This window comes from Zalophus californianus, chromosome 2 (assembly GCF_009762305.2).
Source record: "Zalophus californianus isolate mZalCal1 chromosome 2, mZalCal1.pri.v2, whole genome shotgun sequence".
Taxonomy (NCBI): domain Eukaryota; kingdom Metazoa; phylum Chordata; class Mammalia; order Carnivora; family Otariidae; genus Zalophus; species Zalophus californianus.
In genome coordinates this window covers 94,475,139-94,619,317 of record NC_045596.1, presented here as the reverse complement: position 1 = coordinate 94,619,317, position 144,179 = coordinate 94,475,139, and the positions used below count along the sequence as shown (strand labels likewise).

At 38.2% G+C, this 144,179-nt stretch overlaps 1 protein-coding gene across 5 annotated transcripts; it reads right to left on the bottom strand.

Annotated features, from left to right (window-relative positions):
- Window positions 1–45,918: 45,918 nt before the first annotated feature.
- UGT8 (UDP glycosyltransferase 8) lies at window positions 45,919–133,142 on the bottom strand. 5 transcript variants are annotated; one of them, XM_027598404.2, is made up of 7 exons: window positions 132,594–133,142; window positions 105,222–106,045; window positions 58,972–59,114; window positions 56,962–57,038; window positions 53,589–53,808; window positions 51,232–51,377; window positions 45,919–46,971 (listed from the first exon to the last, which is right to left on the bottom strand). In XM_027598404.2, exons 2-7 carry the CDS (start codon window positions 106,041–106,043, stop codon window positions 46,844–46,846), a joined length of 1,536 nt encoding a protein of 511 aa, XP_027454205.1. In that variant the 5' UTR covers window positions 106,044–106,045; window positions 132,594–133,142; the 3' UTR covers window positions 45,919–46,843. The 5 variants fall into 5 exon arrangements, with proteins under 5 accessions (XP_027454205.1, XP_027454206.1, XP_027454207.1 ...); XM_027598405.2 differs by having other exon boundaries at window positions 45,919–46,968; XM_027598406.2 differs by lacking the exon at window positions 45,919–46,971 and adding an exon at window positions 47,679–47,716.
- Between the last annotated feature and the right edge of the window lie 11,037 nt (window positions 133,143–144,179).

Below are 144,179 nucleotides of genomic sequence, written 5' to 3'. Positions count from 1 at the left end.
CTTTAATTACACATTGTACGCCACAGCCTACATGTACATGACAGCGCCAAGTGATAGGGGAAGGACGGATAATGGGTTGCTACATCAAGCTGTGAAGTCTTCTAAGAAAGTTGGTCTTGAGTTGGGTCAACTTGATTGGATGAGAGAATGTGTGGTAGAAAATGTGGTGCCCAGACTGTGAAACCTCTTGAAAGTCCAGGTTATGGAGCTGGAAGATCACATTGTCAGCAATGGGAAGCAGTGGAAAGTGTCTTGGGTAGAGGAGTGATGTGATGAACTTTGGAGTAGGCTGAACCATATGAATTTGCCTATTTTTGTAAGTCAGAAGCATTCAGTATTGGTACTTTCGTAAGGTAGAACTACTACAAAAGACAAAACGAAGAGAAAAGAACCAGAGTTTTCTTTTCTCACGAACTTCTTGTTCTACCAACTAATTTGCCAAATTATTCCCTTTACCAGTGTCTACTTTCTTAAACAAAGAGATTTAAAAAAAAAAAAAAAGAAAACGATGAGAAGACAGAACAAAAGGAAAAGGGGACAAAAAGGCAAGAAATCAGAAAGAATCATGGAGCATCTTAAAAATTCCTTAACAAAGAAAAAGTAACTATATCTTCTTGAAGAGTGTTCAAGTAAACCTGTACTAACACTTCAGCTAGGTCACAAGGAATAGAGCAATTCTGAAAAATTTACACATGGACCTATTTTGAGTTTAACAAAATAGAACTTGACTTACATATTTTCCCTTTCTTCCCCAATTAGCCAATATTTACATTTTCTAAAAGAAAATTAATTCCTGATTCCAGGCACTGAACAAATTCTGGCAACTTGTGTCTTTATCCATTACTTGAATTTACAATTTAGAGATAGGAGAGGATATCCATTTACTTGCATTGTGTTTGAGGGAAGAATTGGATTTTCTTCAGATGATACAACTGAAATGTCAAACATTTGGCTTCACAAAATATAAGAACAATGTCCTGCTGCTCTATAATCTTCACAGCTGGGATCATTTAACTCTCAGCCTACACTCTGGGACCTCTCTACCTACACAGAAGGGGTTATAAGGAGCCCGCTAAGGATTGGAGTCAGCAAAATATTATTCTTGGTGTTGATCATGTATCATGCCATGTAGAGCCTCCTACAATGATTAAAACCTCATGTTGACCCCCTTACCCCCTTCATTTGGCCCACATCTTTCTGCTTCCTTCTCTGCAACAATTCTTCTCCCAGCTGAACACTTTCTCTAGGTCCTTTATGAAGAGTATGATTTCCTTGTCACCTCCTTACCCTTCTTTTTCTGACATAACTACAAGGAAACAGAGGAACAATATAATAGACAATAGTAAATTACAAAGACAATACTGGCCATGAGAACTACAGTCTTTATGCAAGTAAAACTAAGTCTAGACATGTTCTTGCCTGCTTTCTATATTATTTTTCACTGGCACAATATTTTCCTATTTCCATAAAACTTGGGATCCAACAAAACTTCTTTCTCTTTCCTTCCTAGGAAGCTACTGTGTTTCCTTTGTTCTGGGGCAAGAAGCTTCAATTTTGGTCTCTGTAATTCTCTGAGACCGAAAATAAATTGATGAGGGCCTAACTTTGTTAAAATATATTTAAAAGAAGATTCATTTACATGTGCCAAGACCTCTGCCAATGGCCTGTATTTTAATCTTTGAACTTCCATCGATTGTCTGCACCAGTCTTTGCTTAGAGAGATACACTTCATCTTAGATTCACTGTCCAAGTGTCAAAACTCAAGTTTCTAGAAAGTCCAGAAGGGTAATACAAATGAATGACAGGGAGCCAGGTATAAGAAAAATAAAGAACAATAGGGACTGTGATGGTCTAGAAAGCTCATGCCCCATCTTAAGGAGGCCACAGCAAATAAGCATAGTCAATGATTGCTTCATAAAAACTGGGCCAGTGTTTCTAGACCTTTTAATGTTTTTTCATATATTTTTAATTTGAGAAACTAAAAATTATTTTAAATATTTTATCAAACAAATGACAAATCTTTATAAATATAGCTTAAGTTTTTAAGTTCATTCATTCTAATGATAAGTAGAGTTATGCATGTGATTAAATAGGTCATCCATACCAAACGCTGGCAAATATTTCTATAAAGAGCTAAATAGTAAACATTTTCTGTTTTGCGGGTAAAATGGCCACTAAGCTCTGCTACTGTAGTGAGAAAGCAGCTGTATGTGCACAAACAACTCATGGTTATGTTCTGATTAAATTCTCTTTACCAAAAATGGGTAGGGAGACAGATTTGGCCTATGGTCACAGTTTGCTGAACCCAATCTAAACATACCTTTGAAAGGCTACCCACTGAGAGTTTTACTGAGTAAATATCTAATAAGTCCATCTATTCCGTATATGTCAACTTAAGTGATGCTTGCTTCTCTGGGTTCTGCATCAGCTTAGACCCCCTGCTTGGTGTTTCCATTGCATCTGTGCCTGTCCTCCCATCATATTCATCAAAACATTACATTGTTTTGTAACTGTTAATTGGTTCTGGTTTTAGTAGACTATAATCTTAGGTAGAAGAGTAACTTTGTCATGTTATTTGGTATCCGCTGTGCATGGCATACAGTAATCATACAATAAATATTTTCCATGTATTTTCTGGTCCTCTTCCCTAACTAATTTAAATTGGAAATGTTTTACTATTTTATTTTCAGAAGAAGGCAGGAAGCTGTAAGATGTCAAATGTTAACGCCTTCATCTAAACTGGAATGTATCTTTATCAAAATTATTCCTATGAAATGGCACATTTAATTGTTGTAGTCTTTGCATTAAGAAATTATGGAACTGACGGTAGTGATTTTTCTGACATAACGTAAGGATTAAGAGTCAGATTGCTGGATCCACACTCCTTGGGTTTCAAATCCTATCCCCACCACTTACTATGTATTATTATTCAGGTTGTTTAGCTTTTCTCTTAACTCAAGTTTTCCTGTCTATAAACAGTGGCTAATATTCATGCTTTTCTTGTAGAAAGTTAATGGATATAAAGTCCTTGGAAAAATACCCAGATATCCTAAGCACTCAAAAAATCTGAGACAATCTTTTTACTGTCCATGCTTGAAATCACCCTTCATTCTCCTCCAGGATGCTGCTGAATCCACCCAGTGGAGCCTTGTCCTGGCCACCCCACAGCAACTGCCCTTGTCACACTTAGCACTGATCTCCATGCTACCACATCTAATGGTCATTGCCACATCTATTAGCACTCTGAGACTGGTGATCCCTCTTTCCTTCTGGAAAAATATTCTTCATTTTGCCACAGGATACCTGTTTCTTTTTCTTCTTATGCCCAGTTCGCTAGCCACTTCTTCTCAACCTCATTCCTGCTGCATGCCTAGCTTCTCATCCTCTTGATCTTAGAATGCCTCCAAACTCAGGGCTTAAATCTCTCCATCTCCACTCATTCCAAGGTGATACCATTCACATTCAGGGCTTTACATTTCATCTAGTTGCTGACTCCCAAATTTATCCTCTATCACTGAACTTTTGGGTGAACCGCAAACTCTCACACCCAGCATCTACTCGAACCCTGGACTTGGCTATCTAATTAGAATCCCAAGTTCATTATGTCTGAAAGCAAACCCTTTTTTTTTTCCAGTTCTATTAAGAAATAATTGACACATATCACTTTATAAGTTTAAGGTGTACAGCAAGATGGTTTGATTTCCATATAGTGTGAAATGATTAGCACACACACAGACATACATCTGCTTCTTCAGTAGTCCTTTCTATCTTAATGAATGACAACTTGATTTTTACCAATTGTTCAGGCCAAAATAAGTGAAAGCAATCTTAATCTTCCTTCTTATTACCCACAGCCCACACAGCTGCAAATCCTGTCAACTCTACATTTAAAATACTTCTAGGATTCAAAGCTGCTCACCGTATTGACTATTTCCACGCAATCCAAGCCCTGTCATCTCTTACGTTGTATATTCTGGTAGCTTTAGGACTAATATCGTGGTCTTCAACTTTGTCCTTCTTATGGCCATACTCCACATAGCAGCCAGTATAATCCTTTAAAATGGAAATCAGACCACGCCACCCATCAGCCATAAACTCTCGATGGCTCTGCATTTCACACAACAAAGTTCAAAATCCTCAGCATGGCCTAAAAGGTTTTCCATGATCAGCCTCTTCTAACCTCCCCTCCCTTTATATTCTCCTTATCACTTATCGAGCTCTAACCCCCCTTCTTATTCTTGGATAACACCAAGAACACTCTTGACTTAAGGTCTTTGCAGCTGGAATGTTCTTTACATAGAACTCTCTTTTCCCATCTATCCTCAGCTCCTCTCACAAGTCTGCACAAGTAACACCTTTATCAGGATGACTTTTGTGTCTACCCTACAAAAAAGAGTGCCCCCAGGCGTACCCTAGCCTCCTTGTTCTGCTTTAATTTTCTACAGAATACTTTTCACTATTTGACCTATGATGCGTATAATATACCGTCCATTCTCCACACATACATTAGAACGTAAGCAGTATGAGAACAAGAACTTCTTTGCTCCTTTGATTGTTCTATCTACCACATTTTCAGTAATGTACTGTACATGCTCAATAAAAATTTTTGAATGAATTTGTCATATTTAGACAGATTTTATGTGTATTTGCCAATTTGTGACAAGTTTATCTCTGTGATATTCTGCGGTTCTAAGTAATATTGCCTTCCCAGAAATATCAGCCCCCTCCTCAAGTAGATTCTAAGTGGATTCCAGAGGCACATCTGGGGGCACATTAAGACCCAAGCCAGTGGCATTCCGTTAGTATGTGATTCATGAGACTGCTCTTGTTAAAGATGTAAGGACAAAGTTACAAAGTGACATAGGCCAAAGGTCCTGGATTACAGCTGGGAAATAGGAGCCAAGGATCAAGACTGGGTAAAAGCAAGACAAAGTTATAAGAAAAAAAGAATCCAAATACAAACACTGAGTCTATTTAACTCTGGCAACACAGACTGGGTCCTCCTCCTGTGAAGCTGGTCTTAATGCCTGGGCTATGTTCTATTACACAAATCAAAGCTACCACCAAATATCTTCCCAGTGGAAATTCCGCTTTACAAACTTTTATAATGTTAGTGCTTAGTAAAGTATTCTATACATAGTAAGCACCTAATGGGCATGCAATAAAGCCAGTGATAATAATAATTTTTTTAAAAAAACGTAGGAGATTTACCATACCATCTTATTAAAAATGCATGTGAGATTCTCAGCAGGTAAATACTCTCAGAAATGTGTTCCTTTAGCAGATAAAGTACTTTCCTTGCATTTTGTTTGTATCCATGTTGAAGTGCAGATTACTGATTGCCAGCTAAGCAAACTGGGGAAACAATCTTTGTGTCACCTTTATTGGAAAAAGCTGTGAAAAGCATTAGGAACTAGATGTCAAAGAGAAAAGAGGATTCATCTTTCGGATATCTGCAGTGGTTGATGACAACCTTTCAACACTATGCTTATTTAGTATTTTCATACCCGTCATTTCATTTCTTTCAAGGAACACTCAGTAAGGCCTTTAACTTAATAGGTGTCTTCCTGGCTTCATGCACATATTAAAGAAAATCCCCAAATCTCTCTATTGTGTCAATAGCCCAAAGAAGCTTACTGGCAGCTGGACATATTATATCTTACATATGGGCTATTTGTCCTTACCACATTTAAGAAATTGTTCAAATTACTCTTCTCCCTCATCAAAATTAAATTCTCAAGGAATTGATAATCTGACAATTACCATTTTAATGGGTTTTGTTTTACATATATCACATACATCACAAAACCTAACAAAAGTAAATTTGGCTTTATCCAAAGGACCATGACTGACTTGGGTGGGGTTTTTATGTTAAATAATAGATTATTTGATATTTATATGGCATTGGCATAATAATTGATGTTTAGTTTTCTACAATCCAAAAACTGCATCTCCCTCAGGAAAAAAATATCCATTGAATTAAGGTCACTTTAGGGGGAGGGACAATCTTTGTTTATTCCTCTAGTCTCAGCATGATTATCAATAATGTCTCTTTCATTCTGAAAAGTGATTGGATAGTTAATTACATGGTCATCCTAACCATGCAACTGTTTTATGCTGCTGGTATTTCTCCAAACACTTTTTTAACTCATTTGTTCAAATCACTTTCAAGGTCAATCACCCACGCTGGAATAATAGAACAATATTTTATAATCAAATCACATCTTTTGGCCAGAATAGTCTTAAAAAACTTGATCAATCATTTTATAAAAATTAAATAAAAATGGGGCTCCTGGGTGGCTCAGTTGGTTAAGCGTCTCTCTTCAGCTCAGGTCCTGATCCCAGGGTCCTGGGATCAAGCCCCACATCCCGGCTCCCTGCTCGGCGGGAAGCCTGCTTCTCTCTTTTCTCCGTCTGCTCCTGCTTGTGCTCCCTCTCTCGTTGTGTCTCCCTCTGTAAAATAAATAAAATCTTTAAAAAAAGAATTAAATAAAAATGTTTTTCAGTTATTTCTAATAATCAAGCACTCTTTCAGGAAAAAAAAATTGTCACTGAGAATTTCAAAAAGTGTTAGCAACTAAAGGCAAAAACAGCTCCCCTCCTGTAAGAAGAGCAACACAAATAATAGACGCAGCAATGGAATAATAACTACTATTTATTGACCATCTGCTATCTTCCAGCCCTTGAGCTAAGCACTTTATATAAGCAAGTGCACATAATCTTCATGTCAACCGTGAGGAGCAGATACTATTGTCCCTATCTTATAGATGAGAAACTGGGGCTCGGGCTTAGTAATTTTAGGTGACTTGACCAGGCCTCGTGGATAGCAAATTGCAGAGCAGACCCTCCAGACCTGTTTAAGTTGATGGCTCTCAACACTGAGAGATACTGCCTCTCTAATCTCTCATTCTAGGAAGGAGATCACCCAATGCATGTATAAGGATGGTATGTCCCGGGGACAGCGGGGCTCCCTTTCCAGGCATGCACAAGAAAGGTGGTATGAAGCCACCTTCTAAAGGATCTCATAAGCCAAGTTTAAGAAATGTTTAGTTAGCGCACATAAAATGAAGACTTTCAGAGTTTTTCAGTCAGAATAGTGACAAGATTAAATTTGTTTCAGAAACACAAGTTTGAGGGAAAGAAAGAGGTAAAATTAGAAAGGAGAGAGACTAGGCATAGGAAGCCCAGTTTGGAGGCTAGTTCTAGAAAAGAGATAACAAGATCCTGACATGATGTTTGACAGTTGAGAATGAGATGGACAGAGTTTGTGTGAGAGATATTTAGGAGATAGAGAAGGCTTTCTGAGCGACCGGCTGCGGTAAGGAAGGATAAATAAGAAGAGAAGGAGGACTGACTCTGGCTTGGGTCCTTGAGCAAAAAGGGATGCTATACATTAAGCTAATGTAGGTAAGTTGCAGGTCAAGGTCTTAGCTGGGGGGGGGGGGGACAGGTGGAAACAAAGAGTTGAAATAAGGAAATAAAGAATTGAGTTTAAGAATTGTTAAGTTTATAGTTCCTACTGTTCATTTCATAATGACAAGGGATAGATAGAAGAAGGGGAAGTCCAGAATTATTGTGATAGAAAAGATGATGAGTTAAAATATTTTGAAAACTTGAGTACAGCAAGTTATTAAGTTTAAAAAAAATGTGAATTCTAGACTAAGGAATATCATACCAACTTTTACCTGTCCAGATTCCTATCTTGTATCAGAAAATTCATAATGATTCTTTACCATTCCTCTTACAAGTAGGAAAACACACTAACTCTTTTCTATTTTGTCTGGATAAGGTATAGAGGATATTATTCAAATCTAGATAGTTAGTGCATTGATTCCTTTAAGCCAGAAAGTGTGTTTTTATGTTCAATGCAAGTACTACTATGATTTCTGTTCTATTAGTTTTTAAAGCCACTTTAAAATTGCAAAAAAATAAAAATAATAACCTTATGGCTCTTCCATTACTATCTTTTGTCCCCTACATTTATGCATCATGGTATAGCTTGCCCACAGCAAGAAGATTTTGTGTAGGAATAAACCTAAAACAACCACGGGTGGTCAGTTCTTTATGATTGTTTGGTAATCTTTTCAAAGGAAAAAGGGGAGAAACAAAGTAAAGGCTTCTCATTCATTAACATTTGATGGCTTTAATATCAAGTATTATACTCTTTTTCACTCCAGTGATTAAGTTCTGTACATATTCAATCACTAACAATAAGCAATAGTATATGCTGGGAAATTGTAATTCTAATGTATGCTTTAGTGTTTTGTTCTAATAAGTGTATGACTCAGCTAATCTCTCCTTAAGCTTATTTTTGCTTAAAATGGTGACTTTTCAAAATACCATGTGAAACTCAATGGTTGTATCTTGTAAGAAATTAATCGTAGATACAAAGGATAGGGGCCACTTCGTGTAAATAGTGTCAGATATCTGTTAGCTTGTTCATTTTCACAAATACATAAAAAAATCTGGGGCTGTTCTTACAGGTAATCTAGAAGAGAATATTTAATAAGAGCTTTATTTTATGTACTATGGAAGTATATACAGACAAAGATGAGAATGGTACAAGAAGGGCGCTGTTTGTTAAGCTCGCAGCATTTTGGTGCACCTTGGTTGCTTTTTGGTGATCAATCCTTATCATATCCAGAAATAAATTCTTATGTATAAACAGAATCGATCTGATGACAACAGTTTCTCTGAGGTTATTTTCTACCTGAAGCAAATGAGCTATTTCTTTTAAATCCATGGCCCTATCACCACATTTATACAATGTGCTATGATAAAAAAATAAAACTTTTTAAGAATTCTGTCACTGCAAGTACATCTGATTCATATCCTTGATAGTCAAGTTTCTTAACTATTAAAGTAAATTTTAAAATAGGAAACTTTTAGAAATCACAAAAGTAAGTCAGACGTGAACCAATCAAATGGAAATTGAGCTTTGCATACACATTGTTTTCCATTGTTAATATTGGATCTGAAATCAAATATAATTACCTTTCTCCAAAATGGCTTTCTCTCACATTTGGAATTTATTTGATGGGGGAAAAAAAAAAGATTTCTATTCAGTCATGAAAGACCTTGAAGAAAGTGATGAGAAACCTCTGCAAAAGTCAAAAGTCTAGACTGACAGCATTTGAAGAACCCAGGCACAGCATACGCCTGAGGAATGTCTGAAATTTTACTCTGATTGAGTGGAGACAGAGCACTCAGATGGCCAGCTTTGTGAATAATTAATAAATTAGTGTAGGAATAATTAAATCCCTTCTTAACCTGAGGTGAGCGGGAAGAAAAATCTCTTCTAGCATTCTCTATTCTCTTCCATGAGGGTCACAATATTATTAGCATTTTAATATACTGAAACTAACATAGATAATTTGCTCTATTTGTTCCAAAGACTAATCTGTTTTAGTGAGGTTTACTTTTAAACTATATTTTTTAGTTTGATACTAATTCAATATATATTCAGTATTCATAAAGCATGTCAGTAACTTTGACCACTAAGATGAAAATATATCTCAAATACAAATGATTTCATTCACTTGGAAACCATGTCTCCTCTACTCTGTGTGAGGCATGGTAGAAACAGAGAAATATAAACTCCTTCCCTTTATGGTTTAATGGTCAGGAAGGGAAGATTGATGTGCAAAGCGACAATCATAAACACAATCATAGAGATATAGAAAATTCTTGATTATCTTGTGGAAGAGAAAAAATAACTGCCCAGAGAATTGAGAAAATTTTAGAGAAGAGTTGAGATTTGTAACATGTTTTGAAGGTTGAATAGAAGTTTTCAGATGAAGCTAGGGAAAGGCATCCCAAACTGACTAAATAATGTGCAAGCACAGAAGATGTAAAGAAAGATGGCCCATTTATTACTTAGGGTAAATTCTGAATGCTATTGCAGAAAGACTCAAATGTATATAAATAGACACAAAAGTTACCTCTCATTCACATAAAACGGATGTTCCTGCTTGACATGTGGCTTTTCTCCATGCAGTGATTCAGAAACCCAGGCTCCTTTCCGATGGTCTCTGCTCTTTCCTAAGGCATGATTGCTTTCTGCCTCCCCGCAAAGATAGGATGAGAGATCTTGGAGGGTTCTATCTGCCAGCCCAGAAATGGCACACTACATATCTATTCATATTCAATTTGCTACAACTCGGTTAGCCATATGGCCCCAATTAACTCTAAGGGAAGCTGGGAACCATACTCTAGTTTTGCCTTCTGGAATTCAAGTCATTTTTTTTTTTTTAAGATTTATTTATTTATTTGAGAGAGAAAGAGAGCATGAGCTGGAGGGGCAGAGGGAGAGGGAAAGAAGTCTGCTTGGCAGGGAAGGCTAATTTTTCTGGAGGAAAACAAAAACCTCAGTGGCTTGTCACTGTAAAATGTAATATAATTGACTTATTTCGTTCAGCATAATACCCTCCAGTTCCATCTCAGGAAACAAACTGAGAGTTGCTGGAGTGGTGGGGGGTGGGAGGGATGGGGTGGCTGGGTGATAGACATTGGGGAGGGTATGCACTATGGTGAACGCTGTGAATTGTGTAAGACTGACAAATCACATACTTGTACCTCTGAAACAAATAATACATTATACGTTAAAAAAAAAAAAAAACAGAGGATATAGTAGGAAGGGAAAAATGAAGGGGGGGAATTGAAGGGGGAGACAAACCATGAGAGACTATGGACTCTGAGAAACAAACTGAGGGTTCTAGAGGGGAGGGGGGGTAGGGGGATGGGTTAGCCTGGTGATGGGTATTAAAGAGGGCACATTCTGCATAGAGCACTGGGTGTAATATGCAAATAATGAATCATGGAACACTACATCAAAAATTAATGATGTGGGCGCCTGGGTGGCTCAGTTGGTTAAGCAACTGCCTTCGGCTCAGGTCATGATTCTGGAGTCCCGGGATCGAGTCCCACATCAGGCTCCCTGCTCGGCGGGGAGTCTGCTTCTCCCTCTGACCCCCTTCCCTCTCGTGCTTTCTGTCTCTCATTCTCTCTCTCTCTGAAATAAATAAATAAAATCTTAAAAAAAAAAAAAACTAATGATGTAATGTATGGTGATTAACATAACATAATAAAATTAAAACAAAAATGTAATGTAAATGTTTGCTTCTTGCTGACATCACCATACAATGAGGGTTGTCAAGGACGCTGTGCTGCATGCTTTCATTCAAGGACTGCTTTCTTCCACATAGTAGTCAGACCATATCCCTGGCCCTTAAGGCTTCTGCCTGACCCTTAGCAGCAACCAGAAGGCAAAGGGAGAGAAAATCATGTGAGGGGCCGGGTCTGCAAGTGGTGGATATCCCTTCCACCCACGATCCTGTGACCAGAAATTAATCATCTAGTCCCACCTATGAAATGCCTGGGAAGTAATGTCTAGCTGTTTGCCAAATAAAATAAATATTTGTGAACAACTAGTGAGTCCTTGACCCACTTGTGTTCTGAAGATACCTTGTGATTTCCACACATAGAATGCCATTGTCACCTTCCCAAAAGAAGACAGCCAAAATCTCATCCAGTCACCATCTCGAGCTCAGAGTCTAGAATCTCCATGAGATGTGCAGTCCCTAAGTGCAAATACTCTTCCTGGTGATGCTATATGTACTAAGAAGATACATTTGTTTCGATACCATATATATATAAAGTTGTACATACAGTGGAAGGAACTCAGGAACTCTTCATTTTCCATTGTTGTCCATGTGCCCTGACTCACCCTATTAGAAGGTTCTCTACTTTCCATCATTTTCCACTAGAAAAAAATGCCATCATTTGGGGTTGCCCAGCTTTCACAGCTTACACATTTTCTCTTGTAGTAAACTTGGTGGCCTGAAATTTATTTAATAGTTTGAACATTCAAAGGCTTTTGTCATTGATGTTGTTTCATTGACAACACCAGTCCTTCAAAAACTTAGTGGGAGGCTTCTGATTTATTTGCATCTAGTTACTTTTATACACCAGTAACCACACTCAGAGTACTTTTCTAGACCTTGTTTTAGTTCTGTGCTTGCTTGCCCTTAAACCCTATCTCTCAGCTTAATGCAATACCCTGACACCAGGTGGAGCAATAGACCTGAATGGGAAGATACTTTTATTTATTTATTTTTTTAATCCTTAAAATTTTTTTTAATTATTGAAGTATAGTTGATATACAATGTTATATTAATTTCAGATGTATGTACAACATAGTGATTCAAAAATGCATTACTCAGTACTCACCACCATAAGTGTAGTCACCATCTGTCACCGTACAATGTTATTACAATATTATTGAATATATTCCCTATGCTGTAGTTTTCATCTCCATGACCTATTTATTTTATAACTGCAAACATTTCATTTCATTTCATTTTTATTTTTTTATTATGTTCAATTAGCCAACATATAGTACATCATTAGTTTTTGATGGAAGATAACTTTAATTTTATTTGTCTATGGGATTGAGTAACTCGCTTCAACTGAAAAGTCTCACTGGATTGTCAGTGCTCAAAGCCTTTTTTTCAATCTCATCTCTTATGTCTCTTAACCATTTGGAGTTCAGAACCAATTGACTTTTCCACCTTAGAAAGGCCTCCAAATTACTCCTACTGCTTTTTTGCCAACAAATAGGCCAACTCTTTTCTGAGCTCTTCTCTTTCTTGCAATGCCCAACCAGACTCATCCAAAAGCAACCAATACTCATATATGTTTTGTTTAGCAACATCTCTTCATAGAGATAGTATTAGCATGCTTGAGGTCTGCCTTTCTAGTTATCATGTTACATTTTTACCAAATATTTTGCCATAATAAAGGATGAACCTCAACTGTCATCCTGTTACATCTGCTCCTTTGTAGCTCATTTCCCAGCCACAGAACCACTGATGCATACTTTAGGTTTCATTAGAGCAACATCCCCTCCCCACTCAAAATTTGCCTTGGTCTGAATCAACAATAAAATGTCAATGGATTATCACCCCCCCCCAAAATCTTCTTTTTAGTTTGCAACACATCCAATATAGGTTGCAGGGAAACACTGCCTCATGTAACCATTCACAGATCCAAACTTCTGTCATCTCAAGTCTCTGCCATACCTTAGAGGCTTAAAATCCCCCACTGTACTGTCCACATCTGGCCTGCAGGTGAAGGAAGAGAAAGTGAGCATGGAGGATTATGTAAGACTTTAAGGGCCAGGCATGGAAATGGTATATATCATTTCTATGTAAATTCTGCTACCCAGCGCTCAGAGCCATGGCCCCATCTTAATGCATAACATTGAAACATAAAGAATATAAGGAGCGAGATAACACAGATAGTGATTACAGCTGTAAGTTTCTGCTACAACAAAGAAAATGGATTTTTGGTGAGCAACTAGCAGTTCCTGCTTTAGCCCATTTCCAGGATGCTGCACTACCTAGAAATTGAGCTATGTGAGTTTAGCGTGAACAGACTCTTTATGATTTAGGGCCACAAGCTGTGGCCAAGGGTAACAAAGAAAAATATATGAGGGCCAGATAATTGAACTCTTTTTATGTCATGGTAGAGATTTCTTTTCCATTTTGTACCCAGAAAGAATCTATTTGAGATTTTTTTTTCATAGTAGAATAACACAATCACATTTACATTATAGAAATATTATTCTAGAAATATAGGAAGAAGAAGGAAATTTACATTAATTGGACTTCATTTAGCACCATAAATTACTTAGGTGCTGTTTCATTTAACTCTAGGAACAACTTTATAAAGTCGGTAATTTTACTGTGTCCCATTTTGACAGATGAGGGAAGTTTAAAACCATAAAGCTTTAATTATCTTTCCTCTTGTCCCACAGTAAGTCTCAAAACCGGTATGCAACCTGAGAAATATTTAACTCCAGAATTCGTATCTTTCACTAGATAAGCTGGCTAATTGGAGATGAGACAAAAGACGTAAAGGCATTTTCAAAAATTCTTCTAATATCTCATGCAAGTAATAAAAAATGGTATGTATTAGATCAGCAGTTATGAGGATGGAAAAATGGGAACTCATTTGGGAAATACCTTGAAAATATAATAGACAGAACCTGGGCACCCACTGAATGTGAGAAGTAAGGGTAAGGGGAGAATCAAGGATGCTTCAGATCTCCAGTTTGGGAGAAAAGAAAGATGTTCTCCGAGTACTCGTAAAAAAGTATGTTTACGGGGGAAATAATGAATTGGGTCTCAGCTGTTTTGAGCTTGAGATGCCTGGGTTTATCATATTGAGATGCACACTTGATAGTGGGAAATAAACACCTGAAAATAAGAAAGAAATCAAAGCAGAAAACTTACCATTGTGCCGTGGAACTATGCTGTGCACAATCAGCAAATTCCCCTACATCTTCAGCTTCTTTAAATTTTCTCTTCACCGTCTTGCTCTAATAAAAGTATAGGTCTTCTCTGTGAATCTTGATTCCTTTGAAAGCCCTAACATCGAGTTTGATTTTCCTCAAACTTGAAATGCCTCTTAAAGTCTTTGCTCGGAACTGGCACACTTTCATTTATCTTTACATTCGTTTGGCCATAGCAAGTTACATAGCTAAGCCTAATATTTGCTAAACAATAATAAAATCTACCACAGTGGGTTACTCCTCCTCACTGATTAACTATTTTATCTCATGGATCCCTAAAATTCTCTCTCAAGTTGGTTATGTCATAATGTAGGCATTTGAATAACCCTTGAGAAATGATCATTTCAATATTCTAGTCTCTCAGATCTTTAGACTACTCTTCTCAACTGAAGTCGGCTCTTTCCCTCGTCACCCTCTAGAACTTCTCATAACCAAATAACATATTTCAAGCTGCCCACTCTCCAATGACCTCGTTCTTTATATATGTTTCCTCTCATCTCCCTCCATTATTCCTGCTCTGTGATAGGCAGAGTAAAGGCCCCCAAAGAAATCAGTGTCGTAATTCCTGCTATGTTACATGGCAAGGAGGAATTAAAGTTGCAGATGGAGGGGTGCCTGGGTGGCTTAGTCGGTTAAGCGTCTGCCTTAAGCTCAAGTCATGATCCCAGGGTCCTGGGATGGAGCCCGCATCAGGCTCCCTGCTCAGCAGGAAGCCTGCTTCTCCCTCTCCCACTCCCCCTGCTTGTGTTCCCTCTCTCCTGTCTCTCTCTCTCTGTCAAATAAATAAATAAAATATTTTTTTAAAAGTTGCCAATGGAATGAAGATTACTAAAGAGCTAACCTTAAAATATGTAAATTATTCTAGATTATCTAGGTGGGCGCAATGTAATCACAAGGGTACTTAAATGGTGAAGAGGGAGGTGGAAAAGTCAGAACCAAAGAGATGACATCTTGAGAAAGGCACAAATAGACACTGCTAGCTTTAAAGATAAAAGGGGGCCATGAGCCAAGGAATGGGGGCAGTCTCTAGAAGCTGGATAAAGGGAAAAAAAAAAATTATTCTCTGCAGCCTCCCAAAAGAAGCTCAACCTTGCCATCATCCCGATTTTAGCCCAATGAGACATATTTCAAACTTCTCACATCTAACAATGTAAAATAATAAATTTGTACTGTTTTAAACTTTAACTTTGTGGTGATTTGCTACAGCAAAATAGGAAACTAATATGTACCCCTACTCAAACAATCCTTTAACCCCAGGAAAAAAAACAATTATTTCATCTTTACTACATTTTCACAGACTCCCACTTTCCTCTCACTTCACTTGATTCAATCAATTCACCAACTTAAATTCCATGGCCAATTATTATAATCACCCCCTCTCTTGCTCTGTGATACTTAGCAAAACCCAAACACCAGGTCTCAGCCCGCTCTCCGTCTGCGCTCACGTGACCGAATGGCGGCTTCAGCACATGGAGACCACAATCACTTTAAATTCACTGTATCTTCCAAGGGTGTCTCTAATATGGTTCAGCTAAAATCTTATATTTCTCTAGTCCATTTACTAATCCACTCTCCTGGATAACATGTCTAGACCTATTTCTCTTTCCTCAAAACCTTCACATCCATCCCGGCCCCCTATACTATAGGTCAATGACCTTGCTTCATCAAATGAAACAATCTAAAGATTACATCATCTCCTTGCTTGCACTACTGTAAATGCCCAACTCTCCACATCTGTGCCCTATATTTTTTTTTTCTATTACTAAGGATGATTCACCTGTGCTTCTAGCTAAAGCCAAATCTTTTAGTTGCATACTGGGTTTTGTCTGCCTTCACCTACTCAAGGATGTTAATCCAGAAACTTTCATGTGTCTCTCATGCTTCAACTTTCTCTCTCGACTGGACTATATCACTCTATAGATGAACAGGCTATTATTTCTCCTGTCTAAAATAGTAAATATATCCTCTTGGTTCTTCTACCCCTTCCCACAGCTACCCCATTTCCTTCTTTTAGCTAAACTTTCCAAAAGAGTTGTCTATACTCATTGTCTCCTATTCCTTTTCTCCACACCTTGCATGCTTTATCTTTTATGATCTATAAAAAAAAACTTGATAAGCTGGACTTCATTAAAATTAAAAACTTCTGCTCTGTGAAAGACAATAAGACAAGCCACAGACTGGAGAAAATATCTGCAAAAGACACATCAGATAAGGGACTATTATGCAAAATATACAAAGAACTCTTAAAACCTAACAGTAAGAAAGCAAACGATTAGATTAAAAATGAGCCACAGACCTTAATAGACACCTTGCCAAAGAAGACCTACAGATGGCAAAAAGCATATAAACAAATACACAAATAAGCACAATGTATTTCATATCATATGTCATCGGAGAAATGCAAATTAAAACAACAATGAGATATCCATTACACACGTATTAAAATGGACAAAATCTAGAACACTGACAACATTAAATGCTGGCAAGGATGTGGAGCAGCAAGAACTCTCACACATTGCTGGCAGGTATGCAAAATTGTATAGCTATTTTGGAAGGCAGTTCGGTGGTTTCTTACATACTCTTACCATATGATCCAGCATTTGCACTCCTTGGTATATTTCAAAGGAGTTGGAAGTTTATGTCCACACAAAACTTGCGCATGGATGTTTATAGCAGGTTTATTCATTCAGAATTTGTTCAATTCAACTTGGAAGCAACCAAAATGTCCTTTAGTACATAAATGGATGAATAAACTAGTATATTCATGCAATGAAATATTATTGTGCCCAAAAGAAATATCAAACCATTGGGTGCCTGGGTGGCTCAGTTGGTTAAGCGACTGCCTTCGGCTCAGGTCATGATCCTGGAGTCCCGGGATCGAGTCCCACATCGGGCTCCCTGCTCAGCGGGAAGTCTGCTTCTCCCTCTGACCCTTTCCCCTCTCATGCTCTCTCTCTATCTCATTCTCTCTCTCAAATAAATAAATAAAATCTTTAAAAAAAAAAAAAGAAATATCAAACCATTAAAAAAAATGGAGAAACCTTAAATGAATATTACTAAGTAAAGTAAATCAATTTGAAAATGATGCATACTATATGATTTCAACTCTATGACATTCTGAAAAAGGCAAAAGTATGGAGACTGTAAAAAGACCAATGGTTGCCAGGAGTTGGGGGAAGGAGAGATGAATAGGCAGAACACAGAGGGTTTTGGGAGCAGTGAAACTACTCTACAATACTACAACGATGAATACATGTCATTATATATTTTTTTCAAACCCACAGTATGTACAAAACCAAAAATCAACCCTAATACTGACTATGGACTTTAGGGGATAATAATGTGTCCATGCACATTCTTTCAGTTGGTTAAGCGTCCGCCTTCTACTCAGTTCATGATCTTGGGGTCCTGCAATAGAAAGACTTTATTTTTAATTTATTTATCAGAGAGAGAGAGAGACAGAGAGACAGAGAGAAAGCACAAGCAGGGGAAGCAGCAGGCAGAGGGAGAAACAGACTTCTCCCTGAGCAGGGAGCCCAATGCGGGGCTCGATCCCAGGACCCCGGGATCATGACCTGAGCCTAAGGCAGCTGCTTAACCGACTGAGCCACCCAGACATCCCAATAAATAAAATCTTTAAAAAAAAAAAAAAACATTACATAAGGACTGTGTGAGTGTGACTGTGTGTGTGTGTGTGTGTGTGTGTGTGTGTGTGTGTGTGTGTGTAATTGGGAGATAGGAGAGGGAAAGAGGTAACTAACAGGTTTAGCCTTAACTTCAAAGATCAGAAATTTAGAATTCACCACAATTAATGGACTAGAATATATATTTGGAAAACCTCAGACTAGAATAAGTAAAAACAAATGCTCAATTTCATTCTTGTTTAATTTTTCTGTGATTGCTGTGAGTCTTTCACAAAGTACAAAACCATAAGTTGTGGAAATATATGCCAACATCTAAAAAATCAAGGTAACTAGCACTCACATTTGAAAAGCAAAATATAACCTTTTGCTATTCCAACTTTCTAATAGAGCATCTAAATTTTGAACCATGTTGACTTTACCAAAACTTCTTTCCTTTGCATCAATATATCTTTCTGATACTTAATTTTTTTCAGTTTAATTGTGATTCAATCAATTCCACAGAAATTATCAGTACATTAACTTTTTAAAAAGTAACTTCTTTGCTTTCTGTGCTTCTCTGTTTTTACTCTCACAGGAAGTATCCTGTTTGTTTGAATGCATTCACAAACTGAATATATCCACTACACTGGAACTTCATGAAATAAAAGGAAAAATCGTCCAGCTGCACAATTATATGCATAATCTATCAGATCAGTTTCTTTCTAAGGAAACAGCAGTGAATTCCCTGTTCTATACTGCCAATTTTCAGGTCTGTATTATTGTTCATCACCGTATTACTTGCTGAAATGACCAACATGAATAGCATGACTCTATCCTGTGACATTGGAGTCCAACTGCAAAAATACCAATTGCCCTGCACAGCATGTCCTGGCTGTTCGCTCAGATGTAACAGACTGTTCAAGCCAGGTCTTTTCCTTGCCCTTCCCATTTGCCTAACATTTGTCCTGTTCTACTAGCCAACTGGTATAAAATTAATTGCTTAGAAATTACCAAACGATGTTTAGATTATGTAGTAAGCAACCTGGTAAATTCTTTCCCATTTAAAATTGTTTATTGAGCAAACATACCATGAAAGACTTTTGGGGGACAAATAGCAAAATTTGACAGCGGGCTGAGTATTGGATGACATTAGGAAACCTTTATTTTCAGATGTGGTAATGTTATCCTAGGTATGTGAGTGTGACTTTTCCAAAGATGTACATTGAAAGTACTTAGAAATGAAATGTAATGATGTATGTAATTTATTTCACAATAGCTCAGCAAATAAAGAATGGAGTTATAAAGTGAAAAATAAAGCTATCAATTCCCAAAACATAATTGATGATTTTCATTAGTTCCCCTCTTGGCATATATTCTTCTAGCTATAAACTAAGTATTACTATGTAACAGTTATTGAGTGCTTATTATGTGCCAGGCACTCTGATAAGTATTTCATTATGCATGGTCTCATTTAAATACCCAACAAACTTATTTGTTAAATAATAATATTCCTGTTTTTAAATTGTGAGCAGTTCCTCAGAGAGATTAAATAATTGTCCTAGATTATAGTTTTGTCAGTTATCCTCCAACGTGTAGACACACACACACACCAAGAACACATATATTTCCCCAAAAGCGTTCATTCAAATATGATTTTTGCTTCATATATATATATATCTCCCTCACTACTTTGTTTCATATATATATATATGTTCATATATATATATCTCCCTCATATATATATGAATATATCTATCTCTCTCCCTCACTACTTTCTAAGTATCTGAGACATGGAGTCATTTACATTTACCTGAGAGCCTCTCAAGACATTTGGGCTTGCAAGCCCAGATTAGAGCAAGGGTTTTCAAATTTTTCTTTGCAGAGCTATGAGTTCCTTGAAAGATATCAGGGTTTCACCTTGGTCAAAGGAGACTCCCATGGGGTAGACTCTTCTTTTAATCCATTTTATTTATCAGGCTGCGTGTAAAATCCCATTTGATCAAAGTAGCCTGCTACTCAAAAAATGTGTTTGGAGATACATATCTAGATGAATGGATGGATAATATAATCTCTATGCAGTCCTTTATGACTATTATTTATCTCAGTCAAGCTTTTGAATCCTATTGAAAGACAGGTCAATTATCCTCTTGGAAAGGACCTTGAGTACAGTTGCTTTACTGTGGGAGTTAAGTGCAGTGCTGTATGCTTCAGTAGGCAATTGCACGGGGAGGGAGCGGACCTCCTCTTGCAAAAATTAAGAATCCTGAAAAGGGCATGTGCTGACTAGAAGGACTCTTCTCCTCTTCTCCAAGGTGAGCCAGGGAATACCCATGGGTAAAACTAAGATTATCATCAGACAGCAATTCTGGGTGTGCCCTTATATAGCAACAACCAGACAAGCAAGCTTTCACAATTCATAGAGCATGACTGACTAATTTTAGCTCAGAACATGTTTATTGGGTATACCACCCATTGCCCCTTAAACCATATAAAAATGTCCAGTAAACCACACAGTGCACAAGATGAGCTTTTATATATATATATAATATATACAATATATATATAATATATATATATTAAGCCATATGTTTTACTATTTTACTTTGCAATATATATAATATATATATATTAAGCCAAATGTTTTGCTATTTTACTTCATTTTAGAATATTTATTTGCTGCTCTTTTTTTCTGCCAGGAAATTGTTGTTGGAGCTAGTTTCTATTAAACCCACTATCATAAGTGATGAATCACTAAATTCTACTCCTGAAACCAGTATTATACAATACGTTAACTAGCTAGAATTTAAATAAAAATTTGAAAAGAAATAAAAAAAATAAAAAATGCATACTTTCAGTTACCATAAAAAAAAACCCCACTATCAGATCCTGGTAATAATACTAATTAATTTCCATATATAAGATAAGATATGCTTATCATTCATAAGGAAGCTTGCCGTACAATTGTCCGTAGGAGGGGAATATTCACCTACAGATATAAACTATTTATGGAGTATGTTAAAATGGGGGAAGAAAGAGTGACCAGAACATGTCTCTATTTCCTTCCTCTGGAAGGCATTATCTTGATGCATCAATAACCCATTCCTACTGACTTTTATTCTCTTGGCAGTATTACAATATAAATCTTTATACATTGTTAACCATTTGATGTTAGTCAGTGCAATGTAATCCTTAATAATCTCTGTCCACAAATTTAAGAGTAAGAAAACATCAGTGAAAGCCACAGTCTGAGAATTCTATGGAAATGTTTGGTGACAAAGAAGTACCAAGTGTGATAGTGGTTAGTCCTTAGAATAGTAGTGCGTAATACAGTGCGTAAATACAGCTTACAGTTCTAATAGAATATGGGCCTGAGATATCTGTATTTATATTTAAGCAAGAAAACAGCACACATTTCTGATTCGAATCTTAATGGATTCATCGTTCAGGTGAAATAAAGCGCTGCCTTTTAAAAAATGAGATGGACTATGTTCAGAGTTACATCAACCAATGACAAAAGCAAAACAACATGAAAAACCTTCATAGTCATAAAAGAACCATCTTTCCCATGCTCTAATACTCTCCTAGCCCTACCTTACTATTTCAGCTCAATTACTACATAGGAATGTATGTAAGAATCTGGCGATTGGTACTGGTATGTTATACCGAGAAAATTAAATCTGTCTTGTGCGAATTTATATCTGAGGTCAATGTTTTACTTATCAAGTTCAAATATGGATGGCATGTCTCCTTTTCTCTCTCTCCTCCTTCCCAGATACATCCACCAAGTTGGGATCTCCCATAGAATTATTTGTAACTAAGTTATAAAGTAAACATATACACTTTTACATTTAATCAGACTGAGTGAACACTTATTTTCATTTTTTCTCATTAACTCACTAATCTGGTTAGAGGTTCTTCCACTGCCTAATCTTTGTCAAGGGCAGATACTAGCCAGAAATGTCTAGTTTCCTGAGAGGTTGAACAGATAAAACAAGTATAAGTTACTGACCTCTGTGGTGGGGAAAAGAGAAGCTCTCCCTCAAATGCCAAGTTTTCAGTGGTTTTCAAATACAGCAAATTTCAAAGATAACCTGAAAGCACCTTGTTCCTCTTAGCATTTTCTCTGCTCCACCCATGTCTTGCTCAATTCAAATGTGTATACAAAGAGACCCAATATTGTGGAGGAAAATGTGCTTATTAAAATTATGCTTAAGGGCACCTGGGTGGCTCAATCAGTTAATTGGCTGCCTTCGGCTCAGGTCATGATCCAAGGGTCCTGGGATCACGCCCCACGTCAGGCTCCCTGCTCAGCAGAGAGCCTGGTTCTCCCTCTCCCTCTGCCTGTTGTTCTGCCTACTTGTGCGCTCTCTCTCTCTCTCTCTCTCTCTGTCAAATAAATAAATAAAATCTTTTAAAAATTTAAAAAAATAAAATTATGCTTACAACCACACTACCTCCTTCATCTGTTCCTGTCTCAAATAACCCAGCATCAGTAACAAAAAATAGAAAAATACTCTTGCAAAGTGCTTAGCAAAGTAGGATTCAGTCAGTATGTGTTGAATTTAGCTGTTGAATAAATGAATGGGAAAGTTCCACTAATCTGACTTTCCACATTCTAGTGAATACATGCTCCCTTTATACTTTTCCACTGTCTTGATCTCTTTTATTTTTCATTAAACTTTCCACAATAGAATTACAAGGAAAATGGGGGAAATTCACATCGCTAAATTTCACAGCACCCAAAACATTGTATGAAAGGCAAAAGGTAAACATAAGAAAAAAAGGAATAAATTCCTTGGTTGAGATGTTTATGAAAAAAAGAATACTGAAACAGATTACCTAGGGTATTAGAATCTCATACACATATTTTGTGTTCGATTTTGTGTTTGTTAGTGTTTTCTTTTTTGTTTCTTTTGTTCTTGTGTTTTTCCCAATTGGATTCCTGCAGGAGATGATCAGAGGTCAGTACATACAACCTGAATACTGGTGGGGATAGGTATTCAGTATGAGTTAGATGTATGTTATGGCAGCCAGCTCCTGTGTAAAGCATATAAGTAAAACAAAAACATAAGATCTGTGATTTGTTTAAGATGACTGAGTTGATTAGCAAGAAAATTATTAATAGATTCCACCCAAATGTCCTCACAACTACTTTAGTGTTTTTTGACTTTTTATTAATACCATCTTTTTTCTGCATGGATAATAGCAAATTTCATATGTCTTCAAAGGGAATTCTTTGTAAAATGAAATATGCTCTGGTAGGGTTAATCCGTGATTGTAAAGAAGTAATTGACAATTTATTTCAAAATTCTTATCAGTATGTGGTTCTCTGCATTCTTTTTGTTATAAGCAAAGATAAATAAGCTTATATTAAACTAATTTAGGTATACAAATGAATGGATTAACTCATACAACTAAAAAAAAAAATCCAATAACCGGTGTCAGGTACAACTGGATCCAGCGATCCAGAGCCACTGGTTTTATTTTTTTTTTTTTAAAGATTTTATTTATTTCACAGAGAGATAGCAAGAGCAGGAACACAAGCAGGGGGAGTGGGAGAAGGAGAGGCAGGCTTCCAGCTGAGTAGGAAGCCCGATGTGGGGCTCGATCCCAGGACCCTGGGATCATGACCTGAGCCGAAGGCAGACACTTAACGACTGAGCCACCCAGGCACCCCAGAGCCACTGGTTTTAAAGCTCCTATCCGACGGCTTTAGCAATCCTGGCAGTCTGAAAAGATAGCTCCCTCCGGGTTCTTGTGCTCATCCCTGCATTAACCACAGCTGACAGGAGATGGGTTCTCAGACTGCCAAGCCTGGCGCATGTGCACATCTCTGTCACTGTGGGGAAGGATCTTCCCACCAAACTATATGGAACACCACAGTAAAGAGAGGTTCCATTATCAAAAGAATGAGGAGGTACCCTGAATATGCACACACATAAAGATGTCCATCATGGATCTCTTTTCAAGTTGTTTTTGTTTTGTTTTGTTTTTTTCAATATGGCTCTTGAACTCTCAGCCTAAACTACCAAGCTTATATATGAATTTGGGTAAGAACCCACTCGCCCTGTTGGGCAGCATCTACATTGCTATCTGCTGACGGGAAAACTATAGGTGGGAGGTTCTGATTTCCATTGACATCAGTGGCTTTCTAGAAATACTCATTTACACAGGCAGTGATTTAATACACCAGCACTAATGGCTCTTTCATATTTTTTATTTGTTAAAACATATCTGATTATGGAATATTAGAAAATCAACCGAACATTGATTCAGCCCAGCTTTACCAAATTAGGGGGGGAAATAACCAATTCTCTTTAAGATGAACAACATATTTCTTATAGGTTCCTTTTAATATCAGAAATATAATTATGAATAAGCAAATAATATATATTTACTTAGTAATGATAGCCTGATGAACTAAGAAACAGGTATTTGCCTGCAGTAAGTTTCCAGTAATCAATCACAACAAAAAGAGATTGCACCAGGAAAATTTTAACATATTTATACAACTATGTTGATAATTGTAACACTGTTTTATTTTATTTTATTTTATTTTATTTTATTTTATTTTATTTTATTTTATTTTATTTGTAACACTGTTTTAAAGGTACGATATGGAGGGACACCTGGGTGGCTCAGTCTTTAAGTGTCGGCCTTCGGCTCAGGTCACGATCCCAGGGTCCTGAGATCGAGCCCCACATCAGGCTCCCTGCTCGCAGGAAAGCCTGCTTCTCCCTCTCCCACTCCCCCTGCTTGTGTTCCCTCTCTCGCTGTCTCTCTCTCTGTCAAATAAATACAATCTTTAAAAATAAAAAAAAGGTACAATATAGAGATAAGAATTTACATAAGTTAAAATCAAATGAATTCTTTGATGTGGACAATTCCTTAGAAACAGCATAAATGACTCTTTTCTATCTTTAAAAAAAAACAAATCTGTCTATCCATTGGATGTCAGTATTGTACACTAAAACATCACTGGCACCTTTACCTTATTAAAAAGGAACTGAATATTTTACCGAGAGACTCAAAAATCAAACTAAGTCATTTTACCTGCAATCCTACTAATGATCTCTTTGTTTTTGCCTGGTGTGTAATGCCTTTGTGATGCTTCTCTTTCAGCAGCTACAGAATCCTGTTGGTTCAAAAATGAATGCATTCGAAAAACGACTTGAAAATGTCACCACCACTTTGAATAACCTTCACAACAGCTTAGAGGAGGTCAGTACTCTGTCTAGGTTGGTGCACAAGTGAGGATGATTAATTTTTTAAAAGGATAATAATTCAATTTTAAAAGATACACAGTTACTCACCTTGAGTGCAATAGCCTATTTGTTCATTTTGGAGGTGGTTGGCAGGAAGCTACACAATGATTTCTGAAACTGCAAACGGAGGTATATAGCATGTCATAATATATTTATTAAGGACTAATGCAAACCACATTGAGTTATAGGAAGGAAAATGTATTCCCCAGTGCTTAGAATTTACTGAACATGAAGAACTCAAATGAGATTGTTTAGTGAGAAGGAGGAGGACTTTTCCATACCTACACCCCAAACAAATAAATCACTACTCATATCCTGGGAATGTTTTCAAATAGACTATGTTTAATGATATGAGTAGTATTAATAACTGAGTTTATATTCACGTGGCTATTCTGCTTTATTTTTCAAATGTATGCCTCAGACTAGGCCTGCAAATACCAAATTTATGTTCAGGACATAACACGAGGGTATCAAGGTCGGTTATCCTTGAATTGTTCTTTTGTGTTTAAGACAGCAGCGGAGTTGCTGCACTGAATGGCTGGCTTGTATTCATCCACAAATGGTACAGAATAATTCCGTGCAATGGCGTAAGTGCATCTTTGAAAGCATCCCTATTTCATTCCAGGAATAAGGGTCAGTGGGCTACATAGAAAAAAGAAGGCTTTCTTTCCACGATTTGCCATCTGTTCATGTCATTTTGTTTAAACTTTTCTTTGTTTCTGAGTCAGTAACTTGTGGTTAATTGATCAAATGTTAAGTGACTCACAAATATGCAGCTATGTGGCTCTTCTTGGAAAAAGTGCTGCGAGGTTTTCAGAGGTTCCCACATGACACATCTGAGATCAGACATAGTTAGGAGACATTTAAACAAAATTGCACTGAAATGAGCAAAGGAATAAAGTGTAAAAGACAGATAACTAGTCTTGAGAGAGCGTAAGCAGGGTGGGGAGGGGCAGAGGGAGAGAGATAATCTTAAGCAGGCTCCACGCCCAGTGCAGAGCCCAATACAGGGCTCAATCTCACGTCCCCGAGATCATGACCTGAGCCGAAATCAAGAGCTGGAGACTTAACCAACTGAACCATCCAGGAGCCCCAACATATACCTACTCATGAGTCAGAAGATCTAAAGTGCTGATTGGCTTATCAGGAGATAAAAACATATTAAAAGTTATAGCCAAATATTCATCAATGTCAGTGACGGGCAAAGCATGTCAGAGTATGAAACCTGAGCAAGAAGAAAAAGTTAATTTATATTGACTAAAAATTAAAATATCCAAAATAAAACAATATACAATTAAAAGAAACAACAGCTAAAAAATTTATCAACATTCTGGAGGGGGACACAATTGACTCTGTTAGTCTGAAAACAAGGGAAGAACTCATAAAGGAAATGATAGATTAAGAAAAAATTAAAGTATTATACACAAACATTAAAGACAAATAATATAGAAAGAGATATATTTGCCAAAAACTTCTCAAGCTTTATGGAAATCTTGAAGAAAAAAATTAAAACACTTACAGACAGACAAGAAAATACACGAAAATTAAAATCAAACTGAGACACTTTTTACTTAGCAGACTAGCAAAAGAAGAAAAAATAACCTTAATTCCTAATAATGATACATGGTATTCCAAAATAAGGTACTAGTGATATTGTAAACCACTGAAGGTTTTTGGAAAGCAGTTTAACAATGCTTATCAAAAGCTGTAAAATATTCCTATCCATTGATCAGTTGAATTTCAATTCGAGGACTCTATCCTAATAAAATAATGTAAATATTCCAAAAGTAGCAAACACAGAGATATTCCCAAAAGTATATTTCTTAACAGTAAACAACGGGAAATACACAACAAAATGAATTTATATATTTATGTAAATGTAAATATACAATGATTAAATAAGCTATGACATATATACTCTGATAGACTACCTCACAAAACTACAACTGATAAATATAATCCTTAGTAGTGCGGGAAAAATGTATACCCTACACCAAGTTAAAAAAAAAAAGAAAAATAATATACATACACCACCATAATTACACTGATTTAAAAAACCATTAATACTTCAGCAAAGACAGGAAAGAATTCCTTAAAACAAGGACATTTCCATTTGTAGAGTTTCATACTATTTTGTTTTGTTCTCTTTGTTTTTCTAACTTTGTTAGTTCTATGTCTCTCAACCTTTCTTAACTTCCATTTCTTTACTTTAAAATTGTGTTGTGGGAATAGCATAACCCGGGCAGGGCTGGGTGCGTATTAATACACAATTAGAGTTGTCCAATCTGAATCCCATGGCTGAAAATGCCAATTGCAGCTTTAACATCTGTATTTTGGGGGCAAGAAGACGAAAACTTGCCCACTCTTCTGGAAAACAGAAGGGTCCAAGAATCACATATGACACCAAATCAGAGAAAAATTAAATACTACAGAAGATACCCAAAAGCAAAAGTAGAGGCTTTGCTTTCCTCAACCTGGACGTTCACGACAGTTGGCATAAACAATACCTTCACACGAGCCTATGAAATTCCTAATGGCCCAGCCATGGACACTTATTCCCATTCACCGTAACATCAAGATAAACATGAACAAGAACATCATTATTACAGAATGACTGAGTTTGCTCTATTTTTCGAAAAGTAAATCACTACTTGTGACACACATTACATCTGATAATAGCCTCGATGCCTTTTAATTCTGTCTTGGAGTAAAGCTCTCACTTTTAGTTCCTGCAAGAACACAGACGAAAATAGATTAAAAGTCTTTGGGAGGCATCTAGAAATAGTGGCTAAAATGTGTCTTTTTAATATGCATTCTAAATTTTTTGACATTAGGGTTTCTTGTCATTATAAATTCCCATAGGATCTTATATGACTGCATTCAGTTCGAATTCTGTCAATGCCCATTTTCTCAGCTAGACTGACTGTATGCTCCATGAAGCTTGGAGCCTTCTGTTCTCCATTGTCTTCCTAAATGCAGTGTACTTGACACTTAGTAGGCACTCAGTATATATTTTTAAATGAATTAATAAAAATAATAACTGTCCTTAAAATTTTGATCATGCATTTCAAATATTTTATTGTTTATGATTAATGCAATGGAGCTCATCTAATGTAAAGAAAATGTGTATTTCCCCTGAGAAACTATGGTAGTTTACGTTACTATGTACTCACTCCCTTATTACTTTCCTGTCGGTTCACAGGGTTAAATCAACGTGGCTTAGTGCAGACTAAACATTTAATTTAATCAATACAGACACATTAATGTAGGTAAATGAGGCTATGAAAAATTGAGTTTGAATTTAAATGCCTAATTAAATTAACTGGATAATTAACAAAATTCCAATTCCACTTGCAATATGTGGACATGGCCTTTAAAAGTATAACTGGGATTTTTTCCCCCTACTTTTTGGTAGAATTTTGTTCCAAAGAGTCAGTAATGCATATGGATAGTCACAAAAATCAAAGACAGTTGGGTTTGGAAAAGCTTGGAGTTTGTCAGATGTATTTCATTAGTTTATCAATATTTTCATTCTAAAAATAAGGTTCTGAAGCTTCAAGATGTTAAATAATTTAACCCAATTTTTGTTACTAGATATGCATCTGAATATAGGCTCTATCTAGAGCACAGAGTTTCTGCTATTGAAACATGCAGACTCAAGCTCTGAGTTCATTTGTTTAAAATATAGATAATTTTGTCCCTCACAGCCTACTAAAAATCAAAGACTTCATAGTTTGGCAAGTTACCTTGCTTAAATAACATATAAAATCGAATCTGGATCAACAAAATTTGCAACCATTCATCATAAGTACATATTTACTCCATAATCCCAAAAACATAATGGCGAAAAAATACAATGAATAATGGTAGATTACAGAACATAGAAAATATACACACAGGCCCTCCTATTGGCTTCCATCTAAATACTGTGATTGATCTCATTAGAACAAATAAATGTGGTACTTCTGCTCAGAATCAGAGCCTATCCACACAAGCTGACTATAATTGCAGAAAGAAACATATTTATAATATAAGCTGGTGAACTAATTGTTTTTACTTATCCTCTACACAAATTTCTCACAATAAAATATGAAAATTTTTAGTAAAAGCTGATTCTCTTTTCTGCCTACCCTTTTATTTTTAACCAGTTTTAAGGTATTGTCTTTTGAAGAAAAGAAGTTTACTAAGTTTTTCCATTTTGTTCCAATCTCCAGTTTATTTCAACATCTCTCAAGATTATATACAATTTAGGCATCTTAAAGCTTTGAAAAAAGGGATAAATAAATCTGTATTTTACCACTAGATGTCACCAAAGATTTGTTCATAATATCAGCGACTTAACAGTCATCAGACCCGTCTCCTGTCAGAAAAATGATTTGCTCCATTTCTCACACACTATTGATATGTATATGATGCATATAATATTACATTATATGTATGTATGTAATAATAATGTATATGTAGAATATTTATAACATAATAATATGTGTGAATATAATTTCCCTCCAGTTTTCGTTAGAAAATGAGCATAGGATATCACCCATGGTATACCTAACTGATGTGGGAAATTATAACTCTAATTCACAATTCAAACTGTTCATATCACTAGGAACATTATTATGACCAAGATGAAGAATTTGGCAATTTTACAATGTTTAATTGCCTTAAATAATTTGAATATATAGTCTTCATTCATTGAATTTATTTCTATAAGAAATAATAATGAAATTATTTGCTTCATCAGTTTATGGTAGAACTCTTTTAAAGAGAAAACTTCGATGCCACATGTATAATTTTATTTGAAAATTCGATCTAATCATCTCTTTTCTTTGTTTTGGGTGAGTGCAGTGAGGTTTATTGGATTGGCAGACTTTTTAAACCTAAAGACATCAAGAAGGAAAAATTGATAATAAAATAATTTAAATGAAAAAGTTACCTTAAAAACTGACTTTTTTCTTTATAATGTGTTATCAGAAAACACTTTGGGTATTAAATATTTTCCCTGATGTGCTTTGTAGCATCTCTTTTTTCAAGACATAATGTGATATAATTGATCCTATTTTGACTAAGCATTTATTTTTATCTTTCTTTAACCACTCACTGATTATAATTTGCTTTCTAGGACCTAGATGATGTTTTCTTGCAGCTTTGTCAGCTTAAAGAGACTCTCTATATTTTGGAGAATACATTGAATATAACCAGGATGGAACATTAAAGTTCATATTCATCACCAGCTCAGTCCTTCCAAGAAAAAGAAAAGAAATTCTATACTCCGAGATTGCCATATGTAATGTCTAGTCAAAATTATGATGTTTCTGGTATGTTAATCATTGGTTATACTGATAATTTTGGTTTAGTATGATATTCAGAAAAGGATGGGCTTGGTATATATTTAATTCATTACCTATCTTCCAGCACATTTCCTGGCACATCTTAGGTACTCTGTATGTATTTGTTGAAAGAATGAATAAATGCATAAATGATACGTGAGACTAATTGTGAGAAGAGAGATGGTGTATTTTTCCATACCAATCCCTGCTTCTGTAAATAATCTAAATGCCATATGTAATATTAATGACTAACATATCGGCAAAACATTTTAGCATGGGCAATAGTTTATTTCTGCAAGTTACATTGGCAAGTAGACAGTGATGATTATCAACAATTCATGAATGAAGAAAATGAGCAGTCTGCGATGATTTAATTGATAAATTGAGTCACTGTATTTCACAAACCTTTCTTTGAAGCTTTAGTATGGATATACCACATTGCTTGCAACCCAATAGTTTCGGTATTCAATAGTCCATGTGACCAGGGGTAGGGTTTGGAGGAAATTGTTATGCCTTAAGTTTTATTTATATTTAAGGAAAAGATATTTATGAGATTCAGCATTACCAACAGAGAGAACATTTGGACTGCCTTTGGTGGTTCTCACCCTCTATTGAAAATACCACCTCTTAAGGCTTCACTTATTCAACAATATTTATTTAACAAGTATCATGTACCAGGGGACCCAGCACCTAAGAAGATCTCTGCTTTCATAAAGATTGAATTCCAATTGAGAGAAATAAACATGAACCACGAAGAAAAACCAGCATAAGTAAGATAGGATTTTAGATAATGATAAGTCTCGTGAAGAAATTTAAGAGTGATGAGATAATAAATGACTGGAGGGGTGCCTGGGTGGCTCAGTTGGTTAAGCGTCTGCCTTCGGCTCAGGTCATGATCCAGGGTCCTGGGATCGAGTCAGCATCAGGCTCCCTGCTCAGAGGGGAATCTGCTTCTCCCTCTCCCTCTGCTGTTCCCCCTGCTTGTGCTCTCTCCCACTCTATCTCTGTCAAGTAGATAAATAAAATCTTTTTTAAAAAAAGGTAATAAATGACTGGAGAAGAGCAGTTTAAACTGAATGATCAGGAAAATCTCTCTGAGCAGAAGGCACTTGGAAAGAGGCCTTGAATGAGAAAAAGGGGCATCCGCCAAGAAGAGCTGAAGGAGGGGAATTCCAGCAGAGGGGATAGCCGTACAAAGAACTTAAGGGGAAATGAGCTTAGCATGGGAGAGGAACAGAAAGAGTCCTGAAGGTTGAGGCTCAGTGAGCAAAGTGGAAAGTGTGGTCCAGCTATTTGAAAGCACAGGTGATGGCGAGACCATGTGCGCGCGGGTAGGCCACAGTCAGATGTTTGGGAAGCCAGAGGGTTTTGAAAAGGGAGTGAATGACAAGGATATATGAAGAGGACTCTGGCTGTTGAGTAGAAACTAGATATTAGAAAGCCAAGAATGGGAGGTGAGAGCTCTTTCAGGAAAGCTTTACGCATTAGGGTGGTCAGAGGTCATCATGGCTGAGATGGAGAAAAATGAAAGGTTTCAGGAAAACTCCTGGTGGTACAGCCAATAGAACCTAATTGTTTGGTTGGAGAATAAGAAAAAATATAGTAACTGGGTGTGTATTAGTACTATATACAACACTGGAAAATCTTGGGGGAATCTAAAAATTCTGTTTGTCATTTTAAATTTAAAGTGCCGTTAGACTTAAATTAAATTTGAAGTGCCGTTAGACTTAAAAGCAAAGATGCTACATGAGCAGTTAAGGTGGGAACTCTACAAACAGTTAAGGGCTGAAGGTATAAACTTGGGACATCAACATCTGTGTAATAACCAAAGGCATGATGCTCTGTGGGATTATAGAGGGAGGGAGTTTTGATAGGAAAGAGAAAAAGGCCCAGCACTTCAGTTCTGGGAAGCTCCAACCTTTAGAAGTCTGACAGCAGAGGTGTAGCCAGAAATCAAAACTGAAGTGGTCCTTGAAATAGGAGGGAGAACAAGATAATACATCTTACAAGACATCCAAATGGCCAACAAACACATGAAAAAGTGCTCAGCATCGCTCAGCATCGCTCAGCATCAGGGAAATCCAAATCAAAACCTCAATGAGATACCACCTCACACCAGTCAGAATTAACAAGTCAGGAATGACAGATGTTGGCGAGGCTGCAGAGAAAGGGGAACTCTCCTACATTTTTGGTGGGAATGCACACTGGTGAAGCCACTCTGGAAAACAGTATGGAGGTTTCTCAAAAAGTTGAAAATAGAACTACCCTACGACCCAGCTATTGCACTACTGGGTATTTACGCCAAAGATACAAATGTAGTGATCTGAAGGGGTATGTGCACCCCAATGTTTATAGCAGCAATGTCCACAATAGCCAACAATTCCATAAGTACAATGGAATATTATGCAGCCATCAAAAAACCCAAAATCTTGCCATTTGCAACGACGTGGATGGAACTAGAGGTTATCATGCTAAGCGAAATAAGTCAATCAGAGAAAGACAAGGATCATATGATCTCACTAATATGAGGAATTCTTAATCTTAATCTCAGGAAACAAACTGAGGGTTGCTGGAGTGGTGGGGGGTGGAAGGGATGGGGTGGCTGGGTGAAAGACATTGGGGAGGGTATGTGCTATGGTGAGCGCTGTGAATTGTGTAAGACTGATGAATCACAGACCTGTACCTCTGAAACAAATAATACAGTATATGTTAAAAAATAAATAAAAAAGAAGAAGATAGTAGGAAGGGAAAAATGAAGGGGGGGAAATCGGAGAGGGAGATGAACCATGAGAGACTATGGACTCTGAGAAACAACCTGAGGGTTCTAAAGGGGAGGGGGGTGGGGGGATGGGTTAGCCTGGTGATGGGTATTAAAGAGGGCACGTACTGAATGGAGCACTGGGTGTTATACGCAAACAATGAATCATGGAACACTACATCAAAAACTAATGATGTGATGTATGGTGACTAACATAATAAAATTAAATTAAATTAAAAAAAAAAAGATAGTACATCTTACAGAACAATACCAGCTTTCAGTTACTGAGCTGTATTATTTGCCAGGCACCATTTTAAACTCTGTTCATGTACTAACTCATTTAATCCTCACAACAACCATGTGACATAAGTCAGCATACGTACTATTCAATTCCTCCTTTAGAGAGAGGAGTTTGAGAAAAATTAAGAAAGTAAAGTATCTTGAGAAAGGGGGAATTATGTCAAATATGTTGAGAGGTTGAGGTCGAATAAGATAAGGATGCAAAGTGATCCTCGAATTTGACAAAATGGAGGTCACTGGTGATTTTGGGGGGAAAAGTTTCAATAGACTATTGAGGGTGGAAGCCCAATAAAAGTGAGTTATATAAAGAATGGGGAAAGTTTTTGATAAGTTTTGCAACTAAAGGAAAAGAGAAAACACTAAGTAGTTGGAGGTAGACACTGTATTAAGAATTTTTTTTAAGATGGGAGATACCAATACATATTTTTGTTCTGTTGGAGATGCATATGGAGAGAAATTAATATGTGGGAAAGATGGTGAGTAATTGCTGTAGTAAAACTTTGAAAAATCAGGATGGGACCAAACCGTAAGTAGAGAACTGACCTTTGGTGGGAGCTGAGACACTGTGCATTTTAACAATTATCAATGCAAACAGAATGTAGATACAGAAGTAGGGAAGGCTGGTAGAATTGGTGGTGGGTACATAAGGAAATTCATACCTATTTCTATTTTATGAAAAAAGTATGATGTAAATTCATCTGAACCTGAGGGAGAAAAAGGACTGTGGAGGGATTAATTAAAAAAAATGTAAAAATAGCAGATCTACTAAGACAGGGAAGAAGGAAGCATGAAGAGTGTTGTGAGTCCATTTAAGACTGGGATTATGCATATAATGCAAGACTGGCCAGCACTGCGGTGTTCTCCATCAATATTCCCCTGTTCTGCTGCAAGTGTAGAGTGGATAGATAGTTGGATCATTCCAGGTGAATAAGCAGATAAGCTTGGGTTTTCTCAGGGGAGTTTGTTGAAGATCTACACCTGGAAGTTAGTGCAATGGTTAGTCCAATGCATAATATTTAGAAGTGTGTCTTTGCTGGACCGAAATGAGACTTTTGTCTGTCTTCACTACCTACCTCTGAGGTGGAGATTTCTACTTTGTATGTGTGATGCTTTAGAGCCATGACTTTCAACAAAGTCCAGAGCCAAAGTGGTCTTGCATTTAAAAAGTTTGGGATCGCAATTTTAACTCATAAGATTTATATTGGGGTCAGTGAAGTGAATCACAAAAGTTGTCCTTTCCTACTCTCCAGGACCTCCAAAACTCCTGGGAATCTTCCATTCTTTCAGCCTCGTGAACTCTTTTGATTCATGCCATCTGATATTTGATATTTAGTCAAAATTTCTCAGAGTTCTTGAGTGGTTAGCTGTTGCTTGGGTTCTTGAGCTATTTGGAGTCATTCTTTTTATGTTTGTCATTGTCACCACACCTGCTTTAACAGAGTGTCAGTTGAAACTACATTTCAGGATATTAATTGTACTAGAAATCTCAACCTGGGCACTTTCTACATCACACCTCCAAAAACCTCTTGCTGTCAAGTTTATCATTAGACAGTGGAGTCTTTGTGCCAAAGACAATGTCTTATTCAACCTGGTATCCACATCACATAGTCCTGTGCTTAGCACAGAGTGGGTTCTCAATAGATGGGTCTTTGAATGAACAAAGAAGTGAATGATTTTGCTGAGGAGTCTAAGACACACGCACAGACCAACACTGAGTTAAGAAGGGAGAAGGAAATGAAACGTTAACCTGTGGGAATAGGTAAGCCTTTTATTGTGTTTACAACTGAAAAGAGCATGGATTCAATGTTCTGTTCCAGAGCACTATAATCTAGATGATTACAGAGTCAGAGTGGTGATTTAGACCTACATTTTGTTTGCCTAGATATGCTACATGAAGTATGTGACTATTCATTTTCTCACCTCTTAGACCAGGGTCACTGACTGTCTTGTTCTCTTTGAAAAAAGGTGTTCCAGAACCAAAACACAAGACCCTAAAGATGTAGTAGATTCTGAAATATTGGAAGAGAAACCCAAGATAATTATTTCATTCATAAAGAATCTTACAGGTAAATTTCATAATATGATGCACAGACAGGTGCCCACTCTTATCTTTTGGAAAAGATGCAACAAGTAAGAAGTAATTTGTCTCCCTCTCTCCTTCCCACCAGCCTTATGTTTAGCAATACCTATCCTATAAATACTAAATGTCAGATTTTAATTATATGTACATATGCTTTTTCTTTTGCTAAACCATTTAACATATTTTTATAATGTTTAACTCTAAAATAACTCTGGGGCTAGGGATGACTGAAAAATACAATTTCTTCATTTTATACTGCAGTTCTACTATATATAGTTTATTCTGCAAAATGAAAGGAAGAAACATAGAAACTTAAATGATTCACATTCAAGTTTTAGAGGCATAAAACCAAGCCACACTAATGCTCTAAGTGAAACTTGTCCAATTATAAAAACTTTTGATGAATCCTCTATTACCTTGATATTTGTGAATAATATGTTAATAGTAATTCATGAAAAGATAAAGCCTTCCAAAATGGGGAAAATGACGATTAAAGAACTTGAGAAAATGACCATGTGTTCCCTCTCTCTTTGACATGGCTGTAAGTTGTTATTCTTTTGAGCTTTCCACTTGAGTTAAAATAATATATTGGCATCTGCTTGTCTTTTTTTAAATAATTTATCTTCCTTGAGATATAATCCGTACCATATAACACATAATTATATCTTCTACAGTGTATAAAATCATGGTAAACATGGTATACTGAATTCATGTTTGCCAATAAATATGGAAAACTCGTGTGTTTATGCCTTAATTTGTGACACCTAGAACTTAACCAGGGCGACAAGGAAGAAATGGAACTACCACACACATGTAAAGAGAATTAAGGTGATCTTTAGAGGATCAAGAACAATGTGAACTTGGGGCGCCTGGGTGGCTCAGTTGGTTAAGTGTTGCCTTTGGCTCAGGTCAAGATCCTGGGCTCCCTGCTCAGTGGGAGTCTGCCTCTCCCTTCCCCTGCCTTCTCCCCCTTGCCTGTGCTCTCTCTCTGTCTCTCTTTCAAATAAATAAATAAGATCTTAAAAAAAAAGAAAAAGAACAATGCGAACTTAAAGAAAAAGAGCCTCTCCCACTCTTCCCCTCGACTTGCCCCCTGAAAGGAATTAGTTAATTCCACAGCCTCTATTGAGAACCCAGCCCATGCCAGACACTGACTAAACATCAGTGAACAGGCCAGACATGGTTGCCCCACTGGAGGAATGGAAATCTCCGCAGAGACTGGAGGACAATAAAGATGTCCTTAGTGCTAGGAGAAACCTGGAAAGCGGGCCTTACCTGAGATAGGGTGGTCAATAGACAAAATTAAATATATGTGTCTCATCATTCATAAGTTTAGCCCTATTCCCACTTCCAAATTCTCATCCCAGATCCACATATGCTGATAGGGAAACAGGAAGGCAAAAAAGAGCTAGAATGTTTCTTCATTCATTCAACAAACATTTTGTGTGTGTTTTCTTTGTGTCTTAGGTCTGTGCTAAGTGCTAAGAAAACAAATGTAAAAAGTAACTAATACAGTGTGTTTAGTTGAGAAAATAATATGTGAACAGTTATGATCAGTGGCCACAAGTACAAAAAAAAAAGAGAAATCGGGGGGCATAACTCAGACTGAGAAGTCTTTATCTAAGAGGTACCATCAGAGGTGAGATTTGAAAAGCAAAGTGTTAGCCAAGAAAAGGGTGAGGACGGAATTGGGGAAAGGTAAGGAAAAAGAAGTCAGTGGGAGTGGTGGGGGGGGAGAGGAAAGACTAAAAGAAAAAACTAAAGAAAGAAAAAAGCTAGCAAGCATAACACATGAGAAAACACAAGTTGCGCGACGTGACTAGTGAGACAGTGTAGTAAGTGGCAACAAATAAGCTTGGGGATATTGCCAAGCACCAAATACAGAAAGGCCTCGTATGCCAGTCTAAGTTTTATCTTATTGTGAAGAGGAAGCTACTTAAGGACTTCGAGTGATAAGAAGTAATGTGATCAGATTTACAGGTTTTGACAGATCTTTAAGTTGAAGGAAAAATAGTTTGTAGAGAAGGAAATTTGGAAGCTGGAAGAACAATTAGAGAAGTGTGTCAATAAGTCAGGTGAAATGGTCATATACACTAAGGCAATGACAAAGGAGTAGAGACCCAAGGGACACTAGGGAGGTAGAATTAGCAAGACCTTGTTAGCGGATGTAGGTGGTGAGTAAGGAAGAGGCCTGAGGTGATCCCAGGGTTTATGGCACGTATTGGTATTAATGCTAGTGTCATTAATGAGGAGAGGGCATGAGAATGAAGAAGAGCTTAGGGAAATGGGGACAAGGAACAACCGATATTGTGTTCTATGTGCCAGAAATTTTTCTTCTGCCACAATTTAATCTTTATTTGCGACTAAAACCCAAATGGGTATCTCCAGCCAGATCGTCTTTCTTAAGTTCCAGATCTGTGTATTTGAATGTCTCCTAGATATTTTTATTTGTATATTTTGATAGCATCACAAAAACTCAGAATTGCAAAGTGGAACCTATATAATGAAATGAGATCAAGAGGAAAAGTATGTGAATTTTGTCACTATTTTGTTAGATGATTTTTTCACTGAAACTATGGAAAGGAAGAAAAAGGTAGGTGTGGTATAGATGCAAATAAATTAGAAGTGGCAAAATGATAAAGGAACCCTTGCTTATGGATAGTACTTTTTTTTTTTCAATAAAAACAAGATCATTCACTAAAACCAATGGAGGTAAATTGGCAAATTATAAGACCTGAAGGGAAAACAGTGAAGGTTTGAAATAGTTATGGGAGAGTAAGAAAGCCAAAACGGAGCAAATGAAATGATGAGTGTGTGGCGTTGACAGTCCCACTAAGATGAAGATGGTGGTTTTTTAGTAGCATCGATCCATGGGGCTATTTGATTTTTGCCAGGATAACTTACCAATCCAGGCACAGGAATGAAGAACACAGGTGGTCGGGCTGATCCAGGATTGGACTCTTGCTACGTGGGTACCGCAGGGAAGTTGAAGCAAGTGTTTTGTGAGTATAGATCATAGATTTTTAAGTTAGGGTGCAAAGGCCCAGGCTTATTATCAAAGAAAATGTTTCAGAAGGAAACTTTTAGACTGAGATGGAAAAAATGAAACAGTTATGGACCGAAATAGGAATCAAATGTAGTGGAAAAGGTCCTGGGATGACAGGAGATGAGCCAGAGAGTGGGATATTCAAGAAGAATGTTTCACAAGTGGGGTCTGGGTGATAAAAAAAAAAAAAAAAAAAAAAAAAAAAAAAAACACCTGTATTTGCTTGGAGATGGAGACTGAAGAGAAAGAGAAGAAAAGGTCAATGGCTTTGACAACATGAAGGAAATATGATACTAATTTGTCAGATGGTCCACCCAATATTTGGAAGGACTTTAAAGGCCACTAATCCAACTTCCTTAAACAGAAAGTTAAGGTGCAATCTTCCATAAATCTTGGCCAACTAGCTGTCTTCCTAAGCACAAAATCACGACTCGTAATAGAACCTCCTCTGGGAATTATTTAACCCGTTCTCTAAAATAAGTATAAAATTAGTCAGTGATACTTTTTTTATTTAATGACTTTTTTGTGTCATTTGTATTTTTTTACTTTTTTTTCTTTCTTTTTTTTTTTCAGAAAATAGTTGACAGGATTTAGAGAGAAAGAACTCTAGATTCCCTCTCAGTCAAATCACTTGAATGAAACTTCTAGAGGGAGGAGCGACGAAGGTTGTAACGAAAGTTCTCTTAGAGTTGACATTTAAATTCTTTTTCATTGAAGAAGCATGCAACCAATCTCAGTTTTCCCACCCCAGATACTGATGCCAGCTCTGTTATCTTAAACTCCCAGGTTTGGCAGTATATCAGACAGCTAAATCTTATTTTTTTAACCCTCATATGAACATAGCCCTGGACTTAATATGGGACCAAACATAATTCCAAATACCAATATTTAGACTTACGACTTTTAAATCTGTTAGAAGATCACACCATTATCAGCCTCTAGTGGGAGGAAACTCGTCTGCTGACTTCCCCACTTTCTCTCCAAAATGAATCAAGATCAAGGAAAAAAGTTTTACTTCCCTTCATCCCCGAGGAGGAGTGTTGCTTGTTGCCAGCTCCAAGGATAGAATGGGCCCACTGAGCTAGAACAATCTAATTAAACCTGAGGAGTAGAAGGGATCAGAAGACAGATGCAGGGGCTCCACGCACAAACCCAGAACTTTGCCTAAGGCTCAGTTAGGACTCACTTCCTCCGTCACTGGCGGAGAGAGAAGTCACTGAATCCTGGAAGAGAACCAACTATTGAACTGATAGTTGGATGTCACGATGGCTTCGTTGACCACACTTTGTTACCACACTTGGTTTCTTCAGCCATCCCGAAGTTCGGTTCACCTATCCTTTTCCCTCAATGCTTTTGGCAAGCTTAGAAGCCAGGTGATCTGATCTGGGGACCCTGGGTTGGTGTCTGAAATAACGTTTTTGTGACATGGAGATTAATACCTGCTAAAGCAAACCCCAAACCAAAAACTGTAGGAAGAACAAGTGTTAGGTGGATAGTATGCACGGCTAGGTTTAAAATCTCTAAAATACATAACATGCAGTTACTATATTTACTGTTACTACAGTAATTTCTCTTCTCTTGCCATAGACAACATTCCACTGTAATCTCTGTACTTCCATTTAACCCATGACCACCGAGATAATCATAATCCTTATTCTGTCACTTTTATTCTTGGGCACGCTGTCAGTCAGTATTCCTAGGCATTTAATTTTACCATGTTAAGAAAAAGTGTATAAATTTTTGCTTTTGCTGAATCTTTTCATTACCAGAACTTACTCTTTCATATTTTTAAATGAAAAAAAAATTCTCATTTCTCTTACTTCAAACCAGCTATGAAGAAGGTGGACGTATTACAAGTATTTCACAGATTTCCTAAGCCAAGCACAAGTAAATTTAAAAGAATTATGCTTTGGTCTTTCTCTACAATTTAGCTTGCTAGAAGAGCTTATGTCAAATGACCTGCAATGCAAAAAGCTTGATACTAACAGTTTTTTTTTTATTTTTTAAAAAATGTTATTTTATTATGTTATGTTAATCACCACACATTACATCATTAGTTTTTGCTGTAGTGTTCCATGATTCATTGTTTGCGTATAAGTTTTTTGAAAGCTGTGCCCTATGACCAGATGTTCAGCAGTCAGGTACAAAAACAGGCATCCTGGGGAAAGTTATTATATAGCTAATGCAATGCACATCATGTCTGACAATGATAAAATGGAGATCCAAAGGGGAGACAGGTCAGTTAGAAATATTTTTCCACAATATGGTGGTCATGTGCCCTTCACCACATACACTCCCATCAGACCAAACTGCCTGCAGGTTCCTGCTGAGCCAAACTTTCCCGTAACTCAATGCCTTTGACCGCATGTCACACCTTCCAAAAATTACCTCCATCTACTTCTGCACCTGGTGAACTTCTCTTCATTCTTTACACTTCAACTAAAACAACCCCCGGGGGGAACATTCCCTCATCCTTCTGTATGCTTGAATGGCACATTGTCTACACCTGCATTGCAATGTGTATTCCACTGCTTACTGAAACTGCTTACTTGCTGGTTTTGTCTCCTTGAAATCAGGGACTATGGCTTCTTCATCCTTGCCTACCCAGGATCACTTACAGTGCCTGGCACTTTAGAAACAAAGAAAACAATGTTTGATTGTGTTTTAAGAAAGGCAGTATTTATAACAGTGAGCTCGTGAAGATAATAAGAATTCTGACAAAGGCATGTTATTTAGTGGTGTTATAAATGAAGAAACATTTGATTATATGTAAACTAAAATAAATTTAAGAGATGACATCCAAATTAGCATAAGAGATGTCAGTATGTTCAGAACTGATAGCAAAAAGAGTGGGCCTCTTTTGATGTAAAATTAAGAAATGTTAGACAAATAGGACGTAGGAAATGAATGTAGTAAAGCAAGGTAAGTCAAATACTTAGAAGAAAAAGAACATTACAGTTAGTCAAATGGATGTTTTTAGTAACATTTTAGGGGAGAAATAAGATCCAATAGATACCAAAAACTGTAGTATACATGAAGGAGAATATTCCATTAAGATGTTTAAATTGATAAATGAAACAAATATAAAACAATTAAAACACCGAGTTTATAGTTAACTACAAAGACACCATGAGAACACAAATAACAGAAGGACAACTATTAATGTGAATAATCAGATAATTCAGAGTATAATAAAGAGAAGAGGACAAAATGGCTGTTTACAGAAAGGAGAGGAAGAATTGATTTGCTGAAGAGCTATACAGCAGAAGCCAAAGTGGACGATAATGATGGCCTAGGTATGTGTGAGAAACAGAAAAAATAAATAAATAAAAACAACCACAATGAGGACACAGTGCTGTTCTGAAGGGCGATAGGTGTTTGGGTTGACATTCAAAATCTGAGTTGAAATAAGCAAAGCCTTTCATTTTCATAGATATTCAAGTGTTTTTCTATGGTGCTGACAACAATGCAAATGGATATTTAACTTAACAATGAAATAGAGAGTCTTCTAGGAGAAAAGACACCAGAACAAGAGCAACTGGAGCTATATGATGCTGACGTTAAATAACAAGATGTTCTCTTACCTCGAACTAATGAGAGCGTTTGGACTGAAAGGTAAGAGCCTTCGGAGGCCGAAATGCCAGTGAAGGTCAGAGAACAGATAGCCTTGAATATTATAGCCAAAAACTAGCAAGCCACTCGCAGCTTACAATTTTTAGTTTACAAAATGGAATCTAAAAGCAAAGACTATTAGAAAACCTCAGAAGTAACAAAAAACATGGCATCCCATGCCACACACTGATGGTAAATGGAGTAACAGATCATTCAGCTTAACTGAATAAAGAGTTTAAGTCTTCCGGAGGTTAAGGAAAAAGCATTAAAATCTTCCTCTGTACTTGCTTAAAGGATTTGAGGATGGTGCTCTTAAGATGAAAACTTTAAAGCCCGAGTAGTAGAAAGTGATGCCATAGAAGAAACTAGAAGGCTACCGTTCATTTAATAGAATAAGAAGTTAAAGCAATATAGATGGCATTGAGTCATAGGGAATCTAAAGCATCTTGTAAAATTGTGCTATTTCCCCCACCTACTTCTTTTCTATTTCATTTTTAAAGAATCTATCATGGAAGGAATTTGAAAACATTTACCATAAATGTTGAGTACTTTCTTAACCAGTGATGTGGGGAACAGTAGACAGAAATATAGATGGTTATGAAGAAGAGGTGTTGGGTAAACTGAGAAAATTTTGACATAGAAAATAAGGGAATATAATTGAATTTAAATTTAAAAAAAGAAAAGAAGGGAACATTTTTTAGCTCTTAATTCTTTTGAAGACATGCTAGAGCGGACATCTGAAACTGGTAGATTAATAGGACAAGCTTGGTCGTTAAATTAAAATCCCATGTAATCAAATGCTGATTCAATCTATTTACTGTTACAATTGAAGACTAACAAATGATTGAATTGCTGTCATTTCCCTCTTATTTGAGAAAATAAACGATAGCCAGCAGAGATACGTTTTGTACCTTTCCATCTTGGTGTGCACAAACACGAGCTGACTCTTCCTACCCCCGTCCCCTGCAGTAAAGCTACATTCTCAGGGATCCTATCAGTTTATGTTGAAGCTGCACTGCTAGCTGATAGATGATCTGTGACCTAATAGGGCCCACATGCTTAAAGATACCTGGATATTGCCAAAGTCTTGCATTTGCCAAATTCCATCGACTTCTCTGGGTTCTAGATTCAAGAACTGTAAAGGTCTTTGCTTGCTTTTGCTCCCTCCCACCTTCTCTCTGGTGGGATAAATAAATAAATAAGTAAAATTTTAAAAAAGATGTGTTGCCATTCCAAAATACAAATTGCATGGCTGTTGAAACCATCCATCCAATTCAGCTAAGCCTCTCTGGAATATCACTGAAATATACCAAGTGGATGAAAATACATCGTGAAAAGCAGACGAGGCATTCTGAGGCAGTTTTCTATCTGAAACTGCTGCCTCCTTCCCAGGTGGCCCGTGCTTTGCTACCCACACCTTACAAGGAAGATGCACCTGCTGCGACCCTAGGATGAGAGAAGTTTTTGAATGCCTGCCACCTGTTAGTCCTGCATCTTTCTTTGGCTCTACCAGACAGCGGGCTGCAGTTGCAGCATCTTCTGTTAATATAAGCAACGCTAAACACATGCGAGTCAAGAGAATCAGAGATAAAATGCATCCTGGTGCAGACCCTTTTAGGAGCACCAATAATGAACGTAAGAGGCAGGCTTCCCCTGGAGAAAGGTAAGGTCCCTTCGTACAAACCAGTTGTACAAGAATTTTGACTAATCAAGCGGGGATTAAGAAGGGGTATGCGAGGCTTGACAGTTTAAAGATCACTGAGCTATGCCCTGAACCAGGTCATGGGGTCCCACAGCCAAAAGGGGATGCAGTGCTCACTCAGCCACAGCCTTCCTTGCCACACCTGTAAGGAAGCACTGTCTATATAGTCATTGTTTTTGATGGACCTTACATCCTAAAGGCATTCGGCTAGAGCAGACAAAAGATTTTTTAACACAGCCAGGCCTTCTGTAATTTGGGATTCTTAAGCTTCCAGTTGTGTTTCCATAGCATCATTCGATACGTAAGCACAATCTATGCACCATGTACCTGGGGGAAACGGTAGGGCAACTCAGAAAACACTGAACAGTGGAAAACCCAGGAGAGGAAACTAATAAAAGCTTGGAGGAGAGATGTGAGGGTGGGGCGGGGGGGGGAGACCAAGTAAGAGAGGAAATCAGGTTGTGCAGTACGTAGTTTGAAATCTGGAACCAGAGGCTGACATACTCAAAGTTAATTGTTTTCACACATGGTAAAACCGACCCATCCATTCACTTGGATCTATGAAATACCCGATTAAATTTCGTCCTTTCTTTCTTCTTCTTGAGACCCCCCCATGAGAAACTGTCATGTGTCAGTTCAATTCATTGTAAGAGAAACTGTTATTCATAACTAGAATCTAAATCTCAAAATATTTTTCTTCTAGAATAACTTAGAAGATGGGAGATTCCACAAAGAAGATACTCAGAGTGGTGGCTTGATTTTATAACAATTTCACCCTATCTTCGCAATACTTTAGCAAGAAATGTTATGGAGGTACAACTAACCTAGTTGTTAAAACTTGCTAGTTCTTTTGAACTCTATTCAGTTTCAAAGCCATTTTTGTTTCTTGAAATTTTAGGTCCATATGCTGGCCTTAAAAAATAGAGTAGGAATTTTTGGTTTGAGTTGATTTTTTAGAATCTCATTTCTAAAGAATTGTTTGGTATAATTTAAATGTTAACTCACACATGCACACCCATGCACAAAGAGAGTTAGTATTGATATTATATATTAATATATTTCTATCACTTTGGTATATACATCATTAGTATTTGCTTTGTTTTCCTATTGGCCAAGGCTTCACTAATTTTGTTCACACTGGCGCTTTTAAGCACTCTAGAACCGTCTACTTACTCAGAAGTTGAACTTCTTGTTATACCCAGAGGACAGGATCAGGATCAGAAGCAGAATTGGCCATTTTCATGATATCATAGCCTTGGGCATTTCTAGACTGGTCAGTTCCTTTGATTTGTGAACAAAATGCACTCACCCAGAAATATAATAATACCACACATCATCATCAACATGAAATTTAACATTACATGCAATTTACCTAAAATATTTATACTCAAAACTTCCAATTTTCTCCTAAAAGTAAGTAATACTCACGGACTTCAGCCAAAATTTCATAAGGGTAACAAAAGCAAAATTAGCATACATTTAAAAATTTTTTTCCTTTTTAGTTGTTTGACATTCCAATGCAGTGTTATGGTAAGTAAGAGTAATAGATCCTTCAATAGCAAAATTATCTGTTTGTATCTAAGATCTCAATAGCAAATTATTCTTGGTTACACTGTCTTTTACTTATTTCTGACCTAAATGGAAACTTGACCTTAATATTAGGACTAAGGATCCATGGTTTAGTAGAAATTACCTTTTAAAAGTGTGGATGCTATATTGAATTCAAGCTAATTCTGTCTTTGTAAATAAGGAATGATTGCTTACTGTAAAGAATAAGTTACTGAGAGTAAAAACTAACTAGAATAGTTTAATACTAAAACTAATAGAAACCAACATAGCAATAAAACTTTTTTAATCATAAAAAATTCAATGAGAACTTCAGGTTTTATTAGTGAATAAATGAAAATGCTTTGTAATATCTGAGACAGTTAACATTGGTGTTAGACTTGAATAGACTTACACTATTATAATTGGTTTATTTGAATAACGTAATTTTACATGTAATTCTAATTTTTCAGTCCACTGGGATTACATATTGCTCTGTTGAAAAAAATCTAGTTTTACTACACAAACTAAGCATATTCTCAGTAATGTTGTGGACTATATGAATTCTTTCTTAAATTTATGTCTTACTTACCCAAAAGTAAAGAATGTCAATTATATAATTATTGTGTGCCTTTCAGTGTCTATATTTTGACAAATAAGAGCATCCATGCTATTCTTCCCCTAAACCCAACTTAACAACCCAAACACCCAAGTGATAGGGAGCCTGAAACATCATACAGAATTTGTAGAAAAGTAACACTATGAAGATTTTAATTGCATGGATTCCTAAGGTACCTGTAACTAAAATTTGTTAGAAAAATGTTTTTGCTGTCTTCTAAAAATTTCACTAACATATTTGCATGAAACATAGATTTTCAACGCTGGCTGAAAATCTTACCCTTCCAGAAATAAGAATAAGAAGCCCCTTACTGCGTATTTTAGAGAATTTTCACCAACAGAATTTATATAGTTCTTAAACTTTGTCACGTTAAGATTTAAAATTTTTCTATTTCAAAATTTTTTGATTATACCAGTTATAAAGAAGCATTCTCTAATGTGATTCAATATTTAGAAACCATCTGAATTACTTAGAAGCAAAAATGAAAATGAATTAATTGTACTTTCAATAATAAAACAGATCACTTAACTATTCCTTGAAATGGTTTTGTTGCCTTGTTTTGGTTCTCTCATTTTTAAACCTTTTCTTTTCACAGTGGAGTCACTCAATTTTAGTAGCATGTTGGGCGTTGGTAGGAGTTGGGTTGTGAAGAGAGAAGACAGGACAACTGTGACAGACGAGGGCTCCACCAGCACCTCAGACACCACCGGGGTGAATAGAAGACTCGGGAAAAGGCTGCTGAATGAATAAATAAAACATGATTTTTTCAAACAAATTTCAAAAACTGAAAGTGCAACACTGTGACAGAGGTTCGTCTATTCAGGACTAACCACCACAGATTTGAGTGCTCATTTCACACTGGCCATTACGCTAAAATGTTTTACACACACCCACTGTTTAAAACATTTAGTATAGTGGCCAGTACAGAGCAAGGGTGTGTGTGAGCATGTATTCATAAGATATCCAAATCAGAAATACAAGAGTTAAAAGATTAGTAACCGCTAGAGTTAGCCTCCAATGTCAGGACCCTCAGACAACCAGCACTTGGGTTCAATAGACAAGTCTCGGAAAAAAAAAAAAAAAATGATGAGGGTGTTCCTGATTAAGTGAGTAAAGCCATAGGAGTTGTATTACCAACAACCACCAAGCAAGTCAGTAGTGAGTGTGGGGTTCACTGTGACGGTTCTTCTTGGCTACTCAGTGCTTCCACAGCACCTTGCACGGGTATCTGCTATAGCCGTCAGCACTTTACATTATAATTACTTACGCGACTGTATATCCCACCAGATCATGAGCTCCTTGACAGACTGACTGACTTTGGGGGTGCCTGGGTGGCTCAGTTGTTGAGCATCTGCCTTCGGCTCAGGTCATGATCCCAGGGTCCTAGGATCGAGCCCCGCATCGGGCTCCCTGCTGGGCCGGGAGCCTGCTTCTCCAGCTCCCACTCCCCCTGCTTGTGTTCCCTCTCTCGCTGTCTCTGTCTCTGTGTCAAATAAATAAATAAAATCTTTTTAAAAAGAGAGAGACTTTGTCATTCATAAATTCCCCTGGTATCTGGCATATTGTCTGCTGTGTGATGGGCATCCACTGAATTTCGGAAGAATGCCACTCTACGTGGCAGTTCTTAAATTCTAGTGGATAAATATATTTTTTCTTTAATTCTCTACAGTTGTGTACTTCAGAGAAGGTGCTTACCATTTATAAATAGTCATAGTCCACAAAATGTTCTCCCAATAAAGTGAACTTCTTTCATTTTAATTTCAGTCCATGTATTCTGCCCCATAACATCTAATTACAATGTCTAATATGCCTAATTATGGTACAAAGCTAGAAGCAGGACATCGAGGCAGGTTATCAGAATCTATCAGACCATTCGAGCACAGATATTCTTATAGTCTTGGCCGAAGCAGGAAATGTGTGGGGGATAAAAACCAGGATCCTACATCTTGACTCTGGAGTGTCTCGCCACTACTAGTCCCCAGCAGGGAAGGAGGCAGGCAGGGGCAGATAGCAGATCACAGAGTAGGTTTTGTGAAGAACAGTCCTCTGAGGACCCAGTATGGTGGATTCTCGCCCAGTTGGAGAGGGGTGCTGTATATCACAGCCTAGGGGTGGGTGGTAAAGATGTGGTTGGGTAACTTTCAGAGGTGATTATTTGAGGACAGTATCCCCGAGCCTACGTTGATAAACACCGGAGAAGACCTTACCAGAAAATGATCAGTGTAGTATCGCGAGTCTGAGATTGTGCTCAAATTTTAATACAAAGTTTCTATAGTCTCAAGAAGGATCTCTAACGTTCAAGTTCAATCATAAACTATTGCTTTCACCCAAACATTAGCTCCCTTCAATCCTGGCCATCCAAATTCTGCCCCTATGTCTGTTATTAAAAGGTATGGCTCTAAAGGAAAAATGGATCAATGTCTTAATTCTCATTTGCATTTGATATGATGATGACCAGCTATGAAAATATTTATAGAGGCTCTTTAAAAAAAAATGAATAAATACCTTCTTGAAAACTTTGCTTTATTAGAGAATCTAGCCCAAATGTGGAAAATTTAAAATAACTCTATTTACCAAAACTGGCTCACAATAAGCTTACTAGGAAAAAAAAAAAAAAACAACAATGATCAGTAAATGCCTACGCTTAACATTCTTAATTGTGGGATAATTTTAAGATCCATGTTGATGTACTTATAAGGTAAATCCCTCTGTTTAATAATAATAAAAAAATTCCCACATAACATTTTGTTTTTACACTCATATACACATATAAAAGTTGGGAGACATGTCTTAGAAAAATGTTTATAATGGATATACATAATATTGTGAAATAAAATCTGAATAAAAATTTTATTCCAACAACATTTCTCTATTTTTAAATCATGTTTATTAAGTTTTTATCACAGTGGAGATTAATTTATGCTTAATCATCCAGTGAGTGCCTACCGTCAACTTCATCCAATTCCAAAAAAGTAAAGTCAACTCATTCATACACTCTAAGCTTGTTCCCATCCCACCATTCATTGCCTGTGTCTTTTTTCCCTTTTAACAGCAACGTAATGATAAGATTGTGAAAAGGTATAACTAATAGGCTTATATGTAAAATACCATTTCTTCAAGTATTCAGAGAGCAGTACATTTGTCTGCATTGTACATTAGAAAACGATTTGTGACATTATTTCTAAGTAGAGGAGAGTGGCTCCTGGTGGGAGTGTAATGAAGTTGTATGTCATAGTGTATGACAAGGATTTACAGCATTCTAGAATTTTCACAACTCTTCCCATGTTAGTGTCATTAGGTGAACGTATGTTTCTAGTCTCAGCTGTCAGACATGGGATCTCCAACTACGAATAAATAAAGCATACACTCAACATGTGTAGTGCAAATGCTAAGTAAACAGAATGACATGGAATAAACTCATAGTTGCCAACTAATGAATGGTTCGGCCGGGAGGTCCTGATTTTATGATGTCCGTGACGTGCATCCCTATTCTCAAGTGAACACTGTCACTGTTCCGTGTCAGCCACAATGACTGGGAAACTCTACTGAGGTGGGGGGCGGGGGGGAAGAAGAGAAGAGGGAAGTAGAAACTCATTTCACAAGCAAGAGATACAATTTCTCTGTCACTTCTGTAAAACAGGTGAAGTCTGATCTGTTAACAAGATCTCAAACCTCTCAGACAAAGAAGGTACCAGTATGGAGAACTGTAAATGTCCCATTTAATGAAGTGTTGGCACCTATGTAATATGGATTGTGTGGCCCAGACAACAAAAAGGATGAAGATGTTTTTTAAAGTTAAAACTTTGGAAATGTAACACCTGAACATTCAAAAATTACATTATAAAAAAACCATCAGTTACAAAAACATTCAAATAACGGCCCTGTTTAAAGATGCCACATAAGCAATAATCTTCAGTATTTGAACAAAAGTCAGAGCTCTGTGGCTTTGTCTTAATTATGCATTTAATGCAATGTTATTCATTAAAATGAAATAGAAGAAAAACTATAAAATTCTTCCAGAAGCAAATTATTGGTAGGGGGAGAACAAAAGTAAAATATGACAACCGATTTATACATTTACTTAATTGCATGTATTTTTCCCCCAGAAGTGTCCACAGCCTATAAGAAAAAGAAAACAAAAACATAAAGCAAAACAAAACAAAAAAACTAACACAAACCAAAAAAACCCAAAAAAGTATAAAAACGGTGCCATGTATCTTTTCATTTTCTCCCGCTGCATTCAGTTTTGAGGGAAAAGTGTTCTTTCATGGTAAAGTGTTCTGAGTTCACATATATTAAATTCTAGAAAAGAAACATTTGGAGCCTGTCTTTCAAATTCATTCTTGAATGTGTTGCACCTTCAACAAATATGCCAAGCAGCCAGCTAAAAATTCTCTTAATTAGGAAACACACATACATACACACATACACTCAAACAAACAAATCTTTTTAAGAGAAAAGAAACCATTCCTTATCTGGGAAACACACATATCAAAAACTAAGGTCTGACATGGTCACTTAATTGATTTAAATAATTAAGGCTTCTAAAAGGTTCAGTGCCAAAACTCTCTGTATCAGTATTCGAATAAAATACGTTTTTGCATTTTAGGTTTGTGCTTTTTACAGCCATCTTAATTCCATAGAATTTTGTTAGTAAGATCAGATAAGGGAGTGTTAGAATTGTTTACCAACATTTTACTTTTAGTAGTTGTTAGACTAAATTATAGTGATAAAAATTCAATGACTGAACAGATTTGTTACTATCCTGTGGGCTGTTGGCTCATTTCACCTTCTTTTCATGTTTAATATGGCCATTTCTTTTGTACTTTCCATTGAGGATTCCATTATGGTAATGTCCATTAACTGTGCTATGCTTATTTCTAGACCACAAACTTTTGATTTTTCTGTAGATAAATTTTGTCACCCAGGACAAGAAGAAGTAAAACAAGGCAGCACCAAGCAAAAGCACAAAGGCAATATCCAGTAAAAAATACTGACAGAAAGAGATTTGATGGACAGCGGCACGTAGGTGATGGGCTCCGTTGTGACGAAGAATGTAATCTATCCAATAGACAGTCCGATTGACAGGGTGACCAGGTTGATCCTTGTGGATTTCTGAAAGTTTCTGGGCCCTCTGACGGTAGCTATGGAGTGGAGAGGCAGAACACAGGATGATCATGTCAATACAAGGTTCAGTATTATGACTTTCTCAATATAAAAATGAGGAAAATAATAAAAGCAACTACTCTTTATTAAGTACCTAGTACGTGCCAAGCACTGTGTTAAGTGCTTTAAACATAGTATCTTATGTTAAAACAATAAAATAAATTTTAAACAAGTGAGGAAAATGGAACTCGGAGAGACTAAGTGACCTGATTATGATTACAAAGTTGAGATTCAGATTCAAGTGTTTCTGACTCTACACCCCAGTTTTACTGGTTTGGTTTGGTTTTTTGCTATATCATACCTCTTGCCCACACATACTCCTTCTCTCAATATGCCTTTAAATACTATTAGCCAATGAGTCTCAACCAGGAAGAGGAGTATATTTATTAGATTCTAAAAGAAAAAGATGAGGAAAAAGGCAGGATTTTGTCTCAACACCTTTTTTAAGCAATGAAATTTAACTTTGCTCTGATTTAAAATAACATTAAGTGAAGGTATGAGGTTATTTTACTTATTCAACAGAGGAAAAGGAGTTGAGATACACCACTATGAAGCCATCCATAGATGACATTATATGCAGTACATATACATGCGTGTGTGTGTGTGTGTCTGTGTGTGTGTGTGTGTGTGTGTGTGTATAATGAAAATACCCTCTTAAATGGTTAATCTGAAATCAGAGTACTTCCATATACTTGAAGATTGCACAACCGGGATTTAATTGCTGTGTGACCTATGACTATAGTGTGGCCTCTGATTAGGCCTTGTTTATATCTCAAAGAACACTGACAAAGGGATTATATGTGGATAATCCAGCCTTTCGCTTTTTTCTGTAGAACAAATCCAATCTCAGTGCAACCATCCCCCCCATATACTCCACTTTAAGGCTGTATTTTACAAACTTTTCCTAAAAAGCCTGTAAGATATGTATCATTTTTCAGAAAATCATGAAATCTTGAAATCATGAAAATCTTGAAAAACACTCGACTTTAAAAGAAGAGCTACAGAACAGAGTTGTGATCAAGACACTGGATCCTTTAAGAGGTCAGCGCATGAAGGCTGCCTCTGAGCTCACATAAGGCAGCATAATGAACCCCAGTGCCCTTGAGAATCCAGCCTTTTATATGAAAGCTGCATCATTTTCTATGAAAGAATTTTTCTTCTTGTAGTTGTTTCTTAAGACTATGGCAATGCTTCTCAGTCCAGTGTTAAGCCATATCCCAGGTATAAACAGAAAAAGCGTACAGTCCTCCAAATTCTACTGTCATATGAAATGCAAGATCAATTAAATATCATGTAAAAATGGGAAAAACTGCTGCGTTGTTTTAAAACTACACAAGCCAGCTCTCTAGACCCTTTGAGACTCAGTGGTTAACTGGGTTAACTCAAGAAATCAAAGATTCTGATTAGTCATGCACCTGAGTAAATAAATCTCTGTGTTTCGGTGATACTTGTCCTAGGGAAACCCAGCACCAGTCACTACAAAGGGCACCAGCTTTGGAATCAAACAGTCCTGGTTCAAATTTCTCCTCTAATAGCTGTGCAACTACGGGCAAATTACTTAAGCTCTCTGAGTTTCAAGGGCCTAATTTTTATTTATTTTATTTTTTTATTTTATTTTTTTAAAGATTTTATTTATTCATTTGAGACACAAAGATACAGAGAGAGAGAGAGAGAGAGAGAGCATGAGCAGGGAGAGAGGCAGAGGCAGAGGGAGAGGGAGAAGCAGGCTCCCCGTTGAGCCAGGAGCCCGATGCGGGACTCAATCCCAGGACCCTGGGATCATGACCTGAGCCGAAGGCAGACGCTTAACCATCTGAGCCACCCAGGCGCCCCATCAAGTGCCTAATCTTTATAATGTGAATAATGAAAACAGCGATATACAGATATTATGAGTATTAAAATGAGACAAAGCACACACATTTTAGGCACCCGATGAATTGTTCCCACTGGAATTTCTCCAATTTGGCAAATCCTGGTAGAATATTATTCAAGGTCATACATGGCTGGCCATATGATTGCTATCTTTATTTTTCAAATTATAGAAGACATGCAGAAGGCATTAGACACAGGAATCTAAAGGATATTTCTATACTTGGTTTATTGACAACTTCTTGGTAATAATCAGTTTATTGACAATATGCTATGGTATATATATATTTCATCTGCTTTCATATTAATTGAAAACTTACCTGGGATTATTGATAACTTTCACCAGTGCTTCATATAGCTCTCCTTCAGTAACTGTCTTCCATTCTAGCAATATCCCCATGCCTTTTGCCTGGACCCGAGTCATAGTATCATAGTGGTCTCCAAAGAGTGGGATTCCCACTACAGGTACACCGTGATACATAGTTTCAAAAATACTATTCAAACCACCATGGCTCAGGAAGGCTTTAATATTTGAATGCCCTAAAGAAGGATTAAAAAAGAAAACAACTTAACAGTACTGTGAATTACTCGAAAAAGAGATTTTCCAGAAATCTCTTAAAAGTCAACACTATAATAAATACACATTTTAGATACAGGATTTTTAAAGGCATGATTTCACTGATTCCTGCTCTACATCAATTAAAATGCTTATTATATACATAATGAACTGATTTGTATATATTAGTTAAGAGCCATTTTCAAATCACTGAAATTTACAGCTTTAGGGAGTGTATTACAACTTTCCCTCAAATGCAAGTATCAACTGACTAGCCCCATCTATTTAAATGGCCAATAATAAATAGGAAGTCAACAAAAGCAAGAAATGCCAAAAATACCAGGGTGCAACCACATTCTACTAAAAGTAGACATCCGGGGCGCCTGGGTGGCTCAGTGGGTTAAGCATCTGCCTTTAGCTCAGGTCATGATTCCAGGGTCTTGGGATCAAGCCCCACATCGGGCTCCTTGTTCAGCAGTAAGCCTGCTTCTCCCTCTCCCTCTGCCTGCAGCTTCCCCTGCTTGTGCTCTCTCTCTCTCTCTGTCAAATAAATAAATAAAAATCTTTTTAAAAAATAAAAGTAGACATCCATTTCTGGATATGCAAGCATTTATCTCTCTATATATATTTTATTTTTTTTAAAAGATTTTATTTATTTAATTGACAGAGAGAGAGAGAGACAGCGAGAGAGGAATACAAGCAGGGGGAGTGGGAGAGGGAGAAGCAGGCTTCCTGCTGAGCAGGGAGCCCGATGTGGGGCTCAATCTCAGGACCCCGAGATCATGACCTGAGCCGAAGGCAGACGCTTAACCTACTGAGCCACCCAGGTGCCCTGGCATTTACCTATATTAATAAGTAGAATGCATTTTGTAAAAAAAAAAAAAAAAAAAAATGTTGAGATGTGGGGCCGGACTCCTGAAATCCATGAAAAGTTTATGTGCTTATTCAAGGAGGAACACTGTACAGTACAAAGTATTTACAACATTCAAGTCATGTCAGCTTCTATGCTTCACAATTTTAGGGTCCAATTTCAGTTTGGGTATATAAACAAGTAGGGACTGACACTTATAAAAATCAGTTGTAAGCAATGGAACATCATGTAACATCTAGTTGTCATGGGGATAAAAGAAGATAATTTATCAAAATTAATGAGGTATTTCAAAACCCAGATCTCCTCCTGAGCAGCCTATATTTCAGAAAGGGACCGAAAGCCTTGTATAAGAAGTATAAAACAAAGAAACACTGCACTTGAGAAGTGTGTGCCATGGCCAGAAAGGAACTACAGCTCACAGAAACAAACCTTTTAAATATTCATACACCAGGTACAAAACGGACTTCCGGGTGTTGAACCTCGGTCTCAACTGGGCACCAGGATCCTCTTTACCCCCCATCTAGCGGGGTTAGTCACTCAGTGTCACCTTTGCCTACAAGTGGCTTCTCAACTCAGCCCACCTAATGGATCTGCCCTCTCAGTGCAGTTCAAACTTTCTTTTTAGTAGCAAAACCTTTTCTTTGAACAAAACCTTACTACCAAGCCTGGCAGTGACAAATGAGACAGTGCTGGTGGGTGGAGGGCGGGGGGGAGTATGGAAGGAAAGGAGGGGAAAGAGAGTGGTCCAGTTCCTACTTCTCATCCTGGAGGAATCTTCTGATCATGGTTAACAGCCAACAGAGGACCCGCAAAGTCATACCTGGTGATAAGAAGGACACTAATCTCGGCAAAGGCAGAGAACTGAGATTCTGAGGAACCCGGAAGAGCTATGAATTTGAGGAGGACCAGGGGGTGCGGACCACTGAGTAGCTACACCTTGCTGCTGTACAGCCTCTCAGAAAAAAACCATGAGAACAGTTCAGATGTTCTCCGATAGCGGAATCACACTGTGGCACTGAAAGAGTTGACAGGCAATTATCTTATTTAAATTTCCTGCTTCTTTCTACCTTCTACTGAATCTGAAGTCATACTAGTAAAGACATAAAAAAAAAAAGAAAATGAAATACAAGTATTAAGAAAAGTAAATTGCCCTGTTTCTTCTTCAATTTTGTAATTTATAGAATAATATATATAATGAACTAGATGAAAAGGAATTATATATATATAAAAAAATTCCTCAGTTTCTTAGTTATAACATTCAATTTGCTGTTTTTTAGGATGGGTCATTTTATAGCTTCTAAAAAATACTTTTCAAAAGCCTATTTTTAAGAATATTATTTTAGAGCCACTTACATACCTCACTGTTTTTCAGTTACAAAATTCAATTTGCTGGTTTTTAGGACGGGTCACTGTAGCTTCTAAAAAATACTTTTCAAAAGCCTATTTTTAAGAGTATTGTTTAAAGACAACTTACATAATCTGTTAGATTTTAGTATTATTGAACAGATGATGGTCAACATTACCAAAACTCAATAACATTTTTATTATTTCCTTAATATCTTAAAGGATAATATGGCATCATGTTTTCCTAGATATTTAATGAAATTACAGTTTTACTAACTATGCTTATTTAACATAGAGTTAAATTACTTATTTCAAATATCTTAAAAGAAATGCATATAATTGTTATTTTAGTTTTTATCTGAGGATCAGAATCCCAATAAATAACTAAATCATGAGTTTATTTAATAAAATGTTTCACAAATGTGTGGTGATTTAAGGGGAAATCTAAACAGACGAACCAAATAAAGATAAGACAAATTGACTGTTTCCTTGGCCTTCTGCTTCTCTTTGGTTTCAAACAAATGAATAACTTTGAATTTTTCTGAGTTCTCAGATACATCTGTAATAAAACTCTAACACAAATCTACATTTTCACTGTTTTAATTTTACTATCTTTAGCTGCTTAGTCTAATAGGTATAACTTTATTCACTGCTAGTTTACACAGCTTATTAAGTATATTTTCCAGAAAATTAAAATTAGTGACTGGTCTAAAAATTTTATAGACCCAAATGATTATACTTGACAAATTATTTTCCAGTAAATAAAGATCCAACTTGTTGGTTTGAAATCTGAGATACTGGATGACATAATGACTCTCTCATAAACTACACACATTATTACAGAAGACATTCAAGTGCAAAAATCACATTTACACAATTAAGATCTAAAAGCCAAGTAAGTACCTACATGTCGCTGACTTACCAAGCAGGTCATTTTGTGGTAACCATTCTATGAGCTTCGTGTTGTTTCCTAGATTCTTTGGTTTGGTTCCAGAAAACCTAAAATGTACATCAGACAATGAATCTATCAAAAATCGAATTTTACTCCTGGTACGGACTCTGGTTAAATTATTAAATTTAAAATAAACGTTGAATGATCTTTTGTTGATATCTTAAGAAGGAAACCATGCTTTAGTAACAACAAAATTGTGATTTTCTTTTTCACATTTTCACTGATTGAGAGACATCTAAAAACAAAACAAAACAAAACAAAAAACACAAAAAAACACTTGGCTTGTCTTTTTCCGCCATCTTGGACCCAGTGGCTGCCTGCTGGGAATAGGACTCCTATAATGCCAAATAATGTCTGGAAGGCTGTGGTCCAAAGCCATTTTTGCTGGCGATGAGCAGGGTTTCCAGAACCAGAGGAAGCACACAGCTCTTAAAATCGAAGGTGTTTATGCTATGAATTCTATCTAGGCAAGAGATGTGCTTTTGTGTACAAAGCAAAGAACAACACAGCGACTCCTGGTGGCAAACCAAACAAAACCAGAGGAATCTGGGGAAAATAACTCGTGCTCATGGAAACGGTGTAATGGTTCGTGCCAAATTCCGAAGCAACCTTCCTGCTAAAGCCACTGGCCACAGAATCCGTGTGATGCTGTGCCCCTCAAGGATTTAAATTCAATGAAAAGTAAATAAATAAAGGTGTAGATCTGTTCTCTTGTAAAAAAAATAAATAAATAAACAAAAAAGACACTTGGCTTATATTGAGATCTATTTTCCTTCAGTTCTCACCCAATTACAGAGATGGGGGTGACTTTCTTTGCTAGAAAGTCACTCTCCAGAGAACCCAGAAGGAAAAATGCGAAGCAGGGAGAGTCACACTGGGCAGTGGATGGATAGCTCCAGTCTCTGACACCTGGACCCTGAGGGAAGGTGTGAGCAATCGAAAGAAAGCAGAAAGTACTCTTCTCTAGCTTGGCCCCAGAGACAGGAGTTCTGTGGGGCGAAGGATATCACTAAGCGGTTTCTTGCCTTGATCTTTGCAAGATAAACCATGAACATGCTTAAGGACTGAGGGAGTGGCAAGAGTCTGAACTGAGCAGACACAAACTGCCTTAAATAAAGCAGAAGGCTGCTTTCTGGGTTAAGCCTAATAGAGGAAATGCAATCGGACTGGCATCCAAAGGAAAATGTCTTAAACAATGGGGATAAAGTATGTATCCATTTCATAGCTCAGCCAGGAAAAGTGGGAGCTAATCTTTACACAGCTGTTATAAAGGAAAAACCCATGTTACTCAGACCCTACTTGTAATGGCCTGAGCCTTCAGGGCCGATGTTGTTCACGGCAGTATTCCTGGAGCCCAACGGCAACAGCGTTCAGGTCTGATGTTTACATGCTGGGTTGGCAAGTCCAGAGACAGACACTTCTTGGCAGGGCCTTCCAAAGGAAGCTGGGCGTAATCTATGGATCTGTTTTAACCAGCATTAACTGGCAGGTTATTGTGTTTTTAAAAACCTGGTCTCTTGGATAAACGAAATAGAAAGCATTTATAAAGGGCAAAAGGTTCCATGAAATATTTTACCTGTTTAGTCATTCATGCATCATTCTTTACCTCATTCCAACACTGATTTGAAGGTATATAGAAGGTATCTAGAAATGCATGTAATTACAACAATTTTTTAAAATGACAATAACTAACAGAAGGAGAAATAGGTAAAACTGAGGGTAACATAAAAGGATAAGGAGATAAATCATTCTGCATCATATTTTCCTTCTGGCTATAGACTTGATATCTCTTTCTTTATCCATCACAGAGTCTTAGAAATTAGTCCCTAGATTTCAACACACTAAGAAACAAAATGAAAAGTCAGAGGCATCCTGCTAATCTTGCCAGGGAGCCAGTGTGCTGTGCTTGACGGGAACCTGCAGGATAAACAAGGAGATACTGAAAATCAACAGTGAAGAAAATCGACATTATTACCTTACCTCCAAATCACTTTTTGGGGCAATCTCCCCAGAGCTCCAGCCAGTTTGTTAGCAATGTCTTCTGACAGATACTTGACACCAGCTCCGAAAGATACCAGGACAAAGCCATGTTCATTAGCACCATTTACCCACCTTTGGAGATCCTACAAATCAAAATGTAGCAGTTAATTTTATGAAAGACCAATATAGTTCATAATCAGCTTCCACAAAGTCTTTAAAAAGACTTCAGGTAATTTTCTTAAACCATTAGGAAGTAAAGGACATAATAACTGCTTTTGTTTAAAATATTTCATCTGACAACACTAACTGAAATAAGGAGGGTGGATGGCTAATTTAGTAAGACCAACAAATAACAATAACAAAAAATCTGTAGCTAATGGCCTAAGATCTCAGTCAAAAAATTGAAACTGATGTTTAAAACACAATCAGTAATAAATTTGTATGAGGAGGGCGCTGGGTGGCTCGGTGCGTGAAGCGTCTGCCTTCGGCTCAGGTCAAGATCTCAGGGTCCTGGGATCGAGTCCGGGATCAGACTCCTTGCTCAGCGGGGAGTCTGCTTGTCCCTCTCTGTCTGCCTGCTGCCCCACTCCTGCTTGTGCTCTCTCTCTCTCTCCCATAAATAAATAAAATCTTTAAAAAGATTTTTGTATGAGGATACAAGTGAAAGATGTGGATTGGACATAAAACAAAAACATTAACTACCACCCTCACCCCCACCCAGGAAGATTTTTGTTTTTAGGAGTGGGCTGACTTTATCTTGGTCTAAGCTTGGTAATTTTCATCTGGTGAAGAGTCATCCCGTGTTGTATGATAAGACAGAGAAGGAGTTAGCTAATAGTGCCACAGATCCATAAGCCTAATGAGTTTTACTATTTCCCTAAATATTTCTCCAACTCACAGAGAACACAAGTCATACATGCTCTATAGTGAGGCATCCAGGGCTTCTAGAAATCTCTGAATGGTTGCTCTCCCTCATGGTGCGGGAAAATACTAAATTCCCAAACCTCTCCTTAGACAGCCAACAGATGCTCATGTAACTCGTGCAGATCCGAGGTTAAGTAGGGACAACTCTAACACTGCAGGAATCACTCATTTTGGAGGAAAGACACATGGACAAATTTTTGCCAGTATGGTTGATTTATACAGAAAATGAAAACAGTAAGTTTTAAGGGATACTATCCTTGCTTTATTTTATTCTGTAGGCACAAACTTGCTTTTATGGTACGTTAACCCCTTGAGTAAGTCTTTGTCAAAGACACTGAGCTTCAGTTTCCCGTATGAAAACTAACAGAGCCACAGCACTTTGAGGAACATGTAATTCCACTGTAAGGAACACAAACGTGCTGTTGACAACACCTTTGCCATGATACAGGCATGAAAACAGGGGACAGACCACTCTGTATTCATGATGTGCAGAGTGAGCTGTCACAGTTAGGTCTCACGGACCCTGCAGGTCTCTCATTCAGGATGAATGAGTTACTACGGTGTCACCCATGTTCTTTGCATTTCACACCCCTTTCTGACATACCCTGATTTATTGAAGGGGGAGTGGGGTGATCACTGCACAGTAAGAAGAATTGTCACAATGACATCACCACCCAGCTCAACACCAAGTATTTATATGGAACATTAGCCCCCCGCCCCGCCACGTCTTCCTTTCCTTTGCTTTTCCCCCTTTTCTTTTATCACTTAATGAGATCTGTATTAACAACTCTATTGTACTCATTCTTAGCAGGGAAGAGGGGGCCACATTTTATTTGTGCCCAAAATGAATTAGTGGGTAGTGTCTCTAGATGACTGGGATGATGATGGAAGGAGGTACACCCTTCTAGCTACTGAGTGGGTAAAATAGGCTGTGATTATTGATACAGCTTTCAATTTACATCCTACTACATTTACCAAGAATATCACATGTACTGAAAATATAACAGTATTATCTGTGGATTCAAAGTAAGAAACAAGAACAAACTGATTTAAAATTTTTCATTTTAGATACAGTCCTAAGCCGAATGTACTTAAAACAAATATGAATGCTGCACAGTAGAATGACTCCAATACTACATTTTATCCCTATGGTTTGTCTTCAAGTAATTTATCACCTACTACCCAGTTCTCTAAAGATTAAAATTTCAGGGTCAACGCCATTTTTAAAAAAAGCTGACATTCACATATACTAAGCCTTACAATAATAATGTTATTTAAATTTTGTTTCCCAAGGACTTAAAAGGTCTTTGAGTTTCAAATGACTCTATGCAATAAATACTTCAGTTGTTTGTTCTTTGTTCTGCATGGCATAAAATGAAATCCATTAAGCTATTTTCCTAGATTTTTGCCATTTACAAGAATATATTCAACCATCTAGCCTTCATTGATAAGAAAGGGAGTAGAGAAAATGTTAGTCATTATAGTTCCCTTCAGGAAAAGCGCTCAGCATTTTTAGAAGATAATACTCCAATTGGCTTAGAATGAGGCCTCAAGGTGATTTCCAAACTGCTCTTCCCTGGGCTGGAGGGAGCGGGGACGTGAAAGGTCAGAGAAGGAACAGTGAGCCTGACGCTGGGCTCCTGGACGTAACCCATGAGAGCTCCCTCATAAGCTCTCATCTTCACCTTAAATTCACAAAACGTTTGGTGTGGCTTATGTTTTATGGGAACACAGAAGGGGCTGGGTTTTGGGTTTGGCTGACAAGCGTGCCAGGCAGCAGGACAAGCTGCAGCAGGCAAAGGCTGAAGGGATCCTGAACGTGCTGAATCACGGTGAAGACTTGGGAACCAGAACTTCATGAAAAGTATGCCTGGCTCTCCAAAGGGCTGAGAGGCCCCAGGGGGCATCTTGCCTCTATATACATATGCAGTATTTTCTGGAATTTAAGACCCCGCAATTATAAAGTGCAAATTGATTTAATAACAACTCTTCAAAAAAATAATAATAACCTTCATAATAAATGTGTTCAATATAAAAAAAAACAATTCTGGATATTTAACACTGTCAAAGATAAAGGTACTTTAGGGGGTGCCTCGGTGGCTCAGTCGGTTAAGCGGCTGCCTTCGGCTCAGGTCATGATCCTGGGGTCCTGGGATCGAGCCCCACATCCGGCTCCCTGCTCAGCAGGGAGCCTGCTTCTCCCTCTCCAACTGCCTGCCACTCTGCCTACTTGTGATCTTTCTCTCTCTGTCAAATAAATAAATAAAATACTTTAAATAAAGGTACTTTAGAATGTCGCTGGCCCCCTGACAAATACCAGGTAAAAATATAGAGTAAAAAAAAAACCTCATTTACAATATCAACAAAAACTAAGAGTCTTTATCTAAGAGTAGAGTAAGCCTAACAAAATACACAAGATGTACATAAAGAAAAATTTACTGAAGGACAAAAAAGAAAAACTGAGGAAGTGGAGATGTAACATGTGCCAGGAAAGAAACATCAATGTTCTGTAGATGCTATTTTTTTAGTAAAATTTTTATTTTTATAGTAAATTTTTTAGTAAAATTTTTATTTAAAAAATTTTTTATAAAATATAATATTTATAAAATAAAAATTTTTAATAAAAGTTCAATGCATTCCCCGCCTACATTCTGAGAGGACTGCTACAGAACTAGAGCAGAGTCTAAAATTCATCTGGAAAAGAAAGTGTACAAGAAAGGCCAAGAAGATTTTTGAAAAAGAACAGGGAAAGAGAGTTCTCCTTCTAGATAATCAGAATGCACTCTAGAATCTAGAGCCATCTCTATGAAATGTTCAGTTTTAGGAGAAGAGACAGCAATGAAGGGGGCAGCAGAGCCAGACCCCTGCCTACACAGGAACCAAGCATTTCCATCAGGGGGGAGAAGAGTCACCAACCACGGATTTAGAAAAAATGAGGTTAGATCCTTCTACTAATATAAATTACAGAAGGAGTAAAAAGTCAAAATGAATTAAAATATATGAAATACTTGAAAAAACAGTACCTTTATTGTTTCTGGGTGTGGAAGGCCTTCCTGGGCCAGTCACAAATCCCAGAAGTCATAAAGAAAACACTGAGGGGGCACCTGGGTGGCTCAGTAAGTTAAGCATCTGCCTTCAGCTCAGGTCATGATCCCAGGGTCCTAGGATCAAGTTCCACACAGGGCTTCCTGCTCAGCGGGGAGTCTGCTTCTCCCTCTGCCGCCCCTTCCCCTGCTTGTGTGCTCTCTTTCTCTCTGACAAATAAATAAATAAAATCTTTTTTAAAAAATAAAAAAGCAAAATAACAATAATAATAGTAATAAATAGGTGCAGAAATATTTTCAATATACATAATAAAAGATTGATAGACAAAACAACGAGAAAAAAATTTCCACAAAATACTTCAGGAAACACCCATTTCACAGAAGGAAAGCAAGTGGCATTCACATGGAAAGACACTTAGTTTCACATGCTAGCCAGAGAAACACAAATTCAAACTGTTTTCATCTCTTATTCTCTGTAGTCTCTACATTCCTCTGTTAGATGGTGTCAACATATAATTTAATCCATTTTAACTTAAAAAAAAAAAAACTGAATACAGCATTTACCCTTAAGTATTACTGTTTTATAATTTTCTGTCAACTTTTTTGTTTTGCCATAAAGATAAAATGTCTTTTCCTAAATGGCTTCTTGGTCTACTGACTTTGTTAGCACTTTTCCCACATTAAGATTATCTTTTAAATTCCTATACACCAACAACAAGACAGAAGAGAGACAAATTAAGGAGTCGATCCCATTTACAACTGCACCCAAAACCATAAGATACCTAGGAATAAATCTAACCAAAGAGGCAAAGGAACTGTACTCAGAAAACTATACTCATGAAAGAAATTGAGGAAGACACAAAGAAATGGAAAAACTTTCCACGCTCATGGATTGGAAGAACAAACATTGTGAAGATGTCAATGCTACCTAGAGCAATCTACACATTCAATGCAATCCCCATCAAAATACCATCCACTTTTTTCAAAGAAATGGAACAAATAATCCTAAAATTTGTACGGAACCAGAAAAGACCCCGAATAGCCAGAGGAATGTTGAAAAAGAAAAGCAAAGCCGGCATCATCACAACTCCAGGCTTCCAGCTCTATTACAAAGCTGTCATCATCAAAACAGTATGGTACTGGCACAAAAACAGACACACAGATCAATGGAACAGAATCGAGAGCCTAGTAATGGACCCTCAACTCTATGGTCAACTAAGCTTTAACAAAGCAGGAAAGACTGTCCAAAGGAAAAAAGACAGTCTCTTCAACAAATGGTATTGGGAAAATTGGACAGCCACATGCAGAAGAATGAAACTGGACCATTTCCTTATGCCACACACAAAAATAGACTCAAAATGGTTGAAAGACCTAAATGTGAGACAGGAGTCCATCCAAATCCTAAAGGAGAACACAGGCAGCAACCTCTTCGACCTCAGCCGCAGCAACTTCTTCCTAGAAACATCGCCAAAGGCAAGGGAAGCAAGGGCAAAAAGGAACTATTGGGATTTCATCAAGATAAAAAGCTTTTGCACAGCAAAAGAAACAGTCCACAAAACCAAAAAGACAACCGACAGAATGGGAGAAGATATTTGCAAATGACATATCAGATAAAGGGCTAGTATCCAAAATCTATAAAGAACTTCTCAAACTCAACACCCAAAGAACAAATGATCCAATCAAGAAATGGGCAGAAGACATGAACAGACATTTTTCCAAAGAAGACATCCAAATGGCCAACAGACACACGAAAAAGTGCTCAACATCGCTCCGCATCAGGGAAATCCACATCAAAACCTCAATGAGATACCACCTCACACCAGTCAGAATGGCTAAAATTAACAAGTCAGGAAACGACAGATGTTGGCGGGGATGCGGAGAAAGGGGAACCCTCCTACACTGTTGGTGGGAATGCAAGCTGGTGAAACCACTCTGGGAAACAGTATGGAGGTTCCTCAAACAGTTGAAAATAGAGCTACCATACGATCCAGCAATTGCACTACTGGGTATTTACCCCAAAGATACAAATGTAGGGATCCGAAGGGGCACGTGCACCCCAATGTTTATAGTAGCAATGTCCACAATAGCCAAACTGTGGAAAGAGCCAAGATGTCCATTGACAGATGAATGGATAAAGAAGAGGTGGTATATATACACAGTGGAATATTATGCAGCCATCAAAAAGAATGAGATCTTGCCATTTGCAATGGCGTGGATGGAACTGGAGGGTGTTATGTTGAGTGAAATAAGTCAATCAGAGAAAGACATGTATCATATGACCTCACTGACATGAGGAAGTCTTAATCTCAGGAAACAAACTGAGGGTTGATGGAGTGGTAGGGGGTGGGAGGGACGGGGTGGCTGGGTGATAGACATTGGGGAGGGTATGTGCTATGGTGAGCGCTGTGAATTGTGCAAGACTGTTGAATCACAGATCTGTACCTCAGAAACAAATAATGCAATATATGTTAAGAAGAAAAAAAGAAGAAGATAGCAAGAGGGGAAGAATGAAGGGGAGTAATTCGGAGGGGGAGACGAACCATGAGAGACTATGGACTCTGAAAAACAAACTGAGGGTTCTAGAGGGGAGGGGAGTGGGGAGATGGGTTAACCTGGTGATGGGTATTAAAGAGGGCACGTTCTGCTTGGAGCACTGGGTGTTATGCACAAACAATGAATCATGGAACACTACATCAAAAACTAATGAGGGGGCGCCTGGGTGGCTCAGTTGGTTAAGCGACTGCCTTCGGCTCAGGTCATGATCCCGGAGTCCTGGGATCGAGTCCCACATCGAGCTCCCAGCTCAGTGGGGAGCCTGCTTCTCCCTCTGACCCTCTCCCCTCTCATGCTGTTTCTCTCTCTCTCTCTCAAATAAATAAATAAAATCTTAAAAAAAAAAAAAACTAATGAGGTAATGTATGGTGATTAACATAACAATAAAAAATTTAAAGTAAAAAAAAGATTATCTTTTAAATACCCATAGTTTTCTTTAGTAATTTTATAGTTTCATTTCTTGAATTTGGGGGGGGGGGGTTGTTGCAACACTGGTTTTATTTTTTTTTACTAACATATAATGCATTATTTGTTTCAGAGGTACAGGTCTGTGATTCATCAGTCTTACATAATTCACAGCGCTCACCATAGCACATACCCTCCCCAATGTCCATCACCCAGCCACCCCATCCTTCCCATCCCCCACCACTCCAGCAACCTTCAGTTTATTTCCTGAGATTAAGAATTCCTCGTATCAGGGCGCCTGGGTGGCTCAGTCGGTTAAGCGTCTGCCTTCGGCTCAGGTCATGGTCCCGGGGTTCTGGGATCGAGTCCCGCATCGGGCTCCCTGCTCTGTGGGGAGCCTGCTTCTTCCTCTCCTCCCCACTTGTGCTCTCTCACTATCTCTGTCTCTCTCTCTCAAATAAATAAAATCGAAAAAAAAAATTAAAAAAAAAAAAAAAGAATTCCTCGTATCAGGGGCGCCTGGGTGGCTCAGTTGGTTAAGCAACTGCCTTCGGCTCAGGTCATGATTCTGGAGTCCCCGGATCGAGTCCCGCATCGGGCTCCCTGCTCGGCAGGGAGTCTGCTTCTCCCTCTGACCCTCCCCCCATCTCATGTGCTTTCTCTCTCATTCTCTCTCTCTCTCTCTCAAATAAATAAATAAAATCTTTAAAAAAAAAAAGAATTCCTCGTATCAGTGAGATCGTATGATACTTGTCTTTCTCTGACTGACTTACCTCGTTTAGCATAATACCCTCTAGTTCCATCCACATCATTGCAAATGGCAAGATTTCAATTTTTTGATGGCTGCATAATATTCCATTGTGTATATATACACACACACACACACACACACATATACACCACATCTTCTTTATCCATTCATCTGTTGATGGACATCTATGCTCTCTCCATAGTTTGGCTATTGTGGACATTGCTACTATAAACATTGGGGTGCATGTGCCCCTCATTTCTTGAATTTTTAATCCTTCATCATCCAGAATCTCTTTTTGGAGATTTTTAACTCAATGGATAGCCAGTCTTTTCAACACTATTGAATATTTCCTCTTGTTCTTACTAATGTAAATTCTGCCCTCTCAGTGGATTTCTGAATTGTATTCTGTTCCATGGATCTATATATCTGGTTATTCCTGTGCCTGGGCCAAAGACTTTTATTTCCTGTAATCTTGTAACACATTAATATTTGCAGTGTTAGATTTCTCTCATTAATTTTTATTCTGGGGATTTTACTACTTATTCCTGTATTTAGCATCTTCTTTAAGGACTCTTCTTTTTTTTGTTGTTAGAAAATAGTGTATTATGTCAAGTTTTAAAAATCACAAGAGCTTTGGTTACAGTTTTGTTAAATACATCCATGGACACATTACTGCAGCCCCAAAGTAGTAAATACTGCAGTGTTATATGAGTGAATTTAATTACTTTAACATTTCCTTTATTGTTGCCAAGTTTGTGAAATTTATGAACACCAAGGAAACTTAATATGAACTTGTCATCAATCATTCTACTACTATCTGCTCTGCAATATGTTGAGTGAGCTCAAAAATACAGTTTTATGGTTACAGGTAACTGCATTTGCAGAAGTAGACAACGGACAAACCCGACTCTTCTTTTTGAACACATCAACTGCCATTTCCTGGCAGTACCACTCCTCATGTAGGTTATGGGGATTTGTGCATACATGGACTGGTAACACTTCATTTCACATACCCTATCAGTTAAAAGAGTGCATTCAGTCCTTTCTACTCAACTGGTTGACACACGTGCCACAAGATGCTCCACTAGATGGCGCAGCAAGCACGGAGTGCGGGTGTCTGGTGCCTGCAGAGTGCTCCCCATGCTTCTGACCATCAGGACAGGTCCAAATCCCCAGCCTATCTCTATGGTATTTCCTGCTCCTGTCTACGGGAAGAACTCGGTCATTTTCCAAATGCAAAGGAAAGCAAAATTATCACAATAACAAATCAAATATTAAGCAGGGAGCCCCATGCGGGACTCGATCCCAGGATCCCCGGATCACAACCTGAGCAGAAGGCAGACGCTTAATGGACTGAGCCACCCAGGCATCCGTCTACTCCTTTTAATATTTTTTCACATCCTTCATTTCTTGATATCCATCATGTCAAAATATGATGTAAAATTATTAAAAATTTTACACTTTGGGAGCGACGTGCCCCCCTCTGCCCTCTGTCCAGTCTCACAGAGCCAGGCTGCTTCCCCCTGGAAGCACCTGCAGTAGGCAGGTGCTTCCCTCACTATATTACTATGAATATTTCCATTCCTATACAATTAAAATAATCAATTTAGATACTTACGTAGGATTTGCTATAAGGTAATTATGTGTGTGTGTATACACATACACACACACACACACACACACACACACACAGCTTTTGAAAAGAGAACCTCACAATAAAAATTACCACTTTATCTTCTTGGAAGGTTAAGTTGTCTTTCCTTAATGGGAGAAGGTAGAATAAGGAATGTGGATAACATATTTTCATAATCAAATACTGTATGTTAATGTATTTGCTCTCTTTATTTGTTATAATCATGACCTGGATACACAATGATCTGTTTTCTAGTACTGCCAGATTTCTTTTCACCAAATGCCTTCACTTGGTCATAGGGAGAATAAGGCACTCTCCCCTGTTCCTTCCATGGACAGCTGTTCAGGACAAGCCAGGGGGAAGCAGCCTGGCTCTGTGAGACTGGACAGAGGCTGGAACAGGAGCCAAGAGATGTGCCAGAGTTAGACTGGGGGAGTGGGGGGTACGTTGCTCCCAAAGTGTAAAATTTTTAAAAATTTTACATCATATTTTGACATGATGGATATCAAGAAATGAAGGATGTGAAAAAATATTAAAAGAAGGAGTAGACGGATGCCTGGGTGGCTCAGTCCATTAAGCGTCTGCCTTCGGCTCAGGCTGTGATCCCGGGATCCTGAGATCGAGTCCCGCAGGGGGCTCCCTGCTCCGCGGGGAGCCTGCTTCTCCCTCTCCCTCTGCCCCCCACTTGTGCTTGCTCTCTCTATCTCTAGTTCTCTCTCTCTCAAATAAACAAAATCTTAAAAAAAGGGGGGGGGAGGAGAAAGCAAGATCTTGAGAAGCTTAGAGCAATCATTGGGTGACTCCTTTTTTATGTACTTAGCCACCTATCCAAAAACAAACAGAAACTTCCTATTAGCTGTGGCCAATGTGAAAACACCCCAACTCCAGAAATGTAAAAGCATATTTTAAAAAAAGATAATCCACTTCAGAACCAATGAAAGAAGAACTAATTAAAAGTTGGCGAGTGCAGGCCCCAGCTCTGTCCTGTCTAGGCTTCATTCCGAAGGCACAGGAATCTGGAGAGACTCCTAGGGAGATCTCTCACTGCTCTCTGAGACCTGGGGGCAGAGCGGGTGGCCGTTAGTTACCATCACATCTGTCCTGATGGCAGCCTGTGACCCAAACCCACCCTCTTCTCTCCCCACAAAATAGGAGCCTTGAGCGGGGGCCAGCACAGTTGAGAATGCGGCAACACTGCATCCTTTGTCAGCCTCGTCCATTCTGGGACGAAGAATGCCTGGACTGTGAGAGAATCCTACAGAGAGAGGACGATGGGAGAAGTGGGAACCTTTTTTCTTGTTTCCAACACCAACATCAATAGGCCTCTTTTCCCATTTTAAAGGGCCTGACATAAAGAATGTTCCACTTTGGTCAGGTGGGCTGCAGAGAATTGGAATATTCATCTGCAAAACTCAGTAGGTAAAATAATAATGAACATTTTGATGTAAAATGTTTAAAAAACATCGTGGGACATCAAACCTGATCTTTGGCTACTGCTAAGATAGTTAACCAAGACTTAACTAAACAACAACAAAAAATGCCATTGAAGATATAAATGTGAAAGTTACCATTCAAAATGAAATGCACCGTTATTTGATTTGCACCGATCTGACTGGCAAAGGATTTCATTCAAACCTCAGTTCCACAATTTGCTGTGTGATCTTACTCAAGTCTCCTATTCTCTCTCCAGTCCAGATTTCTCATCTCTAAAAGCGCTGATAACATTCACAAGGTCATTGTGAAGATTAAATGAGATCAAATATGTAGAAGTGCTATGTTAAGTAAAAATTACACTGTTATTTTTCCCTATACAGGATGTGCGATAAGCAATACACGGAATAGGGACTGAAATGATAGCCACGTTGAGAAGAGGGGGAAAAAAGTCATTCTGCACCAAGATACTTTCTCTCAGTTATACTCTGTTCACCATGTTTGAAATTCTTCCGAATAAAGCTCCTTCAAACAAATGAGAAGTAGTACAAAAAAATGTTTTACATGCAGTATCAAATCTGGTTGTCAGTTTTTCAGAACATTCAAGGGATTTCCAAGATTATCCAAAAGGCTTAAGCCACAACTAACCTAAAGAAGCAATACAGTGATGAATGTCAAGGTGATGGTTCTACTTTTTAAACATCTCAGAAGATGATTTTTTTATTAACACACTGATCATTTGGGAGAATGAAATTAAGTACCTAGAAGCATGTGTTCATTTCCACTGGGATTCTGTAGTATTTTCTTTCTTTCTCATAAGGCTTTTAATTTTTGCTATTACAGTTACAGTGAAGAGTAGGCAAAATTTGAAACCTTGATTTGACTCTGAAGAGAGTAAAATTTTCAAGGTTCTGAAGAATTTCCAGAAATTGCACACAGTCGTGATGTCCCAAGGTCACGATCATGGCAAAGTACTGAGCCATGATGGAAAGTAGCCGCTGGGTATAAAACAATGAAAATCTTACCAGAAAAAGAAAAAAAAAAACAGTCCAAAAAATAACATCTAAATGCTTCTTTGTTACAAAAGCAAGTTAAAAATCCAGAGATTTGGGGAGAGTGAGAGAGATCTGAGTATGCTTATTTGCAATAGAGTGAAAATGAAGGGAAGGGATGAAGATGCAGAAAGAGGAGGCAAATGTTTTCTTTGCACATCTGAGTGTAGTGTACAGATGTGAGATCCAGAACAGTCTTTCCTTCACAGTCTGCTGTCAGCTAAATGTTCTAAGTTCTGCTAGGAAAAAAAAAAAAAAGGTCATGACTATCAAATAGTGTCCCAATCAATTAGGTGGGTTTCAAAGTCCATTTTTTAATTCAGCAAATACTATTGAGCACCTGCTGTGTACCATACCTGACATTCTTTTAGGCACTTGAGACATATCAAAGAACAAATGAACAAAAATTCCTATCTTCAGAGAGTTTACATTCCTAACAACATGGCCATAACCGAACTTTCTACTGTTACCTCCCATCAGGTTTGGACACCTTATCTGCTCTTCGTTCCTCCAGATACACCCTGCCCTGTGGTACCTGAGATTTCCTCCTTACATCACAGTGATTTACCAAAGCCCTGACAAAGGGTATTTATTCTCTGTTGATCTCCTCTGTGGGAGGTGCTCTCTCCCAGGACACTTATCACCTCACTTGAATGTGAACCTACACACAAGACTTTCTCTCTTCTTGGTGCTCACTACTTATTTTAAGAAATCAAGAAAGCTAATAGTAATCTACAACCTTAAACAGAGAAACAAATGCATTCCTTTATTTTTTTCTTTCCATTACTTAGATAAACAAGATTGTCTTTTCTCTAGAATTTGAGCCAACAAAGAGAATGCACTTTAAAGAAAGGTCTCATTTTTTAAATTCAACTTTAGCTACTAAATTATGTGGCTTGCCTAGAGGAAATAAAGGTAGGTGTGCCAGCCAATCTAGCTGTCTGTCTTGTTTCCTCCCAGGAAAAACCCAAAACTTTGTGATAATCACACTATTATGTCACAGAGACAGAATGAACAGGGCAAAATCCATGTCTAGGATGGAGGCAGATAAGTGAAACGCCTGTAATAAAGTTAAATTCATACACGGAGAGATTACCATGGGGTGTTTAGAAGAGATGGGGGGATAGGGGAGGACCAGATGGGGATCTAAACCAGGAATGGGCTGGTGAAGAGTAAGGAATGAATGCGTTTGAGTGTGTGTTAGAACCAAAGACCTAAGTGAAGGCTTGGGAGAAGGTGGGGTTAGCAGGACCTTCAGGTTTCTGGTCTTGGAATCACTGTAGAACTAACCAAAGGAAGAAACATATAAGGAGAGCAGGTCTGAGGGGGTAAGAAGAAAAGCTGACATCCGGACATGAAGAATCTGAAATTTCTGTGTTCACTTCTGTTCCAAGTGGAACTCTCTAGAAAGCAGTGGGAAACAGGAAACGTGGGAGGGAAAAATGAGCTACAGATATAGCTTTGTACCTCAAGGGGAAACTTACGAGTGTTACGGACAATGGGACTGGTGGTCTCCTCATTGCATCTTTCTCCCAAAGACAGTATGATGAAGAAATTACTGCAATTCTTTTTTTAAATATTTTATTTATTTATTTGAGACAGAGAGAGAGAGGAGGAGAGGCAGAGGGAAAAGCAGGCTTCCCGCGGAGCAGAGAGCCCGATGCGGGGCTCGATCCCAGGACCCTGGGGTCATGACCTGAGCCGAGGGCAGACGCTTAACCGACTGAGCCACCCAGGCGCCCCAAAATTACTGCAATTCTTAAGGAGGAGTGAGAAAAAGAGACTCTGGGTCTAGAATACCCAGCAGGATAAATGAGTAACACTTCCGTTCAAGCACTATTTAAAACACGGTCCACTAGTTCAGTAAGTTGGAACGTAAGAGTCGATGGTATGTGTCTGCAGTCCTGGTCCAGGCAACCCCATAAAAGATCAATTTCGTCCTCTTCTCAATCTAGTTCCTTTGGGTAGGATTCCAAACCAGATCACAGTCTCAAAATGACCATGACTCTCATTCCAGAATGAGTCCAACTTTGTCTGGTCATGGCAGTCCCATGCTAGGACTCTCCAGACCACCTTCACGCTGAACAGAAGTGGTATTCAGCACTGTTCAGGCAGAAAAGAAAAGAACTTCCTCACTAGAAAAATCGGCATCTTGCTCAAAGGGAGAGGATAAAAAACAAAACAAATAAAGGAAGTTTAAGGAAGGGAGATTCTATCAATTCTGATATTTCTTAGAGCTCAATAATTCCTGCATAAAATATCTCTATAACTCCCTGTTCAATCACATAATAGGGTTTAGAACTATAAAGTATGCCATCGCTACGTGTCTGAACTAAGATGCCTTGGATTAAAATTACAGGCAAGAGAAAAGTTAAATAGCATATAGCAAAGAGAACTGGAAAAAATTACCTAGAAGCTGAGTATTCATTATTTACTTCTGTAAGAGAAGAATGCAGTCATTTTACTCCTTTTACAATCTCATTTTATTATAAAACCTAACTATTCGCTCTCCCAAATATTAACAAACCTGTAATCACCACAGTGAAAAATACAAATAAAGCCACTATTTTTTACTTCTAAATTCAAACTCCCCCCCATCAATTTCAGCATCTGTTTAACACATTTAACTGCAGGTTGTTTTTTAAAATGGATACAGGGAATTGGCAAATAGTCTATTTGGTAAAAGCACTCTAGGGAGCTATGAATTATTAACCACAGGTGAACATTTTAGCAAAACACATGGGAGTTGCATCCTGTGGAAGGCTGCATCTTCCCAGCAGTACAGCAATGGCTGCGGCCCACGTGCATTCTGAGGACCTCGTTACTCCCTAGTCAAGAGAGGCTCTCTAGTGTCTGCCCCTCGAAGCTGGGCCGGCTTGTGACTGCTCCGATCAATATAGTAGAAGGAATGTGACAGGAAAAGCTAGGTCAGCAGGAAGGATACAAATGCCACCGGCTTCCCTCTCTCTCTCTCGGTACGTGCACCTTTGATGCCCAGTCACCATGCCATGAGCTTTGAGCAAATCCAGGCTACTGGAGAAGCCACAAATAAGAGTTCTAGCTAACAGCCCCCACTAAGGTCTCAGCTGACAGCCAGTATCAACAGCCCAACATCTGACTTAGTGAGCCTGAGGACGATTCCAGCTTCTACTTTTCAAGTCTTCCAGCCGAGACCGCAGACATGGTAAAGCACAGGCAAGTCATCCCTGCTGGACACTACCTCAATCCCTCACCTACAAATTCTACGGGAATTAAGAAGTGGCATTTAGGGGCGCCTCGGTGGCTCAGTTGGTTAAGCATCTGCCCTCGGCTCAGGTCATGGTCCCAGGGTCCTGGGATCAAGCCCCACATCGGGCTCCCTGCTCAGCAGGAAGCCTGCTTCTCCCTCTCCCACTCCCCCTGCTTGTGTTCCCTCTCTCACTGTGCCTCTCTCTCTGTCAAATAAATAAGTAAAATTTAAAAAAAAAAAAGTCTCTACACCCAACATGGGGCTCAAACCCACAACCCCGAGATCAAGAGTCACTTGCTCCGCTGACTGAGCCAGCCAGGTGCCCCTGTAATAGGATTTTAAGATTCTAAATAGTTATGGGTGGCCTGGGTGGCTCAGTCGTTAAGCGTCTGCCTTCGGCTCAGGTCACGATCCCAGGGTCCTGGGATCGAGCCCCGCAGCTCCCTGCTCCGGGGAAAGCCTGCTTCTCCCTCTCCCACTCCCCCTGCTTGTGTTCCCTCTCTCGCTGTGTCTCTCTTTGTCAAATAAAAAAAAAAAAAAAAAAAAAAATCTTTTTTTTTAAAATGGTTGTTTAAATGTCACTGAGTTTGTTTTTACAGCTCTAGTAACTGAAACATCCCAAAGGATCTTTACTTGGTTACTTTCTCAAGTCACAGACGGATTTTAAAAACAAGGCCAAGAGATCCATAGGAAGTCCTAGAATTTTTTTCTCAGAAAAGGCTGAGAGAATAGGAAGTAACTATGGGCACTGAAAGCCCAGTTTGTGATTTTAAACCCATCTAAATTGCTTCTTCTAAGAAAATAAGGTAACAAATAAACTTGAGGCCCAAAGAACCTAATTCTGAGCCGTGGACCTATGGTCCACATCAAGACTTCAATGGAGAAAAATGTACTATCCACCTGGTATTTTTCCAAAAGAATTCTTCTAGCCGTGTTCCCTTTTGAAATATACTGACAGTACCAAGGACCGAGTGCACTGCCCTTAGTTAATCTGCAGGTATATTCATTTATTCAATAATTCAATAACAGTTAAACTTTCATTGGTCAATTTCTATGTGCCAGGCACTAGGTGCCAAGAATACAAAAGAGCAAGATGCGGCTTCCCACCCAGAAGTCCACAGTCCAGGTCAGGTTTCACCATTGGCAGCACATGAATGCCACCTTTGTCCTAATAAATAATTTCAAACAACACATTCACATTAAATTTCTGTCAATGATAGTTCCGTTTTCTCTTAATTTCGGAGTTGAATTCCCAATGGAAATGTGTGGCAACCAGCAATTAAAAGTTGTATGCAAATGGTTTCAAAACCAATTAGAAACACATTAATAGTTCCAATTAAATAAAATGCCAAAAGTTCTTCGGCAACTAACGAATCCCTTTATAAATCAAAGAAAATCTCTTTTTCTGATACAATAATACTGGTGTTTGGTGTTTCTAGATTATAAACCTATAAAGAGAAGAACAGTAAATGCAGAAATTGGTTAAAACCAGCCAGGTTCATATCATTTCCAGGGTAAATCACTCAATTAGATCTTTCCAGGTCAATAATAGCATCAGAGTGCAGCTGAGTCAGTTTCTCCCAAATGTCTAAAAAAATGTGTATGAAGCTAGACAAAAACCAAATATGCAGTAAGATCACACCCTATGACCTCATAGACATCTCCATTAACTCTAGTGTCTTTCCATGCTGAGCATGAATACTGTACATGGACAGGAAGAAGGCAGGAGAGGTGTTCGGTTTACTTCTGTAGCTGCTTGGGGCGAGTGATGATACAGACTGGGAAACTAGGAACTGACCTCCCCTTGCCCCTCAACCTCACTCCCCTTTTAGATCATCTATTCCTACAACGATTCAGGAAGTGCAATGCCTCCTATGCAACCAAGCCAATGACCCAGAAGGGCCTGGGCAATGGTGCATTGATCCTGGCATGAGTAGTTGTGTCATCTCAGGGAAAGCATTTCGACCTGAAACACGCAGAGCCATGGTAACAGTGCCTGCTGGACGGTGTAATCTTTCATGTACTAACCTATATAAAGACAATTTACAAAACAAATCTCACCCACTGCTTGGAGAGAGAACAGGAAGATCAAAAAAAGATAAAAATCCTAGCTGGTCCCAGCAAAGGCTGTATAAATGAAGGACAAACATCATAAGGCTGTTTGAGGTTGTCATGCCTCTCAGTCCCTCTCTGGGTACTGCTTTTATAGGAGCATGCCATCAAATTATTCACACTCTCAAGTCAACTCTGTGGAACTCAAATTTGGATTCCTTTGGTCTTCTAATTCACCAATCTCACAACTTCCTTCCATTAATACAATTAACCACTACAGTCCCAAAGAAGTTTGTAGTAGAAGTCTATCTTTGAATGAGCAGCCCAAAATTTCTTTCTTGCCAACTTCTCTTTATCCTAATTCCTCAGCCCTCTCATAAAAGTTGACTGCCCAATCCAAACCAGTATATTAAAAAAGTCTTATTCAAGTACTCTCCGCTCAGTGCTCAAGTTCTTAATTCCATTTTTTAAACATCATCCGTGAAAAAAAACTTCAGATTTTCATGGGCAATCCAAGGCCAATCTGTTTCTCACTTTCTACACTGAACCATACTAGATCATTCTACATTTTCAAAGCCTGTCCCATCACTGCCCACACTGATGACTTTGTTCACTCTGGTTCCCCTCATCATGGTACTTCCATCTATCCATATTGAACAGGACCTTCCAGGTCAGGTCAAATGCCACCTTCTACAGCAATCCTTGATCTTGCCAACTTTAAAAAAAAGTATTATTTATGTCTCTCCTTTGATAGTACTTTATATCTCTCTTATGGAATCGTTCGTATTTGAGCTTGTTATAAAATTATTTGTACACATATGTTGTCTCCTTTAGCAGACTATAAATCCTTGAATATCAAAGCACCCAAAACATTGTACTGACCATAACTCATGTACACTCAAACATCCATTGAATACCTATCTATCTGATAGCTTACATTAAATTTTCATTATTGTTTTGCTAAGTCAAACCCACGCAAACATTCATCAACTTATAAATGGATTTATTCCAAAGGTTCATTTGTAAATCTTTTTCCAAAATCCATGTACGTTTTCACAAAATGTTATTGTTATACGTGGTATTTAGGATATTTTTTTTTAAAGATTTTACTTATTTATTTAACAGAGCGAGAGAGCGAGAGAGGGAACACAAGCAGGGGGAGTAGGAGAGGGAGAAGCAGGCTTCCCGCGGAGCAGGGAGCCTGATGAGGGGCTCCATCCCAGGACCCTGGGATCATGACCTGAGCCGAAGGCAGACGCTTAACGACTGAGCCACCCAGGTGCCCCTGTCATGGATCACTTATTAATTTAAAAGACATTTGGAAGATGTTTTAAGTACCTAGATGTGATGCATAATAACACTGTTTCAAAAGGAACTCTGAGACAACAAATTCACATTCTCTATTCCCATTCCTGGACACCAGTGACTAACAGACATGCTATACGTGTCTAAAAAACCACTTCTTTATATAGGTTTAACAGTAAGCACTTAAAGAGTTTATGAAACTGAGCTATATTTGTAGCAGAGGGGGCATGAAGGAAACCCCTACCAGAGCATGTAAGAATGAGAGCAATAAAACGAAACAAAACAAAAAGAATGCGAGCAAAAATGATGCATATATGGAAAACCAACCAGTATTTGTTTTAAATCTTAAAACTGTCTTGAATTTCACATAAAATTAAAACATGAGAGAATTTTATATTGTAAAAAAGAGAAAAAAGCTTAAGTAATACTCTAAGAAGAAGATTCTTCAAATATTGTCAATTGAGGAAAAATGGAAAGAATCAAGACTTGGCCAAATCTTTTTTAAGTCAAATTGTTGACATATTTTCTTGATAAATGGTATTTATTTTTACTCTAGGACTCCAAAGGAAAATTTGTATGACAATCATCCACTAGAATGAAAAACAAGAAAACTAGATAAAAAACACTCCCTCCCCCTAACAGTTATAACGAAAATGTTTGCTGGCAAAGATCTCAAGTATCTCACCTAGCTCTGAAAATCTGAGTCCTAAGACCGGGCAAACTGAGAACAAAAGTACAGAAGGAACACTGTCAGGATCAATAACGTGAGGAGTTTTTAAAGAGATGAGTTTCAGGTAGACAAGTTTATAGTAGAGACAGGAAATGGTAGAGTGAAAAAGAATTTTTGGGCAAAGGGAAGGGCATGTTCAACGGAAAAAAAGCAGTAAGAAAGATGTTGCAGAATAGAAAGAGAACTTACGCATTTACAGAAGAAAAAATCATTTCTATGGAAAGAAAGAAATGAGCATGTTCAGTTAAAGAGTTGAGGCCAGAGAACTCAAAGATGAAAAAAACTCCTGAGTTTATGAGATCATCCTGGATTCCTCTTGCCTAGCAGATGATTCCGACAAATTGAGTAACATTTAAAATATTAGATGAAAAACCAACAACCAAGCATCAAAAACATCATCAAGAAATAAATTTTTTTAATGGAACTAGAAACCACAGTCACAATACTGGACTAAGTAGTTCATAAAAATTCAAGAATGCATGTATATCATTTTAAAGTAAAAATAGACAAATTAACTTTAATATATTCATATGGAGTAGTAGTATATATACTGCTTCAAAGCCTATGAACCTTTAAAAAAAAATAGCTCATACAGAAGAGGAATGTGAATGTGGGCAATTACCCAACAAGTGCTATTTGTAATACAGTAATACGCTCCAGGAAGACAAGACACAGGTAAGATTGTAAGAAAGGCTCCAGGCCTGGCCAATTGCCAGTCATTCTGAACGAATACAACTCCAACTTTAAAAAAGTGGCTGGCATCACTGCAAAGAATTTAACACCTGGGAAGAGGGGACTCAGTGATCCTAACATCAGGTCCTCGGGGCAAATGCAGAATCTCCCTGTGAGCGCAATCAGGAAAAATCTCTGCATTCCAATCCAATGTAGTTAAAAAATAAAACAAAACAAAAGACAAACAAAAACAAACAAAAAACACTGGTCCAAAACACTGCTTTTAATTAACAACTCATATACCATTATGCTTATGAAATTTAAACAATCACATGGAAACCTGTATGTCCCGGTGGGGAAACAGCCAAGTGTACCAGAAACGCACACCATAAAGCCATAAAATGAATACATTACCCTGGAATGTTAATTTTCACCCAAAAATAGCATTTAAATCATTTTTATAATAAAACAAATAAAGGTGTATCACTGTAGGAGAGACTGGCTAGTTGCCTCACAAAATCTGCTTCCTCTACTTCCTTAGTAACACTTCCCAACCTTTAGCTGAGCATACTGCCACCCAAGTAAAGAACATTTTTCAGCTTTTGAAGAAGCCGAGCATGAACATGAGACTAGCCAGTGTTCTGGACCATGACGTGTAAGCAGAGTGGGCCTTCCAATGGCTGAAACACAGCAGTCATCTTGACCATGAGGATGAGAGCTGCATTCCAGGACAGTAGGAGAGCGGGCTGGATCCCTGCTGGTTGTCACAACCGCCATACTACCAGGGACGGCCCACCTCAGTACTTCCTTAATGTGACGCAAAAATAACCACCCTTGTGTATGGCTCCTTAGTAGTTTTCTGTTATTCGCATTCCTAATCCTAAGTGATGAAATCATGAAGAATGCAAAATCAAAGAATTCAAATAAATGTCCATTACTTATGGTGGACTGGACGCTGCTTTACAGGTGACTGTGCAGCGTGCAGGTTTGAGAAGCACCATAAGGCAAAGTATGAATGTAACACCAATGTCTGGGTCATTTGGGTTGCTCTGAAACTAGAATACTCTACCTATACTATATTATCAATCTAGTACCTCAGGGACCAGAGGCTGTACCTGAAAATCCAACATCATCCCAGCATCATAGAGTTTGAAGACGAGCTAAAATTCGTGTTATCCTACCAATTTATTTTATAGCTGAAGAAACTGAAGCAAGACACTAACTGACAGGAGGTAATGCAAAAATTACTTTAAGTTCCTCAGAAGGATCATGTCATGTAAATTGAGGGTATTAATCCAAGTAGTTCATAAAAAAGTTTTGTTTTTACTTGCTCAGTGAAAAGATAATATATCCTCAAAGACTACATTTTACCTTTCTCTTTGCAGTGCACTGGAAAGAAGAGAAAAACAATGACATGCACAAAGAAATCTTAACCAATTCTGCAACTGCTAAATATTTTGTTTCCTATTTTCTTATTTAATTGTTTTATTTCCTTTAATTCCTCCTTTTTTTTTTTTTTTTTTTGCTTTAGTGCATAGGTATTAATCCACCTGAAGCACTGCTAATGGAATTTTAAAAAAATGTGCCGACTGTTTCTTCCTCATAAATATATTCTTATTTAATTATGATTCATGACAAAATTGGATGAAAAGTACATAAAACTCAAATCTCATTCTTGTATCATAGGGCAACATTAAAAAAATAATAATAATGTTTTTCTCCCAACCTGTTATAGACAGCCTAAATATCAGACAACAAGTACTCTGGATTTGACTAAAAGAAAATAACAAATAAAAAATAGGCCATCTCTGTGTCTGAGATTACATATAAATGATACTACTCAGCATGTTCATGACACAGCCCTCCTTCCCCATCACAAGCAAGAAGTGCATACTCTTCATTGCTCATACACTGTTGAGTATTAGTAACACACACAAATGGTACCGCATACTGACATGCTCAGACTAAGCTCAATATGCTGGAATGGCATTCCATCTTATACAATGAAGATGAATAAAGGGAATCAAAACAAGGAATCTTTCATTATATACTCCAGGTACTGAATAGGCAAAGGTCTTTAGAAGAAAGGCTGAATTCATTAAATTTTAGAGTCTTCAGGGTAGAAAACCGCCCCAACTGGCAAACAAAAGACACTGAATTGAAATACATTTAACTATAAGCAAGAACACTGTATTATGCAGAGGTTAAAACATCTGCTTGTGTTCACAACATGTCTTCCACAATTCCGTCAATTAACAAGTCTGAATATAAAATGGAATGATGCCTGGGAAGCACTCAACCCCACGCCTCCTCATGGTAAGTCTGCACCAAACGACATCCACTCATATAATTTTCAAGGACCTTTGAATGCTTACTCTCATTCAAGAAATTCTACAATGACTTTCCTAACAATTTTTGACCAATTTCTAGACTTGTTAATTTATTTGCTCATTAAATTTTCTCCTCTGTCAATACAGTTTGAATTCCTCCCACAAAGTTTCTTTATTTTCAATCTTGAAGATGGTTTGGGATCCCTCTGTCTCTGTGCAGAGTATGTAGTGGGTGTTTTATACATGTTTAATTATAACAGAAACTGAACATGACTTTAATGAGCTAATAACCAGGTTAGGAACATTAATACATAAAGACCTGAATGAATAACTAGCAATGTGATGATTCCCAGTTAAGCAGTGCATTGGAATGATGACGTAAGAGGCGGGCACACCATCGTCAGCTATGGACGGAACCCGCAGAGAAGTATATTCAGCACTTCATACTAAGCACCCAGTACCATGTCTTGCAGATACTCAGCACTCAATAGACTTTAACTGAACAAAAGAAAGGAGATAAAGGATTTTAATAAAGCAAGGATAAGACATTTTAGGCAGGTTAAAGACTTAAAAATGTATAGACCACAAATTATAAGTTGCATGAACTCATTGACTCCGTGCATATTTATAGAAGGCCTACAATATTACAAGTCCAGGGATACATAAGAGATGAAATAAGGTGCCTACCACAAGAGGCTCACAGTTCAATGGGGGAGAGGAGAGAATTACAATTTAATGTGATGTGCTGAAATCGATTACAGAATTCAAAAAAAGGATCCAGGAAGCCTTTCAAATGGAGCGATGTTAAAAACGGGGAGCAGATCAGTTGTGAGTCAAATGCAAGCATTAGAAAGATACAAGCAAAAAAAAAAAAAGAAAGAAAGAAAGAAAGATACAAGCAAGCAGGTAGGCCTGACTACTAGACTTAGGTTTTTGAACTTGATCATTTATGTAAGGGAATGAGAGAATTTGTCATGAGAGAAATAACCACAGTGCTGTAGTACTTGAAGATTAATCCGTCATTGTTTTTAGGGAAGATTAGCGTCAGGGAAAAGGGCACCGTGCCCGCCAGGGGAAACCGGGGAAGGAGGTCAGCACGCTCTGTAATTGTCCACATGTGAGGTCATTAAAATTTGCAAAAAATGGGAGTAGACATAGAATGGAACAGAAAGGGACAGAATCATTTCCAAGAAAGAACCACCAGTATTTGCTGAAGCCAGAAAGAAAGAAACATTGAAGGAGTTTAAGAAAGATGTATTTCATTTTTGATGTGCCACGGCTTCCAAGAGTTTTCAGTACCTAAATTCGCCAAAAAGAATCCCTTTCTATAACTCTGCTATGTATTATGCTTGAAGGCTGAGTTTCCATCTGAGAAACTAACATAAAAATTATAAATGCATTCATGCATCCAAAGGAGATTCACTGAGTACCTACTATGCCAAATAATGAGCTCAGCACTATCAGAAAAAAAAATAAAGCTTGGGTGATTTATTTTTTGGTTTGTGAAAGAGTACCTGACTCTAAAATACTGCTTTGAAGAAGCTATTTAAAGGCCAAGTATTATTGACTCATACAGGAAAATACAGTAACATTTTTTCTAAGCCCCTGAGTGCCTTTTCATCAGCACCAAATGGAATACCACAAAACACACGAACTACTCCCTGATACCATAGGGCTTAGCACTACTTTTTTTTCCAAGATTTTCCTAATTGTCCCAAATGTAATTCAAGAGGCTTACTCAGGTGCTTTATCATTCGCCAATACTATGGAACTAATAAATTTGGGACACCTGGGTGGCTCAGTCAGTTGGGCATCTGCCTTTGACTCAGGTCATGATCCCAGGACCCTGCGATCAAGTCCAGAATCGGGCACCTTACTCAGTGGGAAGCCTGCTTCTCCCTCGGCCTCTGCCTGCCACTTCCCCTGTTTGTGCTCTCTCGTTCTCCTTCTCTCTCTCTCTCTCTCTCTCTCTGACAAATAAATAAATAAATAAATCTTTTAAAAAATATTTTTCAATTTATGTTGACAGTATTTCTCTCTGAACAGGAGGGCCTAATCACCTAAGAGCTGCATTTGGAGGTCACTGCCATTATCTTGCATCCAGACATTGTTTTTAGAACTTAATATAAATAAAACGATCAGAGAGAGTGTGACCGTGCATCTTAAGTACTGGGCCCTGCCTTTCCACAGTTTTTACCATGAACCTTAAGCCAAAATTATACAAACTAAAACACCATTAAAATAACAAGAACCAAAAAGGTTTTTTTGTTTTTCTTTCAAAACCCCCAAGGGTGATTTCCCATTTTGGAGAAAAAGAATCCTTTAAAGGGACAGCTGTTTCTAGTTTTGTTCTGATTGAAGTATGATACTAATCAGACGTCACACATCTCAGGGGCTTATAGATAATAATTCACAAAAGAAAAGCACCATATTCTGCATAAAAAAAAATTCTCTAAATGCAAGAGGAGAGTGTCTTCAAACCCTATTAATTTTTCTATGACTTATCCTTTCATGGGCTTTTAAAACAACATCTTTTTTAATAAATACATTTTTCTCATAAACCAACCTAAAGTCAAACAGCGAACTTTTATCCCATTGCTTACAAACTAAAATAGCTATGAAAGAGAAAGGTGAAATAAATAAAATGAAGTTTTATTTACTGAATTGTTGAGTGCTAGTTTATCCAGCTGTCTATGCTGGAAGATTTATTACACAGCTGCTCATTCAAGTGAAAATATAGCAGTGGAATTCGGGAAGCAAAATAGTCAGAGCCTCACAAGTTGGTAAGAAGAATAGCTAAAGAATCTCATACTGCAAAGAACATACCAATAAAATTCCAACTAAAACAATTGTAACATAATGTTCATCCTGCTATAAATTAACAGCTACTGATTACTGAGCATCTAGAATATGCTGGTCCTGGCATTAAATAATGTGCTTTATTCACTCTACTGTCCTATTTAGACAGCAAAACATCACTATGTTTTTCCCGTATATAGATGAGAAAACAGCAGGCTCAAAGTGCTAATATTTCAAAGATATAAACGGCTGAAACAAACAAACTTCACCAAGGCTAATGCACGTTGAAAAACCTCATTATCTTTTGCCAGTCATTGCTGCATCTGACATTACATTTCTATTAAATATGTGAGGGCCATGTTAACAACTTTAGCAAGAGACTATTACTCAACTTGTAAAGAGCACCTACTCCCAGAGCCACTACGTTACAAAGCATAATGAGCCCATTTCCTCCTCTTATTGATGTTTATTTTTCCTTAATAAGAATTTCCATATACTTAAAAACTATGAAATTTCCTCTCATTATAACATTTCAAATTCAGTTTTTAAATTATCAGTTGTGTTGCAATATCTTTCAGTACACAGGTGAATGGGAAATATAATGATTGTAAATTTTTGTTTTTCTATCAAATTGCAAATGAAGATGAGAAGACCAAGTCAAGCAATGGAGAAATTTAGACCCTATAATTCCTTCAAGTTTAACTGCATCTGTTTTAGGTTCAAAAGAGCTAATAAAATCCCAGGCATGTGAGGCTGGTTTAATGTGCAAAAATACATTATTATAATCTATCACATCAATAAGCTAAAATAGAAAAATCACGTGATCACATCATAGATGCAGAAAAAATATCTGACAAAGTCTAACGCACGTTCATGATTAAAAACTCCTAGTAAACTAGGAATAGAGAGGTATTTCCTCAAATTAATAACCTCCAGCTAATCTCATACATAATGGTGAGAAACTAGAAGCTTTCCAACTTACATCAGGTACAAGGCAAGGACGTCGCCTCTCACTATTCTTTTCCAACACCATACTGCAAGTCTTAGCTAATGCAATAAGGCCAAGAAAAAAAAAAGAAAGAAAGAAAGAAAGAAATTAAAAAATATACAGATTTGAAAGGAAGAAATAAAACTGTCTTTGTGGGGCACCTGGGTGGCTCAGTCCGTTAAGCACCTGCCTTCGGCCCAGGTCAATCCGGGGGCAGGAGGGGGGTGTCCCTGCTCAGCAGGGAGCCCACTTCTCCCTCTCCCTCTGCCTGTGGCTCCCCCTGCTTGTGCTCTCCTGCTCTCTATCAAATAAATAAACAAAATCTTAAAAAAATTATTAAAAAAAACTGTCTTTGTTCATAGATGACATAATCATCTCTGCTGGAAATCCAAAATGACCAACAAAATAACTCCTAGAACTAACAAGTGATTATATCAAGGTTTTAGGATATAAGGTTAATACACAAAAGTTTATCACTTTCCTAGATACCAGCAATGAACAAGTGGAATTTGAAATTAAAAACACAGTATCATTTAAATTAGTAACCCCAAAAACGAAGTGCTTAGGTATAAGCCTAATAAAATATGTGCAAGACCTTTGTGAGGACAACTACACAACTCTAGATGAAAAAAATCAAAGAAATACTAAATAAATAAAGAGATATTCCATGTTCATGGGCAAGAAGAATCAAAATTGTCAAGCTATCAGTTCTTCCCAACTTTATCTATAGATTCAATGCAATCCCAATCAAAATCCCAGCAAGGTATCTTGCAGATATCAACAAATGATTTTAAAGTTTATATGGCACGTCAAAAGACTCAGAATATCCAACGTAATATACAAGGAGAAGAAAAAAGTTGGAGGATGCTACCTGACTTCAAAACCTACTATAAAGCTATAGTAATCAAGACAGTGTGGTAATGACAAAAGAACAGACAAACAGGTCAATGGAACAGAAAAGAGAGCCCCCAAATAGACCCAGATACAGTCAATTAATTCTCGACAACGGAGCAAAGGCAATACAATGGAGCAAAGACGGTCTTTTGAACAAATGGACCAGCTGGACATCCACATGCAAAAAAAATTAATCTAGACACAGAATTACAGCATTCATTCACAAAAATTAACTCAAAATGGGGACCACAGATCTAAACATAAAACAGAAAGCTACTAAACTTCTAGAAGATAATATAGGAGAAAACCTAGAAGACTTTGGGTATGGTGATGACTTTTTAGATATGATGACAATGACACAATCCATAGAAGGAAGAATGGATTAACTGAACCTAATTAAAATTAAAACTTCTGGGGGCGCCTGGGTGGCTCAGTTGGTTAAGCGACTGCCTTCGGCTCAGGTCATGATCCTGGAGTCCCGGGATCGAGTCCCACATCGGGCTCCCTGCTCAGCAGGAAGCCTGCTTCTCCCTCTGACCCTCTTCCCTCTCGTGCTCTCTATCTCTCATTCTCTCTCTCTCAAATAAATAAATAAAAAAAAAAAAAAAAAAAATTAAAACTTCTGTTCTGTGAAAGATAATTTCAAGAGAATGAAAAGACAAGCCATAGTGTAGGAGAAAATATTTGCAGAAGACACACAGGATAAAGGACTGTTATCCAACATATTCAAAGAACTCTTAAAACTCAACAATAAGAAAACAAATATCCTGATTTAAAAATGAGCCAAAGACCTGACCCAACACCTCACCATGGAAGATATACAGATGACAAATAAGCATATGAAAAAATATTCCACATCATATGTCATCAGGGAAACGTAAATTAAAATAACAAGGAGGTACAACTATACACCTACCAGAAGGGCCAAAATCTGGAACAATGACACCACCAAATGTTGGCAAGGATGTGGAGCAATGGGAACTCATATTCAATGCTGGTGGGAGAGCAAAATGGTACAGGCACTCAAACAACCTCATGGTTTCTTATAAAAACTAAATATATTCTTAGCATACGATCCAGCAAGCACACTCCTTAAACTTTAAATGCATAATACTAAGTCAAAGACATCAATCTGAAAAGGCTACATACAATATGATTCCAACTATGTGATATTCTGGAAAAGACAAAACTACAGACAGTCAAAAAGCTCAGTGATTGCCAGAGATTGGGTGAGGAGGGACGAATGGGTGGAGCACAGAGAATTTTTAGGGCAGTGAAACTACTCTGCATGACACTATCATGATGAATACATATCATTATACACTTGTCCAAACCCAAAGACCATGCAACACCAAGAATGAACTGTGCTATAAATTATGGACTCTGTGTAATTATAATGCATCAATGTAGGTTCATCAATTGTAACAAACATACTATTCTGGTGGGGGACGTTGACAGGGGGAGAGGCTATACATGGGTAGGGGCAGGGCATGTATGGGAAATCTCTGTACCTTCTACTCAATTTTGCAGTGACTATAAAGCAGCTCTAAAAAAATTAAGTCCTTTAAATAACTTAATTTTTTTCTCTGCCCTTCTCTCTCAGTTTTCTATCAATTTACTTAAATGGTTAATCCCTTATTTTATGAATCAGTAAATACTATCAATATACTTGGGTCTTATCTCATCATAACCCCTCATATAAATGTGTATGAACAACAAAAAAAAAATGTGTATGAACAAGCCTCTGTCTAGCAACCATCAAAATTTGTAGACACCAAACATTCTTTTTTTCTTTTCTTTCTAATTAACATTATACTATGAAAAATTTATAGACCTATTATTTTAGAAATGACTAAAATAACTTTCTCACCACTTGCATGAATTAGAACCTAGGATTATGTCATATAGGACAGTCACCAGACCAAAATTTGATACAATCCAATCCAAGTATTGCTTTGTTTGTGGAAATAAAAACAAAGTGAGATTGAGCAAAGAGGGACAGATCTCTTAGATGGTTGGAGGAATGAGAAGGAATAAATTAATAATAATGACACTGTATTTTTTTAAAAGATTTTATTTATTTATTTGACAGAGAGAGAGAGAGAGCACAAGCAGGGGGAGAAGCAGAGGGAGTGGGAGAAGCAGGTTCCTTGCTGAGCAGAGAGCCCGATGTGGTACTCGATCCCAGGACCCTGGGATCATGACCTGAGCCGAAGGTAGACGCTTAACGACTGAGCCACCCAGGCGCCCATAATGACACTGTATTTTAAGATAACATTATTATCTATGAAGACAGCAATTCCACCAACAGTAGACCTTGTGTGGTTCTTTGTGAGCAATTGAGTATCAGCTGACAAAGATTCATTACAAATTATTAATTCAAACTTCATCCTTAGCCTTTCGAAAGGCTATTAATTTTTGCTATTAATTTTTGGTATTAAATTTGGATTTTGCCTGTCAGGTTTTTGAACATCAAAAGCTTAGCAGAATTTCCCCACAGAAATTACTCTAAGATTGACAACAATAAATAAAGTGTCACAAAAAGCAAGCCTTCACTTTTAAGGTGAGACTATCCTTTTGGTGATTTTTTCTAGGATAGGTCTTTGAATTGGAAATCCAGCAATGCAGGCGTCCCTGTCTGGCTCAGGCCATGGAGCATGTGACTCTTGATCTCAAGAGTCATGAGCTTGATCCCCATGTTGGGGCTAGAGATTACTTAAAAAAAAATCTAGCAATACATGACCCATACATTTGTTTTACTTTAACACTATTTTTAAAAATATTCTATTTAGGGTGCCGGGGTGGCTCAGTCGTTAAGCGTCTGCCTTCAGCTCAGGTCACGATCCCAGGGTCCTGGGATCAAGCCCCGCATTCAGGCTTCCTGCTCAGCGGGAAGCCTGCTTCTCCCTCTCCCACTCCCCCTGCTTATGTTCCCTCTCTCGCTGTCTCTGTCAAATAAATAAATAAAATCTTAAAAAATATATATTCTATTTACTTTGGATGGCAGCTAATATCTACTGGAGCAAACAACTATAACTTTATTCTTGAAAAATATTACACAAGGGGGAACCTGAGGAATATTTCTCTTCTAAGAAAAATTCTTAGGAATTTTTCTCTTCTAATGTCTCTTTACATGAAAATTATCAATCTTTGAGATGATAATAGTGAAAGGGAAAATGCACGAAAGGTCACACAAAAGTTAAGTCAACACTTTGTGTTTTATGCCTCCAATAAAGCATCCATTATCTCCATTCCAGTTCAATGTTTACCTGTGATCCAGTTTTCCTCCCACCAACCATTTCTGGGAGACAACACTAGGCAACCAAGGGAAACTAAGTCTACATGTGTCAGGTACTTACAATTTACCTTGTGTATTTTGACAACCAAATTATTTTTCTTACTGCATGGATAAAGAAGTTGAAGTTGAGAGAAATTAAGTAACTTGCCCGATAACCTAAAACTAGTAATAGTGAAATCACAATTAAAACACGAGTTTGCCTTGTGTTAAAGTCTGTGCCCAGTCGGTACCAGGAGGCCTCCGTAGGTCAGTTCCAACAAAGATGGCTTCTGAAAGTGAAAGTCAAGGAACCGTAAACAAAGAAATGGGAAAGATCACAGGGCGCAGATTCATCATTCCAAATTACCTACAGACCAGCAAGGCTGCCTTTCCCGGCACCACTTTCTGAGCACGAGATCTCATTCTGACTCTTGGTCTCAACTGGGTGTCTAGGCATAATGGGGCTATGAAAGTCCTTGTTAAACAAAAGAGCCAGGGACAACAGAATGCCCCCAACATCAGATTTTGGGGTGGCGAGCTCTTCTAGTTCCTTGAATGGAGGGCATGGTTAATATACTATTTGGCCATGGCACTTAGAATAACACCTAACCTCAATAAATATTTGGTGAAAGAACTGATGGATGGATGAAATGAGTGAAGGGAGTCTGATAAAGAGGGTGGCAGAGCTCCAGAGATTACTATCCTTCATTTCCACCTGGGGTTTTCTTCTGCAGTTGGAACCATACTAGACGCCCAGCGGGCTATAAAACTTCACAGATTGCATGTAAGATCCTTTGGAGTTTTAGGGACTATGAGGTTTTATTCTGCATTTGCAGCACCTAATGGAGTACCTCGCACATGGTAGGCACTCAACAGACATTGCTCAATAAGTGAATGAATGAATGAATCAAAGATACAGGTATGAAAAGGACTGGGCATTTTCTTTTATAAGGATGAAAAAATGTTCTCAGCTGAGATGCTCATCAGACTAGAAAAGATCAGAGAGACCTAGAAATCCTCAGTGCACATCGGATGGAAGCTAGAAAACTCTTCTGCAGTTTAAGAGCTATCTAAGAATGACCGTTGAACCTGAGCATGGATGATGCACTGATGACAGACAACCTTTAAAACTGGGTGAAATTGCAAAATGGAAAAGAGAATTCATTACTCAAACAAGCAGCTTGTGGGAGGGAATAACTTTCCAGTAAGTAGAGAACATTTAGCATGAACCAAAAATCAGAATGATCTAAAATGTTAGCCTCAGTGGTTGGGGTTAGGGTTAGGGTTAGGTTACGGTTCTTGCTCCCTGTCAAAAGAGATGAGTTTTAAAATGGGAGAATGCATACTGCCTCATACATGGTGACCGTCAATAAATTATGGAAATGACCACAAAAGACAGGAAAAGAGAGATGGAGGTGCAAGTGGGGAAAGAAAAACAGGTGACTGCCCCTCAAAATCTGCCTAGTCTGGGTTTTCCTTACTATTCCTTTCAAGGAGTTTTAGTCCTGGCTGCCCCAAAGGGTCTTGCTGTAATGCACTGGTCTTACCCAGGAAGCATTTTCATAGCACAGATCCAGAAAAACTACAGTGGGACATTCTTAGGACCCTTGGAGGAAAAGCTCTTAGTGGACCCCATTCCTTATCCCTAGGTTCTAATGCCGAACTTTCCAGGTGCCTGTCATTTCCATAGCACTTCCAAATGTTATTTAATGTGATTAGAAGTTTAGTATCTGTTTTCCTACCAGATTTAAGTTCCTTGAGGACACAAGACCATTTTGCTAAATCCTGTGTTCCCAGGAGCTAATGCAGTGTCTGGATTTAGGAAAAGTGCCCAACACATATTTGCTAAATAAACAAATAAATGACCTAAAAGTTTCTAAGTCTTATATTAATGATAAAAGCATTTTTGATGTTTTTAAGTGAATAAAGCAAGTACCACATGTCATTCTAAATCTATACTGTTTGTATTCGATTGGAAAATTGGTTGTAAGAAATCTGGCAGAGTTTTAAAACATAATAATATTGATCTGATAGAAGGGATATATGAGGTTACATATTTTGGCCTGTAACTCTAAAGGTTATTTTAGCCCACACTCTTCATTTTGCAAATGAATTAACTGGGCTTATCTCCATGAGGTATTTCTGAATCCCTTAACCTAAGTACAAACACAATTATCTGAAGCCTGTTGTGAACTGCATCATTTGCGGTTTACATGATAGCTAAGGCCTATTGTTAGTGACAGTACTTATAAAAGGTGCTATGCATGTCTGTCCTTGATTACACCAAGAATATATAACACATGGACCCAATTATATTTTGTGTCACTGTAACAGAGAGACAGCCTCAGCATCTTATAACACTAAATGGCCCCAGAGGGCTATGCTATACTCTTCCTACGGTTATTGTGGAAGGGTCTCCTTTTTCTGTCAAGTTATTAAGTTGTCACTTTTCAGTTTTCAGCACGCTTATCTCAAAAATTTATTTGCTCTTTTAATCTCCAATGGGCTTGAGAATAAAATATCCGAGGTGTTTCTTTCTTTTTATTTTTTAGCAATCTCTACACCCAATATGGGGCTCGAACCCATGACCCAAAGACATCAAGAGTCACATGACTGAGACAGCCAGGCGCCCCCGGGCAACTCTTCATCTTGGTTTCTTGTCTCTCAAGATCTTCAGAAGATGAACTTTAGTCCCCGATTTCGTAAAATAAGGAAATTGGGTCAAAATATTCCAAAATATTCCACACATTCTCAAATAGTGTGATTTTGTGTCATTTATACATTTGTCATTTAAAAGCGAGTATTAAGCTTTCCAAAGTTACTTTTCCTGAAAGCATGAATTAAAAATAAATCTAGGGGTGCCTGACTGCTTCTGCTGGTAAAAGGCACTACTCTGGATCTTGGGGTGGTGAGTTCCAGCCCCACATTGGGTGCAGAGATTACTTTTTTAAAAAGTATATTTTAGATGTGGGAGCAGAGCTTGTTATTTACCAATATTCTGAAGTTACTTTGCAAAGCAAAGAAATTATTTTGTAGAGTGAATTAATTTAATTTTATTTAAAAAAAGAAAAAGTGGCCCAAGAGGAGAGGGGTCCTGGGGCCTGGCCTCACGTTGGGTAGCCACCAGCTCTGCCAGAACACTGGGTGACCTTTACCCAAGCTGTTTCATAATAGACATAATGGAGAGAGAAACTGGACATAAATGAGAGAGAAATGAACTCGGGGTGGAGAAGACCTAAAGGTATATATCAACCGTTAGTCAGGTATAACAAACTTTAGTTCCTAGACATCTGGGCATTTATTTTGGCTTCTCAAATGTCCTTTTGACTTGCTTTTTCAGCTCTTGGTTGTCATCCAGATAAATGAGACTGCCAGAAAAAAAGCCTGTTTGTAATTGGAGTTAGCAGAAGAAATGGCACCCAAACTCAGATCTCCACTAAATGTTCTCTTAAAAATGCAACGCATCTTAGGTAAATGATGCATCTTTTAAAATTCATAATGTGTAGTTCCCACATAATACATAAGCCTCTATTTTATATCATGCTCTATAATTTATAGATCCCTACAAATATTATTTAAACTGATCTTTAGTGAACATTTTTGATATAGACAAAAATCTTCTCCTTTTATAAATAAGAAAACTGCACCTGAGCAATTCTTGTGGGCAGGCCTCGTGATGACAAAGCTAGTAAGGGGCAGACACATGGGACTCACACTCCAGTCTCTGGAATCCCAGGACACCTGTGCTATGCAGGGACATGGGTGTGCTCACATGAGTCAGAGGAGCAAAGGTCGTCTACAAAGTCTACGAAGGTTACTAACAACAACGACACTGCTGGAAATGTGCCCTTGTTGAATTTCAGAGGATCACGACCTCAGTACTTCCCCAAACGCGTATTTCTCAATGAGGAAATATTTTCAACAAAACCTGTGCCATTTAAACATTCAAAATGTATTTAAATATTTTCTGCACACCTTAGCTTCTCAATGTAGCATTATTACTTGTCTGGCCTATTTAATCCCCAAACCAGAAAAGCGAAAGTCCAGTCTACAAGAGGGTTGAGCATGCCTTGTACGAGCACCATGTCAGGCCTGGTAACAGTCCTGTTACCTCTGAACTCACAATGACTGTGAGATCAAGTGCTGGAAGAGCTAAAAATGCTGCATTTTCTCCTCCCTAGAAACAGTCTGAACCCTTCAGAGCATAATCACCCATATGAGTGAGCAATAGGAACTGATATGAAGGATACCCAGAGCGTGCTCCTCATCCTCTGGACCCATTTGCCTCTGTCTTCTACTAACCAGACTAATAACGCTACTGGTATTGATTCTTCTGACTTATGTCTTACTGTCACTAGACCTCCGATTTCAGTATAAAATATTCACTACTCCTAGAAAGGTAATACTTTAAATTGCTATCGGCCATTAACACAGCACTAAACATATTTCTCAGACCTGATCTTCGCTTCAGCTCACCGAATCGGATATTTAGGAACACGGTGGTTTTAATAAAAGAAAAGGAGACGGGGATTTTGAAACATAAGGCAGTCTGAGCCACAGTAAGGTTGACTGAGGTGTTACAGAGGGGTTCCTGGCGCCAGGGTTCAGATTAGGCGTAAAAACAAAGCACAGGGGAGGAGAGCAGAAGAAAGTTTCTGTGTGTTGGGGGGCAGGGGGGGGGGCAGTCAGGCTTGTGGGGGGCGACTGCTGAAAGGGAGCAGAAAGAGGAAAGTGAAGAACAGAAAGAGAAATCGAAAGGCCGCATGTAAACTTGACAGTTTTTACTAAGGCTGGCCATATTTTGGAGAGATTATGGATCTTGATGAAAGGATGATATTGCTAAATTATTCCTAGCAGGTTAAAATATTTTGTTAAAGATTGCCTGCTTTACATACTCGACACAAATGCTTATTAATGAAACCAGTAATGTGCAAAGATTATTTATTTATGTTTTTCAAACAAAAATGGTATTGTATCAACTCCACTGGGTACGCTTTGTCCAGTTCGATGTTCTAATTAGCAATTCTTAGCATGATTAAATGCTAAACACACAGCTGTGTGAGGCTTCAGCTGGTAGTAACCAGTAGTGCCTAATACTGACTTTTTAAAAGAGAAAAACAAAAGTACTCAAATACTGGATACAAAACTTTTGAGGCCTATTCAATAAGCTGAAAGAAGAAAAGTTAGCAATATAAACAGCAATTATACATAACATGTTAATAAAGCTAATAGCTACGTAGTATTCGTCAACTCTGTTGAAAAGCTCTCTCGACTAAAAGAAAATAAGCCTGGCCTAAGTCACTTACTGGTCGAGCTCACATTATTACATAAATATTACATATGGAGCTACAAAAATCATCCTAATTTTAAAAAACATTTTATTACTAAGCAAGTCTAGAGGGATAAACTAAACTATCTACATTCAAACATTATTATAGGAAACCCATATACTTTTTGAAAAAATGAACTCTTCTGCATTCACCTGAAAAAAAAAGTTGTGCATCTAGTACATAAATAACTTCACACTCTACCTCACTCTCTTTCTGAAAACACCTAACACTTCTTTTTTTTTTTTTAGGATTTATTTATTTATTTGAGAGAGAGAATGAGATAGAGAGAGAGAACATGAGAGGGGGGAGGGTCCGAGGGAGAAGCAGACTCCCCGCTGAGCAGGGAGCCCGATGTGGGACTCGATCCCGGGACTCCAGGATCATGACCTGAGCCAAAGGCAGTCGCTCAACCAACTGAGCCACTCAGGCACCCAAACACCTAAAACTTCTAAATAGCTAAAAATGATGGAGATTTTTCTATCTTCATAACAGAAAAGTGACCCAAATTACATGTGTCAGTATAAATTTCTACCCTTTAAATGGTAAAAATCCTATAAATAGATCTCATTTGAAGTTTCATTTATGAAGCAAATTACCTAAGGCTTAACTGAAATAACTATAAGTTCAAAAAAACAAAACAAAACAAAAAACCAAATGCATTGTTTGGTAGGCATAGTAATAAAAAACAGGTTAGTATTAAGTGCCTCAGATGATTGGTTATTCTCAATCTTACATATTTCTAACCGAGCCAAGTTTTTATACTCTGAGCTTTGGCAGCACAGGGGCGAGTTCCTTTTTTTTTTTTTTTTTTTTTTTTACTACTCTATTTAATACTCAACTAAGGATGAACTTTACCAAAATGAAATCCAATCTGCAAAGGCTTTAAGCATTTTCCTATAATTTCAACTTTTGCCTTTCAGAAGAAACACATTTTGCAAAATCTACTCACAGATTATCTATCATAAAAAGCTGAAAGAATATTTCAAGTGAGAAGAAACCAAATTCTGTATATGGCTTGATGAGTCTTAAAATTCTCTTTAAGATTACAGTTCAAGAAAAAATAATTGTTCAACAGAAGGGTAATTCAATTAATACATTCTCTGGAAAAAAGCATTTTCTGTATTGTGTAAAATAAAACCAAATGATGGTTTGAATTTTTAATCATAAATTTTTATAAGTCAAAAACTACTTATCTTAATACTATTTCTAATTATTGCTATGATTTACTAGAAAGTCAAAGTTTCACTACCTATAAATTATAAAAATCCTTATCTACAGGTCTCTCTGTCCATCCCCTGTGAGCTTCTCCCTTCGTGAACTATTACTGAGACCACAGCTACACAGAGAAGTCTGACTGACTTTGGTTCAGTCAACATAACTGCACCCGAAATCAAAATGTTTCAAGAATACAAACTGTATTGTAATGTATGTATTGTAATGTATGGTGCTCAAAATGTTCTCTTTCACACCATCACTGGAGCGGAAGAAACTTACAAACTAACCCAGTCCCAACCCACTGAACTGACCACAATTTAGGAATAAAGAAACTGGGGCCCCGAAAGATAAAGCGATCTTCCCAAGAACCTCGCTGGAGACGTTGGATATATATATGCTGCCAGTTTCTAGTGAGCACTCTTTCAACTTTACCAGTGGGCTGATGCAGATGTAAGAGGATGTGGAAGGAGAGCCTAAATTTAGTGTTCTGTTGCTATTTCTCTACTCAGCAAACCACCAAAATTGTCCAGTAACCTAGGACCACCTGTATATGTCCCCAACTAACACCTGGAAAACCTAATTCAGCAGTAGTGATAACTGGTGGACTGTCCCTTCTTGAAACACTTATTTCTTAGATTCTAAAACACCACTTTTTCCTGGATATTCTTCACTTCTTAGGTCATGACTTCCCAGAGCTCTTGAAGAGTTGTCTCCCTTTACACAGCCTCTACATGGGTGAGTGTGCTTGGCTCTAACCAAAGTCCTCCTTTGTTTCCACACCTCTCTGTAAGTAACTTCATTTATTCCCACTGCTTTAGTTCAGTCTCTGGGAAGATAACACCCACATCTGAATACCCAGCCCTGACCTTTCCTATCAGTTCTATGCTCATATCTGCAAAGGTCAGTTTGACATTTATACTCATAGATCCCCGGTTTTTCAAATTCAATATGCCCAAACTGAGCAGTGCCTTTTCTCTTAACAACTCACTCATCCCTCAGTCTTTCCCATTAAGGAAATGTCTTCTGCTGGTTACTGAAGCAGGAAACCTGCTGTTTTTTTTAGAATTCCCTTCACCCAACTCCACTCCAGTTAATTCTACCTCCCAAATATACTTGGAATCATCCCCTTCACCAGCCCACCTCTCTCCTGAGTGAAGGCAACATTCACTCAGCTGGTGCTCCTGTCTTCTCTCTCCCCTTCTAACGGTATTTCTCCACAAAGCAACCAGAGCAATTCTTTCTAAAAGCAGATGCAATCATATTTAAATTCACGGAATAAAACCTAAATCCCTTAGAGTGTATAAGGCCTTCTGTGAGATGATCTCTACTCAGTGGTCAACATGTCCCTGAGCCACCCTGCCCTAGCCCCTTGCCTCCAGCTCTTCAGCCTCACTGAACTTTCTCAGGTCTTCAAAGTGTACCTTGGGCTGCTGTGTTCATTGACAGGAATGTTCTCCTTGCATGGCTGGCTCCAACTTCTCGTAAGGCCCTACTTTATCTCCTGAGAAGACTCCTTCTTCTCTATCAATGCACCCTGGTGGGTTTCCTTCACAACACGTTAGTGCTGAAATTATGGATCTTATTCATTTATTTACATCTTTATTAATCACTTACAGTCTAAGTGGCACAAACAGAGAAACTGGGACTTGCACTTAATATCGCTAGCCCAGTGCCTGGTACATATTAGGTTGTCAATAAACACACACTGGATGCATAACAAACTAGCTATCTATCCCTTTCATGCATGGCCATCCGTCTGTGGTATGCAAAAGCTTCTCACTGCCCCACCCATGAAAAAGTTCTACAAGGACTCTGCAGTGAAAAAGACAATGTCAAGCTGGCTTTGCTCCTCATGATGGCCTAGGTGTCTAGAATAGAAAAAACCTGTAATGATCAGAAAGATTGATTCTCATGCAAAATACGTTACATACTATAGTTAAAATTTAGAGATCACACAGCTCGTCTGCAAAGTACGGTTGGTCCTTGGATCGGCAGCGGCAGCATCACCTGGGCACTTGTCGCAAATTAGTATGCCCATCCCAGACCCACTAACGGGCCCTACAACCCATGTTTTAACAAGAACGTCAAGGCCTTCTCATGTAAACAATACTGAGGAGAGTAAATACAAGTGGGGCAAGACACAGAGACATAGAAAGAAGTCAAGATAAAGACTGGGGTTGGTTGCTGAGTCTGCATTCTAGAGCTTAGAAGAAAACCTTCAATTTATTTGTATCTTATTCCTTAAGTTTCCAGGTTATCTCATCTAACAGGATTAGTTTACAGGGTCTGAGTGTGGAGGAGAATGTGAGGGGAGTCTCTGGCTAGAAGGCGGGCAGCCATTTATCTGCCCTAAGCTCCTTGAGGAATGGAGAGCACAGAGGTAGGAAAACGGACAGGGGTAGAGCATGCAGAACAGGGGCTAGAGTCCCAGCTCCTCCATGTAGAAGACTGAAACACTGCAGACAAGATCACTGAGCCCAAAGAAGCCAGCATTCCCGAGGACCATGAAGCTACCCCGGAACTCTCACCCTTGAGAAAGATATCTACCTGTCTGCTTCTGCTAATTTCTTACCGGTCAGATGGGCTAATGCCCACACATCTCACTCATCATCTTCCTTCTATTTCCGTGGGAAAGAGGATGAAGGAAAGAGAAATAAACATCCCCAAGACATAAGTAGAAGGACCAAGTGCCAACTCCTAAAATAAGTAGAGTGGAAGCCATAGAGACTTCCTCCGCATGCCTCCTTCGCCCTTGAAACCATTCTATTCGCCATGTGGAAAACAGCAAGGGAGAGTGATTCAGGAATTAGAGCTCATCTTATTTATTTATTTATTTATTTATTTATTTATTTTTATTTGACAGAGAGAGACAGAGAGAAGGAACACATGCAGGGGGAGCAGGAGAGGGAGAAGCAGGCTTGCCTCGGAGCAGGGAGCCTGATGCGGGGCTCCATCCCAGGACCTTGGGATCATGACCTGAGCCAAAAACAGACACTTAACGACTGAGCCACGCAGGCGCCCCTAGAGCTCATCTTAAATGACAAAGAGTTACTAAAATAATAATAAAGGCAAGAACTGCCACCACTGGCTATTGCCATGGCTCTCCTCTACCAGCCCCTCCGAGGTAAGCACTGCCATCCTCACTTAACTGAGGCCGACGCCCTCATCTAAGAGTCCTATTAAGGCCAAGATTAAAAGTCAAGACCATTTGGCTGAAAAAGCCCATGTTTTCCCACTTCGCTACTTCTGCCACGAGCTCCTGGAAAGTTGGTATAAAAAAAATTCCATAAACAGAACTATGAATTAGGTAGTTTGTCTCCAGTGACACTGACTTCAGAAGCTCCAGGCTCTCCATCAAAATCTGCACTCAGGAGTCAGTCTGGCAAACTCAACTGACAGTAGAGATTTTAATTTCAAAAATAGAACTGTTTGGTTTAGAATGAGAGCATTTGCGATAAATAGTGTACCAAAAACCTAGTACCAGCAGCAATTTAATGATGAAAATTATAATTCGTAAAGATGATTGGTTAAAAATATTTCCCTTGACATGGCCAGTGTTTGAATTAATATCTAAATGAACAATTCTGTAGGGTGTCCTAAAGCTTAAATACGTAATAGCAGAGGGAGGAGGGTGTTTAAAAATCATATCAGACTCTGCAACTCCAATTATATTTGGGTCTCCTAGCATATCAGGGAATCTCTGTAAACCCATAATGCTTCCAGAAGCAACTGATAAGCTATTTAAAACTACAGGGCTGCTCAGAAAATTATCCCATCAGTGAGGTGAACAGTAAGTTATTGATGGTTCTAACAGGGCCCGATTTACTTCCTGGACAGATTCATTTAGCAAGGTAATCTGGTTTCTCACAACAAAATATATGATCAACCTATAAAACTTTTGCAAGAAATATCTGCAACAACATTTTACATGAATGAGTTCCCATAGCGAATCTATCATTTCTGCCCAGCTACTATGTTGTAGTGACTATTTAAGCTCAGAATTAGTAATTGGAATGAAATCATTAGTCTTTTCCAAACATTAGAGTTATCAATTTTCTGATCCCCACGTAGCTACCAACAGCACAGAAGTACTATATAGAAGACATTTTACAAACTTCTTCGTGAGTGATTGGTATTCAAAATAAGGAACCAGCTATGAAGTATATTTTGATTAAATGACACTTATTTAAAAGCAGACATTTTAATCAACATGGTACAATGGTTATAATCCCATCTCTAGCTTTATATTTCATGATAACATAATTTATATGTTACATGGTATTAAAATGGCCTTAATTTTCCACATCGGCTATAATCCTGGATCAAGTCTATTAGCCCCAGCAACTCTGGTCCCATTTCTCAGCCTCGACACTTTATTCATGATTGGGGAAGTCCGCTTTCCATTACCATATGGAATAGGAAGCAATGGCTTCCAGGCCAATCAATAAAAACTGAAAATAGAAAGCCACTGTTTTGCTCCTCAGAGTTATTCTTCTCATAACCTGATCAGCTCACAAGTAGTTAATGTAATGAATCTGTTGCTCAATGTCTCATTCTCCCTAAAACCCCTCTCTGTGAGGGAGTTCTGGCAATAACAAAATGACAGTGAGTATTGCATGACCCTGTCCTTGGCCTCAGGCTCTTTCTTATCTCTATCTCTTATCTGTATCTTTCCCCAGGACTGTTTCCCTAAATTAAAAATGTCTCCACAACTGGTGAAATGAAGTTGCCCTTTATGCTCCTAGCCTGGCAATAAAGCATCCCTGAAGTATACCAAATGAGTACCTCATCACCCCAAAACATCTTTCATGACAGCAACAGCTGAACTGATTTATGCTACTAACCCTGGTCGTATGCATACTAGGGACACAGTAGAGACCACTTAGTTCACCAACTGAGTAAGTATGATGATCTTTTGTCAATATCAGTAACATTATGTAGCAATTCTAATTCATTAAAATAACTTAGCCTGGAATGTTTGGTTGCTTAGTGGCTGGGATAGTATGTGGCCATAAATTTAAAATAATCTGAACCTCTTAAGCTAGGCCAAAACATCTTGGCTTGTTCTTGCCTCTACTTGGATTGTCTAATAATGTTCATTCTGTTGTACCCATCATCCATTTATCCAGTTCAAATAAGAAATAAGGGTATGCCTAACTCCACAGTGATCTCTTTGTCTCCTGTCAGGGTCACTGAGTTGGTCAGTAATTTGCAGATTCCTAGACTCCATCTCAATCCTACTAAATTAAAATCTGGAGTTTAGCCTGAAAAATCTGCATTTTTTTACAAACTGTGCAGTCAAGTCTTAGATACACTAAAAATCTGAGAAACTGTCTTCAAGAGAATTTGTCTTAGAGTGCTTGGCATCTGACTACTGGCTGCTTGATTAATATTTGTGTAATATGAAATAAAACCACACATTAAGTCATTTGAAAAAAATAAGCAGATAATGGCCATAATATTAACATTTTTTTTTTTTTTGGTAACTATTTCTATTTGATGCAGTTCATTTACTCTTAAACACTCATTGAATTCCTACCATTCTCCAGATACTCAGGGTACAAAGATGACTAAGTAGGAGGATCCACCCTTTGAGGCATCCACACTCTAGTTAGGGAGAGAGCCATGTGAAAAACCGATAGTTAAAGTACAATCTATTAAGTGCAAAAATAATTCGGGGCTGTAGAAGCAGAAAAGTGGGACAGATCAGCTGCCCAGCAGGGTCAGGTCGTTTCAGTCAATGAGAAATCATTTAAAAATTATCACCTGAAATACGTTAATTTTAAAAATGAATAGATTCCTTAAGTAAATGTACTCTTCTTTGGTTGTATTATTATCCACCCCCCCCAATAAAACTGCTAAAAGCTAGAATGGCTCTCTGTTAGATATTATTTCATTCACATTTAATACTTAAAGGACCTAGTCAAATAGGGACCTGTTTACAGACCTCCTTCCTGGCGGAGGCAAAGTTCTTTTTTAAAGAAATGTATATTCATGTTCTCTGCCGCCCTGCAATAATAGAGCAGATGTGATCCAATCCAAACCTCTTCTCCTTCATTGACACATTTTAAGGACTCACACTCTAGGCAGTCAGGTAGTAAATAGTATGATAAGGTAGGCACATTGCTAACATGCATTTTAAAATATTACCAAGGCACACAACTGCTTCACTTTACGCCAAGACAAATACTTTGTAATCGAAAGCATTTGGATTCTGGCTGATATTGCTATTATTAAATTTCTAAAGCATAAGTAAGAGTATGCGTGATTTAAAATTTGACTCTCACCTTAAATCCTCATAATCCTTGAGATATCAAAGAAAGAACAGAGAAATATTTGTCTCTGAAGTTTTGTATACACTATAAATGTGTAAATGAGTGATATGAGTAACAAGAGATGTAGGCATCTTGACAAAATATCCAATCACAGCAAAATAATCCACATTTTACTTGGCTATGCCACAAACTAGCTTAATGGCCTTGGACGAGACATCCAAACTCTCTGAATCTCCTATGTGACAAATGAATGGCCTATTCTCTGTATTTTGAGGGGCAGGGGGGAATAAACTAAATTAATGGAACTGAACTAGATGCTCTCTAGAGTTTCTCTGAGCTCAAACATTATGAAAGCTCCTAAAAAGTGTCTTTTAGAAATTTTCTGTACCCTTTCATCCCAGGTTTTGAAATGAAATCCCACTGCCAAATCATTTCCAGACATCTGGAAAACCTAATCCATTTCCAGTGTAAGATACCAAGGCAGTTAACAATTAAGCTGTTATTAGTGAATCATGTGTTCTAAACGGTCACTTGCTAGGCCCTATTATTTTAGTGTCACAACCATGACCTGTAAATAATACAGGCATTTGAGAAACTCACTAACTTGTAGACCCCTGAGGTACAGTTTATCTTATTGGACAAATCTACTAGAGAAATCCCAGTAGGAACGAACACATGTGTTCTTAAGCATATAAAGCCTCACCAGAGTAAGAAATATCTGAAAGGGTAAGACACCTCATCCTTCAAAATACTTCCTGGTGAAAAACTTTATAAATGGCATACTGAAATGAAAATGGCCCTTCACACATATGACCTAAGATGTTTTCAAAGGTAAGAATAGACTTATCTAGGTCTATTTCCATTACCATATGGAAGAGTAAGCAATGGCTTCCAGGCCAATCAATAAAAACTGAAAATAGAAAGCCACTGTTTTGCTCCTCAGAGTTATTCTTCTCATAACCTGATCAGCTCACAAGTAGTTAATGTAATGAATCTGCCGCTCAATGTCTCATTCTCCCTAAAACCCTTCTCCGTGAGGGAGTTCTGGCAATAACAAAATGACAGTGAGTATTTCATGACCCTGTGCGTGGCCTCATGCTCTTTCTTATCTCTGTTTAAAACACGTGCACATGCCATATTTGTATGTATCTGTGCCTGTGTGACTTCACCGGCACAGCCAAAGTGGTCATTGTAAATAAAAAACACATTTTCAAAAGAATCATTACAAAAAGCCGAAAGAGGAAAAAAAGAACAGGGAAGCCCACAAGGTAAGTCAAGCCAATATCAAACTAGAAATTATGTACGGGGTGCGTGGGTGGCTCAGTTGGTTAAGCGACTGCCTTCAGCTCAGGTCATGATCCTCGAGTCCCGGGACTGAGTCCCACATCGGGCTCCTTGCTCAGTGGGGAGTCTGCTTCTCCTTCTGACCCTCCCCCCTCTATCTCTCATCCTCTCCCTCTCAAATAAATAAATAAAATATTTTTTAAAAAACCTAGAAATTATGCAAATCAGAAAACATTTTGGGTAATAACCTTACATAAGGCTCCAAACCCACTCAAAAGGCGCTTTAAAAGTAAAATAAAATAGTGAAACTAACAGGCAGAGGGACCCATAGGGGGAAAGATAAGCTTGGGTTATAGGGAAAAAAGCAGCATTCTCGCATGCTATGTATCTTAATGAAGGGTAGAGGATAGAAAAAATATATATAAAATATTATTCTGTACTTATGCTATGTAGTGTAAGTTGCTGCAACTCAACACGAATGTACAGGGACTGAAGATTCATCAGAACATTCCTTTTATCATCCATTCCTTCTTCAATCCGGTGGCTAAAGAAGGGAGACAAAAGGAGCAAGGCAGAAGGGCAGGGCTCTGCTTGGGGAAAAAAATGGAGACCTGGAGAAACGGGGCTGATCTGTGTAACATTCTGACTGACTCAGAGTAAAGACAGTCTTGCTTATCAATGAGTCTTTTAGAAGTTCCTTCTCAATCTGATTTTCCCTACCTTTAGGAAAGGGAGTTAATAAATCACACGGTGACTCTGGCAGAGAATATTTAAGGATTTGAAATGGGCTTGGCTAAACTCAGGAATGGCTGAGAAAGGCTGAGATAAGTTCCTATCCTTTACAGTTGAAGTCAGAGAGAGCTACGCCCTCAGCCTCCACTGGCATCGGCGGCATGAAATGCTCGGGTGGTATGGGCCCCAAATCTGGCAAGCTCTATTTCTTCATGTTATGTGAAATATATCAAGGTATTACTTATTAAATGTACTTCCAAAGGATTAGAAAAATCTACAGGCTACATATTCCAATCACGTTATTTCTCCATGAGAAAATTCTGCCCAGTGACTGTCCTTATCAGATGCCTAAATGAAAAAAATCTGGATTTGCTCTTCAACAAGGCTTTGACAAGTGTTTTTATATGTAGTGACCAGAGATTTAGCAGAGTTATTGTGTGTCTTTTCAGATTTTCAAGAGTAGAAAGAGTTTCAATAAAGAGCAAAATCATAGATCAACTTGTTGCTTCCAGGTAAATGCCATCAGATGTTGAGATCAAACCCAGAGAGCCAGCCTGAGGTAAAAAAACCCTACAACGACAGATACTCAAGTTTGGCTCCTGCGAGTTTGAGTTACCTAACACAAAACAAACTAGGATGGAGAAGAGAACACAAGGGATTCACTGACAGCTCAATCAGAAAAAGAATTTAGGTCTGACTTAGGAGACAGGGTTTTGTTAAAGTGCAATCAATTCCATCTTTGAAATGGAATCGCAATGGGGTTTCTTTAAAACAGTTACAGCTGCTTACTAAAAATTAGCTGGCTCCTGAGTTTGACAGAAGTGACTACCTCATTTTCATTGTTGGACATAAGCTTTTTAGTGGCTATGACTGCTGAAAGAAGAACCTCTCTTCACATGGTTTCTGTTTATTTGACTTCACTGAACCTGATCTAGCCATGGAGACTAGTCGGTGATTGTGCTATCTGGGAGAAAACAGAGCGAACTCTGGGTTTAATTAAAAGCAAAACCACTTACGCTCATTAAAGCAAGCTAACTACATTCTCCTCACATACTACAGTTATTACTTAATCAAAAGTCTATCTCCCAGCTCGTCTTTTGACCATATGGCAGAATGGCCTCCCAGCATCGTAGAAACGCTCCTTCAAAGCAGGAACGTGCTCCAAGGGAATGGCGCATCCTCAAGGGAAGGGACCTCAGAGTAGGCTCTAGGTAGCCTTAGCTACTTTTGAGAGTAGCACTTGTTAGCCAACAATAACCAATCCCATCTCTTCCAAAAATCAAAGCTGACAAATTGACCTTCATATTTAGAAAAGATTACTACCAAGGAGTTCAGCAAACCTTACTTCTGGTAGTGGGCTGGCCGGTTTGGTGAGGATTCCTCCTACGTACACAACATTAGGCAGAGTGGGTCTCGGAAACTCCAGTGCCACATCTGTACACAGCATCCACAGACTAGACCCATGGACCAAGTCGTACATTGACTTCTCTGGCAGCAGGTTGTACTTCTGCATTATCCTTTCATATTTGGGAAGAACCAGAAAGCTGACCCCTAATCTGGAAATGAGGTAAACGCCGGTATTTTTCATCCTTTGCAGCAAGTTCATGTGGTCTGTGAGGAGTGAGTTAAACTCTGGCACGTAAGCTAATGGGGCAGGAGCACCCACTTCTGCAGGATACCAAAGGCCAGTTGAAAATACAGCATATTTAACCCCTAAGAGATGGGCTATCACAAATCCACACATGTCGTTAGGGTCCACCAGCAGCAGGTCAAACTTTTCTTTCTTCAAACCCTGAATCAGGGCACGGTTGCCAACCATCATATCACAGTTCTTGGTATAGTGATCCAGTATGTCAAACAGTTCGATTGCTGTCAATCTCCCAGAGAAAATATTCCGCATTTTGGACTGCAGGAAAGCATCCGAGGTGGTACTGTTAAAAATCCCTGGGTAGCGCTGGAGGCTGTAATGATTAGATGGCGTGATGTCTCTGCCTTCGGAGAGAAGAAACACTGTGTGGTGGCCTCTCTCGTGCAAGGCTGAGGCTAGTGTCTTGAAAATGTACATATGGCTTTCAAACATAATTGGCGGCACGATGATGATTTTGGCAGCCTTCGCCATCCCAACAGCACTCCACAGGAGCATGAAATACGGAGTGTAAGACTTCATAGCTGAAACGAAAACCGGAAAACTACTTAAAACAAAATACAATTCTTAGCATTCAAAACAATCACAGAGGCTTTTTTCGAAGTATCTCATGATCCAATACTTCGTCAGTGTAAAAGTATCCTGATATTTGTTCTAATTACCTATTTTTGAAAGATAATTTTTTAGAGTATCGAACTGACAGCAAAGCGGACAGAAACTAAATATATTTAAAATGTATCCATTTCAGAGCACACACTGCATCAATAATAGAGAACTAGATTCTTGAAAATCTGAAATAAAACTTCTGTAACATGGAATGTCCAAAGATCTCTCTTCTTTGCATAATCGCTATGAGTTATCTATGAAAACTTTTAACTGAACATCAATGTTAATCCCAGGAAGAAGAGCCAAGATTTTTGATTTCTGGGTGCATTAGCATGTATATCTCTTTCTAAATCATTTTATCACGGCAGTTACATTTCCAATTACGACCACAGCATACCAAAGAAAGGTTAAGTTTTAAAAAATAAAAGATAGTCCTTTCAAGTAACGGTTCTATAGAAAAGACATTTTTCTACAGGAAAAATTTATCTTTAATGTGAATTTCCCTTTTACCTAAATACCCTTATATATCCTGGCAGTCTCTATTTACGTAATCTCGCTATCAATTTGCCAATTTGTTTCAGGGCATTACATGAGAAACTTTTAATAGAAAAAATTCAAGAGAGTTAACCGGATCTCTGTAAATGCTTATGGAAGAAGTGATGATGAATGAATATATCCCAGACCACACCTCCTTTGTGTTGTATCTGTAACTCAGGTGCAAAGGGTAAGTTAGATGATGGCTGTACACGTGACACCTACCACTTCTCCTACCCTTTCATGGTAGGAGATTAGGTACAATATTTAGAGTTGTCCTCTGTCATTTTTTAGAAATATGTGCCCTACCTGTGGGGGCTATACAGTGTGCCAACTCCCCCTACCTTACTCAGTAGAGTTTTACTTAGATTCTAAATTAGCATCCAAGTAGAGAAAAGATCTAAACAATAGCTACCCGTGCAAACTGGATCTTTTTACTTGAAGGAACAACTTAAAATAAGATTTACACCTGACCAAATCAACACCCATGTTTACTCATTATCACATATTAGCCACCCTACTCGTACAAATTCCCACCATCTAAATGCAGTTTTAGCAACTATACCTTCTCAACATTCAAATACTGCAAGCAACCTAAAAAAACAAAAAGAAATCAATAGCAGGCAAATGATAGATTCTTCTAATATCAAGATTGAACTATGAAATGCGTTATATTTCCAGATGCCTTTTCCCTCTCTCATTCCAAGGGAATTTTCAAACTATTTCTAATTGAGCTGACACTATACCATTAAGAATAAATAGAAGTAAAGCACATTATAAGCATGTAATAGCCTATGTTAAATGTTGTTTGAATTAAATGAAGGCTTTAAAAAAATAAATTTGGAGAAAACACTATTTCTATAGCAATCAAGTAAAGTTTATTCTATAATTATAAGGTCAATAAAGAAAAAAAATTAAATAGCCAATCTTGGAGGAAATTTTCCGGGCCTTTATTCTACTGTACTGTCTCTCTATTATGTCTCTCTGGTGCAGCCTCCCAATTCCAAGGAATTAAAAATTAGGGATTCTCAGTAGACATGTTCTTAATTCTAGGGATGAGATTTATGCAAATACAGTTATTGCAGAAGCTAGAGTCTGCTGCTGTGATTAATACTACCTGTCACTGTTTGCATGCCCACGAAGACAGACAGGTTGATGGTCCAGTCGCAGGAACTGCTCCGCCCACTGTGTTTTGCATCTAGCTGAGCAGTGAAGGCACAGTTCATTCAGCTACAGTTAAAACCATTGCTTTATCTATCATAAATAACTAAGACACAAAACCAACAGTAGGGAAACAAATCCTTTCACTGAGTTTTTTATTCTATTCTTCCTTTTTTATTTTAGTATTTTATTTCAGTAGTTACTACGAAGTAAAAAAAAAAAATCACAGAAAACTGTTGTTTTTTTAATGCACAACTGCTTATGTTCAAGAAGAGCACTGTGCAATAGAACTTTCTGTGAATATAAAAATGTTTTATATCCCCACTATCCAATATTGAGGAGCTGAAGTGTAGCTGGTGTGACTGAGGAACTGAATTTTAAATTTTAACATGCGGCTAAATTAATTTAGTACTAGTGGCTACAGTACTAATATAAGGTCAGAAAAAGTGCATACATTCTGTATATATAGATTCCAAAAGTAACTATGCAAACATATCACTATCTGTGTGACAAAATACCTTCTAAAAATAATGTTTACTAGATCTTCATGAAAAAAATACTGATTACCAACAAAGAAACATCATTTGTACAAGTGTTATTCTGTTGTTTAAATACAAGACTAATTATGAAGGACTACAATAGCACTTTAATCTCATACACATCACTGTGGTGGATAACAGAATGACTAACACAATTACCAACAAATGGTAAGATTCTTGCTAGTCAAGACTTATCAGAGTGTGTCTACTGATAAGCTGGAGTTCATTAATATTAAAAACTTCTGCTCTGAGAAAGATAATGTCAAGAGAATGAGAAGACAAGCCACAGACTGGGAGAAAATATTTGCGAAAAACACATCTGATAAAGGACTGCTATCCAAAATACACAAAGAACTCTTAAAATTCAACAATAAGAAAGTAACCAACCTGATTTTAAAAAGGGCCGAAGACCTTAATAAGCAACTCATAAAGAAAATATACAGATGGCAAATGAGCATATGAGAAGATGCTCCACATCAGGTGTCATCAGGGAAATGCAAATTAAAATTACAATGGAATACCACTACACACCCATCAGAATGGCCAAAATCCAGAACACTGACGATGCCAAATGCTGGAGAGAATACGGAGCAACAGGAATTCTCATTCATTGCTAGTGGGAATGTAAAATGGTACAGCCACTTTGGAAGACAGGTTGGCGGTTTCTTACAAAACTAAATATACTCTTAACATATGCTCCAGCAATTGTACTCCTTGGTATTTACCCAAAAGAGCTGAAACTTATGTGCACACAAAAGCCTGTACATGGATGTGCCTAGCAGCTTTCTTCATAATTGCGAAAACTTGGAAGCAACCAAGATGTCCTCCAGTAGGAAAATGGACAGATAACTGGAACGGAGTATTACTCAGTGCTAAAAAGAAAATGAACTATCAAACCATTAAAAGACAGGGAAGAAACTTAAATGCATATTACTAAGTGAAATGCATATTCCTTATAATATGTATATAATAGTGTAAGTTACAAGGGATTTTAATTTAACATTTTCTATAATGGACATATGTTATTCTTCTCTTGATAAAAATAATAAGTATTGTTTTTGAATAATATGTGATCAAAGTATCTCATTTACAATAACAAAAAAGTACATAAAGTACCTTTAAAATGAACTAAAAAGAATATTTGTTTGCTATACTAAGTATGGCAAGCCTTTCCCTAAAGGCATACACATAGAAATAATACTAAGTGTATAGAAATACTCTATTATTTTAATGAAAGACGGTATTTGATAAAAGTCAATCCTTCCCATATTATAAATAGACTGAATAAATGCCCCGTGAAATCCCACTAGAGATTTCATTTTGTTTGGTTTGGAATTTGACCAAATTATACCCATGTTCACTTGTTAGAATATGCAAGAAGAGAGAATACACTTTTTAAAAAGAAACAGTAAAGCCTTGGGGCAGCAAGGTAAATATTAAAGCATATTTTTAAAAATAATTAAAACACTATGGATTTAGTCCAAGAATCCTACTTCAAATAAATGGATCAGAGTAGGTAGCCTATAAGAATTCCTTGAATAAATATGAACGTAACATGAGATGAAGGGAGCACAAGTAGATGAGGAAGGAATAACTTACTTGAAATGGAGTGTTAAAAATTGGCTTTATATTTGAGAAACAAAATCACTGAATTTTTTACCCTAGACTTTCCCCCAAGTAAATCAGATAGAACAGTGTTAATTTTTTTTTAAATACAGCCAATAAAAGTGTTGAGCTTTAAATGATCTCTGGAAAGAGAAAAAAAACAATCTGAGCATAAAGCAAAGAAAGAAATCTTCACTGCAGATATTATTACATTTGACTATAAAATCATAAAATCTTTTCGGAATGTTTAAAACATCTGGGGCGGACGTTTCCAGTCCAAGATGACTGACTGAACTCAAATGTCTCTACTCCTTTCTCCCTAATGCTTCTTCAGAAATGATAGGAAAGCAGAAAACGGGAATACCTAATTATCTCTGAAAATTGGTACGAGGTAATGAGGTGTGGGCTGGGCTACAGTCATCAGTGTAATGGATTTTTGACAACTTTCTAGACAACGAACAATAAGTATGAGGAAGTCCTGACCAGAACACACAGAAGAGGATCCTATTAGCAGAGGTGAAAACTGCTTCCAGAATGGCTGCGCGCTTAAGTGGACAAGCCCGGGAGCAAGAGTAGTGGGTGGAGCAAGAAATCAAGGAAAAAAGGGGAGCTAAGGCAGTTTTCCCCATCTATTACATCTTCCCTTCACTCCTATGGGGGCAAAGCAGAGGCGGCTGCATTTACTCCCCAAACGCACATCAGTTCTCTAGATACAGAGATGAGCTGCCTGAAGAGGGATCAGAACTGAGCACTCAGGGTAAAAGCCTCCTACTGCTGGCAGGCGGGAGGTGGAGACTGGCTCCTCCTCTGAGCACCCTAGAGAAAGCGCTGCTCCCCGGACATGCTGCGTCCATACACATGGTTTGAACCCAACCTCCCAGTTAGAGGCAAGGAGCTTAAGGCTGCTGAATGACTGAACAAAACAAACTAGACTTTTCTTTCATAAAATTAGCAACATCATTTTAATGGTAACGCAGTTTTAGGCAGGTGGTGAAAATGTAAATTGGTGCAAATGCTTTGGAAAACAACTGGCACATCATTTTACGTTTCTGTAACTACTCTAAATCAGAAATACCAACATGTATGCACAAAGATGTTCCTGTATTCGCTCGTAACAGCAAACAGCCAGAAACCACAAGGAATCCAGCAATACAGGATTAATTGCATCGTGGTACATTTTACAATGGAGTATTACAGAACCATTAAAACTATGTTTTAAACATTTTTAACATGAGAAAATGCTCATAACATAAAAGAAACCAAATTATATATATCATATACATACATAAAATGATGATGCCTACTCACAAAGTAAGTAACAAACTTATCGATAGTAAATTTGGATTTTTCCAATTGAGGGATTTTTTTCTCTTCCTACTTTTGTATTTCCAGGTTTTTGAAGTTTTCTACACAAAATACGTAATATTTATAACACACTCATTCCACTGCCATGCCCCTTTCGCTGGAACTTTACTTCCACTCCCACTCCTGGAATCAAATGTCTTAAAATATCCATGTCTACTTGCTGGCTTCCACTTACTCCCCTAATGGTTCCAGCCTGGCATTGTCTCCACCACCACTCTGCCCAAACACTCAATGTTAAGGGCACTAAATACCTCATAATATTCAAACAAATGCCCTCTTCCCCCAACACTTATCTCACTGGACTTCTCTCCAACACTAGACACTAATGCTCCCCTTTCTCCTCCAAGTTCTCTCTTGGTTCTGAGATGCTACTACTACTTGACGGTACTCCACCGTCACAAGATGGAAGAAAACCCAGAATTCCAAGACTCTAAACAATTTCATGTTGCATATCAGCCCACCCTTTCTTCTTTAGGTTAAAAATTATTTCTCTGCTTGCATGCAAGACAAGAAACAGGGCCAATTTTAGTAAGCGTGCCCACCTCTCACCAAAGGGAAGCCAGTCAACATTTAAGTGCAAATTAGTTCAGCAAGGATATCAGTGCTTTACTTGACTGCTGCGTATTCAAAACACTCATTTGCAAAAGTGATCCCTCTAAAGCCAAACCCTTAGAATACCAGAAAAAAATAGATTAGCTATATTGTTCCTGCTCCTAAGCCTCAATGGTTCACTTCAGCTGAAATGGACAACAGAACATCCCAATATACTACTGAGATTATTTTTTTACCTCACTTTTTTTTTAATTAACATATAATGTATTATTTGTTTCAGGGGTACAGGTCTGTGATTCATCAGTCTTACACAATTCACAGCACTCACCATAGCACATACCCTCCCCAATGTCCATCACCCAGCCACCCCATCCCCCCCACCCCCCTCCACTCCAGCAACCTTCAGTTTGTTTCCTGAGATTAAGAGTCTCTTATGGTTTGTCGCCCTCTCTGGTTTCGTTTTGTTTCATTTTTTCCTCTCTTCCCCTATGAGCCTCTGCCTTATTTCTCAAATTCCACATATCAGTGAGATCATATGATAATCATCTTTCTCTGATTGACTTATTTCACTTAGCATAATACCCTCTAGTTCCATCCACGTCGTTGCAAATGGCAAGATTTCACTCCCTTTGGTGGGTGCATAATATTCCATCTTCTTCTTACACACCCCACATCTTCTTACTACTGAGATTTATTTATTTATTTCACAGAGTGAGAGAGAGAGAGCTGGGGGAGGGTCAGAGGGAAAAGGAGAGGGAGTCTTTACTTAAGTAGACTCTGCTCAGCACAGAGCCAAATGTGGATGCTTAACCAACTTTGCCACCCAGGCACCTCTATACTACTGAGATTTTTTAAAGATTAAAAAAAATAGACTTCTTGAATCCCTTATTTTTCCCATTTTCTCAAACAGGAGTCTAAAATACCAGATTTTAACACCTACCTTTCTAGGCCTCTAGAAACCTTACTTTAAAATGCTATTTCCATCTACTTATTAAAAAAACAAAAAACAACAACAAACACTAGAGAATCACCACTGGCTACCACATGAAAGAATCCTTCCTCTGGTTTTTACTATTTGAGGTTAAATTATGAATAACGCGGAGCTGTAAAGCATACATGAGGATGAACTATATAGGAAAAAAAAAATGGCAAACAAACACCTAAGCTACAGGAAACAATTTAACTTTTGACAGTCTACCAGCCCAGCAGCTCAGCAGTTCAGGAGCAAAGCAGGGCGGAAAAAAGAGAAAGAGAGAAGACCAACCAAGAAACAGACTCTTAACTACAGAGAACAAACTGATGGTTACCGGAGGGGAGGTGGGGGGGTGGGGGGAGAGGAGACCTAGGGGATGGGGATTAAGGAGAGCGCTTGTGAATGAGCACCAGGTGATGTGTGGAAATGGTGAATCACTATATTGTGCACCTGAAGCTAATATTACATGTATGTTAACTAACTGGTATTGAGTAAAAACTCAAAAAAAAAAAAATAGACTATCATTTTAAACAAGAATTGATCAGGGTGTTTCTGCATTAAAGGAAAAACAAAATAAAACCTATTGGGAAATTTAAAATCATGTCTGTATGTGGTGAACTGAGCTATTTAGAAAAACGAAGTGAATTATTTAGTCCTCAAAGCAGATTATGTAGTCTGGTAAACTGAACAGCTAAAATTCTCAGGACTTTTAAGTTTCCCTGGCACTGAGTATTATGAGGACTGCAATAACATGAAAAAATCTATCAATCATAACTACCACCAGAGGTCAACCTTGGTACTACATGAAATACTATTAGAATAATTTCACCTCTCTTCAAAGCACCTTTTATAAGTAAGCCTAGGAAAATACCATCCAGTAAAATGAAAAATAAATATCAAATCCATCAAAGTAAAGACTAATTAGGAATCATTACTAGTGCTTTTAAATAAATGCCAACAGCATTTCTCATAGAACTAGAACAAATAATCTTAAAATTTGTATGGAACCACAACAGACCCAAATAGCCAAAGCTATCCTGAGAAAGAAGAACAAAGTTGAAGGTATCACAATCTCGATTTCAAGACATACAAAAAGCCATGGTAATCAAAACTCTATGGTACCAGCACAAAAATAGACACACAGATCAATTGAACAGGAGAGTCCAGAAATAAACCCACACCTACATGGTCTAACCTGTGACAAATGAGGCAAGAACACACAATGGGGAAAAGATAGTCTTTTCAGTTAAGTGGCGTTGGGAAACGGGGAAAACTTACAGACACATGCAAAAGAATGAAACTGGACCACTTACACCATCCACAAAAATAAACTCAAAATGAATTAAAGACCTAAATGTGAGACCTGAAACCATAAAACTCCTAAAAGAAAATATGGACAGTAATCCCTTGGAAATCAGCCTTAGCAACATTTTTCTAGATATGTCTCCTCAGGTAAGGGAAACAAAAGCAAAAAATAAACTACCGGAACTACACAAAAATGAAAATCTTTTGCACAGCAAAGGAAACCATCAACAAAATAAAAAGGCAACCCAGGGAATTGGAGAAGATATTTGCAAATGATATATCCGATAAGGGGTTAATAACCAAAATATACAAAGAACTTCTACAACTCAACACCAAAAACCCCAAAAAATCTGATCAAAAAATAGGCAAAGGACCTGAACAGGCATTTTTCCAAAGAAGACATAAAGATGACCTACAGACCCACAAAAAGATGCTCAGCATCAGGAATCATCAAGGAAATGCAAATTAAAACCACAGTGGGATATCCCCTCACACCAGTCAGAAAGACTAGTAACAAAAAGATAAGAGATAAAAAGTGTTGGTGAGGATGTGGAGAAAAAGGGAACCTTGTGCCCTGTTGATGGAAATGTAAATCAGTGCAAGGCACTGTGTGAAACAATACAGAGATTCCTCAAAAAAATTAAAAATAGAAATGTCATAGGATCCAATAATTCCACTACTGGGTATTTATCCAGAGAAAATGAACACAAATTTGAAAAGATATATGCACCCCTATGTTTATTGCAGCATTATTTACAAAAGCCAAAATATAGAAGCCACCGAAGTGTCCATCAATAGGCGACTGGATGAAGAAGATGTGGTGTATACGCCCAATGTATTACTCAGCCATAGAAAGGAATGAGATCTTGCCCTTTGCAACAACATGGATGGACCTAGAGGGTATTATGCTAAGTGAAACAAGTCAGAGAAAGACAAACACCATATAATTTCACTTATATAAGGAATCTAAAAAACAAAACAAATGAACAAACAAAAAACACACTTTAAAAACAGAACAAACTGGTGGTGGCCAAAGGGGAAGGTGGTGGGGATGAAATAGATAAAAAGGTTTAAGAGGTACAAACTTCCAGTTATAAATAATTAAGTCATGGAATTGAAATGTAGAACACAGGGAATACAGTCAATAATACTGTAATAACAATAACATTGTGAACACTGAGTAATGTGTAGAATTGTCCAATCACTATGGTACACCTAAAAGTAATACGACACTGAACGCTAATTTGACTTCAATTTTAAAAAGCAAAACAAAACAAAACAAAAACTAATTTCTGTATCCTTTAGCATAATTTAAGCTCCAAAAGGTTGGAGATTTTAGTAAAAGTAGGTAACTATTTTATTCCCTTTGCTAACTATGTAGTAAGTACTCAGTAAATATTTACTGAATGAATTGACTGCACTTGTGATTTTGAACCTGGATATGCAGCTGGACTACAGGCATCGCCATCGTTTTCTTTAATCTTAAATGAATGAAATGCAATTTTAACAATTGCCTTACCTCTAAACAAAATTCTAAATCAAAAGTTTTTGCCTGAGGCACTGAAGTTAGTTACACGTCTCAATTATAGAGACAATTTCTAAGGTAATGGGTATTGCAGTTAGAGGAAGAAAGTAGCAAAGTACAGATTCCATTTAAGCTTTTCCTTAAGTCTAGGGAACTTTCTGCATCTTATTTATGAACTTCTTACACATTCAATGTGTAAATGACCAAAAAAAAAAAAAAGCTTGTATATTAAATAACAAAAGAATGGACAAGAAGCTGAAGTTTGCTGGATGCCACCGTAGGGATACAAGAGACAGCAATGGCATATATTTTTCTCCTCTTTTCTAGTAATGGAATCCTCTACTTTAGCTTGGCTCACCGACACGAAGGCTGAAACCACTTCCCAGCGTCTCCCGGAGCTAGTTTGAGCCCTCTAAGTTAAGTTCTGGTGAACGGACACGGGCTAGAAGCAGAAGTGATACGTGCGATCTCTAATGTATGCCTTTAGAGGTTTCACTTTTCACTTCCCTGGCGGCCGGAGGGAGAACACGGTAATGATTAACATCCTGGACCCCGCAGGTAGAAGTACAAAGCAGGAACCCGGCGACAGCAAAGATACTCGGATGATCAGCCCCGCCTTGCCCACGCCGGTGACGAGCATTCTCCGTGAAGCAACGCAACTACTTTTTTCAAAGCCACTGAACTACTTTTTTTCTGTACTTTTACTGTTTGTTTGGTTTTTTTTCTCTCTGCTTTTACCGTTATTTTGAGTCTCTGTGTGCAGCACTGGGGTGACTGGCCATCCTGCCTTGCCCGGAACGGAGGGGATTATCGGGGTGTGGACCTTCCAGTGTTGTTATCTGGGCAAACCGGAACAAGCTGGTCGCCCTCGAGCTCGCGCCTTATATCCTAACATAAAACCATCGATAAACAGCGGATCTTAAAAAGAGCTGTACTATGTATTCTGCACTTTCCCTGCCTTATAGGCTTTATGAGCATGATCTCATTTCACATGGAGACTCCACGCCAAGGAAAAAGAGTTGTTCCCATTTCCCAGACGAGGAGAAGACGATTGAGGAGAACCTGAGCAAGATCTAGCATCTAGTATACTGCAGAGGTTCATATCCTCAACCGTATCCCACTTTCATCCCATGACGTGAAGAAAATAAAGCTGGAAAAAAAAAAAAAACAAAAAAAAACGTTGTGGGCAGACTGGGGGGAAACTCTGCTTTATTGCTAGAGAACTGGTCAACAGCCCAGGCTTACGCATTTAGTTTCATAAGCAGGCAAAAGCTTGTGCTCTGAAGTTAATTAGGACTGTCTTGCAAGTAAAGCGCTGAAAGGCAGGAGTCCCCTAAAATCTGGCTGTGAAATGGGAACACCCTGACTGGGGACGGGAGGCTGGCAGTCAACCACTTTCCCACATTCATGGTTTTGAGTCATTCAGGAAAATCACAGATACTTCCGTATTTGTATTGGAAGTGTGTGACTTAACTACAGAAATACAACTGGAATATGCTAAATGCAAAGGAAGACATTGGATTCCATTTCACACATTAAAAAAATTAATAATAGTAAATTCATCCAAAGCTACTTGTCAAAAGCTTTTAGTCACAATTTCTAACACAGTCACTTTCGTTTTTTAAATATTGCTTTTGCGTCTAATAACAAAATCAAAAGGCACAATAGAAAATATACTATCATTAATACCACATTCCTGACAATGCCACGTCACCTTAAAGAAAATGAGACTAATGTAAATTTCTAAAGGTACCACACAGGCAGATCTTTCTTTATACACACAAAATACTGAAAGGAATAAACCAGTAGCAATACCATTCAAAAATTTTAATTCTGCACCTGGGACTTAGACACACGCCAAGGGGCCCACCAAAAACCTCCTTGTGAAGGAGAGGCTATAAAGAATGCTTTTGTTGGCCTTTGTTGTTCTTGTAGCATTCCAAGTTAGCTGCACTTACCACTCTTCTACACTACCAGTATCTTGTCAGGCATCTAGTACAGACGGTGAAGCTGTCATGAGAAACCCAATGCTATTCCCTTATCAGTGAGAGCTGGCCTGGCCCTCCTGGGCACTTCTCCGGCATCATCGGGTGAGAAGATAAGATAAAAATAAGCAAAAGAGGGGAAAGAAAAATAGGATGATATGGATACCAACAGATATTGCCAGTCAGTACCCTTGTATAGAGTATGTATCAAATTAATGCTCAATACTAGTGATTTAATATAACTATATTAAACACACAAAAAACTAATTATCTAATGAAATAGTCCTCAAAAGTTCCTGTCCAAAACAACCACCTGTGGTGCTTACTAAAAATGCGGATTCGGGAGCTTCATCACACAGGCTGTTAGGAAGTCTGGGGGGAAAAAAAACAAAAATCTGCATTTCTAATAAGCATCTGGAGATTTTGATGCAATTCAACCACCAGATTGAAAGACAAGGATCTAATACTCAATCTTTATGTGCATGAAGAGAAACACAAGTGATTCAAAGGGCATGTGGATCTGAAACATAAAGACCAGAGTTAAAGCTCAGTTGTGCCAGGGTACTCAGAAAGCATAAGGCCCAGCTCAAGATCTTGAGGAATTCAGAATAAACAAGCAAGCAATCACAAAGTATATGTTTTTAATGTCCTGTTATAAAGTACCTATGATATCTCGAGAAGACAGTCTGAGTAATTTATAAGGACATGACAGTACCTTTCAATTTTCAGTTTAATATTATATATTCAACCTTCTCATTATCACTTAACCCCACAAATTGTAACATAATTTGAAATATTAGTGTATTAGTAAACTTAATTAGTGTCACACTAGATAGATAATCTAAAGAAATGTCACTGTGTATTTAAAGTTTTGGTTTTTTGGATATATGTCATACTTGGGTAACCTAAGACTGTCATTTCAGTCAGCTCACATTTCAAGTTGTTTATATTATGAAAATAATATCATTTTAAGTGACCCCATAACGAAGTCTCAATAATGCAAGAAAAAATAATATATATGGCATGCATCTATGGATTCCCCAATCAATAGCTTTTGTAATTTGGGCCAAGTCATTTAATTTTTCTGTGCCTAATTTCCTTCTCCTGCCAGGCAAGACTATGACATTAGATGGTCTTGGAGATCCCTTACAATTATAAAACTTACCGAAAAAAACAAATTTAAAAATAGGTTTAATGAAATTGATATGATTTGGTTGACAAAAGTAGTCAAGACCAGATAAATAGCTGTTAAGGGAAAAAAAAGGAGAAAAAGTTAATTCACCCCAATTTTAAGCTTTATGTTATCAAAAATCTTTAATGTGAAGGCAAATTTCCAAAGGGACAGTGTTAAAATGCAAATTCTGATTCAGTACGTCTTGTGTGTGGGCCCAGATTATTTACTTGTAAACTCTCTGATGACATGGGATGATGCAGGTATGTGGAGTGCACTTTGGATAAGAAGGGATTCAGGGTAAAGCCAAGAAGGAGAATTAAGAGTGATAAAACCTTATTAATAACATGGTCAACCAGTCAACAGTACAGTAACCTACTGGAAAACAAATTATTTTCTAATCGCACATACACCAAAGATAATTCGCTTAAAATAATGGAAGGACCCGGGGCGCCTGGGTGGCTCAGATGGTTAAGAGTCTGCCTTGGCTCAGGTCATGATCCCATGATCGAGTCCCACATCGGGCTCCTGGCTCAGCGGGAAGCCTGCTTCTCCTTCTCCCTCTGCCTCTCTCCCTGCTCATGCTCTCTCTCTCTGTATCTCTGTGTCTCAAATGAATAAATAAAATCTTTAAAAAAAATAATAATAATAATGGAAGGACCTAATTTACCTATATAATTTTTAAGGGACTGTTATGTGATAGGTGAGCCAATCTTTGAACATATGGCTACATTCCAGTGGCTCTCAACTGTGACCATACATTATAATCACCTGGGATGCTTGTAAGAACTAGAGATGCCTGAAAAACCTACCAACCCCTAGCTTATCAATTAAATCAGAATTTCTGGGGATAAGACTTTGGTCTTAGCTTTTTTTTTTTTTTTTTTTGCTTTTGCTTTTTTATAACGCCCTCCAAGTAATTACAATACTGAGAACCACTGGGCTGCACTTACACAAAGTCATAGTAAAACACACAAAAGTAAACAACTAATCCAACCCATGTTGGTTGTTGTTTTTAATAAACTAAGGAGCAGAGTGTGTGTGTGTGTGTGTGTGTGTGTGTGTGTGTGTGTGTGTGTGTGTAGGAAAGTATTAACAGGAAAGTATTTTGAAATCGAAACCTAATTTTCCTTTGTCCCTAAAATGATCAGAAATGTTTTCATCGCATGGAAAAACTGAATTGATTATATCTAGAATCAGAGATCAGTGGTTCTCCAACTTCAGTGTGCATCAAAACCACCTGGAGAGCTAGTTGGTGGTATCCTCCCAGTTTCAGATTCTAGAGATCTGGGATGGGCCCCAAAATTTGCATTTCTAACAAATTCCCAGGTGATGCTGATGCTGCTGGTTCAGGCCCCATTTCCAGAATCACAGATAGAGATAAAAGTTTATAATTTAAAAAAATGCAATTTTCTTTTTTAATCAAAAAAAAACAGTGGCATTAAGACATTTTTGATCTTTATCACATACCCAGTCTTTTTAAAAGATTTTATTTATTTATTTGAGAGAGAGAAACAGAGAGAGTGAGAGAGAGCACAAGTGGGGAGGAGAGGGAGAAGCAGGCTCCCCGCTGACCAGGGAGCCTGACATGGGGCTCGATCCCAGGACCCGGGATCATGACCTGAGCCCAAGGCAGATGCTTAACCAACTGAGCCACCCAGGTGCCCCTATCACATACCGAGTTTTAAAATACATATATATATACATATATATATATATATATATATATATATATATATACACTCATACATACATATATCATACAGGAATAAGTGTGGGTTTCTTTTAGCCTGGTACAGTTATCTCCATGCAACTGCATCATGTGATCAACATTCAACAAACAATAAGGAAATTCTTTGTTTTTATTCTGATCTCATCTTTAAGCAAATGGAAAAAGTTTCATAAATGAGATTGCATGAGACTTCAAGCTCTTATAGGTATATGCTTTCTTAAAAGAAAACTGATGTTTGGTTACTGTTTTAAAATGTTTCATTAGGACTTTTTATAATTCTGCTTTATTGGGATTCTAATTCGTGGAATACCACAGTGAATGTGGAGGAGATACAGATCAAATTTTCATCTTCTCCCACAACAAGACAAATTCACATGATGTGGGGAAAGAGCTTTTTTTTTAAGATTTTATTATAATTTTTTAAAGTAATCTCTACACCCAAAGTGGGGCTTGAACTCAAAACCCTGAGATCAAGAGTCACATGTTCTACCAATTGAGCCAAACAGGCGCCCCAGGAAACAGCTTTTCAAGATATCATTACATGACGTTCTTAAGGCTGCAGAAATGTACCAGGAATCACAGGATTGTTTCTCTTATATTAGTAAAATAAAATCCTTTCATTAATATCACTAGTTTAAGTGGATTTTTAACATTATCCCACAGAAACATTATTAAGAGTCACAAAATAAATTGCCAAGGGAGGTCTTAAACACCTTTTAGAACAAAAAACTTCTGCATAAATATAACCAAAAACAAATCAAAACAAAAAAAAAACTTCTGGATGTTTCCCCGTTCAATTCCTTGGAAGTCCACATGAACAAACACCAAACTTTCCCAATGTTGTCTTATAAAATACCTGCATAATCACTAAAAGAAGGTTATTATGGGGTTTTAGATGAAAAAGCAGTTATATTTTCCCCAGAAGAGGGAGATTGTGGTAGGTTCTGTAGAAAGACAGAATGCATTGCTCTGATGCTTCCCTACTAACAGGTGAAAATATAATTTTACCTGAAAATATAATTCATCTAGAATTGTACATGGTATTCAGCATAATGAAGCAAGTCCAGAGAAGTCTTTTGTATAGCATTGCCATCGTTATTAGTCTTGGAAACATAAATATACTTGAACACTGGTACTTAACACATTTATTATGAAACGGTAACAAATATTTTTAAAATATGTATTTTCATGGGTGCCTGGGTGGCTCAGATGGTTAAGCGTCTGCCTTCGGCTCAGGTCATGATCCCAGGGTCCTGGGATCGAGTCCCGCATCGGGCTCCCTGCTCCTTGGGAGCCTGCTTCTCCCTCTGCCTCTCTCTCTCTGTCTCTCATGAATAAATAAATAAAATCTTTAAAAAAAATAAAATAAATAAAAAAATAAAATAAAATATGTATTTTCATTTAAAAAGTGTCAAAGGCCCAATTTAAAGACTAAAGATAACTGAGTCCAAATCCTCACATTTGTAAAGAAAGGGATGAGTTCTCCTGGGGGCAGCTGCCTAGCATCACCTGGCTAAGTCCATAGTTACTCGCTGGCAGAGTGGGACCCAGCACTCAGGTTTCCTGGGTCCTAATCCACTATCTCTTACCTGTACCATATAAAGACTCTCCAAAGTGGCCACTGCCCTATGTCAGGTAACAGAAGCCTTAAAAAATGACCTCCTTAAACATTTATACATAAGACTTTCAAGTTTTATACTAGATTTTTAAGAATCACCATGTATTTTGGCTCTAAGGCAGAAGAGTTCTATAATATAATAGGCTGCCTGTTGAATGAATGGCTGAATTAATTCGTGTACGTTACAGATACTCACTATACCGACCTCCAGGCATCAACACGTCTGGTTCAAAATGTCTCCCCTGCCATGCCCTTTAAGGCAGAGAAATATGAGTAGGAATGCGTTTAGGGAGTAATTGTTAGCTGAAGTATTTTTACTGTATAAACAATGACGAGAGAGCATAAAGCAATTAAGGTCCATTTACAGGCTGAACAACTACTGTACAGGGTGATTTGAATAAAATGACCAGCTCCTAGGTTAGTGATGGGCAGACCCCTACGCGCCCCTCACACACATATTTACCCACATCCCTCCCTCCAATTTGTAACCCGATCACTAGGCTCCCTCTCGGCAATTCCTCACAAAAGGCAGGGACTTTATCTCCAGAAGGGCCAGCAGGTGTAGGAGGAAAGAGAGTTGGAACAGCAAGACGAAGGAGCAGACAGCCAGAGGAACTTGTTTCTCTATATTGTGCATAGTTGTGAAATTTGAACAAAAATGATATTCCTAAGCATATGCTAAAGTCTAACTGATCCAGATAACATAGTTATCTCCTAATGTTCTCAAGAATTAAAAAAAAAATTTTTTTTAAACAGGCAAATAGCAGAGTCAGGCATCAATTCTTATAAATAGTCTTACCAAACCTGTTTATTTTCTTTTTAGTTTGGCTGAAGAGATTCCTCAAAACGTGCTCTTATTCCTATTCCCACTCCTACTGCCCTGCCCAGAAGAAGACAGAAGAGGAGACATTCCAAACCAGAGAATTTTGCCAATTACCAAAGGAGGAAATAAGCACAGAGGAGGGAATAAAGAACTCTGCCCGGACTGGTGCTTTGAATTAACTGGTATAAAATGTCTTCTCTGGGGTTGAGGAGGAAGGGAGCAAATCAAATGCCTCCTAAGGCAGATCTTCCTAAGGTGTGTAATCATTTGTTTCTCCAACTACTGTTTCATGACATCAGGTGTGCTTATATTCAGATATAAATACAAAATAAAAAACTAAATACATGTAATTATCTGCCAAGACTTCAAAGCTAGCCTTGCAAATCTGCATCATCTATTTATAAATAAAAAGGCAATGCCTGAGCATGAAGAGCCAACCATCCCAGAGGGTAAAGGGGAAGAAAATCTCAATGAGTGGGTAAAGAGTCTCTGGTGAGATCTAAAGAAGACTTATTTAAAGGTCATTTCAATGAGGTCCAGGTTTCAGCAGGTGGTGAGCTGTAGCTCCAGGGCCGTGCTCTAGGAAAGAAGCCTGTGTTCCAACACCAAATCCTCCCAGAACTGTCCTAGTGACTTCCAGAAGTTACTTAGGAGCTCTGCACCCGCAGGTCATGGTTTGTAAACTAGGGCTCCCTACTGGGCAGCGCTCAGGGGCGGAAAGAGGATAAAATGGTGAGTGTATGAGTAAGAGATTTACAAGCTACAAAAAAGCTTTATGAATATAGCATTTTACTATTGTTCAAGGGAACTATGTACTTCCAAGACAAAGTTAGTGTTAAGAGATAGTAACTACCACAATTTCCCACGAATATTCCTCGGAAGCCTCAGCCCTGACCCAGGAGAGTGTTCCCTATATTGGATATTGAAGACTACAGATGTTCGCTTATTTTAATTAAACTCATTCTAAGATCGGAGTTTGCACAAAGCCTAGAAGGGACACTGAAACACTTGCCCTCTTCCCCTTGTTTTTTTCCCCCCTCCTCCCCCCTCCACTATTGTTTTTCCTTTCCCTCTGTTCACGTTGTTCTAATTCCCTCTTTTTTATTTACTTCTTTCAGCTCCCTTTACTCTCACTCTAGCTCCGTGAAGATAGAGTCTCACAAATGCCCCCAAAGTATTTTCAAAACCCTGGAGAAAATAAAAGTCAGTTATCAGAATTAATACTCCTTAAAACAGTTTCACCCTTGACCTTATCCACAAATTTCACGGCTTCCCCCCCCCATTTAAATAGACGGGCAAACCTGTTGGACTAGTTTTCCTCTAAGCCCCGCTCTCCTGATTGGCTGTGAGTACAAATGAGTAACAGGTACAGCTGCACGGATGTAAAAGCTACGTAAAGCACAATGGCCTTTCTTCCCAAGAGCCCACGGGGAGGGGCCTGCAGGTCATGCCCGGACCATCCAATCTTAGAGCAACTCTCTCAAAGCAGGAGGGCAACACTGCCGAATCATTCCTTCCACTGCTGGTTCAAAACGAAAAACCAAAAACATAAATCCGTCTGTGGATGTCTCCTCTTTAGAATAAGGGATATTATGATGAGGCTCACATTAAGCCTTTATCTTAAATTTAGAAGTTTAGGAAGATTCTGGTGGATGCAACTACATTCAAAGTGCCCTACAGAGGTATGCCCAAGTTTGCTGCTGGTGTGGGGGTGGTGTGTATTTGCTGAAGTAGATTAGGAAACTTTGAATTTGCCAAACAGATTAATCAAAAGAGGATTCTTTTTGTGGGAAGATTTACTTGAACATTGCTCTAAAAAGCAGTGTCTGGGTACACTGATATGCTTAGTGTCCTTAACTGTCCACACTTTTTACGGTAAAATATTTCAAACAGAAAAGTAGTATAAAGATTAACAAACATCTGTATACCCATCACCTTTATTTTAAAGTCTATAAATATGATCCAGTTTATAAAAACTAAATGTTTATACAATTTTTTGCACACACAAAATATACAGCATATTTGTACACTTGATTCTACTTCCTTTTAATTGTTTTTTTTCTTTTTCCATGATCCATTGTTTGCATATAAAGCCTTTTAATTTTGTTTTTAATTCATGCCGGTATAGTACTAAATTAAAACGTCTCACTTGAAGGACAATCAGCACCACAATTATTATTTAATAAGGCTAGTTATAGCCAATGTAATAGCTAAAAAATTATGACTCAATGCCTTGAAAATATTTCAAGTATTAATTTTTTAAAAAACAGAACTGGAAAGTGCAAAATAATTTTACACATATTTTGTATTAATAAATTCCAAAATCAAGCAAATATTTACCAAATCGGTTATAATGTAAATTTTTTTGGTGAACTGGAATTCCTACAGATGTATTTCTGTTATCTAAATCAAGCTGGGGGAAATTTAATCAATACAGTGATTATTTTGATTAATAACAATACAGATAAATAGCACAAAACTAAGAGCAAAACACACAGTATCCCTGAAATGTTCCTAATTACACATTCTTTCCAAATGTTTTAATACTTACATAACCTTTCAGCCAAGGAGTAGGAACTGACCTATGCTGTCCTAGATACCCTGCCATTCATAAATCCAAAGGTTCCATGTTTGTTTGGCTCTGCACTCCCAAATGCTGACCTAAGGATGGCACACACGTCCAAGTCAATTTCAACTTGGTATCTGTCATCTCCATCAGGCAGTGCTGAGCAGCACAGTATCTAATCTAAAACAGAGTTGGTGGGGCGCCTGGGTGGCTCAGTCGTTAAGCGTCTGCCTTCGGCTCAGGTCGTGATCCCGGGGTCCTGGAATCGAGCCCCGCATGGGGCTCCCCGCTCCACGAAGCCTGCTTCTCCCTCTCCCTCTCCCGCTCCCCCTGCTTGTGTTCCCTCTCTCCCTGTGTCTCTCTCTGTCAAATAAATAAATAAAATCTTAAACAAAAAACTGAGTTGGTGAACATACGATATGGAAATGCACAGACCACTTGGTGAATATACAATATGGAAATGCACAGACCACTACGCGTGCAAGAAGGAGACCAGACACTGTGAGGGAGTTAGCGCAGTGGACAAAAAGCACAGAAATTCAACCTCAAAACAGGAGGTCCTGGTAACAAAAAGTGTGGCTAGAGAATTTCAAGTAAAGAACATCATCAGAGATGAAAAACCGTGCACATTAAATACATAAAACCTACACACATTAATGATTCCCCTTAAAAATACTGAACATTTATTTTACTCAAAAAACCTTTATTAGAAATTTTAAAAACTATGTATACTCTAACTGCTATATAAACAAATGACACATGGTGAATAACAAGATGTATTGAAACATACATATTAATTTGAACTAAAAAAGAAAAATCAATATTATTTATAACCAATTAATCACCAATATGCCTTACAACCAATTAGTAAATAATATGCATTATTAACATTATCAACTGTTGACTGGTTCCCAAACCAGTTCCTACATGCAAACATTTTCTAAAAATGCTCAAGAATTAAAGCGCGAAAAATGGATACACATATTAAAATACAAATCTAATTTTAGAGGTTTATCTCTAATATAAAGCATTACCTCCTCCAAATAGAGAAAATCCTAAGGAAAAAAAGTAGGTATGTTTCAGTATTACTATAGCACACCTAATTTTTTAAAACAATTAATGAATCAGTCCTTCTCCTATTACACAAGTTAATAATTGCTTCCCACAATGTAGACTTTTACGACCCCGTAAGATATGGAAGTGCCTTCTGAATCATCAAATATTAAATATTTTGTTCAGTTTTAATGTCATTTGTCTTTTTGTTGTTGTTTGTGTTCATACTCTTTTAAAATGAATATCTATGCCCTTATTAGATTATCTAAGAAACTAGAACTCATTTATAATACCATAAACAGTTTAACAAGGCATTTGAAATGTCTATGATTTGATTACCAGATGCTTTTAAAAAACAACCTGTATGCTAGAGAACCCTCCAGGCTGGTAGAAGCGTGGCTTGTCGTAAGGATCCCAGCAACTCCCCAGAGCTCTCGCAATTCCCACCCTCTCCTCAAGGAATGTCTTCCAATGCTCTCCCTGCTCCCTTCAAAATTTCCAATTGCCCCTATTCTACTGGCTTCCTCCCCAAAGGCTATAAATCGGATCAAGTTTTCATCTTAAATATACCTTTAAACACCCTCCTTGAACCCTGAGAGCAAGTACTGCTAAAAGCAATAGTCTCTACAGACCAACTCATCACCAAATCCAAGTTGTGCTTTTCATAAAAACCAGCTAGCAGGGCTCCTGGGTGGCTCAGATGGTTAAGCGTCTGCCTTCGGCTCAGGTCGTGATCCCAGGGTCCTGGGATTGAGCCCCGCAGAGCCAGGAAGCTTGCTTCCCCCTCTCCTTCTCCCCCTGCTCATGCTCTCTCTCTCTCTCTCTCTGTATCTGTGTCTCGAATGAATAAATTAAAAAATCTTAAAAAATAAAAAAACAGCTAGCATTTATTAAGCACAAACCAATGACGTTCTAGACACGGAGCTTGCCAGACTTTATCTCATTTGATCTTCACAGTAGCCCCCTGGTGTAGGCACTTTGATCCTCTTCTCGTAGATGAGAACTATGCTCTAAGTTCAAGGTCACAGAGTTAGTCAGGAGCAGAATCAGAATTGTCTGATACCCCTCATTTCAGTACTTGATTTTACTTCTTGAACTTCTTTCCTCCTTCAGCTACTAAAAAGCTATTCTCTGCTCATTTTCCTCCTGCCTCTTTCACTCTCTACTTCTCATTCTTCACTGCTCCCTATTTCTCACCCAACTGTTACATATTGGGATTTCCCTAGGCTTCTATCCTCCCCCTTACTCATTGTACCTGCCCTGGAAGGCATATCAACTTCCTTTTTTTTTTTTTTTCAAACACCCATGTACTAAAAACTACTAAATCAGTGAGTCCATCCATCTATTCATCCATTTTTCCACCTACCTATCCATTCATCCATTTATCTACCTTATTTATCCAGCTAAGACCTCTCTACTCAGAACTTCTGTGTAATGATCCATTGGATACTCCTCTTCAGTTGGATTTTCTGTAGGTACTTCATACTCTTTAAAACTGAACTCTGTCATCCTTGCTCCTCCAACCTGCATCTCCTCACATGTCACCCGCCGTGTAATCACTCACCTGATCCTTGAGATTCTCCTACCTTAACATCTATGTGACCAAACCCTTTTCTTCATCTCACTGTTACCACTACGGTACAAGGTCCTCAACAAGATCACTCCAATACCCTCTAAACCGCTGTTCCTGTCTCACATTCCTCAGATCCATCCTTCTAGATGGCTGTGAGAGCTATCTTTGCATCATATCACTCCTTTGTTTGAACAGAAAATGGTCCATATTCCTTATGATGGCAAACAGCCTCCCCTGACCTTGCCTGTGCCTATACTGACCGTAATGTCATCTTCTCTATGAAGCCTCTCTAGTCTTCTGATCACTTCCAAATGCCTGTTCAGGGTCCTCTGCATAGCTTTATCACAACACTCAGAGACCCTACAGCATTATGTTGCACTTACTGAAACTAGTTTGTTTTCAATCTATCTAACCTCTTAAACCCAGGGGCTTCTGTGTCCGTATACCCCAGAGCACAAGAACATATTATGCTTTTATTTATTTTTTTTTAAGATTTTTATTTATTTGACAGAGAGAGAGACAGCGAGAGAGGGAATATAAGCAGGGGAGTGGGAGAGGAAGAAGCAGGCTTCCCGTGGAGCAGGGAGCCCGATGCGGGGCTCAATCCCAGGACCCTGGGATCATGACCTGAGCCGAAGGCAGCCACTTAACCGACTGAGCCACCTAGGTGCCCCCATATTATGCTTTTAATAAATAATTGCTGAATAAAAGAATGAATGCTTGTGAAATGCTTTAGGTTAAGAAGATGTTGATTACTACTGTTCTCCAAGACTAAATTAAACTAATTTATTCAAACTAATTTGATTATGTAGCTCCTCCGTAGGTAGGTATGCAAAATAATACTGAGATGACTGCCCTCGCTTCAAGTATGGTGATCAAGATTATCAAATCACACTTTTTATTCCACAGTAGGAAAATATGACCAACATTACATAAGGCTAGCTGGTATAGAAGGTGGTATAGAAAACATTACTGTATACATATTCCCAAACAAAGGCAATCTGGGCCTACCGTAAGAAAAGTAAACTTTTTTTAAGGGCTACTGCAATTTCTCAGAAAAGCAAAGACTTTTCAGAAGATTGAACTGTCTGACATTAAGACACCCTTCCAAAGATCTCATACACAAAATATTCTGTAAAACAACAACGATATTAAAACCATTTACAGAGAGGCCATCCTAATCCCACTAGGAACCTCAGCCATATAGCTTACAATCCATCCCAGAAATAAAGCATGAGGACAGCAAGTGCCTGTCACAAAGCCCACAGGCTTTATAGTCAGGCAAGAGCCCACATCATTTCACAGAAAAAAAAGACAACAGATAATATAGCAGCAGGACTCGCTCACAGCCGGACAGCAGTAGAAAGTGACAGCCGATATCAGAAAGAGGACCCAGAAAAACCATAAAAAAGAAGAATAGTACTTCTGTCTCCAATCTAGTATTTCAACAGGGCCGACTGAGACCATTTACTATAAACAAAAACAGCTCTATACACCTCAACGAATAGCACTATTCAATTCTTTATGAATTCATGCTCATAAAGACAAGCCAACAAAAAAATTAATTTAAATCCAGGGGAGCAAGTAAGAGTGTAGGATTTAGAAATTATTTGTTTCATAGCTGAATTTTTAAGTTTCAGTAATTAATGGATCATGGGAGGGGTCAGCTATGAAGAAAATGCACTTATGTAAATAGGCAAAACCCAGATAGTATCAATATCAATAAAAGGAGTATTATTATATATTACAAAGACAATTAAAAGTTCTTATTCTCCTGGCATATTCTGAAAATCTAGTTGAATTTTATTTTTTTTTAAGATTTTATTTATTTATTTGAGAGAGCAAGAATGAGAGAGAGAGAGCACATGAGAGGCGGGAGGGTCAGAGGGAGAAGCAGACTCCCTGCTGAGCAGGGAGCCTGATGCGGGACTAGATCCTGGGACTCCAGGATCATGACCTGAGCCGAAGGCAGTCGCTTAACCAACTGAGCCACCCAGGCGCCCTCTAGTTGAATTTTAAACAGCAGCAACTCAACATTACTTGATAAATAAATAAATATATAAATAACTTTGAAAAGGAGTTTGAGAATTGGGAATGTGATTATTTTCTTCCTTTGTCATCAATGGTGGTAATTAAGCTGATACGGTATCATGAAACGTTTTAAGTAATTTAAATTAAATGTTACTGTCAAACTCTTTACACACAAAAAAATAGATTTTATAAGAGATCGATTTTGTTGTAAATATCTTTACTTATTCCACTGGTTTACTTATCCTAATAAGTGCACCAAGTATTAATAAAGCAAGCATAAAGCTCTGGAAATTACAGCTTTAAAGAGTTTGAATCTCTACAGTAGTATTACCCAGAAAAAGTCAGAAGTATTGTTTCTACTCAGTTATGCCCAGCTACTAAAACACTATTAAGCTTTTACCAAATGTCAAGGCATCACACTTCACTGTAGTTTTTAAACAGCCCTGTGGCACTAAATCACACACTAGATGTCACCTTTATCTTCTGGGTGACAGGCAAATCAAATCATAGTAGAGTATTTCCCTCTGGAATTATCTAGAACAGTTGCTGAACACAGTTACATTCCTAAAGCAAAACCTCAAACTACCAGGAGATGGTTTTTACAAGAAAACTAAATCCACTGTTTCCCTTTCTGGGACTGGAAAAAAACAAAAAACAAAACACAACACATGCTGATTTTTGATTTAACTTAGTTAAATTCTGGAGTCCCTTATCATATAACATTGAAATGCATGAGTCTCCAATTATTTTAAAAATCTCCAGAGACTAAAGTGTGATTAATCCTAATATGATTAGAATACCAATTAAAAAGGACTTTCTATCCTTTCAAACGGCAGTCATTTTTTTCCCCCTGAGGATATAAAGCACAACAAATTCTGAGTGGAGACCTTTTTAGCGACATGAAATTATCAGAAGAAACCACAGCACACTTGGCATATAGCCAAACAGCCACACCTTTGGGCTATTAATCTTGAAAAATTCAATATTCAAGGTGACAGCCTGAGGGGGCTGTTTTTAGTGTTTTCGTTTCTTTGTAAGTTTGTTTGATTTTTTCTGGGTGGAACCCACCTGAAATAAAAGGCTATCTCTATTACTAACACGGACTCATAGTAGAGGTGACTCCGGGTCACTCCTGCTTGAGAACACCGCCCACCACCCGTCCTCTAGTGATACGCCCTCTCCTTCTTAAGAATGGCTATTTAATGTGATCTAGCCTTCCAATGAGTTAGTCTGCGGGACTCTCCGAAGTTCTCCCACCTTCTTCCCCTCCCCAGCGCCCCGGGATGCTTTAAGGTGACGGGAACCAGCGGTACAGGTACAGGTACAGAGGCGGTTCTTTCCCTAAGGAAGCGCTGGAGAGTAGTACATTCACCGTACTCAACTTTATCAACCTAAAATTAAACCAGTGAGTTTACATATATAGTTTGGGTACGCCCCTCCCCACCTCTGCCCGTCCTTTCGCCCCGTCTCACTGCACATACTTGCGCCTTCCGACGCCGTTCGCCTCCTACGACGCCGTTCGCCTCCTACAACTCCGAATCACGCACCCCAGGACCCCTCGCCGCTCCTCCAGCCCGTGGAAGGCGCCCTACTTCCTGCAGCACGTCCTTCTCGCAACTCCTCTCTAACCTCCGCAGCCCGCACACACGCTTCTCTAATGCAAGGGCACGCCGCATAGTTCTCTCAACAGCGTGTGAACCCGCGCGCGACCCTGTCACCACTATACATTCCTGGGGGGTCGCGCGGGCCTGTGGGCTCCGGCAGATGCTCAAAGGTCCCAAGAGAATAGAGGTGGGAGTGTGTGTGTGTGTGTGTGTGCACGCTCGCAGCCCCACGACACTCCCCACCCCCAACACACCCAGTTCCCCTTTAGGGAGAGGACGAAGTAGACTATTAGGAGAGGTCCGAAACTTCCTGCTCCCCCATCCTTGCCGGCAGCGGGCTCCAGCCCTGGGGCTCCCCGATGCCCATCCCTGCAGGGTCAAGTGCAAGGTCCTCCGCCAGATCCGCGCACGGTTATCCCCTCCCCTCTAGAGTTCAGCACGCAGGAACTCAAAAAGACCCTCAAACGGGTGCCATATGGGAGAAGAAAGGAGTACGGGAGCTATCGCGGGGCAGCTGAGAAAGATCTCCTTCACCGTTCCTCAACCTTAACCTTTCTCCCTACCCCCCACCCGCACTCCCCATTCCCTATCACGCTCAGCCCAACCCCATCTGCCCTTTCCGATCCCAGCCCCCAGCCCCTGGATCGCAGCCATTCGCCCAGCACTCACCTCTGGGAGCAAACAACGCCCACCTCCTCCTTCCAGCCCGCCCCCCTTCCGCCCCCTGGAACGCCGCGGTCCCTCTACTTACCTCGGCTCTTGGCTGCTGCGCGTGAGTTTGAATGTGTCTCTGCCGCGTAATTGTATCCGGGGACAGAAGGGACCCGTGTTTGTGCGCTGGATCAGGTGTCGCCGCCTTCGGTGGTTTGGGGGCGTGAGGGCTGTAGAGTTAGTGTGTTAGCTTAGGACGGACTCACTGGGCTCACAATTGATGGCAAAGCTTTAACGGTGCCCTCCTTCGGGCCCGGAGCGCGCCTGCTCCTCCGCTGCTTCCCGCGGCTGGCCGGGCCCCCACAAGCCGCGCCCCGCCCAGCGCACCGCTAGAAGAGCAGGAGCGCGCCCCTCTCCTCCCGCGTCCGGCTCGGCCCGGCACGACGCGGATGCCACGCGCTCAGCCTCGCATCACACGCCTGGGTCTGCGAACGCCTTCTCCCTTGGCCCGGGCATGGATGCGGACGCGCCTTCGTGCGACGCGCTCGCGGGCTGGGCGAGGGGCAGGTCCTGGGACAGGGATGCTCGCCCGTGGAGCGGCGGTCGCCTGGCAGGCTGGGACGCTCCGGAGCCCTCCGGTCTCACCCGAGCTGGGAACCCTGGGAATGGCACGTGGCCCCGCCCCCTCTTCCCCCTACGAGGCGTGCCCTGTGCCCTTTCTGCCACCACCCCTCTGGTCCCCGTGCCCGCCTTCCCCCCCCCCCCATCACGCTATTGCAGTCGGAATCAGCGTGGTGGTAGCGTTCCTTCTCTCGCCTTCCCAGCCTCTTAGCCTACTGCGCTCCTCTGGAACCTATTAAAAAGTTGAACTTGGGCAAGGAGGTAGAGGAGATACGCGAAAGAAAGCGGGGGTGGGGGGGTGGGTTAGGTGTTCAGGCACCTGCCTCGTGAATCCTAAAGCGTTAAAACAAAACAACCACCACCACAAAAACTCGAGTTTGGGGGTCCCGGAAAAAGTAATTTGGGTTGCTGGGCTCAGTAACATCCCTCCTCGCAGGCTCATGCTGAAAGGGCCATTTATGCTTTGCTTGGTTGAGTCTGTGGCGACTTTATCCTTACTAATCTGTGTTTGCCAGCAGTAGATCCTTGCCAAGTTGGCGTTCCGGCCAGGAAGCAACTTTGCGAAGCCAGGCCTGCTGGAGCAGCCTTCTTGTGGCGCCTCAGACCTGAGAGGCCAAGCGCCTTTAAGAGTCTGAGGGTAGATTGTGAGCTTCCTGGGAACCAGGAAAACCTAATAGCGTTGTTCGATTTTTCTCTAAGCCCGATCGGCATTGTATTCAATAAATACATATACGACGTGAGCAGAATTGTTTATGTTACAACTTTCAGAAGAGCGAAAATCACGTCGGGCATAAACTCCAGAAGCTATAATGTCTCCAGTGCGCACAAACGTTATACGTTTAAACACTGGAAATCAAAAAATACGCCAAGTCAGGCCATTCTTTCCTTGCTCCGAGCCGAATTTCAGAAATAGGTTGGGACGCTGCGCTTAGATAAGAAACCGGAATTTATGTTTTATTGTATATGTTATAACTTAATGATAAATGGGAAAAAAAACACTAATATACACCATTGTTCTCATTTTATTAATGCTCCTATATTTAATAAGTACAGGATCTAAAGTCCCTGTGCTAAAGAAAGATCACTGATGTAGTTTCAAATACCGAGTTCAAAAAGGAATGCACTTTCCTTCTTTGCAGATTAGAAATTTGAAATATTGTGAAGAACACTAGGAGTATGTTCTCAGTCTTTGTACCTGGCAAAAGATTACCATCCCATATGTTTACTTTTTATTTAGCTTGCATTCAAAAAAACCTAAAAATAAACATTAAACATAACATAATGATCGGACACAAGAGAACTTAAGCATTGCTTTAAAAACTCTTTTCTCAAGGGCCAAGCTTCAAGCAACTGTTCTAGCAATTGCAAGGCATTGTTTTGATAATACACATGTAAACTTTGATTAAAAAAATCATTAGAAATTAAGCAGACACTTTACCTTTTATTTTATGAAAAACCTTTCTAAAATTTGCGTCACATTCCTTTGCTTAATAAAAGCATGTAAACTGACCATCATGTGAGACTTTTGTCAGACTTTCGGAAAGAAAATGCATTACTATATTGTATGTGGATATGTCCCTGCGTATTGTTTCTGTGGTCTCTCTAGTGCCTTCCATAGTCTTGATCTAATGATTATTGAAAGGTCTGCACTCAAAGGACAGTCTATAACTTAAAACAAGTTAACTCAATCATTGTATACATAGCTGAAGTGCATTTTTGGGAGTTTGTAGTTATACGAGAAATTGGTGAGATTCTCTCTCTTTTTAAAAAAAAATCTACCAGCACTTAGCACTTAATATTATTGGCTGAATGACTGGATAAAGTAGATAATGAAAGCATCTGCTACCTCTCTTTAAGGTAGAATGTATATTTCCCATATTTAATTCATCCTGCAAGCTCCCATTCAGATTCACACAAAGTTCTCCCTAACATTTTTGTGTATAAAATGGTGGCTGAATTGGACAGCATATCTGTAGTAAGGAACATCTAGCCAATGTGAAGTATGATAGTAAAATTCCTCATTATTTCTATAGAGCGTGTGTATCGGTATACTCAACTGTTAATTTTTTTTTAAATGCTTGTTACGAATCTTTAGCCAGTTGGGCCTATGTGATTTTTTTTTTTTTAAATAAACAATAACCTGTGAGAGAGATTAGCTTAGCCTGGTGATTGTTAACCATAAGCTCTGGAACCAAACTTCTTAGAATTGAACTTCAATCAATTATAAACGGCACGATCTTGTTATCAGTTGACCCTGTAATGTAGACCATATACAGTACAGCAGAATGGATTTAGGTTCAATCATGGGAAGAAATATGAGTGGCTGTACATTCCAACACCCCTTTGCTAACATTCCCAAATATTCTAATATATTGCAAAGGGGCACCATATGACTTAAAACATCATGACTTTACAAACAAGACCTTTGAGTTCTGCTAAGACCCCTTGAAATAGGATTGTGTATTTTGAAGCTGAGTGTATGGAAAGACTCATTAGGTCTAATTTTGATGCTGCCCCCCCATAATAATAATTATTATGGCTTCTACTTGAGTTTTCAAAGTGTATTCCAGGCACAGTGCTAAATAGCTAACAAGAGTGATCTCATTTAGTCATAAAAATTCTGGAGGTAGGTACTATCATTTTCCCTTTTGAGGGTAAAGTAGCAGAGAGTTGGAGAATGAAACTTACTCAAGATCACAGCTGGAAAGTAGCAAAAGTGGGAACTGAAGTTTGTTTGAGTCAAAGATGATGCCCTGAATTACTAGGACTATTCAGACCAGATCTTATAGTGTAGTATAAATCTTGGTCAGAGAAAAAGTTGAAGCACATAAATGCAACCTGGCCATTTGGAGAGCCCTCGAAATTCAAGAAGCACATACCGAGCCTGGCCTGTCTTGCTGTGTCTCCTCTTGAACCCCAGAACAACTGCTCAATAAGCAAACCACAGGACAGAGATGCTTCATGATAAGAGGGGTGTAATTTTCTGTGTATCCAATTTTAAATCTTTGCCATTATTTTAATTCCTGTTTCCTGTGGACTCTGGCTTGCTGTATTTATAAGAACACTAAACCTGAGAGCAAACAGAATGAAGATCATGCACAAAATCTGTAAGACAAAAACAGGCACACTGTCACATCTTCACCTTTTCCTTTTTGTTCCTTCCTTTTTCCTTTTTCTTCATCTCTTATTATCTTCCAGACATCTTGCTTTCAGTTTCAATTATATGCTATATACAAATGTGCCATACTCCATGTTTTTATATGTGCAAATTATTTCATTTTTTCATAATTTTTAATATGTGCAAGGTAATTTTTCATTTTTCATCGTAATTCAATTTTATTATGCATCATAGACAATGTTAGACAATATTAATCTGTGGATCAAACAGTAACAGAGAAGAAGCAGCAGAGGAACAAAGAGGGATTTCTGGAACTGTGGAAATGATGGAGATGGCGAGATCGCCTGACAACTTCCAGATTCTCATCAAAAGATTTTTTGTAATTGTCTAAAAGAATATCTCATATAAAAGGCAAACCAAAAAAGCTTACACTCTTAATAATTTTGATTATATGACAGTAAATATTACCTTATTCTATATGCCCCTCTAAAGCAATATTTATTGTCATGCCTGAAAAATGTCCTCAATGAAACTTTGCTCTCTAATCTAGTACCCTGTAAGTTAAATCTTTTAAAATAATTTCCAAAACTTCATGATGAACCCTGTTCAGAGTTAGTTGTAGAAAACCTATGGGAGTAAGCATACTTTACAGCCTTTGACCTTTCAGAACTGGATCCTTATATAGCCCTATATTGAGGCTCAGTGACACCAGCCAAGATTTTAAAGGAGATTTTAAAGGAGAGGAGGGTGGTCCTACATGGCATCAACGGTAAGGCTGTGTCATACCTGCTTCCTTTCTCACCCATTTTGCAGGTGTTACTTACTGCAGCCTTTCTGCATTTAGCCTGTAATGCCTCCTGGAAATGAAGAGTTTTATAATATATTGCAATTATAGCACCATAATTTATTTGACCTAAATATATTACAAGCTCCAGGCACTACCGACCAGTTCCAGTAATTCCAGCACTAGGTGAATGTGGTCGTGTTTACCATATCTGCTTTATACTTTTATAGATGCTATTCTTTATATCTTTTTTATTCTCACTCTTCTATAGCAGTACTCAGATCCACTGAACATGAGTCCAAAATATCAAAACTTCCTGACCAATATTACATCACCCTGGTGCCATGGTCTGTGTGCTTCCCAAAGTAAACATGAATTAATCTGCATAACCTTCCCATTATTGGGAAGGTTAAAGAAGACACCCAGAAACCGTGATTTTTTTTTTTTTTTTTAGAATTATACCCTCTGCCTTTTAACATAAAGAACTAATTGTATTGTTTTCAAAGAAGAAATAAGGGACTTCCCTTAGCAGATTGGTATCAGCAATTATTCATGACTCATTTCATGTGGTTATCTTGGGATCACAGTGCTTCAAAAGTCACTTTCTCAGGCTACACTTCAGCTGCCAGATAACACTGTTAAGTATATGCTTGTCTGTAAGTGCTAGCTCGAAGCCTGACCCTCCCGAGGTCTGCGTAGATTTCTGTATCAATGAAAAGCAGTAAATACCAAGGACTTTGGCCCTATGTTCAGACTTACTATGTTACCTGTGTGTGTTTTACTTTATAGTTGGAATCCCGTGTTGAGTATCTGTTCTGGCCTTGTTTTTCATTCATGGCTTCCCTTATTTTTGTGTAACATCTTGATTGTAGGTTTGAGAAACCATGGTCACAGAACAAAGCCAACCCATGCTCAGATTCCTTACCCACAAAACGGTGAGATAATTAAGTGTGTGTTGTTTTAACCTACCAAGTTTGTGGCAATGTGTTATACAGCAATAGGTGACTAATTCCGTGTTCTGTACAGTAAGAAGAGAAAGCCAGGTTCACTCCTTGAAACCAGGGGCTGGGCCAAGACTCCCACACGTGGGAACAGAGTCTGAGTAAAAAGGTTGGAAACCTGGCTACACAGAAAACAGTGGCTATATGGATGTTCAAAAACTCAAAACTAGGAATCGAACCTAGTTGCTAGCTGACTGCAGTGGCTGGACCTTTGATATCCCTAATACCTACCCACAGCAGGAGCTTGAAAATGCTTTATTAAACTTGGTTCTGGATTGGTGGCTCAGGAGTGACAGGTGAAGGCAATTTTAGACACTGAAAACGATTAGGCAGGAGAGGCAGACCAACAGAAAAAAATCCCTCTCCAGTTAAAGTGTCTACTAAAATCCAAAGACACATGAAAAGCAAACAAACAAAAACCCTAGTGCTCCAAGCCTGAATTCTTTGTAAATAAAATTAATCTTATGGAATTATCTGACAAAGGCTTTAAAATATACTTAATGGAGGAATAAATCTATTAAAAGTCAAAATTAAAAATTCCTTTGAATTAGTAAAGCAAAAACCTATCTCAAGAAAAGTTTAAACATGAAGAAAATGGAAATCTTAAAAATGCATTCTATGGAGTAAATCCTACATATTTGTGAAGAGAAATTAGTAAATCTTAAGATTGTTCTGAGAAATTACCTCAGAATGGAGGAAACACACATACACACACACACACACACACACACACACACACACACACACACACTCACGAAAGTTAAAAGACCTGAAGAATATATTTATTCAATGATACATGTAACTGGAGTTTCAGAAAAGAAGAAAGGAGGGAATATCCAACGAAATAAGAAATAATAACTAAGAAATTTCTAGAATTAAAGACTAGATCCTCAAATCTTAATCCTTAACTCGTGTCAGGTTGTTGGTAGACAGCAAATATCACCTACCAGAAGAGACAGTATAATCAATGACTGAACCCTGAAGAGGTTTTGTAAAATTTTAAACTCTCAGATCCCACCCCAGATCTACCAAATTAAAAACAAGTACAAAAATTACATTTTAGAAACCCCTAAACTCATAACTCCAGTCTAATTATGAGAAAGGCATCAGCTAACCTACAGTAGAGGGACATTCTACAAAATACCTGGCCAGTATTTCTCGAAACTATGAAAGTCATTAAAGATAAAGTCTAAAAATCTATGACAGCAGAGAGGAGCCTAAGGAAACATGATGACCACATGTGATGTATCCTGGATGGGGTTCTTGAACAGAAAAAGAATATTTGATAAAAAGTAAGAAAACCTGAATGAAGTACAGACTGTAGTTAATAATCTTGTATTACTATTGGTTCATTAATTATAACAAAGGCACCATATCAGTGTGAGATGTTGGTAAGGGGCAATGGATGTGGGGCCTATGGGGCCTTGCTGTACTATTATTATCAAGTTTTCTGTAAATCTAAAACTATTCAAAAAATTCTTATTAAAAATAAAAGCTCCCAATTTTATTTTCATCATCATCTTTGAACTACCTTAGAATTAGGGGCGCCTGGTTGGCTCAGTTGGTTGAGCGTCAGAATCTTGGTTTCAGATCAGGCATTGATCTCGGTTGTGGGATGGAGCCCCTGGTGGGCTGTGCACTCAGGGCCAAGTCCACTTGGGATTCTTTCCCTCTCTTTACCCCTCTGCTTCTCCCCTGCTCAGCTCATGAGCATGAGATCTCTCTCTCTCTCTCTCATAAATAAATAAATACATAAATACATAAATTAAAAAAATCAGAATTAACCCTGATTTGGACTCTGTACTTATAACTGAATGATGGCAATATAATAATAGTAGCTTAATTAGAACAAATGTTTAAGACCCTTGCAATGGTAATGAGAAATGGAATGGATTGCAAAATCAGCCCCCATGAATATTAGATAGTATGTATATTTGTTGCTGAAATATTTTTTTCTGCACCGTGTCAGCACTAACACGGTGTACATAAAGTGAGAGGCTTATATTCCTCAAAGAAAAGGAAATTCTTGCTTCCTCTTTTCTCGTTAATCCCCTCCTGTCAGGTATTTCATTAAAGCATTCTACTTCTCTTCACACCCACTTTCTGGTAGTTTCAAAGAGGAAAATCCCCTCCACACAAAAAAGTTCCAGTCTCCCCCGGCGCGTGTATCTGCAGAGTGTGTGGTCAGAATGGACTTCTGTTATTTGCTCTCTCTGCTGAAATGCCTCCTATTATGTTAGTGGCCTCGCGCGAAGCCAACTTTGGAATTTCACTCTGGTACTGCCACTTCCTAGGTGCACGTGAACTGAAGTATATCACACAACTTACCAATGCCTCATTTCCCAACTTGCAAAGTATCAATAAAAGACCTACTTTTCAGAGTCATAAAGATTAAATGAGGTAATATGTAAGAGAACTTTCTAAAATCTCTGGTACTTTATAAGTCACCAAATGACATCTTTGGGAATACTTTCCACTTTCTGAGGAAGCCCTAGCCATACTACATGGGGGAAAAATGATTAGCAGTCAAATCAGTTTTTCCTAGACTGGCTAACTAAGCCTTAACAGTGAACTTGGATGTAGCCGACTCTGAGACCAGTACTGGCCTTGTAGGATATTGCTGCTGAAGTTCTAACAGTTACTTAGGCATGGTGGAAGTGAATAGACTGTTCAACAACCACTTTTCTTTACAAACTCAATTTTGCTGTCATTTCTGGGAAACAGCTTCCTCGTATACACTTCCGCCGACTCTGGTGTCCAAGTAGAATGAAAGAATAATATGATACTGCCTGATTGCCCTTAGCTAATACACAGTGTCGTTACCCTTCTGTGTTAACATCAAGTTCTGGAAATCCTCAACTTAGTGGAGCTGGCCTTCAGAAAACATTTGGAGCCAATACCTACATTTCCCTAACAAAAGGTGCATGTTTTTAGTCCAGAAGTTCAAGATAAGGTATTTTTTAAACTGCTGATTGTCAATTAAACATGGACCGTCAAACCTCCACGCTGTGTTATGGAATATCAAATTTGGTTCATATGCTTGGAAATCCATACACAATGAATTTTTGTGACACATTGAGAGAGAAATCTTGGTGATGAGGCCCCTAAAGTTTTCACAAACACAGTGGTTGTGAAATATTTAGCTACATTCATTCATTCACTTATAAAGATCTATTGAATATATACTCTTTTAATACAAAAATGATAAAATATTGGTCTTTGCCCTCTAGTTCACAGCTTATTGAGGGTATTGGGGAGAAGAGAAATAGGAACAAAGGGAAGAGCAAATCGTTGCTATAGAGCGAGAAAAAAAAAAAAAACAGTAGAACTAACAGAGTAATATGGGAACAGAGCCTGAAAAATGTCTGAGAAGGCTCTCTCGAGAAAATGACATTTGAGCAGAATTTGATAGCTAGTTTATTGTCAAGCTAATCACAGCTACCATTAGAATTTAATCTCCATGAAAAGAGAGACTGTTTTTTTTTTATGTTCACTGTTACATCTTCAGGGCCTAGAACACTACCTGGTTCAAGGTATGCTAAAAATCTTGTGTTAAATGAATGAATAAATGAATGTCTGTGTAGCACTGGAAGCCCCTGCACGAAAATATTTACTCCCTCGACAGCTGAACCATACCAAAATATATGTGACAGCTCCTGACACCATTGGTGTTCACATAATTTCAAGTACAGCTAGATTAAATATGATTAAATATGTGACTCCAGTCTTGGATTTCAAAAGTCCAGGAAGAATATTAGGAAATATAAAGGATCTGATAATAAGTACAAATAACTTCCAAAAAATAGTCTGAAGTTAAGAGGAAAGTAGGCCTTCTTCTTCCACTAAAATTCTCCCATAAACACATACATTTACATGATCTGTTGGGCTGGACCAAAATTTAACAAAAGATATATGATATGATAAAAACCCAAACAAAACAACTTCTTGGATCAGTTGAACAGAAACAGAATGAAGAGAAGAGGAAATTGACTGCAGATGTTCAATTATCCCTTTAAGATACAGCCCAAACTGACTATATCCCATTGTAAAATCGTCACTCCAGCAAAACCAGTCTCCAAGCTATGGACATGTGCTGGGTGGGAGAAATTATATTATAGATACAAAGAGTTATGGAACATACTCTTCCCCATTTCCACTTTTAAAAAACCCTAACCATCATGAAATTTGAACCCTACTGTGAAGCATTCCTGAAACCATCCCTCCTCCTTTCAAGTACCAATAGTTCTTTGGTCAGATTTTTACCTTGACAATAGGGTCTGTAATTATTTACATACATTATCAGATTCCTACCAGAATGTGAGTTCCTTGTGCACATACACTATATCTTTTCATTCTTGTATCTGACCCCCTATCTTCTAACTTCCCTTAACATACAAATAAACATAAACCTTTAGTGAGTGCTGAAAGAAAACTATAATCTGATATATTACAGCTGACCCCTGAATAGGACAGGGGTTAGGAGCGCCAACACCCCAAATACGAATAGCCTACTGTTGACTAGAAGCCTTACCAATAACATAAACAGTCAACTGACACATTTTTTGTATATGTATTATATGCTATATTCTTATAACATACAATATACAAAGTAATCTAGAGAAAAATATTAAGATAATCATAAGAGAAAATACATTTACAGTACTATATTGTACTTATGGAAAAATAAATCCTCATAAGTAGACCTATGCAGATCAAATCTGTATCAAATTGTACTTGAAATTTTCTAAAATAAAGAGAATCCCATAGAGCAATACTGACACAGGATTCATGGATGGCAATGCAAGATATAAAAAGCAACTATGGAAAATAAATAGAAAATGAATCAAAGATTTTTGATGTAAAAATCATAATATTAATACTTACTGATACAGGTAGACATATTTTATCAAAATTAGGGAATTTATGTTAGATATTTTCTGTTTCTGAAAGTTCTAGAATCAATAGCATTTACACATTATCAAAATGCCTTTTAATGATAATCCAAGAGCTGCTCCTTATCCCTTGTATCAGTTAAAATGCTTTCATCTAGGGACGCCTGGGTGGCTCAGTCGGTTAAGCATCCGCCTTCGGCTCAGGTCATGATCCTGGGGTCGAGAGCCTGCTTCTTCTTCTTCCCGCTGGTACTCTCTCTCACTATCTCTCTTGCTATCTCTCTCTCTCTCTCTCTAAAATAAATAAATAAAATCTTTTAAAATATAAATAAATAAAATGCTTTCATCTAGAAACAGTGCATCACCCATCTGGAGTGGCCTAAACAATACGATCTTTATCTCATATAATAAGAAGTCTGGAGGTCAGTGGTCCCAAGTTTGGTGCAGTGACTCAATGGTGCCATCAGGATTTGGGCTCTTTCGATCTTTCTGCTTTTGTGGTTGCAGTATGGATGCCAGAGCTGCACATCCAAGCAAGAAAGCAAGGAGCTGACAGAAATAAAGGCTTTCTCCTTCAGTGTCCCTCTTTTATAAGGAATATCTTTCTTAGAAGACATTTCTCAGCAGATTTCCCTTACTTTTAATTGGCCAAGACCAATCACGGACAAAGAAGAGAGGTGTTGCTATGATGTGCTTACGTGGGATAAAAATCACCCATAAAACTGGTGCAGCACTACCTTAGCAAAACAGGGATTCTGTTTACAAAAACTGAAGACTAATAATTCCTGAAAAGGAAGCTACTAGTGTCTGTAACAACACACAAGATAGACTCTCTAATCTTTGTGTCATACCAGATAATCTGCTAGCCTTGGTTTTTTTTTTTTTTTAAGATTTTATTTATTTATTTATTTGACAGAGAGAGAGAGAGAGCACAAGCCGAGGGAACAGCAGAGGGAAAGGGAGAAGCAGGCTCCACACTGAGCAAGGAGCCCGATGCGGGACTTGATCCCAGGACCCTGGGATCATGACCTGAGCTGAAGGCCGACACTTAAGCGACTGAGCCACCCAGGTGCCCCTAGCCTTGGTTTTTATTAATTTATTTTATTAATTAATAAATACCTGAAAATTCTTTATTGCTTTAGTATTTAGTTTCAAATGATCTAAGTGGCAGTAAGAGCTGTGTTAATTTACAGGTTCTATAAATAACTTCAAATAGGAGAGAGAATCATTATATTTTAATTTACAACACCTAACCAAGTAACAAAAGTTA

Excerpts from the sequence above, each read along its gene's own strand:
- UGT8 (XM_027598402.2), bottom strand. The coding sequence starts at position 106,043 with ATGAAGTCTTACACTCCGTATTTCATGCTCCTGTGGAGTGCTGTTGGG. Across the intron at positions 57,039-58,971 it reads CCCCAAAAAGTGATTTGGAG|GTTTTCTGGAACCAAACCAA; the intron begins GTAAGGTAATAA and ends TGTACATTTTAG. Across the intron at positions 53,809-56,961 it reads ACCACAAAATGACCTGCTTG|GGCATTCAAATATTAAAGCC; the intron begins GTAAGTCAGCGA and ends ATCCTTCTTTAG.